General features: G+C 55.5%; 3 protein-coding genes across 3 annotated transcripts in view; 1 reads left to right on the top strand and 2 right to left on the bottom strand.

Moving 5' to 3' along the window:
- Positions 1–12,578, bottom strand: part of EPHX2 (epoxide hydrolase 2) — a 31,946-nt gene extending 19,368 nt beyond the window's left edge. The window contains exons 1-5 of the mRNA XM_056114146.1: positions 12,442–12,578; positions 4,638–4,722; positions 3,570–3,729; positions 2,511–2,701; positions 818–940 (exon numbers count right to left, since the gene is read on the bottom strand). Of these exons, the coding sequence (XP_055970121.1) occupies positions 818–940; positions 2,511–2,701; positions 3,570–3,729; positions 4,638–4,722; positions 12,442–12,542 (660 nt within the window). The 5' untranslated portion in view covers positions 12,543–12,578. The remainder of the gene's footprint in view (positions 1–817; positions 941–2,510; positions 2,702–3,569; positions 3,730–4,637; positions 4,723–12,441) is intronic.
- A 15,821-nt stretch (positions 12,579–28,399) lies between these two features.
- CHRNA2 (cholinergic receptor nicotinic alpha 2 subunit) lies at positions 28,400–35,635 on the top strand. The gene is made up of 6 exons (XM_056114147.1): positions 28,400–28,474; positions 28,962–29,113; positions 29,434–29,478; positions 29,882–29,991; positions 33,206–34,223; positions 35,497–35,635. Exons 1-6 carry the CDS (start codon positions 28,417–28,419, stop codon positions 35,620–35,622), a joined length of 1,509 nt encoding a protein of 502 aa, XP_055970122.1. The 5' UTR covers positions 28,400–28,416; the 3' UTR covers positions 35,623–35,635.
- A 1,409-nt stretch (positions 35,636–37,044) lies between these two features.
- On the bottom strand, positions 37,045–134,643 carry PTK2B (protein tyrosine kinase 2 beta). The gene is made up of 31 exons (XM_056114152.1): positions 134,534–134,643; positions 81,934–82,174; positions 65,709–65,887; positions 65,067–65,154; positions 64,698–64,777; positions 60,186–60,248; positions 59,970–60,024; positions 59,547–59,687; positions 59,068–59,142; positions 58,511–58,612; positions 57,422–57,539; positions 55,061–55,100; positions 54,729–54,775; positions 54,014–54,064; positions 53,693–53,790; positions 53,007–53,091; positions 52,797–52,897; positions 52,270–52,385; positions 49,436–49,536; positions 49,148–49,237; positions 48,377–48,581; positions 47,641–47,749; positions 46,508–46,576; positions 45,016–45,141; positions 41,420–41,566; positions 41,140–41,175; positions 40,565–40,589; positions 39,760–39,806; positions 39,224–39,361; positions 38,226–38,306; positions 37,045–37,938 (listed from the first exon to the last, which is right to left on the bottom strand). Exons 2-31 carry the CDS (start codon positions 82,135–82,137, stop codon positions 37,723–37,725), a joined length of 3,033 nt encoding a protein of 1,010 aa, XP_055970127.1. The 5' UTR covers positions 82,138–82,174; positions 134,534–134,643; the 3' UTR covers positions 37,045–37,722.
- Between the last annotated feature and the right edge of the window lie 6,328 nt (positions 134,644–140,971).

The following is a 140,971-nucleotide window of genomic DNA, read 5'->3' as shown; positions in this document are numbered from 1 at the left end:
TACTCATACCTCTGCACGGGGGTGTGTATGTGTGTGTGTGTGTGTGTGTGTGTGTGTGAACCCCTCCTTCAAAGGGCAGTCATCAAACCTTAGCAATGGTACTTCCTCACCTCCAAGATTTCCTCTAAACACAACTCCTGAGGCCAGGGCAAGTGAGAGAAAGTGTCTCCTGGGGCTCACAGGGAGAGATGTGGGCAGGAACTAGACCCCCAGACCCTGCCACCTCAGGGTAATGAGGAATATTCCAGACCCAAGGCCCCTCAGGGGATCCTCAAAGGACAGGTGTGGTTGGTCTCCCCCAGGCAGAGATGACAAAGGACAATGCTGAGCCCACAGGGAGTTCCCAGAGAGAGATGGGGGTGGCCCCAACACAGGAATGACCCCAACACGGGAGTGACCCCAACATGGGAGAGACCTCAACATGGGAGTGACCCCCAACACGGAACTGACCCCCATCATGGGAGTGACCCCAACACAGGAGTGACCCCCAACATGGAAGTGACTCTGACATGAGAGTGACCCCCAATACAGGAGTGACCCTGACATGGGAGTGACCCCCAACATAGGACTGACCCCTGACATGGGAATGACTCCGGACATGGGACTGACCTCTGGTATAGGAGTGATCCCCAATCTGTGAGAGCGACCGATCATCTATGGTCCCGAAGGTGCCAGGGATGAACTGGGGTCAGCTGTGTGCAAGGCAAGTGCCCCCCGCATGCTCCCTCTCCGCACATACTCATACCTCTGCACACGCATACTTGCCTCTCTGCACACACACGCATGCACGCACGCACACACACGTGCAGAAGGTCACCTGCAGCCCCGTGAGAGCCTCCAGCTCCTTCAGCACAGAGTCTGTGTCACGGGCGAGGATGGTGGCCATTCCCAGGTCGCGGGCCGGCTGCAGGTTGAGCTCCATATCATCCAGGAACACGACCTGAACCCAGATTGTTGGCATGTCAGCTACAGCAGGCTCATGCGGGTGTGCATTACAATGCCAGTGGTGGTAGTTTCGGGTGCTGCAATTAAGGACTATTTCTCCCCCCATGGGGCTGTCTGCTTTCATTGTTTTGGGGCCACACCTAGCGATGCACAGGGATTACTCCTGGCTCAGTGCTCAGAAATCACTCCTGCTAATGCTCGGGACCATATGGGATGCCGGGAATGAAACTGGGTGGGCTGCGTGCAAAGCAAACACCCTCCCCTCTGTGCGTCACTCTGGCCGGGGGCTGATCACGGTTAGCAATGCAGAATGAGCACGTGCAGGAAACTGCTTGAACTGCATGCCTAGAAAAGATGGGGCTTGGCCAGGTTGGTGCTGCGGAGGGGTTAGTCCTTCTCTGAGCTCAGGTGAACCCCAGTCATTGTGGAGGGGTGTTCTGGGACCCACAGGGACAGCCGGGAACAACAACCAGGACCTGTGGCTTCCAAGGACACGCCTTGACCCCTGGTGCCATCTCTCTGACCCCAAGAGGATGCTCTGGTAGTGTTAGGAGGAAGATTTATATCTTTATATGAGTTTGGAACGGATCAAATACGAACATTTTAGTGATTTCTTTTGATTTGGGCTGGAGGTGGGGTTCCCGGCCAGCAGTGGTCAGGGATCACTCCTGATGAGCATCACAGGACCTCACGTGGTGCTGGGGATGGAACCTGCGTCAGCTGCGTGTGAGGGGAGAACGCTTCCCATATGGTCTCTCTCCGGCCCCTCAGACTGACATCTGGGAAGAGCCGGAAGATTTGGGAAGAGGCTGCGAGCTCAGAGCACGTCGAAGCATCGAGATACTGACTTACTGATTTCATCGTTTGGGTTTTGGGACCACCTGCCTGGCAGTACTCAGGGCTTCCTCCTGACTCTGTGCTCAGAGCTCACACCCAGTAGGGTTTGGAGGGCCAGACGAGATGCAGGTGATGAAGCCCAGGTCGTGTGCATGCAGAGCAAATGCCTTCCCGCATGCCCTCTCTCAGCCCAGACACCGACTCCCAAGCCCACGGGGACAGCAAACTCCAGCTGAGGACCAGCACAGGACGCTGTTGGGCAGTTTTGGATTCACTCGTTTGCTTTATTGTTTTGGGGGCCACATCCTGTAGAACCCAGAGTGGATTTCTGGCTCCATGCTCACTCCTGAATCTCTCCTGGCAGTGCTGAGGGCGGGGCGGTCACAGGTGGGGTCCACCACGGAGCGGGGTCAGCTGCACACAAGGCCAGCATCTTCCCTGCTGTTCCCTCTAGCCCTGTTTGTCTCTGTCCATGACAACAGGAGCAGTTGGTCCAGCAGCGCTCAACAGACCCACTGACCAGCACGCGGCCACTGAGATGCCCACCTGTGCCGGAGCTATCCAGGGTCATGGGAGCCATCAGGTACCTGATGGGGAACTCGGTGTCTCAAGGGGGAGGGACTGCTGGGCCCGCTATTTCCGTGCACGGTCACCCCCTCCTTGGGGCTGGCCTTCAGGGGCACGGTCCCTCCTCGTTGGGGCTGGCCTTCAGGGCCCTGGTTCCCTACCTCCTTGGGGCTGGCCTTCACACGGTCCAGCAGGAGTTTGTAGATCTGCGGCTGTGGCTTGATCAAGCCCACCTGGCAGGACTCCACGAACACGTCAAAGTGAGGCCGCAGTTCACACATCAGCTGGGCCAGGCCACCCCGCTGGGGGCTGTCGTCCAGCCAGTTGTTGGTGAGGACGCCGGTGACAAAGCCTGTTGGGAAAGAGGCTGCTCGCCTTGGCCCAGCATGGGGACCTCACATCCCAGACCCCCGCATCCCACATCCCGGGGGTCATGTGAGGGAGAGAGTCAGTGTGACCCAGAGCCCCCCCTGAGTCACTCCCAGGGGCACCCTTGCCTCTTTGTTGTTTATTTTGTTTGTTTGTTTGTTTGTTTTCTTTTTGGGTCACACCCAGCGATATACAGGGGTTACTCCTGGCTCTGCACTCAGGAATTACCCCTGGAAGTGCTCAGGATACCGTATGGGATGCTGGGAATCAAACCCGGGTTGGCCACGTGTAAGGCAAATACCCTACCCGCTGTGCTATCAATCTAGCCCCTTGTTTATTTGGTGCTCCCCGAGTGATGCTCAGGGGCCAATCCTGGTTTTGTGCTCAGGGGTCACTCCGGGGCTCAGTCCCTAGCACCACACGATCCACTGCCCACCTGCAGGTGTGGCCCAGAAATATACATGGGGGAAACAAAAGAGGATTTCCAGAGGAACAACACAGGGGCTGTGTGTGCCTTCCTGGTCTCGAGTTCAAATCCCTGGAATCCCACATGTGACCAGAAGTCTTGGCAGCGCTGCTGTGACCCCTGGTGCCGCCCAGGGTGCACATTCTGGTGAGCTCCACAGTCAGAGGGGGTGTGAGCTATGTGGCAGGGAGCACCCTGACCACACTCATGGGCCTCTACTCAGAATGTCCACTTGGAGTGTTTGTCCCAGGGCGCAGCACATAGGAGGGTGAGGCTTGGTGAGCACTGTGGCCCAGAACACTGTGAACGAGACGGACCCAGGGCGTCTGACACAGCCGGGGCCCAGGGGAGCCCCCGAGGGGGACGGGCCATGCTGACCTCTTACCCTTCTTCCTGAGCGCCAGCGCAGCCTGCAGCATGCGGGGGTTGACCGTCCTCCCGGAAATGGCTTCGGCCACCACGTGGCTGACAGAGGCGTCCCCAGGGGGGCTGATGCTGGATTTCTGGTAATATTTCTGACAGGCATCCTCCAGGATGAGCACCCACTGTCAGGACAGGTACCATCTCTACTCAGGATGGGGGGTGCGAGTCTGTGGGGTCCCACACGAGGAGCCCACTGAGACAACTGTGCCAGTGTCCATGGCTGCATGGCTTGTCCAGGCCCTCCAGGCGGTGAGGGAAGACCAGAACCCCTCTCATGGGGCGAGAATCTGCCTTTCTTTTGGGGGTGGGCACAGCCCATACCTGGCTCTGCACTCAGGAATTTCTCCTGGCAGGGCTGGGGGACCCTATGGGATGCCGGGGACCAAACCCAGGTCAGCCACGTGCAATGCCAGCACCCTCCCCGATGTCCTATCATCCAGCCCATGACCGGGCTGGCTCTGAGAGGACGCAGACACACACACACTGAGGGACGCGGGGAGAAGGCAGTGCCCACACACCGGGGCCAAAGGCCTCAAGGACACCGGCACACCTCAGGCTTCCAGGGTCCAGAAGGGGTGGTGTCCAGGGTGGAAACCGCCTGTCGGGGACCTTTGCTGCTGCAGCCCCAGCAAACCGACTGCCAGTGGCCACACGGGCTGGGACAGTTACTGGAAAAGTCCCAAGTAAAGTCTGAGAGATAGCATAGTGGGGATACACTGCATGCAGAAATGGGGTACACCCAAAGTCATTCCAGCTGCCGGCTCCTGTGTGTGTGTGTGTGTGTGTGTGTGTGTGTGTGTGTGTGTGTGTGTCCTCGGGCAACAGGCACAGCCCTGCCCCTGGACACTTGCAGTGTGTGTGTGTGTGTGTGTGTGTGTGTGTTCCCTTGGGCAGTAGAAACAGCCCTTCCCCTGGACACTTGCAGTGTGTGTGTGTGTGTGTGTGTGTGTGTGTGTGTGTGTGTCCCCTCGGGCAGCAGACACAGACACTCACAGTCCATGCCAAGCGGGGGTCCTCCTTAACCCCTTACCTGGGAAAACGTGATCTCACCCCTCAGCAGGCGGGCACCGGAGCCGGAAAGGCCTCCACTCAGGAACACTTCAACCAGGAAGCCCCTGTGACACCAAGCCACTGCATCACCCAGGCTCCCCAGATGACACTGAGGCAAAGCCTGGGGGCCAGCATGAGAGTCCGGCTGGGAACTTGCCACGCAACCTCAGCCATTCCCTCTGCTCCTCGAGGGGGCCGCAGGGTGAATTCCTTACTGGGGGGCTTCCAGCTCTGATGGCAGAATCCAGCTGGACATGGGGTCCTCCCCACCCTTAGTTCACCCTCCCCCATGGACAACTTATTCATATTCTAATGGTTTGGGGCCCACACCAGGCAGTGCTCAGGGGCTACTGCACAGGGCTCTGTGCTCAGGAGAGCCCCCTGGTGGCCTCCCAGGACCCTACGTGTGGTGTCAGGGACTTGGGGATTTGAACCAGGTGCCACTTACTCCTGTACCATCTCTCCTGGCCTGGTCTGGTCTTTAATAGTTGTATAGAGTTACGACTAGAGAACATCCGTGCCCTTAAGCGTATAATCTGGTGACAAGCAGGCAGGATGAAAGTCTGGAGGGTCTTGGGACAGAGAAGCTGGGGTTCATCACTGTTTTACTGGAGCCCCAGGGGCCCATCCAGGCAATTCTTGGCCAATTGGTTTGGAAGCTCAACGCCAGGGAGTGAGGATGCCGCTCAGACACGGCCATGCTGCGGACGACCCAGGACACCCTGGTGGTGACTGGACATGGGGAGGGGCTCCAGCGCCACACCCGGGGATGCTTGGGGACCCTGGGTTCCCAGGATTGAATCCAGGTCTCTGCATTTAGGAAACTCCCAGGAGACCAGGGAACAGTGTGAGGACAAACAGCGAGAGGGAGCACTGTACATGGGCGCAGTGACAGGGCGGGTATGGGGCAAGGTACTGCAGAACAGGAGGGAGGAGGGAGAGTGGGAGCTGGGGTGGAGGAAGGAGATGCCGACTGCCATGAGACAAAGCAGGCGGCTATAGCAATGCAGGTGACCATAGACCCCGCACCAGGCTATTTCACTTGGGGTGCCCTGGGGGGGGTGCGGGTGAGGCCCCGCCCCACCCCAAGGGACCAGCCCTGGCAGCCAAAAACCTCCAGAACTCAACTGCCACCACACTCTCAGCCACTCTTCACATGCTTGGGTAGAGCACTACCCACCAGTGAAGCTATTCTGGGACCATGCAGCCACATTCGTGGCCGCAAATGCTTCAAAACACACACCCTACCCACACTGCAAGAGTACCACACCACATTTGATAGGCTTCAAGGTAGGAGGCAACCAATCTTAGAGAGAAATATACATTTTTTCACATACATATGCATATATACACACATATATATGCATATATATACATATATATATAAAGCACACAAGGCTCAATCTTTAACAACATGTTAGTGATTTCTTATAGAAGGGCTTAATGACCCCTGGGTGAAATACAACAATCTCCACACACTCCTTCCTCTAAGGATACTTTTTCGTAGCATTTTCTGCAGTTTTTCATAACAATACAAAATATATTATTTTGGTTCTGCTTTGGGGCAGGGATTTGGGTTTGGGATGGAAATATACGAAATATGGTGGTGGGGAGGCTGGAGCTATAGTACAGGGTGTAGGGAGTTTGCCTTGCATGCGGCTGACCCAGGTTCGATTCCTAGCATCCCATATGGTCCCCCGAGCACCGCCAGGAGTAATTCCTGAGTGCAAAGCCAGGAGTAACCCCTGTGCATCACCGGGTGTGACCCCCCCACACACAAAAAAAAGCAAAAAAATGTATATATATATATATATATATATATATATATATATGGTGGTGGGAAAGTGTAATGCTGGTGGGATTGGTATTTGAATATTAAATGTATGAAATATTGTGAACTGAGCGATAGCACAGCGGGTAGGGCGTTCGCCTTACAAGCGGCCAACATGGCTGACCCGAGTTCGATTCCTCCGCCCCTCTCGGAGAGCCCGGCAAGCTACCGAGAGTATTCGATATGCCAGACACAGTAACAACAAAGTCTCCAATGGAGACGTTACTGGGCCCGCTCGAGCAAATCGACGATCAACGGGAGGGCCTTTACCTTTACCTTTACCTTTACTTTATAAAATTAAAAAATTTTAAAAACAGCAATGCAGGTGACAATAATAAGCTGTTTGAGATGAGGAGAGCCTTGATGGAATTCCACCCGCCAAGGATGGGGCCAGGAAACAGCAGGTTCAGAGGCAAGCTCACTGTAAACCAGACACATAACTTTGTGCCAATCGGGAGGCATTCAGACACATTCCTACAGGGCCCTGGAGGGCAAGATCAGAGCATCAGGGATCAGAGATACACAGAAAGGACTGAGTCCTTCTGCAGGAAGCTAGGCCATCTCACAGTGTCTGAGAAGGCCAGCCCGGACGGGGTCTCCAGGAGGCATGGACATAGGTGGAAACTACGCCTGTGCATCCGTTTGCACTTCTTAGCTGTGCATTTTGGGACCATTTCTCGTTCTTCCTTTGATAATGGTCTATTTTCGCCATTTGCTTTCTCCTTGATTAGAACTCTTGATTTCTACCTTCAGGGTATTCTCATACCTGGTGGGACTTAGGGCTTACTCCTGACTCTGTGCTCAGGGATCACTCCTCGCAGTGCTCAGGGAACTATGTGTGGTGCTGGAGATAGAACCCAAGGCAGCTTCATGCAAGGCAAAATGCCCTCCCCACTCTACCATCTCTCCTATTTATTTCATTTTCATTTCATTTCATCATCCTGTTATTCGTCGATTGCCTCGAGCAGGCCCCAGTAACGTCTCTTTCATCCTAGCCCTGAGATTATATTCAAGGCTCTTTAGGAGAATGAGACCCATCATTGTTACTGGTATTTGGCATATTGGGTACGCCACGGGGAGTTTGCCAGACTCTGCCCTGTGGGCAGGCTACATTCGATACCCTGCAAGTTTCTCCTATTCATCCCCTTCTTTCTCCTTTCTTTGAGTCGATCAACATTTCTTTTTTCCTTTTCCCCTGGATGAGATGTTTTGCTTCAAGTCTTCTAGTACTCTGTTTCTAGCCACCTCCAGATTATGGGTTCACGATACATAGTATCCTGTGAACCCAGATTACTGTATAGTGCACTGCTGCTCTCTGAGAAGTGGGAAACGCTTCTTTCAGCCCCACTAGAGGGGCCTGTCCAGTCTTCTCCTGACTTCAGGTCATTCACCTTCTAGGATTTGCTGGTGCTTTCCCCAGAAAGTCCTCTCCACTCCTCTCCCTATGTCCCTGCCACACCCCATCCATCTGATTAAGTGCTCTGGAGCAGTTCATCAAAGGGCTGGTATCATGCTGGAAGGGGGAATACTGGAATGAGAGGGGTGTGGTTGTTGCCCCAAGTGTAATTGGGGGAGGGCTGTGATTCCTCTTTAAAGAAGGGAGATTGTTGGGGTCTCAGCAGCTAGCCTAAGACTTGACAAAAATCCCCTGCCCCTGGAAGCAAGAGCAGGCCCTGTTTACAAAGACCCAGGGGGTGCAACTCAGCACTCCCCACAGGCAGGCACTCTGGTTAAGAATGAGGAACATCGGGGCTATGGTGCCGCCAGCAGGTCAATCTGTACCTGTGAGGTGAGTGCATCAGCAGCCTGATGGCGCCTTCAGACTTCCAGATACCCCAAAATTGCTGCTGTGCCTTTGGCCAGACCCCAAAAACTTGGAGCAAAGTTTACCAAGAAAGTAAACAGCCAAAAGTTAGGTATGTGGGAGACACACCCACAAACCACCTCCGGCTCAGCTATATACTTGAAGGCATGGCTTCTCTGGTTCCTGATGAAACTCCTTACTGGCCATGATCCCAGAGATTCAGAAACAAATCTCAAAACCCAACGGCTTTTGGCAGAAATGCGTTCAGTCCCTGCAGTAGGATACCGGCGCTGGGCCACCCCAGGTGGGAATAGGTTTCGTGACTTGGCCTGTTCCCCCTGGCGGTCCAGTGGCCGCCATCCTCCAGAGGTCACTGAACAGTCAGGTTTGGGCCCGCAGTGACGAGACACACAGGGCCTCACGGGATGAAGGTGGAGCCAGTCCTGTCCTCCCCACCCCAACGAGATCCCAAGTCATTGCCCACGAACGGCCTCTCTGGCTCCTGATCAAGCTGCTTAATGGCCATGATCTCAGAGACTCAGAAACAAATCTTGAAACCCAGTGGCTTTTGGCAGAAATGCGTCGAATCCCACAGTAGGTTACTGTTGCCGGGCCACCCCAGAGGGGAAAGGGTGTTGTCACTCTACCTGCTCCCCCTTGGCAGCTCGGTGGCCGTCATCCTCCAGAGGCCACTGGACAGTCAGGCTTGGGCCCGCAGTGACAAAACTTGTTGGGCCTCATGGGATGGGGTGGAGCCGGTCCTGTCCTCCCCGTCCCAACGAGACCGCAAGTCATTGTCCACGAACGGCCTCTCTGGCTCCTGATCAAGCTGCCTTTAAGCCTTTAAGCCATGATCCCAGAGACTCAGAAACAATCTCAAAACCCAGCGGCTTTTGGCAGAATTGCGTCCGGACCACACAGTAGGTTACTGTCGCCGGGCCACCCCAGGAGGGAAAGGGTGCTGTCCCTCCGCCTGCTTCCCCCTGGCAGCTCGGTGGCCATTGTCCTTCAGAGGCCATTGGACAGTCAGATTTGGGCTCGCAGTGATGAGACACGCAGGGCTTCATGGGATGGGGGTGGAGCCGGTCCTGTCCTCCCCACCCCAATGAGACCCCAAGTCTTCGCTCATGAACGGCCTTTCTGGCTCCTGATCAAGCTGTTTAACGGCCATGATCCCAGAGACTCAGGAGCAAACCTTGGAACCCAGCAGGTTTTGGCAGAAATCCCTTCAGATTTAAGTGTTCAAATTTTGGAATTTCAAAATTGCACGGCCACTACTGCGGCCATGTGACATCATATGTTATTCATAACCAGCAATAGAAAACAAATTGTCTACTGTTTCCTTTTCAGCAGATCTGAGTGTTGGGGTAAAATCTCAAATAATAATTGTGGGTCTGGTGTCAAAATATTGATTGTGATCAAAGTAGAGTGAGTAATGTGGAAATCATCTGCCCCACAGGTAGGGGGAGGGTGTGGGATGGGGGTATCCTGGGGTTGTTGGGGGTGGAGAATGGGCACTGGTGAAAGTATGGGTGTTTCATTGTATTTCCGAGACTTAGACCTGAAAGCTTTGTAACTGCTCTCAGGGTGATTCAATAAATAAAAGTATAAAAAATTTAAAAAAAAGAATGAGGAACATGACTGTGCCCACCCACCCATATTGTTAACCTGGCCCTAAGAGCAGGATATGTAAATCATTAACTGACATCTGTGAGCCCTACCTGAGGAGCCTGAGAAATGTGCTATACAAGGGAACTGTGCTGAGTGTGGGATTGCCCCCCCCCCCCAGTGTACTATTAGAACCCCTGAGTAGGGGTCAATAAATGGAGAACTGCTTGACCACCAGACTTCCCCCTTCAGTGGCTTTCTTTCTCGGTGGCGGCGACACCCAGAGGCTTCTCCCCTACCCACTCCCTCTCCTATAGGGAGTAAGTCTGGCGACTGGACTGGCCAGGACCCTGCCAGGAGACTCTGACCCCGGACCAGGCTGAGTCTCATCTGGGGTAGGTACCCTGGAGGGTGAGGGAGCGTGGGGGAGTCCTGAAAACCTCCAGAATCCAATCACCCCATGCTTAAAACCCATCTCCACAGGCTTAGGACAGTCTCATCCATGAGTGAATTGGTTGAAAAATTCAGGTATGAGGGTTTTGTGACTGAAAAATTCAGGTATGAGGGTTTTGTGACTGAAAAATTCAGGTATGAGGGTTTTGTGACTGAAATCTCAGACTCTCATGGAGTTTGGAATGGGAGCCCTCCCCCTTCTCCCTGTGCTTCCGAGAGCCTGGCAGTCATACCTACGAGCTGCTTCTAGTGTCATATATGCTCATTAATGGCAATGATCTGGAGATTCACAAATAAATCTTGGAAGAGATCAACAAGCGGCAGAGATGCCTCCAGACTCCAAAATCATCATTCAGTTAAAAATTTAACTCCAGGGCCGGAGCAATAGCACAGTGGGTAGGGCATTTGCCTTGCACGCGGCCGACCCAGGTTCCATCCCTGGCATCCCACATGGTCCCCCAAGCACCACCAGGAGTAATTCCTGAGTGCAGAGCCAGGAGTGACCCCTGAGCATTGCTTGGTGTGACCCAAAAGGCAAAAAAAAAAAAAAAAAAACTTAACTCCAGCTGTATCACCCTATTTAAAATTTTAGAATTCTTGGAGCATGCAACTGCAAATCTCATACTCTACACCAGTGATGTACCAGGAGTAGCACACCACATTAGATCGGGTGTAAAATGGAAGGTCACTGACCTCAATAAAAATAAATTAGCACACAAGGCTCAACTTGTAAAAACATGTTAGTAATCTCTTACATAAGGGTTTAATGAGATATAACAGGGTGAGATATAATAATCTTCACATATTTTTTCTAAGAAAATTTTTCTTGATCATTAGCAGATTACTCATAACGAGTAATACAAAATAAATTACTTAGGCCCTGTGATTGGGGCAGGCTTGGGTAGGTGGTGGCTGGAAAATTCAAAATAATAATGGTGGAAAGGCGTAATGGTGGTGGGATTGGTGTTAGAATATTGAACGTAATGAATTATTGTGAACAACTTTATAAAAATAAAGTTAAACTTAAAAAATAAAGAAGGTAAATCCCGGGGACCAGAGCAACAGTTGAGCAAGTAGAGTGTTTGTCTTGCATGTAGGTAACCCAGAGTTGATCCTCAGCATCCTATACGGTCCTCCAAGCACTGTCGGACTAATTCCTGAGTGCAGAGACAGGAGTAAACCCTGAGCACCGACTGGTGTTGCTCAAAACAAAAACCAACCAAACAAAAAAGAGTAGATTCCTCAGGAGCACTGAGTAATTCTGTTTCTAGAAAAAGGGGGTGGCCAGCCAAATTAGTTTGGAGGACTCTGCTCTAAAATTTGAGCTCCCTCTGTTTCCGCATGCATGCACCCTAGTGTTTGTAATGCAGATGGTGTAAGAGTCTGCAAAGTCCCTTTTGTCGCCTCCCCGCCTTCCTACAAATAATTTAAAGTGATTCTTCCCTAGGTGTTGCCAGGAGATCTTTCTTTCTCTGTGAAATAAATATATGCTCCTTTCTACTGAGTGCAGGAATGAGCACTGCTTTCTAAGTAGATAATGGGGGCTGGGGAGGGAGGAAAGAAAAAAAAATCAAGCTTAATCATACCCGGGTGTTAATAATCCCAGGAATATCCTGGCGTATTTCTTCTGGACATTTCTCCACATGTGGCCTTGCTCATAGTCTCACCTCTGGCTCCCTATGCGACCCACACACCTGTCCCTCAGGCATCTCTGGCGGCTGTTGCATCCTGAACATCACGTGTCCTGGCGTTGCAGGCACACAACTTGTTCTAGATGGCACAGGACTTCTCGTCTGGATCTCAAACCGTGTTTCTTAGACCCGTTTTGTTACATTTGTTACAACTTTGTTGCGGCTGTTTCCATGCAATCGCTCTCACTTTCAGGAACAAATCTGAATACCAGACCTGGTCCTGCAAGGCGAGGGGTAACTACTTCGCTTTCCGAAAGACAAAGGACGGCCTGAGCTCCCCGGCTACTGGGTTTAACCTTTCCCCTACTGCGAGCTGAAATCGCGGCTGGAAAAGCAACTTCCCGGCGCTGCCGGCGGCCCCGGCCCTCCGCACCGCCCGCCCGCCCGCCGGCCTTACCTGGGCAGCGCCAGCGCCTCCTCGGTGCGGCTCAGGGCGCGGGCGAACGAGGGCAGCACCAGGACCCCGTCCAGGTCGAAAATGACCGCGCGCAGCGCCATGGCGGCCGCGGCTCTGGCTTCCACCGGGGCCCCAGAGCTCCGACCTGGGCAGGGCGAAAAGGCCAGGGAGTCCACGGCGCCCGGGGGCCCGCCCACTCCGGCCCCGCCCCCGACCCGGCGGACCCCGCCCCCTGCCCCGCCCCTCAAGGCCTAAACAGGCCCCGCCCAACGATGCCCCGCCCAGGTCCCGCCCTGGCCACGCCCCGTCTAGGTCCCGCCCATATGTCCCCGCCTCCTGCCTTGGCCCCGCCCAGCCCCTTCCTTATCTTCCCTCCCCCCCCACTCCTTGGCCTTGGCCCTGCCTCCGCTCTACTCCCCTCCCCCCCCCCCCCCCCCCCCCCCCCGCTGTGTCCCGCCCCTACTCTGGCCAGCAGTGTCTCCTTCCTCCTGACCCCTGTTATGGTTTGCTGGCCTTGCCAAGCAAAGGCCTGTCTGTTTCCATAGAATGATTGCACTCATTTGTGGGATATGAAAACCAGTATGTGACTGATACCCAAGAACAGCAGAAATGAGGGCCAGGGAGATGGTCCATGGTTGGAAGCTGGCCACAACTTAGGGGGAGGGCAGTTAGGATAGGGAAGGGACCAGTGTAGCCATGCTAGCTGGAAAGGATCACACTGGACATGAACTCCGAGGGAAAGGGACAAACATGATAACCTCTCAGTACCTGTATTGCAAACCATAAAGCCCAAAGGGGAGAGGGAGGGGTGGGGGAGAGAGAGAGGGAGAAGGAAGGGGAGAAAGAGAGGAGGGAGGGGAGAGAGAGGAGAAACGTATCTGCCATAGAGGCAAGTGAGGAGGGGGTGCCACGAAGGAGGGAAACTGAGGTCATTGGTGGTGGGAAATGTACTCTGTACACTGGTGAAGGAACATTGTATGATAGAATCCTGAGCATAAACAGCTTTGTATCTCACGGTGATTTAATTTAAAAAAAAAAAAAAGGACCTATTTCCATGGGGTCACATTCCATCCAGGGCTTTCCAGGGTACCTTGGCTGTCCCAGCTCCATCTCCACCCCCCAATCTCCCTGGTCCTCCCAAGAAGGGCTGATGAGCCATATTTGGCTGACCACTGAGAGCAGGTTTGCTGGACAGTCCCTGTTCTGTCATGCATAGGACAGCTGTGAGGGGACACAGGTCCTAAGCATGACCAAAGCTCTTTCTCTCCGGGTTTAGATCCTTCTCATTGCGTTTGTGTTGGCTTACACTGGCATGTTTGGTGTTCCCCTGCTCCAGACTCCTTACTCGCAGTGTTTCTGGGATGAAGCAGAATGCTTTGTGTACAGTGCTCAGCCCAGGATACTTCCATGAAGCTGGAAGACATAGGCGTGGGGTTTGTGGACCCCGCTTTGCTGCCTTCTGCTCACCATCTTGGTGTGATTGGGGGCCCTTGAGTTGGGCTTTCTGAGGGCAGTGGCCCCTGTGCCTCTGCCCGTGACTCTGTGATGTGCTTTGGCAGAGAGAGGGCCCAGGACACGACACAGAAGGCCCTTCTCCAGAATGAGGCCCCGGAGCTTTGACCCGGCCACTCCCTCCCACCCGTTAGCAGACTGTTGTGGCTGATGTCCTAGAACTCTGATCTGCCACATTCTCGCTCCGACCCATCACCAATCTGTTGTGCGAGAGAAACGAAGGTGTGGGGGATGTTTGGTCCCGGTGAATGTGACCTTGCTTTCATCTTTGTCCCACAACGTCTCCTGGGGTCATCTATGAGGAACTTTTCTTGTGGCCTAAGTCCACTCCCACAATGCCGGTGAGCAGGCAGCAAGTCAAGGGGAGGGTGGGCAAGATGGACATTCGATTTGGGGTTGTTATTTGTTTTGTTTTATTTGCTATTTGGGTCACACTGATGATCCTCAGGGCTTCCTCCTGGCTCTGCACTTAGGAATCACTCCTGGCACTGCTCGGGGGAGCCTGTGGGATGCCAGGGATCGAACCCGGGTCAGTTGTACTATCACTCCCACTCCAGTCATTTGACTTTGGGCTTGGCTGGCAGGGGAGACGGTTTCTGAGCATTTCCAGTGGGTCGGAGTGGGCAGAACTCTTGGTGTTGCCACTTCCCTTGGGCCGGACCAAATCAAGGAACTCCTGCACGGCTGCGGGGCCTTGGGCTCGCCTGGCTGAAACAGAGCCTCCTCTGTCCCTGTGTCCAGGCTTGGGCAGCCCCTGTGTGACTCAATGAGCCCCTTTTTCTCTGCGGCTCAGCCCAGTGAAACAAGAGCCGCTCTGGGGCCTGGCTCTCAGCCAAGCCTGTTTCTGGCCTGGTTCCCAGAGGCGGCCAGCTGACGGGGGCAGAGGTAATGGGCTCCTCCAGGGCACCGCCTGCTGCTCCCCCCCCCCCCCCAAGTATTTATAAAGCTCTTGTGGTCTCTAGTTTTCTGTAGAAAAGTTTTCTTTTTCTGTTTCTGGACCACAAGTCCCAGCGGTGCTCAGGGATCACTCCTAGTGGGCTCGGGGTGCTGCCAGAGACCATCAAACCCAAGTTGGCTGTGTGCAGTCAGACGCCCTTCCCACTGTGTTATCACTCCGGCCTGGAGAGTTTGATTTGGTTTTAGTTTGGGGCCACACTTGGCAGTGCTGGGCGCTCTTCTGGCTCCGTACAGCAGTGGCTAGGGGACCACGTGGTTCTGGGATAAAACCCAAATCTCTCACATGCCAAGGATGCACTTAAGCCTTTGAGCTCAGAATTGGGTTTAACAAATGCCTGTTTGGGGGTGATTCAGCAGAGGTGAGACTTCAGCACAGGGAGGTAGAACAGCTGGTTAGAGGTGGCAGGGAGTGTCTCTTGGGGCCAGATGCTGGCACATTGGCCTGGTCTGCAGGGTGGGGTCTAGGCCCCTGTGAGTTACATAACTTCAGTAATTCAGTTTGGATGAGGATGAGAGGTCTCTGCTGCCCTTCAAAAAAATTAAACACATTAAATTTTTTTGTTAGGGTTATTTGGGGGCAGGGATGCATACCTGGCTATGCTCAGGGCTTACTCTTGGCTCTGTGCTCAGGGATCACTCCTGGCAGTGCTCGGGGGACTGTGTGTGGTGTTGGGGACAGATCGGGGGTCAGCCATGTGCAAGCATGCGCGTTACTCCCGGACTGTCTGTCTTTCTAGCTGCCCCCCTGCCGCCCCCTTGCTGCCTTTGGGGGGGGGAGGGGCGGGGTTGCACATTTCCCTCATTCTTCCCCACTGCTCTCTGGATGGGAAGCCTTCTTTCAGCGGGAATATGGGAGCTGAGTAGCTTTTTGAAATGTAAATCCTAACCCTTAGGTCTGCTCATTTTAATTATTCGAAAATATGTTTTAGACGATAGCATAAAATCAGAGATGGCGGCTAATGCGGGGTGACAATTCCGAAATTAGACCTGAAGCCGCTTGCCGGATGTAAGGAGCGCACGCTGAACTGGTTAGGCTCTCCTCCCCGCTCCGGCCCTCCCGCCCACCCTCTGCCTGCTCACCTGTTCGCTGGACTGGGGCTCCCTCCTACTTAAAACTGATTAATCCTGCGAGGTCAAGGGGTGGGTGTGACCTGCCACTTCCACCGTCAAACTGGAATTAAACCCACAGTCCTCCCTAACCTTTGCTTTCTTTCATGCCGCAGACACGTTTAATTTCTTTTATTCACTCAGTACTTGCGTGGTGTGTTTAACATCTGCCAGAGCAGTTCCCTTTTGGCTGAGAAATTTTTATATGACTTCGAGTAGCTAGGTATATAAAACACATACATGAACCAAACATTGACGGGCCAGATGCCAGAGTAAATTTGTTTTAGAGAGCAAGAGATAGCACAGGAGTTAAGCCACTTGCTCTGCACGTGGCCAACTCTAGTCCTTGCATTGCATTGGTGTCCCCTGAGCAGTCCTGAGCACGGAAACAGGGTGTGCCTCAGTACTCCCTACCTCTGCAAAAAGACACCAATTTATTTAAGAATACGTTCAGGGAGGGTGGAGTGATAGCACAGTGGGTAGGGTGTTTGCCTTGCACGCAGCTGAATCCGGGTTCGATTCCCAGCATCCTATATGGTCCCCTGAGCGCCGCCTAGAGTAATTCCTGAGTGCAGAGCCAGGAGTAACCCCTGAGCATCATTGGGTGTGACCCCAAAATAGCACTGTAGCACTGTCCTCCCGTTGTTCATCAATTTGCTCTAGCGGGCCCAGTAACATTGTGAGACTTGTTACTGTGTTTGGCAAATATCAAATACGTCATGGGTAGCTTGCCAGGCTCTGTCGTGCGGGCGAGATACTCTCGGTAGCTTACCAGGCTCTCCAAGAGGGGCGGAGGAATCAAACCCGGGTCGGCCGGGTCGGCCTCATGCAAGGCAAACATCCTACCCGCTGTGCTATCGCTCCAGCCCGACCCAAAAATACAAACAAAAAATATATAATTCAGAAACTCATGATTCATACATTCAGTTACGGGGCCCGATTGGACCCACCACTTAAGCAGGAAACTGAGATCATGAGGGTGAGGCCCCTGGGGTGGGATTCACGCCCTTATGAAAAGACCAGAGGGCTGGCAGTCAGCCTTGGGAAGAGGCCACCTGGGCCCCATGGATGCTCAAGGGCTGTAGCACCACTTTGTGTGAATGACACACAGGGTGGAGCCCCTGCATCTCACAGTCCCCTGAGCTCTACTGGAGTTCTCAGGACTGCAATGTGTGCGCCCCTCCCCCCAAAGCTAAACATCATGGGAGCACACAGGGAAACTACCACTGAGAAACCATGACGGGAGATTCCAGCTGAGCCAGCATCTTCCCAGCCTCCTGGTCACTGAGAAATAAAACTTCTGTTGTTGAAGCCACCCGACCTACATTATTCTGTCACGACTGACTGGATAACCCTGGGCATTAGAGACGCACAAATACGGAGGTGGAGAGGTAGCACAGCAGGGAGGGCACTCGCCTTTTACCCAGCTCACCCAGGATCAAGCCCTAAGCCTGCCAGGAGTGATCCCTGAGCACAGAGCCAGGAGAAAGCCCCAAGCACACCTAGGAGTGGCCCCCAAACCACATCAAACGTGCGTAAATACTTAAGATCAGCTCCGGAGCCCACAGGCACAGCTTGCGTTAGCGTAGTCTGTGCTCGGGGTCCCCCAGGCCTCTGGTCCCAGGGAGCTCCCTCACACGACTCACATGATCCCTTCTGTTTCCACCCTCTTGCTGGGATCCTCCCCCCAACACTACGAAAACCCTGTACAGGGGCGGGAGCGATAGCACAGCGGGGAGGGTGTTTGCCTTGCACACGGCTAACCCGGGTTCGATTCCCAGCATCCCATACAGTCCTCTGAGAACCGCCACCAGGAGTAATTCCTGAGTGCAGAGTCAGGAGCAACCTCTGTGCATTGCCAGGTGTGACCCAAAAAGCAAATAAAGCAAAAAAAGAAAGACAAAGAAAACCCTATACATAGTTGGCTCCCACAGTGCCCCCCCTTTTTTTTTGGATGTGGAAGGGGTAGAGCTATGCCCAGCAGTGCTCGAGGCTTACTCTTGGCTCTGTGCTTAGGGTCACCCCTGGAAGTGCCAGGGATTGAATGAGGCCAGTCCCATGCAAGGCGAGTGAGCTACCCACCGTACTATCTCTCCGGCCCCCCACAGCCCACTCTGATACTTCCTTTGTGGCTGACCTTGAGCTCCAACATGGGCAGCCTTTGGTCCAGATGCCCACTCCTCTCCCTGGGCATGCCAGAACCCTCTTTCTCTGTCGGCCTCATCTCCCCTCCCCTCCTCCCCCTGCTTTCCTCTGCTGGCTCCTCCCCATGTCCCCAGGTCCCTGAGTTCGGCCTTAAAGCCAGCCCTGGATCTTCTCCTCTTTAGGCCTGAGAGTCAGGGCGCAGCAGTCTGAGTCCAACAACCCAAGGGCCTGGAGCACCTGGTGGGAGCTGAGAGAGCGGGAAGAGGAGGTCCCAGCTCGGAAAGACACAGTTCATCCCTTCATCCAGCTGCTCTCATTACCCCCTCCTGTGGGAGGCAGCCTCGGCCTTGGATAGTGTGTGTCTCACACACACAGACAACCCCACACACACCCAGAATGGGTTTTCTGACTTCTGTGCACCCTTTAGCCCAGTTCTGTTGATATAGTACAACAAGATTTGGGAGGGGGTCCAGAGAGATAGCTCAGTGGTTAGTGCACTTGCCTTCCACGTGGCCGACCTGGGTCTGATCCTCAACATTCCATATCGTCTCCCAAGCACCGCCAGGAGTAATTCATGAGCACAGAACCAGGAGTAACCCCTGAGCATTGCTAGGTGGAGCCCACAAACAAACAAAATTTTTTTGTTGTTAGATGGGACTAGAGAGATAGTACAGTGGGTAAGCGCCAAAAAAACAACAAAAATTTTTTTTGTTTTGGCTTTTTGGGTCACACCCAGCAATACACAAGGGTTTCTCCTGGCTCTGAACTCAGAAATTACTCCTGGCTGTGCTCAAGGGACCATATGGGATGCTGGGAATCAAACCCAGGTCAGCCGCGTGCAAGGCAAACGTCCTACCCACTGTAGGACTATCACTCCAGCCCCAAACAAAAATAATTTTTCACGATCATGATCACGACCACCCTGTTGTTCGTCGATTGCCTCGAGCAGGTGCCAGTAACGTCTTCTTCGTCCTAGCCCTGAGATTTTTTTTTTTAAAGTGCCATATTCAAGGCTTTTTCAGGGTTAGGAGAATGAGACCCATCATTGTTACTGGTATTTGGCATATTGGGTATACCACGGGGAGTTTGCCAGACTCTGCCGTGTGGGCAGGTTACATTTGGTAGCCTGCCAGTTTGACTGAATTAGGAATGAGATGATAAGATGTCGCGCGGCCGCGAGCTGAGTGTGATGATCTCTGGATCCTGGCCGTTGTTGGAGTTACACGGCAGTTGGTGGGTGTAACTGTCTAGTTACTGGCAGGTCCAGTCCCAAACTATGCAGGCTTGGAGATCTCAGCCCCGGGTCCCACACACCTGGGTTCCTCTGTCAGTTCTTTTATGCGTGAGGCTCATCCAAGTGTGGAGAGTGGTCCCAGCATGGCCTTGGCTGGGCCTCGGTGGTCTTCAGCTGTTGGGCCCTGGTGGAGACAGTCAGGCATAGGGTAGGAGACTCTGCCTTGTTCTCTCCCAGGAGCTGAGTGTGATGATCTCTGGATCCTGGCCGTTGTTGGAGTTACACGGCAGTTGGTGGGTGTAACTGTCTAGTTACTGGCAGGTCCAGTCCCAAACTGTACAGGCTTGGAGATCTCAGCCCCGGGTCCCACACACCTGGGTTCCTCTGTCAGTTCTTTTATGCATGAGGCTCATCCAAGTGTGTGGAGAGTGGTCCCAGCAAGGCCTTGGCTGGGCCTCGGTGGTCTTCAGCTGTTGGGCCCTGGTGGAGACAGTCAGGCATAGGGTAGGAGACTCTGTCTTGTTCTCTCCCAGGAGCTGAGTGTGATGATCTCTGGATCCTGGCCATTGTTAGTGTAGGACTATCACTCCAGCCCCAAACAAAAATAATTTTTAAATTAAATAAAGTTTTTGCTGCACCACTGTGCTCACGAACTACTCCCAGTTCAGCGCTCATGGATTGCTCTCAACAATGCTTAGGAGAAAAATCTGGGGCCAAGGAACAACCAGGTCTCCACTCATAGCTCGTGTTTCGTAGTTTGAGTTATCTGTCTGGCACCAGACACATAAAATTAATGACACCCACCCAGTCACACCCAGGAGTGAGCTTTCCAGCTTTCTCTGCACCCCTTAGCCCAGTTCATATTAATTGACATCACCGTATCACTGTATCACTGTCATCCCATTGTTTGTGGATTTACTCGAGCAGGTGCCAGTAACGTCTCTATTCGTCCCAGCCCTGAGATTCTAGCAACCTCTCCGTACTCATCTTTCCCAACGATTGGAGGCTCTTTCAGGGTCAGGGGAATGAGATCCATTATAGTTACTGGTTTTGGCATATCGAATATACCACGGGAGTTTGCCAGGCTCTGCCCGTGAGGACGGGATACTCTCGGTAGCTTGCCAGGCTCTCTGACAGGCTATATATATATATATATATATATATATATATATATTTATTGCTCGAGCGGGCCCACTATCGTCTCCATTGGAGACTTTGTTGTTACTGTGTTTGGCATATCGAATACGTCACGGGGAGCTTGCCAGGCTCTGCCGTGTGGGCGAGATACTCTCGGTAACTTGCCGGGCTCTCCAAGAGGGGTGGAGGAATCGAACTCGGGTCGGCCATGTTGGCTGCGTGCAAGGCAAATGCTATATATATATATATATATATATATATATATATATATATGATTTGTTGCCTACTGTCGAACTCCATCAAACATGGTGTGGTAATTATGGAAAATGGGTAGGAAGTGTCTTATGATGCGTCCAGAAATATGTTCACTCATATGTGAGGCTCTGCCTGAGTGTCCAGAAAGCGACCTGGAGCATGGTGGCGGTTGAGTAGTAGAGATCGGCTGCTGGGGCTAGATCCCTTAGGGCGGGGAGGGCTCTTTCCCACCCCCCTGTGGGGACCCCCGAGTGAAAACAGCCTGGCACGGAGTCAATATGAATTGACATATTAAAACAAAAATGTAAACAGCTCGTTAGTACTGAGAGTTTGATCAATGGAAATCCAAGGACAATGATGACAAGATACCAGAGATACCAATTCTGATCTAACCATCTTTTTTTGTTTGTTCTGAGGGTCACACCCGGTTATGCTCAGGGGTTCCTCCTGACTCTGCTCAGAAATTCCTCCTGGTGGTGCTTGTGGGACTGTGTGGGATGCCAGGGATCGAACCCAGGCCGGCCACATGCAAGGCAAACACCCTCCCCACTGCACTATCGCTCCTGCATCAAATCTAACCATCTTTATCAACAGTGCAGATTGTGTCTGCCTCTATTTTTAACTTTTTATTAAAACCACGGGCTAGAGCGATAGCACAGTGGGTAGGGTGTTTGCCTTTTACTCATCCAACCCAGGTTCAATTCCTCCACCCCTCTCAGAGAGCCTGGCAAGCTACCGAGAGTATCTTGCCCTCACGGCAAAGCCTTGCAAGCTATCTGTGACGTAATTCGATATGCCAAAAATAGTAACAAGTCCCACAATTTGTTGTGAGACATTACTGGTGCTTGCTCGAGCAAATTGATGAACAACGGGAGGACAGTGCTACAGTGCTATTAAAACCACACCACGAGACTTGGTATGCTGCCTCACCCCCCTCTCTCTCAAAAAAAAAAAAGAGCCAAGTCACGGATGACCATCCATTAGACCCAACTCAATTCTCTGCCCGACTCATGACTTTATATGAAGCACATACATGTTTAATTAACCGAGTGATGGACTCTGTAGGAAATGGCATTTCAACACAACACTGGCCGGAGCAGCAGGAGGGGCTGCTGCCCAGGGCCACGTTCACCTGGTTTCATTCAGACCAGTGCTCTTGCTGGCCCAGGCATGGCTGACTCGGTTCGAATCCTGTCCTCTCTCAGTCCCGTGTCGGTGTTATCCACAGGAATAGACCACAGTCCAAGTTGGCAAAGGTCCCTGTGGGATTTACCATTTGTGAATACAGAAAAATTATATTCTAGTGTTCCAGATGACCAAGATGAACCAAATCGCCCCAACCACCTCCTCTGCCCGTCTCTCACCCCCAGTGCAATTCCCCAACTCCCCTATCGTTAACCGCACCTCCGCCTGCCTCGCCTGCCTTGAGTGCCAGCAGTGACTGGCTCTCTCCTCTGCCTCCATGCTCCTGCCCTTACAGCCCTGTGTGGACACCAACAGCCTCTTTCAATGGGACTGAGACTCTCATTTTCCTCTGTGACATCATTCCCAGGTCCGCATGCCTTACCATACCCAACGAATACAAATTCTGGGTCAGCTTTTATTTTCACACTTGCTTTGTCTTAGGACAACACCCAGTGGTGCTTGGGGGCTGCTCCCCACTTGGTCGGTTCACAGGAGTTGTTCCTGGGGGTGCTCAGGTCCCTGTGGTACTGAGGGTCAAACTGAGTAGTCTGCATGTGAAGCATGCACTTGGCCCCTGGACCCGTCCCTCTGGACAATCCTGGGGAAGCTTCTGCAACAGTGAGGTGTGAGCATTTATTTGGGTGCAGTTGGGGTTCCGGTCTCACTCCATGGTAGTGAGTGAGTGACTATTGGCTCTGTTTGGGGGACTCTGAGGTGCCAGGGGGTACGGAGGCAAGAACCCTAACCCCTGTGCCACCTCTTTGACCCCAACTGGAAGAATTCTTGTTTTCACCAAAAGCTACAGAGCTGGGTGTGCGGAGCCAAAAAGTGGGATTTAGAGGGCGGTGTGTGTGTGTGTGTGTGTGTGTGTGTGTGAGAGAGAGAGAGAGAGAGAGAGAGAGAGAGAGAGAGAAAGACAGAGAAACAGAGAGACAGAGTTAGAGACAGAGAGAGACAGAGAGAGAGGGAGAGAGAGGGAGGAGGAGAGAGAGGGGGAAGAGTTGGGGGAGGGTCCCAGTATCTCAACTCTTTCAAACTCATTTGGTAATCTCCCCCTTTGAAGGTGGCAGGACGCACCCCTCAGTGGAGACGCCAGCACCCCCTTCCTCAGCTGCATCTGCGTTTGGGTCCTGGACACTTGGTTAGTGGGTTGCATCCATCCTGCCCTTTGCGAGCCGAGCTAGTGACCCAGAGCAGCAGAGACAGAGGCAATGAATTTTGGCGGCAGCAGCATCAGGCAGGCAGGGCTGGTTCCCAGAGATGAGCTTCTGTGTGGGCTCTGCAGCGGGGGAGGACGGCATGCAGGGGCCAGTGGAGACAGGCGTGACCTCAGCGGCAGCCGGGCTGAGGCTTTCTCGGGTTCGGGTTCATCTGTGTCTCAAGGGGTTCCCAAGAGGACAACTGTGGATGACCCATTGTCCTTCAGTAAGATTGTTTTCTGCTTCAGTTGCTTGCAGCCAAGATCCCTGACCAATCCTTCCTTCCTTCCTTCCTTCCTTCCTTCCTTCCTTCCTTCCTTCCTTCTTTCTCCCTTCCTTTCTTCCTTTCTCCCTTCTTCTCCTTCCTCCCTCCCTCCCTCCCACCCTCCCTCCCTCCCTCCCTTCCTCCTTCCCTCTTTTCTTCCTTCCTTTCTTCCTTTCCTTCCTTTCTGTCTCCCTTCTTCTCCTTCCTTCCTTCTTTCCTTCCTTCTTCTCCTTCCTTCCTTCCTTCCTTCCTTCCTTCCTTCCTTCTTCTCCTTCCTTCCTTCCTTCCCTTCCTTTCTGTCTCCCTTCTTCTCCTTCCTTCCTTTCTTCTTTCCCTTTCTTCCTCCCTCCCTCCTTCCCTCTCTCCCTCCCTCCTTTCTTCCCTTGCTTTCTGTCTACCTTCTCCTTCCTTTCTTTTTTCCCTCCCTTCCTTCCTTCCTTCCTTCCTTCCTTCCTTCCTTCCTGCCTGCCTTCCTTCCTTTCTTTCTTCATTTTCCATTCCTTCTCTCTGGAAAATGCATTCATTTGGTGATCATTTAATTTTAAAGAGACACTCACATACATATCCATTGATCTATGGTATATATTTGCCAGTGTGTGCATAGACCCACGTACACCAACGTGAAAGTAAATACAGTGACATTACATTATAAGCTCACAATGCAGAGTATGAGTGCTTTTATAATTTTTTGTGTCTCATATTTTAATTGTTCTTAAAATATTAGCAATCATAACCACAAGTGTAACCATAAACACGATCACAATCAATACATTTATTAAATGCGTAGCATATATCTGTGTACGTATGTGGAAGCGTGTCACCCGGTCTGCTCTTCTAACTCATTATTTATTCCAACCCATTTACTCCTGGGAGCAAGCCCGTGCAGCAGGAGTTAATACCTTCAGCTCGCTTTGAACAGCGGTGCAAGGGACGCTCGGGGGACTGGGTCCAGGCACTGGGGAGGGGCTCCAGCACACAGCCCTGAGTTCAATTCTCAGCAACACAAGTCCCCAAGGCTCTGCCAGGCATGGCTCTGGGGCTCTGAGCACTACTGGGAGTGACCTGTATAAAATGGGATGGGGAGAGAGAGAGAGAGAGAGAGAGAGAGAGAGAGAGAGAGAGAGAGAGAGAGAGAAGGAGGGGAGAGAGAGGGAGAGACAGAGAGAGGGAGAGAGGGAGAGACGGAGAAAGGGAGAGAGGGAGAGAGAGAGGGAGAGAGGAGAGAGCATGTTTGCGAAAGAGGCAGAGAACGAGAGAAAGGCAGAGAGGGAGAGAGGAAGAGAGAGGCAGAGAGAGGAGGGAGAGAGGGAGAAAGAGAGTGGGAGAGAGAGAGAAAGAGAGAGAGAGAGAGGTACAAACTCAGCAGTCTTCTCAGGACAGAGCTGGGGTCCCACCTGGCAGTCTTGTCTAGGCCCTTAGCTTTGAATAACCTCAGTGAGGATCTCTCCTTAAGCGGGGCAGCCCCAAGAGTATTCCAGATGAGGCCCCGAGGGAGGACTGCTGAGGACCAGCTCATGGAGGGGAGGGGGCACAGTCCAAGTCCAGGCTCCAGGCTGCAATGACAGTGCAGCGGGCAGGGCGCTTGCCGCTAACCTGGGTTCGATCCCTGGCACCACATGTGATCCTTAAGTGCAGAGCCAGGAGTCAGCCCTGAGCAAGGTGTGGCCTAAAAACCTAAATAAATTCAAATAAAAACAGTCCAGGACCAAGGCTCTCTAGGAGGAAGGGCAGGATCTGGTCTGACCAGGAGAGGGGCCTGTGGTCAAGAGGTGAGGACAGGAGATCAGTGGATCAGGTGGATCCCGGAGGATCCCTTGGGATAAGGCATATGCTTAGGAGGTGAGGGCTATGACCTCAGCGACCTCACTTCTCCGGGAAATGAAGCAAGGTCCCTGCTGGGGTCGGGGGGTGGGGAGGTGTCAGGCAAGTTGTCACTTAAATGAGGTACAGAACTAGACCCCTATCCCCTGCCCTGCCACTCCCAGGGTCCTGCGGAAGCTGCTGGGGAGGGAGGGGTTCCCGGGAAGCCAAGGATGGAGCAGCTGATTGATCGGGGGTCTCTGCCCTCTGCCCGTGTTGCTGACAACTGGACAGATTTGGGACTCAGGAAGCTCCTTACCTGTGCGTGGGTGAATGTGGAGGGTCCCCAAAAATCTCCCCACGGCAGAGCGGAGCATCCTAATATGTGGGGAGCAGATGGTCTGACAGAGCCCACTGGACAGAGACCGAGAAGGCACGCATGGGCTCCTCCTCCAGAGAGAGAGAGAGAGGGAAGGAGAGGGAGGGAGAGGGAGGGAGAAGGAGGGAGAGGGAGGTAGGGAGGAAGAGGAACAGAGCCCTGCACGCTGGCTGAGCCAGCACCAGAGTGCGGGTCAGTGCGGGTCCCAGGGTCCCTGGGCTGTGTGGCCTGCCCATGAATATCCTTCTGCAGAACTTCCCGGCCCCAGCTCTCCTCACCCTCCGAGCTGTCCTGCCCCAGCCGCTGTTGTGACCAGACTCCAAGCCAGGCCCTGCACCCCTGCCTCATAGGGGGGTCCTCAGCCACCTACCAGCCCTGGCTAGGCTGTCCCTCTGAAGCCTTCGCAGGAACCGTCTTTCTGTGACACCCGGTAAGGCAGCAGCCCAGGTGGTGGAGGGTGGAGGGGGCGCTGCTGGTGGGGGACCCCAGGGGATCCAGGCAAAGGGGTGGCTCAAGTCCTCAGGATGGGAGTGTCAGACCTGGAGGCTTCCAGGGAAAACGCCCCCTGGCCAGGACAGTCTGCTGCTCCTCCTTGGAGGATTCTGGTCCCCAAAGCTGGCAGCTGTCCTAATCGCGTGTTTCTCCCGTGAGGAATTTGTGTGGCGAACTCACTTTGTTCAGACCCACTTTGTTGGTGTCCAGTTGCTCGAAGAGAAGCGAGCTTCCCCTGGCAGCAGGGGCTCTGGGCTGGGTCTGCGAGAGCGTCTTTCTGCTGTGGCAAGCGCCTCGTTCTAGCATGGCAAGTGCCTCTGCCATTGATCTGTGTCCGCGGAGGAGAGAGCAAGGGAGAAACCTCTGTCCCTCCGCATCGCTAATGGAAAGATCTGAGAGGGGGAAAGAGTCTCATTTCCTCTCGTAACAGGAGATAATTCACTGGGGGGCTATTGACAGTTGCAGAAAGGCTGGGGTCCACCACACTGGCTGGGGGGATGATGCTGGGCAGCGGAGAGAGAGAAGTGGGGGGGATACGGGGGGGCATTTAAGGAGGCTGACTGTAGAAGGTGGGTCTTGCAAAAATAAAATAGGAGGTGACCTAGCGGGCGAGAAATGAGAAAAGTAGCTGCAGGAAAGAGGTGGGTCAGGAGGTGAACGCAGGTTACGTTGGTTTCAGGGGGTAGAGAGGTGGGGTGTGGGGGAGCGCCTGGAAGCTGAGCTCCCTGGTGCGTTCAATAGTGACCACACATGATGTCGCCCCGAGGACCCACACGGGCAGTGCTTATTGTGCCTCCCACTCACTCAAACCCACGGGAACATGGGGGCATCTCCTGCAGGCACCGGGCACCAGGGTCCTTCCCTTGTCAGAGCATTTTAATGAAAAGTGGAAGGTTACGCTCATTACCGTCAATGACCTGGAATGATTCATCTTTGGTTTCCAGTTACACGTGAATGAAATTATCACAGGGGGCTAATTGCAAGGAATGCCAATTTAAGGCACCCAGGGGAGCAGGGCCCTTCAGAATCGGCTGCACCTCACGGGCACGGTCAATGACGGGGTGGCAGATGTGTGTGTGGGGACATATCTCATTGCGTCCTTGCATGCCACAATTATGTAAAAATACTTGACTGGATTTCTACTTCTATCTCCCCACGTCTCACTGAAAGGCAAAACACTTCCTTTTTTTTTCAGTGTGGTGGTGGTGGTGGTGGGGGGGGCTTACACCTGGTGATGCTCAAGGGTTACTCCTGGCTCTGCACTCAGGAATTGCTCCTGGCAGTGCTCAGGGGGACCCTATGGGATGCCGGGGATCAAACCCGGGTCAGCCATGTGCAAGGCCAGTGCCCTCCCCGCTGGACTATGGCCCCAGCCCCTGGGAAATACTTCCTTTGATTTAATACAGAGGGTTGGAAAATGCCAAAGGTCTCAGCCTACCGCAGACACGACACTGGCTGGGAGGAGAAGTGAGAAGGTCTGTACACAGGAACCCAGGCCTCCTGGAACCCTGGGTCTAGGAAAGTCTGGCTTTGGGCGGGGACCCTCTCCCTCCTCTCCCTCCTCCCTTCCCCCCCAACCTAGATTGACTCTACCCACTGCACCTCCACGTCCTGCGGGGGCTCTGAACACAGACTGCCCTTGGGTGAGTCACACACACACACAAAATTTCCCTTTCCTCGGTGCCCCTGGCTCTCATGCCACCGCATCCCAGTTTGGAAGCCGAAGACCCAAGCGTGAATCCAACGCATTCCTTTTAGCTCCATGCCAAACTCTCTGAGCCTCTCTCTGAGCAGTCACCTCCCCGCCCCCTGCCCCCCTGGAGCTCCGCAGCCCCTGTAGGGGCGATGAGAAGTCCAAACGAGGTCAGCAGTGCAACGGCACCTTATAAATCTCCAACCGCACTGACACAAATGACTCTCCATGGACGGAAAGCCCCCGCGAGCAGGTCTGCTGGGTCTCAGCTCGGCTGCTGTAGTTGTTCGCGTACACACAGGAGACCATCCGCCACATCTCCTCAGCTGATTGATTCTTTGAGAACCATCGCCCAGAACCGTCAGGGTCCTCTCTCACTGCTAAGGCCCCAACCGGGATGCCCATTGGCTCCTCCTGGCCCCCAGGCCAGGCTCATTTCAGGGTGGAGAAGCTAGTGGGGTGCAGAAAGAGGAAGCCAGGGAGAACCCAGAGGACCCCTCTGGCCTGTGCCCTCCCCAGTGCAGACAGTGCCAGTGCAGACAGCTCCTCGCACAATACAGGGTGCTGAGAATTCTCTCCCGGCCTGCCCATTGGACTGGACCCCTCCTCTGAGCCATGGACCCCGGCTGCCCTGCACCCCCGTGGCTGTGGTGGCTCCTTCTGGTCCCCGTAGGTAAGTGGGTGCGGTGGAGGGAGCTCCTGTGTATGAGGGTGGGGTGTCTCTGCAAGGTGGGTGCTGATGTGGTCCCTGGGGTAGTCTCTCCAGAACCTTCTGGAAGGTTTCCCAGTCCCATTCTGCAGCGGGGAGGCTGACACTGCCCTGAGTGAGTCCACCAGACTCTCTGGAGCGCTCTGCCTTCCGCTGAGGAACCCCCAGCAGTGACCCGCAGGGACAGAGCTGCTCACTGGGGTTCCACCCATCCATCCCAGATGCTGCTCCCGTATCTCTCCCTGCAGCGCCCCCTGCCGCCTTGGCGGGCCAGGCCTCCCCTGGCCCCCAGGTCCTTGCTCACCCCCGGCTCCAAGGCAAGGCGGACTCTAGTGTCCCGTCCGTCTGTCTATCTGTCTGTCTGTTCCCGCCCCCTCCCCAGGAGGATACAGGCTCAGGGCAATTGCTGGGGGGCCCGGTGTTGGGACCCCACTCTCGCTTCTATCCACAGCGCCTGCGCAGCGGGTCCCCCTCCCTCAGGCGGAGGACCGCCTCTTTAAACACCTCTTCAGTGGCTACAACCGCTGGGCACGGCCGGTGCCCAACACCTCGGACGTGGTGATCGTGCGCTTCGGCTTGTCCATAGCCCAGCTCATTGACGTGGTGAGCCGGCCTGTCCCCACCTCGGGGTCAGCACCAGCCCCGCTCCCCCCTGCCTGATCCTCCTCCACCTCCAGGCCCTGGAGCCCTTGGCGGGTGGACTCCAATGGGCAGTGCTGAGGGTGTCCGGGTTTGGCAGTGCAGTCCTGGAGCATCTCAGCAGAGGGAGAGTGGGCTGGGCTGGGCGGCCCTAAGGAGACTCTGTGGAGCCGGGTGCGGTCAGTCTGTCCCACCCTTGGCCGCAGGGGGCGGGGCGGGGGGGGGTCTCGGGCTGGTTTCTGCTCCCTCCCTCGGGGGTCTCACGCCCTCTCCCTACCGGTCAGGATGAGAAGAACCAAATGATGACCACCAACGTCTGGCTAAAGCAGGTGAGGGCCTCCTCTTGCACCCCAGATGGGACAAGCCCCGGAGCACCCCTACCTCCTGCTGGGATCTCCTGGGTGTGCTTCTAGCAAGATCGTTGACCCCTTTTCTCTGAGTTCTAACGGGGCGGGACTCAGATTGCCTCTGTGTTAAATGGGAATGCATGTGCCCACTCAGCATCCCTGCCTCACAGAGGGTGTTGAACGCAGGATGATTCTGCGCTGGGGGTCTGGGAGGTGGTGGGAAACTTCGGGGTCCCCGTCGGGAACCTTGGGGTCCCTGGCCTCGTGGCGCTTCCTGGTGGGTGCGGCTGGAGGAGGAGCTGGGGACGGGGCTGAGTCTCTCAGCTGCTGCTGGGGTGTCCTGAGTCCTCCTCCAGACAGCCCTGTGACCGCCTCCCCTGGCCAGGAGTGGAACGACTACAAGTTGCGCTGGAACCCTGCCGACTTCGGCAACATCACCTCCCTCCGCGTCCCCTCCGACATGATCTGGATCCCGGACATCGTCCTCTACAACAAGTAGGAAGCTGGGTGGGGCTTCTGGGACCCCCACAGGGGAGGGGCGCCCCCTTCCTTCTGAGCTTCCTGCCATCCCTCTCACTCCACAGGCGAGGATTAATCCCCTAGATTCCTTCAACTGCTCTGTGCCCGGCACAGGGTCCAGGGCTGGGCGCTGTCTGGGTTTGGGGACCTGGCGCTGAGCCCTCCTGACACAGCTTTGTTACTTTATTAAGACGGAGGGCAGCGCTGGTAGTGCTTGAAGCTTACTCCTGGCTCTGTGCTCAGGGATCTTTCCTGGTGATGCTCAGGGGACCTTAAGGGATGCCGGGGATCTAGCCTGGGACAGCCCATGTCAGGCAAGCACCTTACTTGCTTATTATCTTTACGGCCCATCCTGATCATTACTGAAAGATTGTGTTTGGACCAGATTCTGAAATAGCCCAGAGTTTAGAGTTTCATGGGGCAGCAGTATTGTAGGAACTGGTGTGGGGGGAGGGGGGGGGCAGCATCCCAGCTCCCTTCTATGGGGGAAGCAAACGCACTTGAGGAGTGGGTTAGAAACTGTTCAACGCTAAGGGACACTGGTCCTTCCTTCCTTCCTTCCTTCCTCCCTCCCTCCCTCCCTTCCTCCCTTCTTCCCTTCCTTCCTTCCTTCCTCCCGTCCCCCTCCTTCCCTCCCTCCTTTCTTCCTTTCCTCCATCACATAGAAAAAAGAGAAATCTCTCATTTCACTGATGTTTGGTGTGAGGTCTTCAGAAGGCAAGAGTTTAACACCATAAGTTACCTGGCATTGCTCTGTTAGTTTTGCAGCAGAGATCCACCGAGGCTGGCATTTTCCAATTCAGTGGGCCAGATTTACAGTTATAATCTTCAATCAGTGAAAAAAAAGGGGGGGTGATGATCCGTGCCTGGCGTTCTGAAGCCTCCAGATGGGCTGGAGGGAGGATGGTTCCTTTCCACCAGCCCAGGTGGACCAACTCCAAAGCCTGCTGACCTAAGTCTCAGGTCCACTTGCATTCAGTATCCCCGAAGGTCTCACAGCCTCAGGCCTCACTGCCTCGCTGCTCAGGCCCCCAATCCTGTACACTTCCAACCTCGTACTCCAATCCTGTACCCCAACCCGGTACCACTCCCCAACCTTCTCATTTCCTCTTCCGGTGGGTGAGCAGGCAGGAGCCAGGACGCACGTCCACGCATCCTATTTGAGCTTAAGCTTCAGGGTGGCCAGCGACGCTCCAGATAGGATTCTGGATAGAACAAAATCCAAACCCAGAGAGTAAAGAAAATTAAAAAATAGATAAAAAAAAAAAAAAACCCACCCGGGTCAGTGTAAGGAAATCACCTCCACCCTGTGTGCGTGTGCCCCCATCTAGCGGTGATGGAGGGCATTGCACTTTAAATTTTAAACTTGGCCTGGACCAGCATAGACCATCTTTCAGAGTCCCTGCCTGCATCTTTGCCCTGGAATCACAGCGTAAAAAAGCCTCTTCCCCTGTGTTTTGCTTTGACGACGAACCTGGAATTGGAGGGGAGCAGGGTTCCCTAGAGACACTGCGCCACCTCTCAAGGGCTCCGGCGCCCAGGAAGTCCCGCCTGACTGGTCCCCACTGCCCCGTCCCTGTTCCTGGAGGAGCGTCGTCCCACTGCTGTCACCATCGCGAGCCCGGGCCCTCACACGGGGGTTCCACGCCCGCCCCACCCTCGACATCTGCCTCCTGAATTCCGACCTACTAGGCCGCAGGCCCATCCACACGGCCCTGCAGCCCCACCCAATCAAACCCCGCCCCCAGCCACGCCCCCACAGAGACCCACCCCTACCTCCCCACTGCATTGCAGTTTGACTTCCAGCCTACAGTGCAACTCTTCCTTCTCTTCGGCTCTGGTTTCTGGGTGAGATGCTGCCACGCTTTTCGTGTTATCTCTCTGCCATCAAAATCCATCAAAAATGGCAACTTTTTTCCCAGCCAGTGGGGAGTTTTGGGGGGGAACATTCACTTCTCAGAGTGCAGTTGCCAAATTGCCTTCGCTGCAGGGGTTGGGGCTCCCTCTGGAGACCCGTGTCCCCTCATCTCCCTCAGTTCCCCCAGGCCCGAGTGGTGAGGCTGCTTTGGAAATGCAGAGACCTGGCAGGAAACTGGAAGGTGTCTGCCTTCCCCATGTCCATGCCAGGCTTCTTGGAAACCAAGAGCTAAAGACCACAGGGGGAAAACCCAGTCCCCAGCCCCCGCCTCCCTTTCAGAATCGCGGAACTCACTGAATTCACACTCATACATAGCCTGCAGGGCTGCAGGGCCTGTTGGGAAGCTTCAGAAACGTTACCACTTGCAGTGCCTGAGAAACTCAAGACAGGTGAGCAGTGCCCGAGACACCAGGGACGCAGATGAGAGGGCTGGAGCACAAGCCTGGATCCGAACCCTGAGCGCCACTCGGTGTGGCCCAAATCCAAACCCAAACCGAGACAACAAACAAGAATACTCACCTCGGATTCACAGCGTGTTTGGTTTTGAATCAATTTTTGGCCGTGGCAAGACAGGAAGCTTTCACAGTTGCCCAATTCCTCACGATGCCTCGTTTCCGCCCCCCTCCCGCCATTTAGCTGTGACTACCTCCTTGTGGGGTCTGACGACCTACAGCTTAAGAAGCTTGACCTGAACGTTAATCATTGACAGGATTCCTGTAGCTGTGAGACCTTCCTGACTAGAGGCTATTTTAAAACACACGTGGTACCTGGGTGGGAGAGATAGTTCAGGGTTTAGGTACTTGCCTTGCTTGTGACAGGGCCAGGATTGATCCCCAGCACCCCCTAGAGTCCCCCAGCACTGCCAGGAGTGATCCTTGAGCACAGAACCAGGAGCATCCCCGAGTGTGGTCCAAAATATATATTTAAAAAATGGGTACCTGGGGCTGGAGCAATAGCACAGCGGGTAGGGCGTTTGCCTTGCACGCGGCCAACCCAGGTTCGATTCCCAGCATCCCATATGGTCCCCTGAGCACCACCAGGGGTAATTCCTGAGTGCAGAGCTAGGAGTAACCCCTGTGCATCGCCAGGTGTACCCAAAAAGCAAAAAAAAAAGGGTACCTTCCCATTTTCTTTCCCAGCCTGCCTTGGTGGTGGGAAATGTGGTATTTGAGACTCAGGCGGCTTCACACCCCTTACTGACAGCTCTGTAGAGGCAGTGGGTCACGTGGCGCCCACCCGCCACCGCCATCCCCCCATCTCTCCCCTCCCCAGTGCAGACGGGGAGTTCGCCGTGACGCACATGACCAAGGCTCACCTCTTCTCCACGGGCACCGTGCACTGGGCACCACCGGCCATCTACAAGAGCTCCTGCAGCATCGACGTCACCTTCTTCCCCTTCGACCAGCAGAACTGCAAGATGAAGTTCGGCTCGTGGACCTACGACAAGGCCAAGATCGACCTGGAGCAGATGGAGCGCACGGTGGACCTGATGGAGTACTGGGAGAGCGGCGAGTGGGCCATCGTCAACGCCACGGGCACCTACAACACCAAGAAGTACGACTGCTGTGCCGAGGTGTACCCCGACGTCACCTACTACTTCGTCATCCGCCGCCTGCCGCTCTTCTACACCATCAACCTCATCCTGCCCTGCCTGCTCATCTCCTGCCTCACCGTGCTGGTCTTCTACCTGCCGTCCGACTGCGGCGAGAAGGTCACGCTCTGCATCTCCGTGCTGCTCTCGCTCACCGTCTTCCTGCTGCTCATCACCGAGATCATCCCGTCCACGTCGCTCGTCATCCCGCTCATCGGCGAGTACCTGCTCTTCACCATGGTCTTCGTCACGCTCTCCATCGTCATCACCGTCTTCGTGCTCAACGTGCACCACCGCTCCCCAGGCACCCACCGGATGCCCCACTGGGTGCAGGGTGTCTTCCTGGGCTGGGTGCCTCGCTGGCTGCTGATGAGCCGGCCCCCTCCCCCGGGGGAGCCTGACCCTAAGCTCAGCTCCTCCTACTGCTGGCTGGAGAGCAACGTGGATGCGGAGGGTAGCGGGGAGGAGGAGGAAGAGGAAGAGGAGGAGGAGGAGGAGGAGGGCGCCGGTGGATGGGTGTGCGCCCGACCCCCATTCCCTTCCCCGGGGTTCCTCTACGGCCGTGGTGGATTGCCCCCAGTGCTCACGAGCTCTCGGGGGCAGGAGAGTGAGTCCTTGCTATCAGCCCAAGTGCAGAAGGCGCTGGAAGGTGTGCACTACATCGCGGATCACCTGCGAGCCGAGGACGCCGACTCCTCCGTGAGTCGGGGCTGGGGAGGGGTTCCTGCCCTGGGGGTCTCTTCCAGCCGGGAGGGAGACCTCTTGCCCTGGGGTGCCAGTTGGGGGAGATGGACCCAAAGGCCCCTCCTGCTCAACTGTGGCCTTGGGGAGTTGGGGTGACATTGGGAGGTGGCCCAGTACTAGTGGTGGGTGTTAACTGACACATGGATTGGTGGGGGGTGGGGGGTGAGGCAGCATCAGTGCAGGGGTAGAACAGTGTCAGAGCAGGGGTGGAACAGCATCAAAGCAGGGATGGAATAGTGTCAGGGCAGGGGTGGAACAGTGTCAGGGCAGAGATAGAATGGCATCAAAGCTGCTATCGGGCTTAGCTAGACCTCCCGTCAGAGCTGGGTGCTCCCCCAGGCTCCCTGCCCCCCACCCCTGTTTGGTGACGTGACTTGGAAGTAGGGGATGCACCTGTGGGCCCTGAGTCTAATCTGGGCCACAGACTGTCCTCCTCCTTCTCCTCCTCCTCCTCCTCTTCCTCCTCCTCCTCCTCCTCTTCTTCCTCCTCCTCCTCCTCCTCTTCCTCCTCTTCCTCCTCTTCCTCATTTCCGGGCTCTGGGATCGGGTCAGCCTCACTGTCTGCTCACAGACCCCCTTGCACCAGACCTCTCCTTGCCTGCTTCCACTCGCCCCAGTCTGCTGGTACTTATTAGGGGCCAGGGACTGCCCCACGGGAATCCTCAGGCTAGATAGAGGAGGGAAGGTGGGAGGGAAGGCAGGAGGTGATTTCTAGCCCTTCTGAGCAGATAAGGAAAGGGCAGAGGACAGCGGGTGAGGGCTTACTTTGCACATGGCTGACCCTGGTTCCACCTCTGACACTGCACAGACCAGGAGTTAGCTCTGGGCCAAGTCGGGAAAGGGGAATCACTGTCACTATTGGGAGCTGCTGGGAAAGCAGGTGTTCCCTGAGCAGTGAACCCCCTGCCTGGGGCGCCCCTTCCTCCATCTTCTGCAGGTGGGTGGGGGAGAGTGGTGGGAGGTCTGAAACGCTGGGGGGGGGGGTCCCTCCTGCATTCCTGACTTGAACCCCGAGGGATGCCTTGGCAGGCTGTGGGCTGTGGGTGGGAGGGGAGAGAGAGGACAGAAGCCCAGGGAAGGGGTAACTGGCGCCTGGGATGGTCCCATGCACCCCTGCCCTGCTCTGGCCTTAGCCGCCCAAGTCCGAGGGCCCTCCCCCAGTTCCCGTTGGCAGGCCAGAGGACTGGGCATCTCCCTGGAGCTCATCTCTGTCCCCCTCCCCACTCAGGTGAAGGAGGACTGGAAGTACGTGGCCATGGTCATCGACAGGATATTCCTGTGGCTCTTCATCATCGTCTGCTTCCTGGGCACCATCGGGCTCTTCCTCCCTCCCCTCCTGGCGGGAATGATCTGAATCCCTACCCCCACACCCCACGCTGCCCGCCTCTCCAGCAGCCTTGGGGACCACACCACCCCTCAAGGGGCCCCACTGTCCCAGGACGCCCCCAAGAGAAAGAGAAGAGAAAGGGCTCCCCATGCAGGGCTGAGATGGCAATGGAAAGGGGGCACGCTGGAGGGCTTCCCGACTGGGGTTGGGGGGTATAGGCGCTGACTGCCCCAGATCCCTGAGTGGGAAAGCAGGTTGCCTTGTGGGGGGCTACAGAAACGGGAGGGAAGGCTGGAAGATACCTAAAGTGAATGGCCAGCTGATGGGTGGGGCCTTGGGCGGAGCTTGGAAGCAGTGGGCGGGGCATAGGCGGTTAGGGAGGGGACTGGGAGCAGTGGGCGGGGCATAGACTGTGAGGGTGGAGCCACAGAGTCCGATCTTGGGGGAGAGAAGTTCATTCAGAGTTGCGGTGGAGTGACAGGCCTTTGTGAGAGGTCAGCTAGGGCCACGCCTGTAGGATGGAGGTGTAGGGTGGACTCAGGTGGGGTGCAGGGAGCTGGGGCTGCCCTAGCCACTTGGGAAACATCTGCAGACCCCCTAGGCTCCCCTCCTGGCCCCCCAGCAAAGTTCTGGGTGACAGCTGCTGGCCTCTCTGGGAACCTGTGTAAGGGGCACCTCAGTCCTCGGGACCGGCAGGCATCCGGTCACTGCTGACCACCTCCGCTGCAGTCGCTCCATCCGTGCCCTAGTACCCTGCTCTGGAGACTGGACATCAGCAAGGCCCCCATGGACTGGGCATCTGGGAGGGGCAGACCGGCTTGCTTTGTACCCTGGATCCCTGCAACTGTCCTGGGGGGGTTCCACCGCCCAGACCCCTCTCAGGAACTGCTCCTGCACCTCTGAAGGGAGCAATGCCGGAACCTCAGGGGGGGCTACACGCTGGAGACCAGCTTCTACCCCCAGCAGTTAACAGACACGCGCTTGCCACCCTGAGAGGCAGCTGAATTCCTTTTGGCCCTTGGGGCTCCTTCCTTCCAACAGCCCCCCTCACTGGCCCCTGGAACCCTAAGCCTGTTGCCTTTCTGGACCCCCACTCTGTACCTTTCTGGAGTCTGAGTTCGGCTCCTGGCCCCTCCCCCCAGCCCAGTCTGCATGCGAGTAAAGAGATGAAGTGAAGCTGCTGTCGCTCATTCAGCTGGGGGCCCCTCGGCATCACCCTAGGGTCCAGATGTCTGGGTTCCAGCTGGGAGAGTCATTGGGTGGGAGGGCACTGCCTTAGGGTCCCCCCAGAAAGATGCTTCCAATCAGGCTCTGGGCACCCCACCCCCCAACTGCCTCCTCAGGCGGCTCTGGCCCTTCACCCCCCATGACATGAGTCCAGCTGTGACCCCAGTTCACAGCCACATCACTGCCCCACCAGGAGCGGGTCAGAGAAAAGAAACCACAGAGCAAATGGTACAGTTTTAATTCATTCACAAGGCAAATAGAAAGAAGAGAAGCGTCTTCCCCACATACACAGGGAAGGAGAGGAGGAAGAGGAGGAGGAATAAGAAAAGGGAGAGAGGGAGGGCAGGATGGGGAGCACGGGGGTGAGGAGGGCACCTCCCCCCCTTCCCTCTCTTCCTCCTCCATGCTCACAGCTTCCGGAGTCCTGACTCCTGACTGCCAGTCCCTGGACAGTGGTCCGGGGTCCCCTCAGTCTGGGACACCCAGCTGCCTATCCAGGCTGAGCTAATATTAAATAACCCCAATATACACAGTATGAGAGAGCTGGCCTGCCCCTCAACTCACCAGCGCCCCCCACCTCAATACTGGCCTCTACCACCTTGGGGGTCTCTGGTGGCTGAAAGGAAAGAGAAAGAACAGCCTGGCCCCCTATCGGCAGCCATGTTTGGATGGCAGAAACCTTCGTGGCTGCTGGGGGTACCCCTAGGACCCCCCCATTAAGAGGCCAGGCAGGTATGAGGGTGCGGCCGGCGGGATCTCTGTCCTCTGGTATCTACAGCCCTGCGTCAGGGGTCAGGGTGGGGAGGGGGTCGTGCAAAGTGGCCAAGGAGGAAGGCCGTCCCCCCACTGACAAGACCCCGATTCCGGAGGGGCCGGGGCAGCGCAGGAGGGGCGGGCGGGTCACTCCGGGGGCGGCTGCGCCAGGTTGGCCAGAACCTTGGCCTGGTCCACAGCGTCCAGCAGGTTCTTGGCGTCCACAGCCAGGGTGTGGGAGGCCGTGAGCATCTGCCGCTTGCACTCTGCACTCAGGGACGTCACGGCGTTCTGCTGCGCCAGCCGCATCTTGTTGATGAGCTCAGCCAGATCCTTGTTGAGCAGCTTCTGGGTCCCCTCGATCTGTGGGCGCAGGAGGCAGGGGGAGCCTGGGGGATGGCTGGGTGCAGGGAGGGGCGGGGGGAGCCTGGGGAATGGTTGGATACAGGAGGGAGGCTGGGGGATGGCGGGGTGCAGGGGGAGGCTCGGGGATGGCTGGCTGCAGGGAGGGGCTGGGGGAGGTGGGTGCAGGGATGGGTCGGGGGGAGGTGGGTGCAGGGATGGGGCAGGGGAGAGGCTTGGGGGCGGTGGGGTGGAGTGGGGGGAGCACAGCTGCAGGAGGGGCCTGTGGTGGTGGACCCGGCACTCACCTCTGTCCGGGACGACGGGGGCAGGGCAGGCAGGAGGCTGTCCACACTGCCAATGAGCTTCCGCAGAGTCAGGCCCACGTTCTGAGGAGACAGGGGCACCCCGGAACCATTAGTTTTTCCTAAAAGCCGCGTTTCCAGGGCCGGAGTCTCTGGGGACAGGAAGGACGCCCTCGGCCCTCGCTACTCTGTGTGTGTGTGTGAGCTCAGCTCAGTATGTGTGTGTGAGTGTGTGTGCGTGTCTGTGAGTGTGTGTGAGTATGTGTGTGAGCTCTGCTCAGTATGTGTGTGTGTGTCTGTGAGTGTGTGTGAGTATGTGTGTGAGCTCAGCTCAGTATGTGTGTGTGAGTGTGTGTCTGTGTATGTGTGTGAGCTCAGCTCAGTATGTGTGTGAGTGTGTGTGTCTGTGTGTATATGTGTGTGTGAGTATGTGTGCGTGTCTGTGAGTGTGTGTGAGTATGTGTGTGAGCTCAGCTCAGTATGTGTGTGTGAGTGTGTGTCTGTGTATGTGTGTGAGCTCAGCTCAGTATGTGTGTGAGTGTGTGTCTGTGTGTATATGTGTGTGAGTGTGTGTGTGCTCAGCTCAGTATGTGTGTGTGCGTGTCTGTGAGTGTGTGTATGTGAATGTGTGTGAGTGTGTGTAAGTGAGTATGTGTGTGAACTCAGCTCAGTATGTGTGTGTGAGTGTGTGTGCGTGTCTGTCTGTGTATGTGAGTGTGTGTGAGTATGTGTGTGAGCTCAGCTCAGTATGTGTGTGAGTGTGTGTGCGTGTCTGTGAGTGTGTGTATGTGTGTGAGCTCAGCTCAGTATGTGTGTGTGTATGTCTGTGAGTGTGTGTATGTGAGTGTGTGTATGTATGTGAGTGTGTGTATGTGAGTGTGTGTATGTGAGTGTGTGAGTGTGAGTGTGTCTGTGTTTTGGGGGTGTTCCTGCTGGCCCACACCATGCTCTCCGCTTCCCATCGGGGCTGCAGGGCCTCCTGCCCCGGGGTCCCGGCCCACCTTCACCACCAGCACGTAGCTCTCGGGGGGCAGCTGCGCCAGCTCGTCCTTGAGCTCCAGCACGGCGCGCACCAGCTCCATAACGTTCATGTACACCTGGTCGTCTGTGCGGTCCAGGTTGGCCGTGGGCTGGATGCTCTGGGGGCAGGTGCAGGTGAGTCCGGGGGCTCTTCACAGCCTGGCGCAGATTCTCCTCTGCGAACTATGGCGCCCCTCTCTGGGCTCCCTCAGCCCACCTTCTGACCAGAACCCACCCCAGTCCCTTGTGCCCGCACCCACTTGGGCATGCAGAGTCCCTTGGGTGGGCCTGACATTGAGGGTCCCTCTGTTGGGGTGCGGAACCCTCCCCCCCAGTGCCCCAGCCTACTGCAAGGAAATCCCGAGACAGAAAGGGGGTCTCTGCCCTGCAGGACGGGCTGCAAGGGCGGGTGGGCACAGGAGACCAGCCCCCTTGGGCTCTCGGGAGCGGCTGGGCGGTTCAGGTCCTGTCTCCAGTGGAATAATGGAAACTCGGGAGCCTCCCAGCCAACACGTACCTGAGTGCCCAGCCGTGGTGGCTTCTGGGGGGGCCCCGTGAACTCCGCTACAAGGGAGAGACAGAGTCGGGGGGGGGGGTCTTGGCAGCTGGCCTGCCTGGCTAACCTCCCAGAAGCCCCCAGAGCAGGAAGTCAGGAAAAGTGCCACCGCTGGTCCAGCTACTCAGGGAGAAGCTTGAGGTCCTTTTTTTTTTTTGGCCCTGGGGAGCCGTGTCCACTCTGGCCTTGAGGAGCGGGAGGAGCGAGGGTGTCTATGCTGGGCACAGGAGACCCACACAATTCTCCCCTGCTCTGAGCAGCAGATGCGAGCACTTGTGGTGGCTGCCAGAAGGAGACATTTCCGGTGCCTCTCCCCTCCACTGCCAGGGAACCCACGACCATCCCTGGCCCTAAGTGTCCACCAATCAATATGGGGGCAACAGGGGGCACTGGAACCAGCTGGGATCTGAGCTGTGCTCACTGCCAGCTGTGTGGCCGTGGAGAGATCACTCCACCTTCTGGGCTTTGGGTAGGGAGAGGGGGTGCCAAGGAGTGGGGAGGTGGGTCCCTGTGTAGTCTGAGTCCAAATGGGGCCGACCTCCTGGAAGGCTCTGGGGTCCCGGGGGAGTGGGAGGGGGGACAGGTTGCAGAGGACACAGGCTCAATCCTGCAATTGCAAATGCAGAGAAAACCCAAAGGCTCCAAGCAAAGTGAACGCTTCCTCGGATCAAGGGACTCTCTGGCCTTCTACAGCAAGCCACAAGGCAGCCCCCTCATGGGCCCCGATACTCAGGGAATCCCCTCCCAGGGGGGCGCAGGCACTTACTGTAGCCAGCTTCCTTCTCCGGGGTCTGGAAGGAAGCAAAGAGAGTGGTGTGACCAAAGCAGCTCTGGGCTACTCCCATCTAAACTGGCCCCCACCCCCCAGCCGTGCATGGGAGGTCTCAGCTGACCAGGATGACCTGCCCTGGGGGGTTCTTATGAGAGACTGAAGACCTCAGGGCGGGGCAGGAAGAGGGTCGGTCATGAGTGATCAGGAAAGCACCCTTGTGGGGGGGAGAGGGAGGCGGAAGGGGAGACAAGGCCCCCCCCCCCCGCCCCCAGGGAGAGGGGCAGGGCGGGAAGGAGACATGGGAATACCTGTCTAGAGCTGGGGTCCTGCTTTTTAAATTAAAAAAGTTTTTTGTTTTGTTTTTGGGTCCCACCCAGCAGTGTTCAGGGCTCACTCCTGGCTCTGCACATGGGGTCTCTCCTGGCGGGGCTCTGGGGGACTATATAAGGGGTGCCCATGATTGAACCCAGACTGGCCAAGCATAAGTGCTCTCTGCGCCAGCTCTCCAGTCATGCCCTGCTCTCTACAAGCCTTCCCAGGCCCAGACACCGCCCCCGCAAAGGACTTACCAGTGGGGACTTATCGTTCATGTAGACCATGGGGTCCTACAGAGGAGAAAACCAAAGCCCGGAGCTTAGAGTTCTAGAATGGGTCCCCCCAGAATGCATGGAGAACGTTCGCCCGAAGCCCAGGGGGAGGGTTTGCTCAGGGCCCAACATCCCCACCCCGTGGCCCTGCCCCGTGGACAGTGGGGTCCCCCACCCCGGGTCCTGATCTGCGGACAGTAGAGTCCCCCGTCCCAGGCCAGTGTGATGGGGGTCGCCGTCCCCTGGGGCCCCGCCAGCGCACCAGGGAGCGCTCCTCCTGCCGCAGCCAGCGGTAATCCTCGGCCATCTGCTTCTGCTGTGTGTCCAGCACCTGGCGCAGCCTCAGCCTCTCAGCCTCCCACAGCTGCTGGGCCTCCTCCCTGCTGCTGGGCCGGAAGAAATCCTCCTCCTATGATCCAGGGGCACAGAGTGGGGCATGATGAGCCAGGTTCTCCAGGAGCCTGTGGGTGCCTCTCCCAGGAGCAGGGGCTGGGAATGCACTGTCGGGAGTGCGGAACCTTCCGGATGGTCCCTTGGCCCAGCATGGTCTGGGATGGGGAATGCACCACCGTGGGTGCAGGGGGGAGCTTCTGGATGGCCACTCAGCCCCAGCATGGTCTGGGCTGTATTGTGTCACTGAATCCAGGGACCTGCTTTGCTGATCCTGCTCCCCAGAGGACATGACCTCTGGCACCATTTCTTTATCCTTTCGTTTTGGGGTTGGGGGTGGGGGACCACACATGGAGATACTCAGGGCTTACTCCTGCTTCTGTGCTTGGGAATCCACCCCAGCAGTGGCCCTAGGCTGGAGGACCCTATATGTGGGGCCAGGTTGGCTGCGTGGAGGCAAAGCGCCTCCCACTGAGCCATCTCTCTGGCCCCCCCCCCAGCACTGTTTCCCACAGGAAACACAGCCAGGTCACCACAGGCAGGGGTGGGGTGGGGTGTGGTGCCCCCTGAGGTCCTTGCAGGTACTGGACACATGGACCACCACGTGAGGTAACAGCTTCATCCCCCACAATTTGAGGAAAAAAAGAACATTGTGAATGTTGGTGAGAGTGCAACAGGGCTGAGCACACACCTTGCCTTGCAAGAGGCCAGACTCTATCCCGACTCGGCCAGCACCAAGCTGCCCCTGAGCACTGAGGGGCACTGAGTGGCGACCACTTCCAGTGGCATGCAGGGACTCAGGAGCATGGGGGCCAGGCATCAGATCTGAGGTCTTACACATTTAGGGTGGATGCTCATGGCAAGCCATATCCCTGCTGCTCCCATGCAGGAATTTCCAGCTGGAATGTCCTGCTGTCTGTCCACCCGCTGACCCATTACCAGGAAACTCCTAGGTGGACAGCACAGGGCTGCGAGCTGAAGGGGCAGCTCCAGGGTAATCCTCTCCTGGATGAGGATCAGTAGTGATATGAGGGACTGGTCATTCTGTGTGTGTGTGTCCTGTCCATGCTGTGTAGCAGCACTGGGTGCCACCCCCCACAATGTCTACAGCACCGCCCCAGTTGTGACCCAGAACCTCCACACACCCCCCACATAACTTTAAAGTTGGGGCTGGAGAGATAGGGACAGCAGGCAAGGCACTCGTTGTGTTTGCAGCTGACCTGGGCACCACACAGTCTCCACTAAAGTGACCCCCGAGCACGGAGCCAGGAGTATGCCCTGAGAACCGCTGGGGGTGGCCCACCCTGCCCTCCAAACTATGAAAAAGCTATAGGATTTGAGGGATCCCAGGCAGCCACTGTCCCACCTGGATCTTGGACAAGCATCAGAGATTGGTCCTGGGGTTTCCATTTAGTAATAAAATGCAAGGGGAGAAAAATGTGATTTTTAAGAAATTGGATGATGTTAGGGCATCCTCATTGGAAACCTTACCAGACCATAGAGACATAGGTCTCCAGTTGCTCTGGACAGGAATCCGGGACCTTGTGGTGAGGGACAGTGACCCTCGGCAGCTGGGACACTTTGCAGTCTGGCCTCCCTGGCCTGCTCTTCCCGACATCCTGCTCCCTGCTGCGTGCCATCCAGATGACTCGCATCCACTCACAATCACAGCCCCTACTGCTGCCTCTGCCTGTTGGTCAGCCCTCTCCCATACTTCACTTCCTGTGCCCAAACCTTCCCCGAACTGGAATGCCCAACAGGAAAAGAAAAAAAGAATCTGGAAAGAGTCCTTGTCTCTGAGGTCCCAGCATCCTGGAAAAACTCAGGAATCTCAGGCACCCTGGCTCACAGCCCAGGTAAGGGAGGACCTGGCCTGTCCCCCGCCTCCCCTTCCCCCCAGACTGACTCCATGCGTCTTGAAGGCAGAATTGCGCACGGTTCTTTTCAGCACCCCGGACAGCTCCCCACGAGCAAGTGCGCTTGCTTGCAGAGTAAGAGTGCCCATTGGCTGCCTTTCACTCTTGGAAAGCCCAATTTGCCAGGAGGGGAGAAGGGCCCCATCCGGACTCTGGTACTGACACCCACAGATTCCCAGAGGAATCCGGCAGTGAAGTGGGCCAGCCGAGAGACGGCCTTTGAGGGGAACCATCTGTGCTTTCATGGCCTCTCCAGGGAACCCATTCTACCTTCCCCACATTCTACCTGGAGAGGCTTTCTTCCTCCGTGCTTCTGATGTGGACCAGAAGATGGAGTTGATATTTTTAACCTTTTGTGGAGGTTTATTTAAAGAAGAGCTCATTATGTTCTTCATGGCAAATGCTGCTAAACCTGACACAAAAGGTCCCTTTTCTGCTGGCACAGTCTGGCTTTGTGGCACCAAACAAGGTCCTTTTTGGAAGGAGGGCTGAGACAAAGGCAACAATGCCCTCCCCAAGGACCCATTAAAGTGAGAAGCAGCTTATTCCTAAAGGGTGCAATTTAAAGCAAAACTCATTAGAACTCAATTAATTGTGAATAAAGAGTCAGGGGCAGGCAGACAGAGGGGCCCAACAGTGCCTGAGCTGGAACGCTGGGCTCAACATGCAGTTTGATGATTGTTAAGTACATGCTAAGGCGTAAATGGGTTCAATGAATGTGAGAGAGAAACAGGAGCAAGGCCAGCAAATGTCCATTCCCTCCCACTGGGGCTCTCGCTGCCGAGAATTCCAAGAGACCCCACACATTTCAAAATCTTGCTGCATTAAGGCGGCTAGCATGGGCTGCAGCCACAAGCTCCCCTGCCTTTTCTGAATCAATGGTCCAAACACATGTGATTTTACCCCAAATGTTTTGAGTCCCATATTCTGCGCCTGAAGTCTCATGCATGCAGAGCTGAGGCAGAAGGGTTAGAATCTGTCACATGGCAAGATCCAGCTAAACGGGATCTATCCAGGATTCAACAGCAACAGAACTATTAGTGCTACAGGAGCAGACATTCAGCGATAGTCAGGCTTTGGTTACTGGCAAGCCTTGAAAGCTAGAACCGGAGGTCTTGGGGTCACTGCTGAATACCTCCAGGAAGTGACTGGGGACGGCGGCTTGGCCCCAGCCCCTACCCAGGTGGCAGCAATATTCACAAAAGCAGCCAGAGCCCTAGCAGAAAATCTATCCTTTGACAAAGGAAGATTCAGCTACCCAAGTGATGGGGGGAGGAGAAGGGGGAAGGGAGGAATGGGGGGTAGGAGCAGGCGGTGTCTTCAGACACTCAAGCTTGCCCACTCTCTGCTGGACCCCCAGGGCTCAGGAAAGGGGGAGCTTCCACTTCATTCCCCAGAGCCCTCGGGTGGAACCAGCAGCTTCAGCAGGAGTCATGAGGGGCAGCCTGGCCTGGCCCCCGCCCCGCGCCCTGATATGTTTTCCAGGGAAGGGCCCAGACACATCCCAGGCCACCTCTGTCCAGCAGGGAGCCAGCATAGAGAGCTCTCTTACCCGCATGCTGTGTCGCTTGAAGACATTGTGTCGATGGAGAGGTGGGGTGTGCAATGAGTTTACGGGAGATGGGTACTCCATGGGGCTGGTGAGCGTAGGCGAGCTGGCACACAGACCCTCGGGCACCTAAACAGTAGCCAAGAAGCACCGGACACAGAGACAAAGCAGAGAAGGGGAGTTAGCAGCCACAGACAGGAGCACAAACAAACGATACAAGAGCAGTTCGAGAGACACAGGACTCGCTCTAGGAGACAATGACAAGTGAGGCGTAGGCACGGCACAGGCCCCTCGGGAGAGAGACGCCCTGATGGAATGCCCGAAGTTCTCGCTGGAGTCAGCGCCTCGACAACCTCATCTACCCACATGATACTCTGCGTGGAAGGGAGGTGTCCATCCACATCACGGATCCCCTGGGACCACGTGTCCCCTCGGACTCTTTGAGAGAGAGAAGTATTTCATAGTCATGCTACACACATATGATGGTTCATGTTAGCTCAAGAGCACCCTATGGGCACATCTGTGCCTACGCACTTACTCATGCCAACATGTACATATAATCACGGCATAGGGACAGTGTCTCTGTATGTGACGGTCACATATTTGCACGGAGAACTGGGCTGATGCCCTTTTATAACTGTTTTAAATACTGCAAGACTATCCCTGGAGGGACAACACTTCTGCCTCTGCATCAAGACTCCCCCTGCCAAGTCCCCACCCCAAATCTTTTTTTCTCCACACTAAAAGGATTTTATCTATTGGTTTTGATACCTATTAGTTCTTACAGATAGGGGATTTATCTTCTGGTTCTAATATCTATTTAGATATTAGAGTTCTAATATCTATTCAAATATTAATGTTCTAATATCTATGTAGATATCTAAGTTATGTTGGATGGGGGATTGATCAGCTGTCCTGACACTTGATTGGTGTCTGAAGATGGGTCCCCCAATGCGCAGACATCGCTTCTAGTTTTGGAGGTGCTCCGTGGCTGGCCTACAGGCTATACGGAGAGGCTTGGATTCCCACAGCCCAGAGTCAGGAGAGGCAGTGGAGGGGGTTCTGAGGTGGGAGCCTGCAGCCTGGGCAGTTCCCAGGTTGGTGAGGGTGGAGGAGGGGGTGCCGTCCTCACCTCCCTGTCCACCAGGTTCTGGGCAGAGCCTCTGTGGGCAGCTCCAGGGATAAGACCCACTAGACCTGCACAGCCTGCTTGGACATGGCTCTGCTTGAAGCAGGGCTGCAGGGGGACCCAGCTCTGTGGACAAAGAGGGGCCCGGCTCCATGGACAGGAGGATGCAGTGCCATGGACAGTGGCCAGAGGCTGCCCTGCCTTCCTTTGCCAAACACGTTGCTTCTTTATCCCCTGTACACTCTGACTTCAGGTTCTCTTCTGAATGTCCACGAAGAGCTCCCAGAGGCATGTCCAGGGCCCGAAGGCACAGAAAGGTTCAGGTCAGGTTGGAGGGCAGGGACAAAGCCCCCGGCGCACGCGTACCTGGAACTGCAGCTTGGGGGCCAGCAGGTTGGTCTGCGTAGGAGGGGGCCTGTACTTGGGTCGGCTGGGCTGGGGAGAGAACAAAGGCGCCGGTTACCCCAATGCCCCTCTGGGCAGGAGCTCGAAGATGGCCAGGCTGGTCTGGACCCGAGGGCCAGATCACGTCTGAAAGCGCTGGATTCTGCCAATGGCCATTCAGGTCACATCAAGGCCTGGGCAGGAGCAGGGAGGGGCCTCTGTGCCCTGGGGTCATGATGATGAGAGGGGGTCCCTGTCCCCATATGCATTCTCCCTAGGGAGGGAACAGCTGTCCCTAAGTGATGCAGAGACCCTCGACATTCAGAAGGAGGTGGGGGTGGGGTGCTAAAGCCGTCCAGGGACTTCGTGCAAAAGGTGACTGTGGAGTGGGGTGGGGGGACAGGCTGGCCTGCAAGGGGCACAGAGGAGAGCTTTGTGCTGGAGGGGACAGGGCTACAATGTGTCCAGAGTCCAGCCACAGTCCACAGCTGGCAAAGGTGAAGGTAACTGGGGAGGTAATGGAGGTGAGATGAGGTGCTGAGGGTTCACCGTCCTTCCAAGATGCAGAGACACAGTCACACTCACTGTCCCCCCTCTTCCCCCTGTGACCCCAGTGGGAACTGGCCGCCTGTAAGCAGGCCCTCAACAGTCAGCAGGTTTGTTGGGCCCTAGAGTGGCCTTCCCGGCCTGCACCTGTCTGTTGGTCAAGCTGCCCCATAGTGGCACTTAGGCACGGCAGGCAGGTTGATGAATACAGGCATGGCCCTCCAGGCCCACCCAAGTAAAAGGCAGCTGGATACTGGTCCCAGTCCCAGAGATTCCCTGGAAGGGGGGATGTAAGGCTCCCCCAAGGGGCTCCAGTGGGACCAAATTCTGCCCACAAAGTGGCCAGAGCAGCAGCACTGCTGGGTGTGGCCCCCAAACAAAGAAAACAAAACAAACTTATCCCCATGGAACACTGGGAGCTCCAGTCTCTAGTCAGGGGGATGCTTTGGGGCAGAGCGCAGCTGTCCCCTGGGTCTGGGCTTTTGCCGACTCAGCCCGGCTAGCAGGACGACGCCAGGCAGAAGGGCCCAGAGCGGCGGGCTGGGAGCAGAGCGTCTGTCAGGGCTCACCTTGGGTGGGGGTTCCTGGAAGGCCGTGGGCTCCAGGATTTTGGGGGGTCTGTAGCGGGCATTCCTCTCCTGCTCCATGGCGATGTCCTTCTCCATCTGGTAGATGTCACTGCCAAGGAGTGGTCAGAAGAGGGGATGGACATGGTCACCGAGGCGCCCCACGTTCCCCTCCGTCAGCCACTGAAGCCTAGATGAAGATCCCCACCCTGGCCCCCTCTCCAGCTCCTATGCTGAGCAGGGAAAACCATCAGGGACACACAGAAGGTGGCCCCGTGCGGAGGCCAGAGCATGGCAGGAAGGAAAAATTCCAGAGTGGGCACATGGGTTGGAGGGCACGCAGCGGGCAGGGCAGGGCACTTGTCTTGCCCATCGGGGTCTATTCCCTGGGTGGCAGCACTGAGTGACCTTGGTCCCACCCTGCCCTCTGACTGTCACACCTGGGAGGACACCAGTTTCAGGGGCAATGGTGGGAGTGTGAAGGAACAGCTCCGAGGGCAGGGGGCCCCAAACCCGAGGATCAGGGCCTACCTCCTCCTGTGAGGGGACCCAAGACCCCGAAATCCTGAGGGCTGCTCCTGGTGGCCCCTGCACTGTGGGTGGGCTCTAGCTTCTGCCCTATGGGTGAGTTCTAACTGCAGGGTCCCTGCCCTGTGGGTGGGCTCTAACTCCCAGGGTCCCTGTCCTGTGGGTGGGCTCTCTGTCCCAGGGCTGTGCCCGCAGCCCCCACCCCTCTCACCTGAGGCTGCACACGAGCTCGGTGAAGCGTGGCCGCTCACTGGGGTCGTAGTCCCAGCAGCGGGTCATGAGGGTGTAGAGGATGGGTGGGCAGAGGTCAGGCTTGGGCAGCCGGTCACCCTTCTCCAGCACCCCGATCACGTCCTTGTTCTCCAGCCAGAAGAAGGGCTGCTTCCCGAAGCTCAGGATCTCCCACATACACACGGCTGCAGGCAGCAGGGGGCGCTCAATGAGCGCCCCTCCCCCCCGCCTCTTGCCCGCTCCCCCAGGGAGGAGGCCCAGACCCCACCCTGCACGTGAGAGTGACCAAAGCTACCACTCCAGGGAGCTGGAATCATAGGGGCGTGGCAGGTGGGCCATCAGAGGCTAGGATCTGGGGGTGCATCTCAGGGAGCTTCTGTCGCCCAGCTGGGGCTGAAGCTGGCATCGACCACAGTGAGCCTCAGTTTCCCCAGATGAGAAGTGAGGAGAACAGTGATGGTAGAAGAAGCCATCTACACAGTGTGAGCCGAAGGCTGCACTCAGCCTGGACCTTGTCTCATCAATCCCTGGACCTCCCTCAGAGCTCGCCTCGGAGGGTCTCTCTGGGGGTCTCTGCCTCACTGCCCAGGCACGGAGGGCAGGGCTCGCCTGCCTCAAGAGCCCCTGCAGGAAGGCTGGTCAGCACGCAGCCCCAGGAACATCTCTGGGGGCTGAGGAGAAACAGATCCCTCTCAGCCAGGTTACCTGCAGGGTCACAATTAAATTCCACCCACCCCCCCAGCCCACTCACCAAACATCCAGACGTCACTGGCTGTGGTAAAGCGGCGGAAGTTGATGGACTCGGGGGACATCCATTTGATGGGCAGACGAGTCACGGAGGCTTTATGGGGCCACAGAATTGTCAGGAGACATTTAGAGAAGAAAATTCCGCTTATTCTCCAGATCCCAGGACCTCTGTGGCCCTGATCATAGCTGGTATTTTTGGGGTGGGGGTTGGGTGGATGTTGACTTCAACATCCTCCCAGGGTCAAAGCAGAATCTAGGGAGTGCCCCCTCCCCCGTGGGGACACCCCCTCACCTTTGTAATACTCCTCATCTTCAATGTACCGGGAAAGGCCAAAGTCTCCCAGCTTCACACACTCCGGGGAGGCCACCAGGATGTTCCGGACAGCGATGTCCCTGTAGGAAGGACCAGAAGGCTTCAGAGACCTCAACGCACAGATCAAGGGACAGCGGAAGGAGGACCCCGGCCAGGGATCCGGAAGCTTCTGTTGATCAGCAAGCCTCATCCAGCACCTCTCTGCTTGGCCCCGCCCCATTCTTCTCAGCCCCGCCCACTGCCCCTGAGGGCCCTTCCCTTCCTGGGCTGACTCGGCCAGGCCCTGGGAGCATCACTCCCCATCACCACTTCAACAGTGGAGTGTCTTCAATGGAAACTGGGTTCCCGGCTCTCACTTGCCCTGTGACTTCCACACCTGCTGACGGCATCCTGGGTTTTCTGCATCCAGCCCACCTACCCCAACTCGCCCCCTCCCTCCAGCTACTGCACCGTTTGGGTTGATGAGCAACAGAGCGTCTGTATGGACCGAGAGAGGAACAGCTATGACCAGCTATGACCAGCTATGACCGAGGCATTTGCATGCTATGAGGCGCCCAGGAGAAGAGCCAGGGTGGGCCTACAGCCTATGGGAAGGCATGTATGGACCCTGCACGTCCTGTGCTGTTTTATCCAGGGAACTCCAGCACCCTCAGTGCCAGGCACCCACAGGGGTCCTGAAATCAACCCTGCGGCCCTGGTGGGATGACAACACTGGCCCTATTACTGTTGGTTCTTTGAGGAAGCTTCCTATCAGCTTTCTGGGTCCCAGTGATCTCTGCAATTCCAGGCAGTGGACGGCTCAGGTTCTTGGGCTTGCTTGGAGCTGATTGCAAGGGAGAATCAGGCACCTCAAAGATTCACCAACTCATGATTTAGATATTCTGGGGGTCCTGAGCACAGGGGAGATGCCCAGAGTGCCCAGTTCTCATGTGTCCCAGAGGGGGACCTACTGACTCAGTTTCCCTGGAATTCTGGCCTTGCCACAGATTCACTCCCTATCACTGATGTTACACACACTCTGGAGGTAGAGCTATTTTCCCTTCATCTCTGCTCCATGGCTTTTACAGCTCATGTTTACCATCTTACTAGAAGACAAGCTCCAGGAGAAAAGGGATTCCTATCATCATTAGAAGAATATTTGCTGGATGAGTGAGTAAATGAGTGAGTGAATGAGTGTGTCAGCAGGTGAGTGTGTGAATGAGCATGGGTGTGAGTGAGAGAATGAATGAATTAATGAGTAGATGAGTAGTGAATGGTGAATGAGTATGAATAGATGACTGCATGTATTGGTGTGTGAATAAGTGAATACATGAATGAACAACTGAATGAAAGAGTGTGTGAATGAGTAAATAAGTCAATGAGAGTGAATGAACAAGTAAATGAATGAGTGCGTGAATGAGTGAATGAATGAATGAGTGAATGAGTAGATAAGTGAATGAACAGATGAGTGAATGAGCGTGTACGCAGATGACTGTATGAATGAGTGCGTGAATGAGTGTACTATATGAGCGAGTGATGAATGGGTGTGTATGTGAATATGAGAATGAGTAAGTGAGTCGAGGAGTGAATGAGTAAGTGAATGAGTGAATAGTTAAGTGATGAGTGAGAGTGTGAGTGGATGGCTGTGAATGAGTGAATGAACACATGCATGAATGAGACAATAGGTGAATTAGTGAGTACATGAATGAGTGAATGAATGGGTAAATGAACATGTGACTGAGTGAATGAGTGATGGAATGAGAGATGGGATAAGTGACTGAATGAGTGATTGGGAGATGACATTAGTAAGTGAAAGATGACTGAATGAATGACTGAGTGATGAGTAACTGAATCAATGACTAACTGAATAATTGAATGACTGAGAAATGGGGAAGTGATTCAATTGAGTGATGAGGAAATGAATGAGTGGCTGAAGGACCGAATGACTGAGTAATGAGGATGTGAATGAGTGAATGACTGAGTAATGAGGAACTGAATGACTGAATGACTGATTATTTAGGAAGTGAATGAGTGAGTGAATAAATGACAGAATAATGAGTGCTGAATGAGTAATAGAAAAGTGAATGACTTAATGATGACGTAATGAAGAAGTGAATGAGAGACTGACTGAACGAGTAGTGAGAAAGTGACTGAGTGAATGACTGAATGACTGAGTGATGAGGAAGTGACCGAGTGAATGAATGAATGCCTGAGTGATGAGGAAGTGGCTGAGTGAATGACTGAATGACCGAGTGATGAGAAAGTGACTGAGTGAATGACTGAATGACTGAGTGATGAGGAAGTGACTGAGTGAATGAATGAATGCCTGAGTGACGAGGAAGTGGCTGAGTGAGTGAATGAATGCTATCTTCAGTGTGGCTTTGCATCATCTCCCCCGAGTCACGTGACTGACCAGGTATCTTGGAGTTTGGAAAGCACTAGTTCGCTGCAGTGCTCCAGAGCGCCCATCCAGTCTCTGGCTCCCTGAGAACACATCTCAGCTGTGGCAGAAACCCCTTTCCAGGGAAGGGGCACAGAGCCCAACCGTGCCTCTGTTGAACTAAACCGTCTGTGGGCGGATGACGGTCACTGAGGCCGCTCAAGGGGTGACTGGACAGTCCCAGGGTGCTGGGCTCAGCGGCTGCCCCCGCTGTTTGGGCGGGAAGGATGGGACCAAGATCTGCTCTGCAACTGCCCTTCACTTGCTTCACGTTCGCCCCATATGGTGGCCAGGACAGGGAGCACTGGGCGGCAGCAGGGATCATTTCCCGGCAGGCCCCGGGTGGCCGGCAGGGCCCCGGAGGACAGTCAGACGCTGGGGCCTGACCCCTCACCTGTGCACACAGTTGATGCTCTCCAGGTAGGCCATGGCCTTGCAGACCTGCAGCGAGTACAGGACCAGCGTGAGCACCTTCAGGGTGCTCTTGTTCCTCTCCAGGTAGTGGCCCAGCTGTGGGGAGAAGAGGAGTGAGGTCAGGTGTGGGGGTGGAAAGGGAAGTGACATGAGAGGGCCGGAAGGGGAGTGACGTCAGGCAGCTGGAAGGGGAGTGACGTCAGGGAAGGGAAGTGATATTAGAAGGCCAAAAGGCGGTGATATCAGTTCAGGAGTGGAAAGGGAAGTGATGTCAGAGGGTCAGAAGGGATGTGACGTCAGGAAAGAGGAGTGATGGCAGGGGCCAGTGATCGGGCCAGGCTGGGAGCTTGGCCTTCGGCCACTGGGCTCTTCCATGGAGGGAGGAAGGTTGGCAGAGCCTCTAATTAACATTTCCCTCTACCAGGGGCTATGGGTGGTTTCTAAGTCTAGGCAGGAGGCCAGAGCGAGGGGCCACTGCCTGCCCCTCCATGTCCAGCCAGGGCTCACCTCTCCGTGGGCGTACAGCTCCATCACGATCCAGATGGGCTCTTCCTCGATGATGCCGATGAGCTTGACGATGTGTGGGTGGTCCAGGTTTTTCATGATTACTGAAATAGGTGGCAGGGAGGGTCTCGGGCTGAGGTCCCTTGGGAACGGAGTTCTGCGGGGTGGGGTGGGGGGACACAGGCCAGGGTGCGTCCCCGCTCCGGCACCCACCTGCCTCGCTCATGAACTTCTCCTTGTTGTCCTGGGTGCAGTCCTTCTTACAGGTCTTCACGGCCACATGCACTTTCTCCCCTTTCTGCAAGGAGAGGGAGTGCAGGGCTGGGGGATGCAAGGGGGTGCAGGGAGGAGGCCCTCCCTCCCACGTCACCACTCACTTCCCACAGCCCCACTGCACAGGTGACATCAGATGCAGGTACAGGGAACCCGCAAGGACTCTGGGGCTCCGACAACTCAAGCCTCTGCCTGCCTGGATCAGGGTATAGTCACCCCCAAAGCGGGACCCAGGCGTGAGCTCGGCCAGTGCTGGGACCCTCCTCCCTGTGTTAACGGTTCTGTCCTCACTCCCAGGGGGGCTTGCACGAAGTTCAGCTCACAGAGGCAGAAGTTGCCCCCGCAACCTGACCCGGCCCCTCAGCCCTTCGTCCACTCCCTGAGCACCTATGCCCAGGACACACACACACGCCCCCTCCCCGGCCCCAACCCCCTGGCCCCGCACCTCCCAGGGGCTGCCCTCGCTCTGCTTCTCCGGGGAAATGCTCCCTGGGAATTTCATTCATGTTGTGAATGCCAAGTGTCAGGCCCTTCATGGCTCAGAACATTCCAGAAAGCCCCAGAACATTCCATATCCCAGCCCCTCTCTCATCCCCAGTGGAGAGCAGAGGATGAGCGAAACTCACGTGATTTGTGTAGACCCCCTCGTAGACCTCCCCAAAGAAGCCTTCCCCGAGAATCCGATTCAGAACGACGTCCTCTCGGGAAACACCGTACTGGTGGCCTGTGCGGGTGGAGAGAGCCGGACATACTCAGATCCGGGCACCCCATCCCCATCACAGCCCGGTCGATACCCGGGGGCTGGGCAGGAGAAGGGCTTCCTCTGCAAACCCACAAAGGGTCCCATAGCACGGACAGTGCGGGGCTGAGGGTGCCTTCACAGATCATGGCCTCAGGGGCCTGGCTGAGGGGACGGGGCCCCCCAGAGCCACAAGGTCAGGCCCTACCTCCCGACCTTCGCAGGGTCTCGTCGGGGATCTCCGCGTAGATGTCCGACTCTGCAAGGGCAGTGAGAGAGGGAGGTGGGCGGGTGGCCCCCGTGGCTCTTGGGGACCATGCAAATGGGGACATCAGGGGAAAACCCCACTGGGGGCTGAGACCCCCGGCTCTGCCCAGGCTCAGCGTGGTCGCAGTGCCTGACCCCGACTTGCACCCCTTTCTCCCATGTCTTTTCCACGAGATGCATGTCCAGGGATGCGGCCACCTTTCATGCACTCAGTTGTGCTGTGTTGTGGTCTGAGTGTTGGTGGCCCCAAATGTGGACATCCAGGTCCTGCTTCCCCCTCCCCCCCCACTGCAGTGGGGCAGTCCTGGAGGGGTAAAGCCATGGGTGAGCACTGGGTATAGATTAGGTCCTCCTGGGGTGGGAGGGTGTTATCGATGGCCTCTTAAGAGCAAGAGGTCAGAGCACTCAGCTCCCCAACATGGGCGCCTGCTGGCCAGGGACGGCCTCAGCAGGTGTGGACCCTGCCTTCACTTTGGATATCTAGCCTTGACCTTGAATGACCAGCCTCAACCTTGAACATCCAAGCTTGACCTTGACCTTGGCCAGCCTCAACCCTGGATGTTCAGCCTCAACCTTGAAGTCCAGCCTCTAGAATGTAGAGGTCGGTGCGGGTGGTGTCCTGGGCTGCATGTCCCCAGGCTGGTGGGCTGGCTCACCTATGCTGCAGCTCTCCGACAGTTGCGAGCGCCGGGCCTCCAGGTTCCTTTGGGAGAGGCACAGTGAGCCCCCGGGCACTCTCGCCCACCCTTGGCCACCCCTGGCAGCCTCCCCCCACTCCCCCCCGGAGCGTGGGCCAGGCCAGGAGTGGCTCCGTCTCCCCCACTCCTCAACTCCATGCTCCTGACGGGTGACCACAGGACTCCAGAAGCCCCTGCCACAGTTCACTGGGAATTCCCCAGGGAGAAGTGGGCCCCTGGGAAGCACCCAGAGCTCCCGGGCCATGGGAAGCAGGAAGGCGTGGGGGCGTAGAGCAGCCCCAGGTACTCACAGCATGGGGATCTGGGGCAGGCTGCTTCGCTTCTCGCCATCTGGGGAGACGGAGGAATAGGGCTGAGGCAGGGCACGGGTCCCTCAGGGGTGAACCTCCCCTTCCTTGAGCCACACTGGGGGCCCACCCACCACTGCCCCCCACAACCCCTGTAGGATTAACATTGGTTGTCCTTTCTCCCTTGCTACAGAGAGCTTAGGTTTTTTGGGTGGTGCCCATCACAGTGCTATTGAAGCGCCTCCATTCCTCTGTGTTTATTGGAATGTAGCTCTGAACATTTTTAGGATAACATTGGCATGTCCTGTTTCCCTTGCCACAAGGAACTCAGAGTTTATTACATGCTCCTGAGGCACTTCCATTCCATTGTGTTTATCTGCAAACTCTTCCCTATGCTCTCCTCTCCAACCAGTTAATCAGCTTTTTTTCCCTAATCAGACTCTGTTAACTTGTAAGGTCAGATTCCTCAGAAATCTATGATTTTATATGTATGAGTGAAATATTGTCTTTCTCTTCCCCTTCTGTCTTTTGAATAGTTTAAAGCAATGTCCTTCTTGTATAGACCCAGGAAGACAGTTGATATTATGCTTTGTAATTTGCGATTTAATTGGCTTAGAATATTATTCGCTCCTAGGCATCTGCTTTTATGACTTAAGCCTCAGTTGCCCTTAGTTCCTAGCATCCCAGAAGCAGGGTCCCAACGAGGGACTGAATGGACCCAGGGCAAGCTGTGAGCTACCCTGGCAATTGAAATGGGCCAGGCCAAAGTGCCACAATTTTTAACTATAAGTTAAGAGCTTGATCATAGACAAATGCTGTCATGATCCAAAAGTAACGATGAGACTAGGACCCTGCTAGGGTTAGGAAAGACCTGGCCTGAGCACCGTAGTCTGAGATCGAGATGAACCCAGGAAAGTAATTCTATAAGCTTAATGTATCTCTTACTGTGTCCATACAAAATGATTAACATTATGAATGCTTATATGTTTGTTGGACAAGGAGACGAGAAACACACCCATGGGATTCCACTTTTGGGTGGGCTTTCCTGCTGAGAGGATATCTGTCCTAGAAGAAGTGCCCCCTGAGGGAAAGAACTTAACCCCTATTGATTGTGACCAGATTTATGTGTAAGTCCCAACCCTTCATGCATTGGGATTTAACTAGACTGTAAGAGTGGGCTGGGGGATCCAGATTCCAGAGCCAGAAGGGGAATGAGGGGGGATTGAGAAGGAGAATAAAGTAGCATGGGGGAGGAAGAAGCAGGAGGAGAATCAGAGGAGAATGGCGATGGGAACAGAATAAACTGCAACTGACACCAACCAGCCTGGCCCTCGTTCTTTCCTTCATCTGCCCATCACCATCGAAACGGCCCGAGCTACCGAAGGCGGGTGGCAGAAGAGATAGAGTTGCTGCCCCCCTTTTTTGTGTTTACACAAACCCTGACACCCTGCCGCCCAGTGGAAGCTGCTCATTCCCCTTCAGGAATCTTCTCTGTGCAAAGAAGACAGATGCCTCCTGCCAACACTACAGACAGACAGAAAAACTGACAGACACACATAATACCATACATGCAACACACACACCAGGTACACACCATACACAACACCATACACACAACACATGGTATTCAAATACCACACACAATATACCAACAACACACACACCACATAAAACATACACAGAACACACAGTATACAAATACCACACACAATACACCAATACCACACACTACACAAAACATACACACAACACACATCGTATACAAATACCACACAAGATATACCAACACAACACTACTTAAAACATACAACACACAGTATACAAATACAACACACAATACACCACCAACACACACACCACATAGAATATACAACACACAGTATACAAATACAATACACAATACACCAACACCTCACACACCATACACACACCACATAAAACATACACATAACACACACTATATAAATACCACACACAATATACAAACACCACACACCACATACAATACATACGCAAGGCATACAACACACACCATACACACAACACACTCTATATCCAAACACCACACCCCCTCCCCCATTCCACACCCCCACACCATATACACCCCCCCTCCACACACACAAATTGTTTTGCAGCCTGGCTCTTCAGGGTCCTTGACCTGTGCCCAGAAGCCAGCCTGCTCCCTGACACTTGACCAATGGGCTCAGGAGCAGGTGGATGGGGCGGGGACCCAAGTTGAGGACCCCAAGCAGGACATTGGGGGAGCATGGGGAGCCCCTTTCCACGCTTTTGAAAGCCTCGCCTTGGTGCCTGGGTGACTTGAGCTCTGCCCACCCCCACCTTGTCCCTGAAGCCGACACACACCTTTCCGGGGCTGAACGATGAGGGGGCCCAGGTGGTCGCCCTGCAGCCGGCAGTAGCCGTCTATGAGGTCTGCCATGTTCTCGGCCTCCGCCAGGGAGGAGGTCTTGATGGACAAGGGCTGCCGAGAAGAAAACATCAAAGGTCAGAAACCCTGACCTTGGCTACAGACAGCCTCCCACACCGGGGGGGGGGGAGCAGGAGGGGCACCCAGTTTAGAGGGGACCTGGGGACCTCCTCTGCTGGGTGCACAGTTGGCGGCACCATTGCTTCCTTCACAGGGGCCCCCCTGTTGGCCCGCCCACTGATTCTTGCTCAGCGTACGGAGTCAAATAACAGCCAAATAACAGCAATGTTCGGTTTTTGTTTGCGGGGGGTGGGGGGGGGAGGGGGGGAGGATCACATCCGGCAGTGCTCAGGGGTTCCTCCTGGCTCTGTGCTCAGAGGTCACTCCTGGCGGTGCTTGGGGAACCCTATGCCGTGAGGTGCCAGGCAAGTGCCCTATCTGATATACTAGTTCTCCAGCCCTGTCTGACAGCTATTTGGATCCAGAAGAGCGAAACTTGGTGCCTATCTGGTGCCTATGAAGGGAAGGGAAACTCAGGCACAGCCAGAGATGAAAGGGGAGAGGGAGGGGAAAGGGACCTCCTGTACCCTGAGTCTGACTCTTCCCCCCACGAAGGGCTGAACTCACAGTTCTCTAGATCTGACTTGTACTTCAATTTCTGGTCACTGTTACCGGGAAAATTTGCCCTGAATACATTACCCTCATTACTCTAAAAACTCCCTTGACAGTTACTGACCTTTTTTTTCTTACACTGTGACATCTTCTTGGGGCCTTGACTAAGAACTAGGGGTCTTTAAAAAATAAGAGGGACCACCACACCCGGCATGCTGGGGAGGGCGGGTCTGAGGTCCCGGGATTGAACTCGGGACTCGCTCCTGCAGGCACGTAAGTGCTATATCCCCTGAGCTAAGTCCTGGACCAAATTACGTGTCGTGTTTTGAAAGGAGACCCTTGAGAAGGCAGGGGGCCCTGGCCAGGCTGGGGGTCCCAACCTGCATCTTGCAGCCCTTGTTTGGGGGTCTCACCTGGGGGGCCCCCTCGATGGTCAGCTGCAGTAAGGCCTGGTTGTCCTCCAGCGGCAGGGACCGAATGGACTTGATTTGCTTGAACTCGGCCAGGCAGGTGGGCTGTTGGAAGAGGGGGTGTTTCTTCCATCAGGCCAGAAGGGGGATTGCATGAAGAACAGGGTTCTCTCTCTCTCTCTCTCTCTCCCGGATACAGCAAAGAGAGTCAAAAACTATGGAGGCCCAAAAGGGTCATCCGATCTCAGGCCCTCACCAAGCAGAAGAGAAAATGAATGTGGAAGTGGGGGATGGGGCCCAAGGTCATGTGCCATATGTCCAATGGGGGATGGTCGCGGGTGAGGGCAGGGCCAGGCAGGACCCAGGGCTCCTGGCTGAGCAGATAATCTGTGGCCCCCTCACAGTGAGAGAGCAGCTCTTGTGTCTGAACCAGGAGAGCAATCACGGTGTCCTTGCTTCTGCCCACCCCCAGACGCCCACTCACCCCCTCAGGGTGACAGCTGCAGGGGAAAAGGCATTGGGGGAGGGGACAGCAACAGACTGAACACTCGGTCTCTCACCTTCGCATCCGGACTGGTCAACTGGCGGATGCCTTTGGGGCCGATGACCAGGTCCACCATAATGTTCCACCCTTGCTGGAAAAGAAGGGGAGAGGGCACTGTGGCCCCGTCTCGGTCCACCCCAAACTACACACCCACCCACATCACCCCGTGTCTCCCCTCCCCACTGGAGTCCTTTGGAATTTTATGTTGGGATTCTGGGTGAAACTTTTTGACAGCAGGATTGGAAGCCTCCGGAGGGACAGTCCACTGGACAGGATTGCAGGGCACAAGGCGAGAACTGCAGACCCTGGCCACCGGGGCGGGGCCAATGATGGGTGGGGGCTGATGAGAGGTATGGGCGTGGTGGTTCGGGTGAGGGGTGTGGCAGCTCAGATGAGGGGCGTGGTGTGGGCGTGGCTGCCTCGGTAAGGGGCGTGGTGTGGGCGTGGCTGTATCCACGAGTGGGCGGGGATGCTCCCCTGTGGGCGGGGCCTCACAATGAGCTCGCAGCGGTAGGTCTCCTGGTCTATACTGGCGAAGCCCGCCAGCGTGTTGAAGAACTTCATGACACACTCCTCCTCCCGCAGCGAGGCGTACTGCTGGAAGGTCTGCTGGATCATCTTTCGGAACTGTTTGGGCTGTGGGGACACAGGTCAGCAGGGTGCTCTGCTGTCCCCCAGGCTGCCTGCGTCCCCTCCCCAAGCCCTCCCCCACGCCCAACTTCTGCAGTCTCCTCTTTCCCAAAGCACATGCCATTAGGCGCAGGTTTCTGGATTCCTGGTCCCAGGGTGGGCCCAGGAAGTCTCAGAAGTTTCAGGAGCAGACACCCCGGCTCGCCAGGGATCTCAACTCCTGCCCATTTTAGCCTTCTGCTATCGGGGAGCCCCCTGGAGGTCCTTTGAGGCTCCTGCTTTGCTCACCTTCAAGTTCTCCTGCATCTGTTTGGGGAAAAACAGGTCGAGCCCCACTTCCTTCCTGAAAGAGGGGGAGAAAGGCAGCTTTGCACCTGATGCCCCCCAGTCAGGCTCCCCGAGCCCAGCCTGTGGGGAAAGGGTGGAAAGATGGGGGTTTGGGGTTCCCCGCTGGACTGGTATATGGGAAGGGGGCCCGTGTATAGGGGCACCCCTAGGACTTACTCCAGCAGTTCGAAGTTGGACTTTTTGTCAAGTGCGTTGTGGGGCATGTCCTTGAAGAACCGTCTGGAGAGAGAGAAAGCATGGAGGGGGAGGGGCTTCCCCCAACCCCCACACACAACCCCTGGAACCCCTTACCCTCTCCCCCATCAACTGCAGCAACCCAGGGGAGGCAGATACGAATGAGGAAAACCAAAACCACCAATATCTAGGAAGCCAAGAAGCAGACACGATGCTGGGACAGATGCAGGAGGAAGAGGGGCCTCTCTGGGGTCTCCACATTGAAGGTCTGAGTAGGCTGCCTTAGGGGTCCCTCTGAGGACCTCATCATGAAGGCTGCTCCCCATGGAGACTACTCTCTGCTCACACGTTTCTGAAATACCCAGAGTGCATGTGAGTGCGTGCATGCATTTCGAGCACGTGTGTGTGTGCATCTTTTGTGTGTGTGCATGTGTGTGCTCATTTCAGTGAGTGATCAATGTTGGTGCAGATGCCAAGTAGACAAGAAGGAACACGGAAATCAAAGTGATCCCTAATCCCATCGCTAGGGGGCAGTTAGGATTTTCTCCCTTTTTAAACACTATTCTTTAGGGCAGCATTTCTCAAAAGGGGCCCATAGGCTTCTGGGATATTCCACGGGGCCATAGCACCAGACTGGTGGGCTGACCTGTAGGGCAGGGGGGCTGCTGTGGGAAGGAACCGGGTCAGAAGGGGGCCACGGCAGGGAAAGGTTGGGGAACAGTGATTTAAGTGTTTAAACTCTCCTTCCTCTAGAGACAATGCTTTGATGAGTTTTTTTTTTTTTTTTGAGGGGGGAGGTCACACCTGGTGGTGATGCACAGGAATTACTCCTGGCTCTGCACTCAGGAGTTACTCCTGGCGGTGCTCAGGGGACCATATGGGATGCTGGGAATTGAACCCGGGTCGGCCGCATGCAAGGCAAACGCCCTACCCCGCTGTGCTATCTCTCCAGCCCATCTTTGATGAGATTTTGACGGGCTGTTTCTACAGAGCCCCGACTTTGACCCTTGGGTCCTTACCTGGGTTTGGGGGTGGGGTCCACTAATGAACTCAGAGCTCCCTTGCCCAGCTGCCTGTCTGCCCACCACGCCCGCGTTTCGTGCTCTGGGACTAGTCAGGGGGAGAGGAACAGTCAGCTGAGATCCAACCGCAATGGGCTGAGGCAGTTTTGTGTTGAGACACAAAAGGTTTCAGCCCTCTTGAATATTTTTAGAGTATTTTCTCTGGACAGGGATGCCCAGGTGGGTGAGGCCAATGCCCTGAGGGGCATTGGAACGAAGGGGAGATGACTGGTTAGTAACTTCAGGTACCACTGGGGGTGATATTTTGATTCAAGAAGGTAGATTTGTGGGGGTGCAGAGTGGTTTTATTTTTTTTCTGAAAAGAGGGTGCTAGGCCAGTAAATTGGCCTCTGCAACAGCAGGCGTAAGTAGACACTAGAAAGCCATTTCCAAGGGGACAAAGCTCAGTGGACTGGGCCTTGCTGAACTGGGCAGTGCTGGGTGGTCTCCAATAACCAGGAATTTGGGCAGAGGGGGAACAAGAGAGAAAAAGTCTTAGCGATCATTTTCTGGGTTACAACTGAGCAGAGGAGGAGCAGTGAGGGTCGGGGAGGCCGTAGGACTCGCCCTGAAAGTCGACTTCACAAAACAGGAAGGAGTTTCTAGCTGATCTCTCTCCAGGCAAGGTTCCCAAGTTTCAAACTGGATTACGGTAGTGAGCGGGCAGTTCAGTGTGGGGCCCCAAGGACATGGTGCTGTGGCGCCAAGCAGTGCCCAGGGGTCCCTAGTGCTACCCCTGTGATGCGAGGGTACTCCTGTGCTGCCAGGGAGTGAACCAGGATTGCTGCCTGCAAGACCAGCACCTTAAACCCTGCACTCTCCCTTCTGCTGTAACTGAGGCAACAAGCTATTGATAACCAGGCAACAAGCTACTGAAGAGGGAGTCCTGGCAGCCAGGGGCGGACCACGAGCACATTTTGGGGGGCCTCAGAGATAGCACAGCGGCTAAGGGACTTGGCTTGCATGGGGCAGACCGGGTTTCAATCCCCGGGAATACATAAGATCCTCTGAGCCCTACCAGGTATGGCCCCAGCCCCTGCCCCCCACAAGTCAAAAACATCCCCATACTTTCAGAATGAGAATGATGTGGTGTTGTTAGTGGTGGAGGGGGGTGGAATAGTTCACTAGGAAAGGCTGCCGGGGGAGGGTGGGGACATGGGGTCCCCCATCTCTCAGGGTCCGGCTCATGCCCTATACCCCCAGCCTCCCCCTGTGCTCAGCAGTCACCATGGCACTCAGTGCTGAGTGAGAGCCATCTGCGCCCACCATCTGCCCGCGAATCACGCGGGAAGTTCTAGAACATCACGGGGACGTCGGGGGAACCGGCCGTCCTGATCTTCTGGGCTGCGCCCCAACTGACTCAGCCACTGTCGGGGACTGGGGGCACCCCCCACACCACACACACACACACACACACACACACACACACACACACACACACACACAGCCTGCAGTGCCCGCTGTCCTAGCCCAGGCTGCAACTCTGCTTGGCCACCAGAAGGGACCACAGGGCAGGCGCAAGCCCAAGGCAGCAGGGCTGGGAGACCTCAGTGAGGACCACACGGCCAGCGCGGACCATGGGACGGGAGCGGAGCCGGCAGAGAGAGTCCTCATCTGTCTGTACTTATTACCGGTCACTGCTCAGCTCATGCCTAGTCTCACGTCCATGCGGGGCCTTTCCCGGGCTCTGCAGGGGGTGGGCAGAGGCCCTCAATGTCTCGGGGAAGGGGGTGGTACCTGGTGCCTCCAGCTGGGCAGGTGGAACCTGGATCTCACATTTTCACACATTGGGGGGATGGGGGAGGGATGTGGGGAAAGAGTCCGATTGGCTGCAGAGGGCACGTCCGATCGATCAATCAGTGGGTCACTGGTTAGGGTTGGGTCTAAAAAAGGGCAAAATTCGGAAACACAGCAAGATGGCTAGTTGCGGTGTTGTGGGAGGAAGGCCCGGCCCGGCTGGCGGGACCCAAAGGGAGGCCAGGGCAGTGAACACCCAGTGACCGTCAGGGTGAAGGCACTATTACCCAGGTGGGGGGGTGGGGACTCCGACAGTTCCCACAGAGAGGAGGGGTGACGGCAACGTGGGGACACCATGGTGTGTGCTTCCCTCTCAACTTCACTAGAGCCGGAAAGTGGTCCAGAAAGCAAAGTCCACTAATAACAAAGTCTACAAAATGTGTAGCTGCCTCTCAGCTTTGCTTTCGACCCCAAAGTGCTCTAGAAAATAAAGCCCAGGAGTAAAGAAACAGGCCAGGGAGGTGTGCGGCCCTGGGTTCGAGCAAAAACAGAGGGAAGAGCAGGAAATGCATGAGTGCAGAAGATGAGCAAGGGCCGGGCGGCGTGTTTAATCCTGCAGGGCCTGGAGCTGCACCAGTGCCGCCGTCCCTGCTGCACGGAGAAATGACTTCGGTTCGTGGACATCCCCGGATGCAAACCAGCAGCAGCGTCAAGCCCTCTGCTTCTCAGCGTTTGGCTCTGGCACATGGACGAAACCAAGTGCTCTCAGAGCAGCCGTGACCAGTGCCCACGGGTGAGTGGGTGTGATGGCAATGCACAGGCTCACATCGGCTAGTCCTGTCGCATCCCACTGCTGCTATCTTAGTTTGGATTTTAGTTTTTTAGGGTGGCACACAGTAGTGCTCTGGGCAGACTCCTGGCTCAGTACTCAGGGGTCACTCCTGGCACCTCTTGGGGGACCATCTGCGGTGCTGGGGGGGGGTTCAGACCCACAGCAGCTGTGTGCAAGCAGGTGCCTCCCTGCTGTGCCATGGGCTACGGCCACCTAGGAGCTTCTTAGACTGGGCAAATGTCCTGTGGTTGGGTTTAGAGAGAACACAGGTGCAACTGTCTCTGTTGAACTGAAGCACAAGCACACGGACAATCAGTAGCTAAGGTGACAGGGACCTTTGCCCAAGGCCTACTGGGAGCCTGAAACTCCTCCCCCCCCATACACACACACATACACACACAGACACACACAGACATATAGTTCACACACAGGCACACAGACACACAGACACAGATATACACAGACACATACATACACAGACATACACTCACACACAGACATACACAGACACACAGACATGATACACACAGACACAGATACACACAGTCACAAACAGACACATACAGACACACAGACATACACAGACATACAGACACAGATACACACAGACACACACAGGCATACAGATGCACACAGACACACACAGACACACAGACACACACAGACACAGGGACACTCAGGGATTTTCAGAACTTTTGGTCAGAAATAGGCTAATTTGACTGACAGTCACCCGTGCCAAGAGCTGGGGATATTATGGCAGGCGGACGCTTGTCTGCCCACTCAGGGGGACCCAAGAAGCTGTGTGGGGTGGGAGAGCGAGCACAGGAAGGGCCATGCCGCTCTTGTGAGCATCTCCCGGCATACCTGAGCTCCAGACAGCCAAGCTGCAGCGCCATGCCCTCGCTCACCTTGCTGGCGTAGCGCTGCATGTAGTCGTTCCGGAGCTGGGGGACAGGCCAGGGTTACAGTCACGCTCTGAGCCCGCCCGCCCGCAGGGGGCACCCCAGCTCCATCCCGCACCCCTGTCCCCACCCTGCAGAGGGACAGAGGGACAGAGCAGGGGTGGGGGTCACGCTCCAGCCTGACTGAGGAGGCTCTGGGGGACCCCACACACCCCTGCCCTGCTGCCTGCTTTTCTGAATGACTGAGCTGGGGCTGCTGGGTGGGGGCGCTGCCCAGGGCCCATGGGGAGGTGGCCAGCAGGTGCTCCCTCCCTTGGTCCCTGCCGCCCACCTGCTGGTAGAAATAGAGCAGCGTGGTCCGGTCCTCCTTCAGGCTCTCCAGGAAGTTCTCGGGCAGATAGCGGATCTGAAGGTCATACCTGGGAGAAGAAGGTGCAAGGGGGTGTGTGTGGGGGGGGTCAGCCTGCCCAGACCTGCCTCTCCCTCCCTCTGAGGACAGAGACCAGGGGCAGTGGCGGTGGGAACACGCCCCTCCACCACCCTGTCTGGTTCCTCCTAGGGACTCTGTCCCTCCTTGCCGGTTCCACCTCTCCCTCCTCCCAGCCCCATCCTCTCTCCCCCGCGCACCAAGGGCAGCCGGTCTGGGGCAACCTCCACCACCTTGCCCCAGGGGGCCAAGTCTCTGCAAATACACATGTTTGGGGGAAAAATTCAGCTCCAGGGATTCATTATGCCGCTTCCTCCTCTCCCTCCTCCCCTTCCTCCTTCTCGTCCCTGTTTTGTGGGGGTGGTGGTGCTGGGGATGGAACCCAGGTCCTCCACATGCAAGGCGAGTGCTCCACCACCGAGCCACATCCAGGGTCCAGACACACATGGGGTGCTGCGGAGCGGGGAGTCCCCGAGCCTGAGATGCCCCCTTGAGCTTTTCTGGAAGATGCTCAGGGGGCCGGAAGTGGCCAGGGCAGGGCCGTACCTCCACTCGGCTTCCACGTGCAGACACTCGTACTTGTCCTGTGCCTCGCCCACCGTCATGTACGGGTGCAGCCAGTGGATCTCGTCCGACTTCATGTGCTTGAGCCGCAGCCCGTAGCACTCGGCCAGCTGGATGTTGGGGCCGATGCGCCCGCTCAGTAGGATGGAGGCGATGACCTCCTGTGTGGGGGAGAGGAGGGAGATGGGCCAAGATGCAGGGGTGCCCGTGGAGGCTGGCGCTGTCACTGGGCAGAGCCCCTGTGCATGCCACAGGGCGGGAGGCTGGGTTTCACTCCCAGGTGTCAAGATGGGCACCTGGGACGGGGGTCACTTAGCTCACAGCAGAAAGCTGGGACGGACCCCCACCCGGGGCCAAGGGACTCGCAGGTGGGTCAGCGGTGTGTTCACAGGGGGGACGCTCCATGTGACGCCCACTTTCCCGCTCACCAGGCATTGGCCAGGAGCTGGGATGGGGTGGGTAGAGCCCCATCGGGTAGAGCCTTGCCTGTGTGCAGTCCAGAGCTCCAACCCCATCATCAACGGCTCCCAGGGGGCAGTGTTGGAGCAGCCCCCCCATGTGCGCGAGAGCCCCCACATTCCTATCTCCTCCCCCAAGGAGTGGATTCGGCAACCCCAGCGGGATGGAGGGGCGCTGTGGACACACCTGTGCATGCTATGAAGTCTGTTCCTTCATGTTTCCACCAGAAAACTCTCCTCTCATGCCTGGTTTAAAGGACCCTCAGCCCCGCTGCCCCACAGGCCCCGTCCACACTAGGTGGGGAAAATCCTTCCCATTCCGAAAAGCAAATTCCTAGTTGGGCAGTGGGCCCCTGCTCGGTGAGGGTGGGGACACTGAGGCACAGAGGGCCCCCACTACAGCTGTGACTAATCCTGGTCCATGGGAGGGAGGCTGCCCAGCAGGCCTTTCGCCCCCCTGCCCCCACCGTTGTCCACATGGCCATTCCCCAGGGTCCTCCTGTCATCCCGGAGTCTGGCTTTACCAGGAGCCTTCAGTCCCCACCAGTCAAAGTCTCCCTCTCCCAGGCCGGGACTCAGAACGATCAGAACCTTCCAGCATGGGCTGAATAAACAGATGTCAACAGTCAACAGGCAAACACTCCCATGAGGGCATGTCCACCACCCCAGTGCAGAAGTGACCCCTATTCTGCCACTTAAGCTTCAGCCGTGACCACCCGCCAACTCTTAAACTCCCACCCTGACCTTCTGAGGTGAACTACACAGTGAAATCACGCAGGGCGGCGGACGATGTGGAACCATGAGTCCCCCATGAAAACCACACGTTTCCCAGGAGACAGAAAGTCCCAGTGTGTCCACTGGAGGCCACTGCCATTGCCTGCTCCCACCCCCTCCACTTCCAGGCACCCAGATTCCCTGCCCCCCACCCAAATGATTACACTGTGTCTGTTCCAGACTGTCCTATTCAAGGAGCCACTGGGGATATACTCTGTTACGTCCAAATTTTATCATTCACTGTAGCTGGGATCCATCATGCTGTTGCACATAGAGACAAGCCTGTATCAGGAACTGATCCTTTTCATTGGTGAATAATATTCTAGACTACAAATTCACCTCAATGAGGTTCCTCCTTTCCCTGTTGTGAGATCCCCGTGCTCTCTCTTCCTGCTGGCTATTGTGAACAGACTCATCATAAATATTACCATTTAGGCCTTTTCCCGTGGTACATATATATTATTTCCCGTGGTACATATATATTATTTCCTTGGGATAAATACCCAGGAGTGAGACTATTGTCTCGAAGGGAGCTGCAGACTTAAGTATATAAGCCATTGCTCAGATGATTCCATTTCATATTTCTTCTGGGGGGCATGAGTAGCCCACCTCACCACCCTTTCTCCAACATTATGCGCTTTAAGAATTCCATTTCATCTGAGCCACGGCTGGGATGTAAATGCATCTCACTGCACCTTTAACTTCCAGCTCTGGTGACTGGTGATACTAGGACTATTTTTATCTGTTCCCTGGGTATATCCCATGCATTCTTTTCTTCCTCTGTGAAGTATCTCTAAACTCTTTAGTACATTTGTGTGTGTGTGTGTGTGTGTGTGTGTGTGTGTGTGTGTGTGTGTTAATAGGATCCACACCTGGCAGTGCTCTGAGGACTTGGTCCATTCTTCTGTGCTGACTTTGCACTATTCAGTTGTAGACGATTTTAGATAAAGGACTTTGCACATGCTTTATGACTCTTGTTTCATGGTTTGTACTATGCCCATTACTTATTTCCTTATCAGTGTTTTGGATAAAGCGACTGTATCGCCATTGGCTCTCATGACCCGTGCGCTCTGCATCTAAGAAAATCTCTGCCTGCCTCCAAGCCATGGAGCGTCTGTTCGCTTGCATCTGTTTCAAGTCATCTTTTACTTTCAGGTGATGCTGTTTGCATCATGCCAGTGTGAGGCAGGGGTCAACATCCATGCATTTGCCACGTGACGATGCTCCAGCCGGGGACTGGCCGCCTATGACGGTCCCATGGCTAGGAGAGAATTGTGGTAGGCAAAAGCTTCCAGGTCTGTGTCATGATGATGGAACCACTTGAAAATGTGCTTCCCAGAGAGTATTTTGCCATTAGGGGCCACGTAACTGTGATGACGAATAATCTGAGATCATTCCTCCCTGGTTTCTGGCTGATCCATCCCAAAGGGACTGCTTTGCTGCCTTTGTCAAAATTAGCTGGCTCATATTGGTTTAGATTTCGTTCTGAACTCTAGCTTTCGTCCTGCTGATGTCTGCTTCTGCCAGTCCCACCCTGTACCCAGCACCATTAGCTCTGGAGGAGGGCATACTCAGCCTCTAAAGCTACATATGGACTTAGAGCTCCTACAGCTCGGGACAAGATTTTCTTTTTCTTTTTGGGTCACATCCCTGGCAATGTTCAGGGATTCCTCCTGGCTCTGCACTCAGGAATTACTTCTGGCAGTGCTCAGGGGACCCCTATGGGATGCCGAGGATCGAACCTGGGTCAAATGCATGCAAGGCAAATGCCCTCCCCGCTGTCCTACGGCTCTGGCCCCTTAAGATGAGATCTCAAGTGCGGAGTATAAGCTTCTCCTGCCACCAAGATGACTGTGCTATTCTAGATCTCTGATTCTCTTATACATATTCATGTTTTAAAAATCAACTTGCCAATTTCTCTTTAAATGTCTGCTGAAAACCACAGTACCTAAAAGGAAAAAAAGAAAAAGGGGAAAGTGCCTGCCATAGAGGCAGGTTGGGGGGCAGGGGAGAAACTGGGAACATGGGTGGAGAGAAAGCTGACGCTGGGTGGAGGGATGGGTGCTCGGTTATTGCGTGCCTGAAATGCAATCAGGAAAAGCTCTATGATTCACAGTGATTCAACACATTGAAAGAAAAAAAAAAAGAAGTAAAACCACACATACACAGACACACAAAAAGGCTGTTGAGTTTTTTTCAGTTTGTTTTGGGGGCACAGCTGGCAGTGCTCAGGGGTTCCTCCTGCCTCTGCGCTCAGGAATCACTCCTGCTGGTGCTCTTCAGACCCTATGGGATGCTGGGGATAGAACCTGGGTCAGCGGCATGCAAGGCAAAGCCCTCCCCACTGTCCTTTCACTCTGGCTCCAAGTCTGCTGCATACTAACTGGGATTACACGCAGCCAGTTCTAGGGGGAGCCCAGGCATCTTCACAGTTTGGGGACCTATCCTCAAACCCACCACAGATCTCTGCTTACTCGGCGCGTCTTAAATGCCTCTGGGCAGTGTGTTCTGCAGGTATAGGGCACCAGTACCCGGGGTCTCAAATTGATTTCCCCTTAGCATCCATCTCGTTGCTTCGGGAAATTCAATTTCCTTTTAAAATTCATCAGTTGGTCGGGGGCAGGAGGCTTGCCCCTCTTTGGCTCCCGGATGCCCCTTAAGCTTTTGGGCTCTCTCAGTCCCAAGCTGATACTGTTGTGGGCGTGCAGCTTCCTGCCCTGGGAACCCACCCTGGATTGGAAATGACCCCTTAGCGGCCCCTACCCCAGCAAAAGCCACAAGTCTCACCTCCTCCCTTCCTGTACTTCAGTTCTCAAGAAGCGATTTCCCTCTAGCTTCTTTGCTTGGGTCCTTGTCCAGGGCCTTCCAGAAACCAGCCCTTGGATTCCAGCTAGATTTTATCACTGTGATCTGCAGGAAGGTGAGTTCAGCCAAGCCTTTCCACCGCTTCTAAATCTATTTCAGTGAAAGAATCAGCAAATGCAAAGAACACCAGCCGACTCGTTGCTGTGGGTTTAGAAGTGGCGGCGCTGCCAGGCGGAGTGCCAACCCTTGGGTCAGACCCCTGCGCTCCCTCCGCCTCCACTTCCTACCATGATGGCCTTGGACAAGATTTCAGCTCTCCCGATTGCATTTTCTCACCCACAGGAGAAAAACAACAGTGTCTGCTTTGGATGGCGTTGTGGGGGTTCAATTAGCAAAACCGAGGACAGAAATCTGGCACGAGGTTAAAACCCTGAAGAACGGCAGCTTCGCTGGAACACAGTCATCTCCCGTTGGTGCTGGGGTTTCCTGAACAATGCCTGGCAGCACAAAGCCAGATCCTGGCTGGACTGACAGCCCTGCCCAGCTCCTTCCCGGGAGGTAGGGGTTTGGCCGGGGGTCACAGGAGCACGGCTGAGGGCCTGGGCAGCTGCAGAGGCCTGCACTGGGCAGAGAGGGGCTGGCCGGAGGTGGAGATGACCACAGTGGGTAGGAGATTGCATGCACGGTGAGTTAAGGCAGAAACAGACTGCGGCGAAGGGGAATTAAGCGTGTTGCTGTTGTGGAAAGTACCAAAAATATGGCGTGGGGAAGGACATATTGGTGAGGGACTGGAATTGAGAGTGTTGGTATGAATTCATGACTCACTAGCAAAGCGGATGGATAGATGGAAGAGAGAAAGGACAGGGAGAGACAGACAGGAAGCTCTTTGCTGACCTAGGAAGTGGCCCAAGCTCGACAATGGTCATTGCAAGTGCTGAGTCTTCATGTCCAAATATCTTTTATATGCTCAAAAGATGAGGGCCCGCCATCACTCCTTGCAGAATGGCTGATTCCAGAGTCAGGGCAAGGAAGGTACATGATGAGCCTGGACCGACATTCTGTGCGTGGGAGAAAGGAAGTGCCGAGCGGGGGTGGGATGCACAGCGAGGAAACAGGATCCTCTGGAAGACCTGCCAGGGCCCAAATCCGGGGCAACCTGAGCTACCCAAATACGTCCAGATGGGAACAGATGACACTCCCCTGAATAAAACAGAACCGAAGCCAGATAAACAAACAGCGGTGTGTGTGGGGGGGGGGGGGGGAGTGCACCCCTATACAGCAGAGCACCAGCTGGAACAGAGAAGGAAGGATGGAAATAGAAAGCTGCCAGCGGGTGCCACACTTGGTGCCATCTATAGGTGGTAACGCTGCAGTTTGGTGCTGACTAGGGTACTGACCCAGTGTGAGTGTCTCTCCCCTGAGAGCGAATCAAAAATGAAGCATAACCCAACAGGGTTTCTGGAGAGAAACCAGGTGGACAGAATAAGCAGAGCTCCGTCCTGAACGGCCCGGACACGCCCCTGGCATCAGTGATGAACCCCAAGGTCTCCTCGAGAGGGAAAGAATAGAAGGTCGGTACCCCCTTTTCTTGAAGGACTGTGGGCCATGCCCATACTCAGGGTACTTAGTACTCCCAGCTTAGTACTCAGGAATCGCTTCTAGTGGTGCTTGGTGGGGAGAGTGGTAGGGAGGGGACACCAAAAATCAAGGGATTGAACTGGATCTCTTGTATGCAAAACGCGCATTCAGTTTTGCATACAAAACTGCAACCATCTCTCTGTAGTTGTCCTGAGCACGGAAATCTTGCATGCCAGAGGCCAGAGACAGACAAGCAGATGCAGTGACTACATCCAGGACAGGGAAGAGCAGACACTTTTGAAACCTGTTTGATGGGGCGAGGGCAGGCTCTAGGTTATGAACGGTATGGCGGCATGGCTCCTGGTTAGATGGCTGCAGTTTCATTCTCTAAGAGACTGTCCCTGTTTGTTGGGGGAAAACTAACGCTCAAGTGTTGTGGGTGATGGAGTGACACTGTGCTCACTACTGTGAAACAAGTGAGGAAAAGAATAACCATGAAGGGCGTGTGTGTGTGTGTGTGTGTGTGTGTGTATAAAGAGTAACTCCCTCAAACGGTGCCTTTGAGTGTTGGAGTGAAGAGGATAAGGCAGCTCTCTGGACTGTTCTTCAACTTTGGATTTTGCTTCTGACTGGGGACCACACCGGGCGGCTCTTAGAGGCTCACCGCTCTAGGGAACCTGTCATGGTAGGGATTAAACCCTGGACTCCAGCATGTACTCCGGCTCCTGTGAGTTGACCCGTGACCCTCTTTCAGCTTTTAAACCACCCCTGAAATAATTTCAGAGTAAAGGGACTCTGAGGGAGCACTGCAGATATGAAGAAAAGCACCAAATTGAACAGAGAGAGGAGGATCCCGCGGGGCCAGGAGCGGCCTTGCAGCTGCCCTTCCATCCTGGGCGTCTGACCTGGGTCAGCTCCCTGCTCTCTTCTTCATGGCCGTGAGACTCTCCAGGGGGTGCAGAATAAGTTTTCAGTTTTCAGGGCCAGAGAGATAGCCCAGCGGGAAGGATGTTTGCCTGACACGTGACTTTCCTGGGTTTGATCCCCGGCATCCAGTTTCCCCTGAGCACTGCCAGGAGTGATGCCTGAGTGCAGAATCAGGGAGTAACTCTGGTCACTGGAGCACTGTTGGGTGTGACCCCCAAACAAAACCCAAAGCACGTGCGTGTGCGCGTGCGCACACACACACACCACACACACACACACACACACACACACACACACACACACACACAGAGCGAAGCTGTTTGATGATTTGACTGGTTTCCATCCTAACTTCTAGGGAGGAATCTGGAAGCCAGGATTATCTTATTGTTCATGTTGGGTGCCTTAGACCATACCTGAGTGTATGCTAGTGAGATGAGTCAGTTAAGGCCTTTGCTATTTTCAGGCTGGAAAGACCACTGATGGGATTAAAAGTTTGAATCACAGAGCCACGGGCTATCAGCCTGAATTACAGAGAACTGGGGGACAACAGGGCAAAGTCACTGTCTATGGACAATAATCCAATCAACCATTCATTGATCCACCCATCCATCCACCCACTCATCCATCCTCTCATCCACCCACACATTCATCCACCCACCATCCACTATTCACACATCCATCTACCTATCCATCTCCTCACCCATCCTCTAACTCACCCATCCGCCCGTACATCCAAACACCCATCAATCTATTCATCCACCCAAACACACATCTATCCAGTTATCCATCCATCCACCAACCCACCACCTGCCATTCACTTATCCATCCACTCCTCCAGCCACTCATTATTCATCCATTCATCCACTCATCCACCCACCCACCCATCTACCCATCTATTTACCAGGCTTACCTAATAAAACCTACCCAAAATAGAAGCTCAGGTGAGCTTTCTGGTTAGTGATGCACACTGACGTGTTGTGCTGTGTGTGCGTGTGTGCATGCGCGCGCATGTGTATGTGTGTGCATGTGTGTATGTGTGTGTGTGATATCATGGGGCACTGAAACTTTGTGCTTGACACCCTCCCAGAAGTCTTCCCGCTTGTCCCTTCATTGTCTGCTTCTGATGTGCTTTCTTCGTAATAAGTTCAGTTGACAGGAGGTGCTTCTCTAAATTCGATGGGCCATTCTAGCAAAGGACAGGACCTCAGGGGGTTCCAGCAATCCTCTGTCCCTCCCCCAATTTGTTACTATTGGTAGGAAAAGTGAGTGACCTGGAACCGGGTCTGGAATGGGGTGTAGGGAGGGCTCCGTGAGGGACCACGCCTTCAACCAGGGAACTCTGTGCTGATCCCAGAACTCGGGATCCTGCATGGGCTGGTGTGCGGGTCCCTCGGGCATACTTGGGGAGACACGAGATGCAGACTGTGGGTGAGCTGCAGTGGGTGCGAACTGGGAACACACACAGGCCAGTGAGTCCAGTTCTGCAGCCACAGTCCTCTTCTTGTGGCCATAGAATGACTCCCTCGTGCCAACCACAGCACCCGTGTGACAGCTCTTCGAGCACAGGTAGGTGCTCAGGCCCCCACGCTGAGCTCTTGCGTAAGGCGTGCAGATGGAGTGGGTGGCAGGAAGTGGCTGAGACCGAAGGGGGCCCAGCGAGGTTGGAGTGATCTCACTGCGGGGGCTCAGCTACCTGCCCGCCTGCCGCGAGTAATCACGCTGCGTCTTTGCATCTCAGCCCTCAGCCCACGGCTGTCACGAGCGAGTCAATATTTCTCTCTCCATTAATAAGTTGCATTTTAGAAAACAGCAGGATAAAGATGTTTACCTCCTCACTAAATTGCAGTAAGTAACTCAGAGAAACTTGAGCCTCGGTCGGTCTACAGCTCACCCGTGGGGTGCTCTCTGACTCCGGGAAACCGGCCCATCTCTGTCTCCAGGGGGTCCCTCCAGGGGACTCAAGGGGGTCCCTCTCTCCAGGGGGTCCCTGCCCAAGGCACAGGGCTTGTGGGTCAGGAGGCTTCACTGGCTTGTTCCCAGCTCCGAGCATCTCTCTTCTTCCTGTCTTCCTGGTGAGGAGTTTGTACCCTCAGAGAGTGCTTCACCCCCCCACCCCCTCCTCTGAAAATTTTTCTCAGAGGCCAGAAGCAAAACAACATCATCATCATCATCATCAAGAGACAGCATAAGATTTTTGTACCTGTTCTGGACAAAAGGGGGCCCCAGGCAAGAAAATCCTCCATCTGTGCCCCTGCCTGGAAGGGCTACTGGTCACAGCTCCCACACAGGGCAGTGGACAATGACATGCATGTCCCTTGGACACATTTTAGAGTCCCTTAGATCACACTATATGCTTTTTTGGGGCAGGGGGGGTATAAACATTTTTTTTTTGCTTTTAGGGTCACACCCAGGGATGCTCAGGGGTTCCTCCTGGCTCTGCACTCAGGAATTACTTCAGGCGATGCTTGGGGGACCATATGGGATGCTGAGGGATTGAACTCAGGTCGGCCGCATGCAATGCCCTACCCACTGTACTATCGCTCCAGCCTGTTTTATGAACATCTTCCCTGAGTGATCGTAAACAGTGTCCTGGGTCCTCCATTAGCACAGCCTGGGCCTCCCCCAAGATCACACCCGACTTGCAGACTCTGGTCACTTCAGACGACAAATGCTCCTTTTTCACCCCAACTAGACACATCCCTGAGGGGGCCCCAGCTCCAGAGCTACCAGAGGCCGTGGACCCACTGCTCCCCTGCCCAGTGCTCCTTCCTCCCTGTGGCCGGGGCCTTTCCGGACTGGCCTCAACCACATGCCTGCAGACAGACCTCCATCCCGGGGTTGTGGCTGAGCTGCTAGACTCTGGTCTTCAAACGGTTGTAACTTACTCACCCGCCTTCACTTTTGCTCTAGACAGACAAAATGCTCCTCTTTTTAAAGAAAGCACGGTTGAAGAGTAAAATAACTTTAAGCCTTGCCTTAAAAAGGTCTTGCCTAAATTTTATTTTTTGAAGGGGCTTACTTTGAGAGTCAGGGGGACAGCTCAAAGGGCTGGAGTGTTGGCACGTGGGAGGCCCAGGCTCAAATCCCTGGCACCGCATGGTCCCCCGAGCCCCTCCGGGGGGACCCCAAACACCCAATGAGATGTTGGACAACTCTGAACAGGCAGCTTTGTGGAAACCCCTCCCTGGACCCTCCTTCTCCTCCTGCTCCATGTACTAATGCTGCAACGGTCTGCACAGATGGAGATGGTATATGCATTGACCAAGTTCCCACAGATGGAGACGTAGGGACATGGAGACAGAGGTGAGGCATCAGGAAAGTGACTAAGTGACTATCATTTGAAATGGACCGCTTGTGACTAAAGACTCGGCTGAGCAGACCTGGGAAAGGCGAGAGCAGCCAGACGGTGAGGCCCCAGCTGACCCAGAGTTCGCACCTTCGGTGATTTTATTTCTGCACTGACCAAAGGCTACATGGCAGAAGCCTCTGGCCCTACCTTCGGCAATTCACCTGAGCCCATTCCAGCTGCGGGAACCCAGCAGTGAGTAAAACAAAGCCTCCCCCAGGAACTTCCGGTCCAGCGCAGACACAGACACCAGGAGGTTGAAGCTAGAACCACGCCACTGCCTCGGTTCTATGTCTGGAAGCATATCACAGATCCGAATCTGTGTTTGGGCCTGCCCATATTTATGCTGTCATCTCGGTCCCTCTGTGAGGTGGTGAGGGCTTGAGGGTGGTGCCCTCAGCAGTGGGATTAGGGCCCTCATCTAAGACTTGAGTCAGAGGGTCTCTCTCTCTCTCTCTCTCTCTCCACCCTCTCATCCTTCTTTCTCTTCCTGTCTTCTCTCCTCTCTCCCCCTTTCTCCTTTTCTCTCTCTCCTCTCTCTCCTTCTCTCCCTCTCTCTCCCCCTCTCTCCCTTCATTCTCTCTCTCTTTCTCTTGTAGAGAATAGAGCAAAAAGATATCTATCCATCTGCAAGCTGGGAAGATGGCTCTCTCCAGACCCCAACCCTGACTCCCAGTTTCCAGCTTCCAGGACTTTGAGAAATAAATTTCTGTCATTTCAACTATCCAATCCGTGGGATTTCACTCTTTCAGCCCAAAGCACAGAGTGAGATACAAAGCAGGAAAAAAAAATCCTGCAAACAAAGATACTGTTTTTGCATCATTCAAAAACAACCTAAGTGCCCAACAATAGATGAATGACTACAGCAATTGTGGTGTATAGACACAATGGAACATTATTCAGCTAGGAGGAAAGATGAACATTTGCGGTTTGCTACAATCTGCGTGGTACAGAAAGGTGTCATGCTAAGTGAAGCAAGTCAGGAAGCAAAAAACATAATCTTGCTCAGTCACGGAGCATAAGCAAAGGAAGGGACTGTACCAGAAACAAACTCTGAAACAAGATCAATAGAATCGGGAGCTGAGGGGATGGGAGGGAGGGGGATGAAGGTGGGAGATCTTGGAACCCCGGTGGGGGGACTGCTGTTGGAGCTTTGCCACTATAAAATAAGACTTCAAGGGCTGAGAGATAGGACAGGGTTAAGGCACTCGCCTTCCAGGCACTGCATATGATTCCCTGAGCACCACCAGGAGTGATCCTGGAGCACAGAGCCAGGAGTTAGCCCTGAGTGTAGCCCACCGGGTGTAGCCCATCCATCAATACGTAAAATAAAGCAATGAACTTTAATTCTATTATAAATAATGACACCTCAGTACAAGAAGATAGAATTCCAGGGGACACCCAGTAAAATTTTTGTCTGAAAAAGATGGTAGGTCAGATAAGTTTGGGAATCTTATGTGCTGGATGTTATACACTTTGCTGGGGTGCTGGGAAACCCAGAGGACGCTCAGAAACCAGGTAATGCCAGGAACCCAGAGGATGCTGGGAACCCAGGTGATGGGGGAACCCAGGGGATGCTACTGAACTCATTCTCTGCGCTGTGGGGATGGTGACGGGGATCTAACTCAAGGCCTTGTGCGTGTGAGTTCAGCTGCCCTCACACAGTTATTCCTTGGGGCCCCCTGGGGAAAGGGCCTCTGCAGCTGTCATGAAGGCGAAGCTGAGAGAGCACTTCGTTCTGGAACATCTCGGGGACTCCCTTGAGTGTCCTTAAGTAAGGCCCGAGGAAGAGATGCACAGAGAGAAGAGATGGGGGTGTGAGGGTGGAGGCAGAGCTCGAGGGGTATAGCCGCAAGTCGCGAGTCCCCCGCACTTCGAGAGGCAGGAAAGGGCCTGCTCTAGAACCTTCCATGAGGGGGCAGCTCCACCCACTCCTTTCTTCAGGACTTCTGGCCCCTGGGCTCTGAGAGAATGTCTTTCTGTCATTTCAGGCTGTGGTGATTAGATGACGATTCCCTTGGTACCCGACCCAGCAGCAATTTCTTAGTTCTCTGTATAACTGAAGGATGATTGTGTGTTTGTTGGTTTTGAGGTCCCACCTGGTAGTGGTCAGGGTTTACTCCTGGCTCTGTGCTCAGGGGTACCTCCTGCTGGGCTCAGGGGAGACCCTCTGGGGTGTCAGGAGTTGAGCCCGGTAGGTTGTGTGCAAGGCGAACTCACTACCCACTGTGTCATTGCTCCGGCCCCATGAGGGGCAATTTTTCAAAGGTGGCTGATGAGCCAAATAATACAGCATAACTTATCGCTTTGCAAGCATTGCTCTGGGTGTGATCGAAAGCGTCTGTCTAGCAAGGACATCAGCCACACAACTGTCATATTAAAAATAGAAATGCAGGCACAGGCACGTGAGTGCGAGCAGCGAAGGAAGGACTTCACCCAAGCCGGCTGCCCCCCCACACCCCCAGTGCCTCTGAACCTCCACAGGTGGCTGTGGGAGTGGGCTGGCCTCGGGGGTGCACAGGAATTGGAGGGGTGCAGGAAGGCAGCTCCTTGCAGTCATGTGGGCGTCTCTGTGGTGCTGATCAAGAACTTCGTGGATGAGCCCTTTCCTTTCCGGTTTCCAGGAATGTGTTGGTGTGAGTGAGCATGTGCATGAATGTGCATGCATGCATATACGTGTGCTTGCATGTGTGTGCATGCATATGTGTGTGTGCATGCAGGTGTGCAGATGTGCTCATGTGCGTGCATGTGTGCATATGTGCATACAGGAGTGTGCATACAAATGTGCATATGCACTCATGTGTGCGAGTGTGTATGCATGTGTGCACACATGTGCGTGTCCATGCACACGTGTGCAAATGTGCACGTGTGTGCACATGTGTGCACGCAGGTGTGTGCTCATGTGCATGAGTGTGCATATGTGCATGTACACACATGTGCACTACATGCATGTGTGCATATGTGTGCAAGTGTGTGTGCATGTGAGGGAGTGCGTGTATGCACGTGTGTGTGCACGTGTGCAGGCGGCCTTCTTTCTCCTCTCCAAGGAAATCTTTAGCCACAATGCCGGCGCACCAGCCTCTCCTCCCTTCCTCTGCACCTCAGCCCTGAGGCTCTCAGCGAGCCTTGACCGAGGGCAGCAGGGACTGTTGGGAAGCCAAGGACGTGAGCCCTGACCTGTGGTTCTCTGATCACACGGCCAGTGTCTGAGTCAGCTCGGATGGTTTGAGCAGGAACCCGCGGCCTGGCTGAGAGAGGAGGACAAGCAACTGCTCTGGCTCTCCAGAGGACACCCGGGGGAGCCTTGTCCCCCTCCGGACTCCTCCTGGGCAGAGTGCACACAATGTTCAGTGGACACCACTCCAAGGACCTGGGGCCCATCTCGGGGCCCACCTCACAGCCCCCTCCAAGCCTCACCCCCAACCTGAGGCCTTAGACCCGCACACGACCACATGGAGGGGGGAGGGGTGAATGCTGCTAATATCTAGCTTGCCACAGGCTGTGCATGGAGAGGGGTCATTTAAACTCCAGACTCCCCGAGACAAACATCAGATGAAGACAGAGCAGGCACGAGGGGCTGAGAGACGTGGAGCAGGCCTCTCTGGGAATGTTCTGGAATGTGTTGAGGACCACTAAAGGTTCAGGGGAGTGCGGAGCTGGGGACAGGTGCAGTGGACTCTGCCTTCCTCAGGCCCGGGGCAAGAAGCACCCCCAAGGCCACCCCATGCCCAGCCGGGAGGCCAGGAGGGTTGGGAGGCCCATGGGAGTTGGGGAGAAAGAGAAGCGGGATGTGCAAGTGGATGCAGAGCGTAATGCCTCGGGACAACACAAGGACGATGCCAGACAGAGGCGGGCACGAGATGGGATGTGGGGTGTTGAGGGGCTACCACTGGTTCTCTGCCCGGGACCCCGGCAGGAGACACAGAGTCTGGTGAGAGACGGGAAGCAGAGGGACAGAGGAGACCCCAGGCGCCCCCAATCAGAGGGAGGGGAGGCGGGGAATGAGGGCCTCGGCGGAGGTGATGAGACGCCGGATTCTTGGGTCTCTGTTGTGGGAGGCGGCAGGGTGAGAGTCCAGCTATCAGGGACACATGAGGAGGAAGATGAGGACAGAGAGGGCGGGGCTGAGAGAGGAGAGAGGTCTGGGGGAGAGAAACGGAGAAAGGGGAGAAGGAGCTGCAGGAGTCGAGCCTTCTTGTGTGGGCACGGCGTGGGGTACTGACTCTACCAGTTGTTTTCCAAGTGTTATCTTAGCCCCTTTCCCAGACAAGCAAATTAGCACGTTTGAGAAAAATACCGGGCTCCCAGCTCTGCCTGCCTCCGAGACTCAGAGCTCGGAACAAACACCGTTTCCCGGGGATTGCAAACAAGAGGGAAAGGGAGAGCAAAGTGCCTGCTCCCCGCTGCGTCCTTTCTGTGGGGTCCTTGGCACCAGCTGCTGCCCATGGCTGTAGCCCCCGGGAAGCCTCGCGTGGCTCTCACACCCACACAGAAAGAAGCTGAGAGCAAAAAGAAGGAAGGGGTTGGTGAGGCTGCATGGAGTCTGGGGAAGGTGCCTCCACCTCCCTGTTCGTGGTCAGTTGGGGTGGGGAGGAGATTCCCAAAGGTTCCATTTGGTGGGATATACTCAGGAGACTCTTCCTCCTGGCCAGAGCACGTGCGTCCGTCTGCACAGGGGTATTCACCAGAGAGCCCAGGTTTGCCTCCATCTGGACTGGAAAGGCCCGAGGCAGCAGAGAGTATGTGGGTCTGCTGAGCTTGCGGGGCCAGCACCAAGCACCCAGCAAATGCTGATGGAACACATGATGCAATTCCCTCCATGGTCTCATCCACAGACCCAGGTCCTGAGGTTGCCAGACAGACCATGCTCAGAGCCGTGTGCCTGAGTCTGCTCAGCCTTGCCACGTGGAGTTGGTGATGCTTCTCTACTGGCTATCCCCCTTGCCCTTTCAGCTTCTCCTCGGGTGCTCTTCACGTCAGGGGATGGGATGCCTCGCTCCAAAACCAGGGCTGCTTTTTCTGGAGTTTCTTTTTTTTATGGGGGGGTATTGGGGCCACACTGGGGGTGCTCAGGGCTTACTCCTGGCTCTGTGCTCACAGATCACTCCTAGTGGTGCTTACAGGGGTCATATGGGGTGCTGGGGATCAAATCTAGGCCACCAGCATGCAAGGAAAATGCCCTCCCTGCTGCACTATGGCTCTGCTCCCCAAATGTCCTTCTTTTTCATGCCTGCATCTCCTGGCCTTATTTCCATCTCTGAAACTTTGAGTTTCCAACTGCCTCTCTTCATAGACCACCATGGTGGGTAAGGACATGGGCTCTGCAGTGTTTGGGTTGAGACAGAAGCTCTGTGCTTGGCCACTTAGAGCAGCAAGCATAGATCCTCTGTGCCTCATGCCTGTGTGTGTGTGTATATACATACACATATGTATATATATGAACTGGCAATTGAACAGTATGGACACTTCCTAGGGTTCTTTGGAGATGTCATTAAGGTGATACACACCATATGCTTTCCAGAGTGATGGCAATGACAGCACCTTCGTCATTAGCATCCCCATCAAGCTCACCACACCATCATCATGAACCACCATCATCACGACCATCACTAACACCACCAACATCATCACCATCATCACCATCACTAACACCACCGCCATCACCCACCATCACCATCACCATCATCACCACCACCATCAGTAACACCACCAACATCACCATCACCATCATCACAACCATCACTGACACCACCACCGCCATCACCACCATCATCACCACCACCACCTCCTCCCTCGGCACCACCATTATCTCTTTAGTGGCACTGTGAATGTCAGCCCCACCAGGATCAGAATCACCGCCCAGCCCCACCCTGTCATCCTCACTGCCATCACCATTACCACTATTGCTCTCCGCCAGTGCCACCCCGATAGATTGCACATCATCCATATGTTTAAAGTGCAGCCTATAGTGCCCCGGGGGTCCTCAGGGGATCATATGTAGTGCTAGGGACAGAATCAGGGTCGGCCATGGGAGGGCAGGGCGCTTTCTTGTATGCAGAAGACTGTGTTCAATCCCTGGCACCAACATGGCTCTCTGAGGCCCAATGATCCTGGTGCAGAGCCAGGAGTCAGCCCTGAGCACTACCAGGTGGGACCCCCAGACAAACACACACACACAAACAACGACGGCGTCCTCTCTGCTTCCCTGCATGGGTAATGCACCCACCCCAAGCCCCACGCCATGACCTGGGCTCCCGTGCGGTACAGGACCCTGTCCCGGGCACACACAGGGGCTGGCAGGCGGCGGGTGCCCCCTCACCTGGATCTGGGTGTGCACGGTGCATTTCACCAGCTTGAAGTTCTTGCCAGGGTTGAAGCTGTTGCTGTAGAAACAGACCTTGAGGATGCGAACGTCCTCCTTCTCCACGTCCACGGGCACCACCACCACGGGCTCCGGGGGGCCTTCCGGCCGGCGCAGTGTGCCCACCTTCACTCGGCTCGGGGGCTCGGACACCCCGGACATCCTCTCGGAGGGCAGCTAGGGCCAGCACATGGCAGGGCTGCGGGGACAGCAGAGGAACAGGGTGAGGTGGGGGCGCAGTGCCCGCAGGGTCCTCTTACTTCTGTCCCCAGGACCATATGGGCCACACCATCCCTCTCCCCCAAACTGCCCTGGAAGGCTGGACGTGGGTGACCAGGGAGAGGCAGGTGTCAGCATTTGGGTAATGCTGCCTGGGGCCACTGAGCTCCACTTGGCCCTTCCCCTGCAAGCCCCCTCCTGCCCACCCCGCATCACCCCCCACCCCTTCCCGCAGGCTCCAGGCAAGGGCTCCACACCCTAGATACAGCAGCCTGGCCCCGGACCCCGTGGAGCCGACAGTGGGAGACAGTGGCGAGCAGGAAGGAAGCTGGGCAGGAACAGGGTTGCAGACCAGGAGGCTCCCTCTCCCGCAGGGGGCCCGGAACGCAGAAGAACAGGAAGTGCCAAGGCTGGAGAAAGAGACTCAAGACTGGGCGCACGCAGAGCACATGGGGAGCCCTGCTCCCATCCCAGCACCACACACTGTCCCCCCCCCCCCCCATGAAGCCAGGGAGAGCACTGCCAGGTGTGACCTCTGAGCCACAAAACAAAACAGAGCAATGAGAAGCGCCCAGGAGAGGGAGCCCCTCCTCTGTCTGAGGTCCCACCACCGCACCCAGCTCCCTGGGGAAGAAGCAACAGGAATGTTCTAGGACTGCCTCCTAGCTGCCCATTTGGGGGCTATAGGGGGAGCTCCCAGGCCCCGTTCTGACCATTGGGCCAGACATGTAAGTCCTAAGAATACCAGGATTCAGCCAGCAGGGCCTGGCTTCTGGTTCTGATGTGACCGTGACCCCTGCATTTCCCATGGGCATGGGGTGGAGGGCCCGAGTCAGCCAACCATGACCCCTGGGCTGCAGTGGCCCACCCACTGGGATCGGGAAGCTTTGAGGAAGGGAAACCCTCAGTCCAGGCTCTGTGCACAGGTTGGCCCCGTTCCCACAGACGAGGAAACGTCGGCGGGGAGCTCACGGTGCCAGAGCACATGCTGTGTGTCAGGGGCGCCCCCGCCACCCCCCAGCTGCCTGGGAGGAGACCCGTGTCCCGGCACTGCGCTGGCTGGCACAGCTCAATCCAAGAAGCTGCGTGCTCAGTTACCCAACAGCCCCACACCCCGACCCTGCCCACTCACACCCACTGTGGGAAGCCTGAGAGTCAGGCCGAGCAGGGACCCCTGAAGCCACCTCCCTTCCTGCTCCTGAAAGATGGGGTGATGGTGGGGCCGGAGCGAGAGTCCAGAGGGCAGGGGGTTTGCATTGCACGCGGCTCACCCGGGTTCCATCCTCAGCACCACACAGGGTCCCCCGAGCAGCACCCAGAGTGATCCCTGAGCACAGAGCCAGGAGTAACCTTTGCACATCTCTGGTTATAACCCCCAAATCAAATCATCATCATCATCATCACTGTAGCACTGTCCTCCCACTGTTCATTGATTTGCTTGAGTGGGCCCAGTAACATCTCCATGGTGATAATTGTTACTGTGTTCGGCATATCAAATACGTCATGGGTAGCTTGCCAGACTTTGCCGAGATACTCTCGGTAGCTTGCTGGGCTCTCCAAAAAGGCGAGATACTCTTGGTAACTTGCTGGGCTCTCCAAAAAAGCGAGATACTCTCGGTAGCTTGCTGGGCTCTCCGAAAAGGGTGGAGGAATTGAACTCGGGTTGACCATGTTGGCTGCTTGCAAGGCAAACACCCTACCCACTGCGCTATCACTCCAGCCCGATAATAATAATAATAATAATAATAATAATAATAATAATAAAAAAGAGGTGGGTGGCACTGTCAGAGGGGGCCTCCTGAGCGTGCAGCTCTGCAGATTACCTGTCAGCAATGTGTAGACCCCCTCCCCCCTCCCCAAATGTCACCTGATTCACCATATATCCTAGCTTGGACCCCTCCCAGCTGCTCTCCGGAAAATCAAAGCCAATGTTCTGGCCTGCTGTGCGGGCTGACTCCGGGGGTGCACACTGCTCCACAGCCCGGGCTCAGTGACCCTGCTCCACCCAGGAGCACCCCATCCACGGAGCACTCCTGCAGATCTGAAGGCCCCCCCAGACCTGCACATGACTCTGGCTGTGGATAGCCACCTGCTCCCCTGACAGTGCTCCTGTGAGCCCCACACTCACATGCAGTGTTCGTCCTCCTCCTCATTGTGTCCCCAGAGACACTGGCCAGTCACAGCACCTGGCCCAGGGCCACCCGGGGCCCAGCACCGCCCAGCACCCAGGGCTGCCTCCTCTGTCCTAGTGGGAGAGAAACACGGCAGAGCAGGCTCAGGGGGGAGCAGGGGCATTTTACTTCTCTGTAAGTCTTATCTCTTGGGCCCCATAGTGGCCAAGGTGCTACCCAGGGCAGCTGTTCCCGCCCAGAACCTTCTAGAAGAAAATCAACAAGCCAACCTGCGGGAGAAATAAGACATTCACTTATGGTGCAGGAAGCTAAGAGAGACTCAAGTCCCTTCCGGGTCCTCCCCATGTCCCCAGCCTGGCCTCCGTCCTATCGACCCCATGAGCAGTGTCCACCTGACACCCCATGAAGGCGCCCGGACAGGGCCGGCCCTGGAGCCCCTAGAGGGAGAGGCCTTGCCCGAGGGCTGAGCGTGGGGCCGTGATGTGGAGGGAGGATGAGTCAAGGCGGCGTCAGGATGCTGAGAAGACGGCACACAGCAGACTCACCCTGGCTGGGACTTCCCGCCCTTGCCCTGGGCTGCCACACCCCAGTGACCCTGGGTACCACTCACTCCAAAGTCAGAGTCAGCACTGGGGGAGGGGCAGAGGGGACAGCGGCTCCCTCCGTGGGTGCAGTGTCCACTCTTGTGGACTCAGGTGGGCGTTCCCCACCCTGCAAGGCCCTCAGGAGATCCATTACTCTGGAGAGCCCTGTCACTTCTGGGAACCTTCATTGCTTCTGGGTACCCTCATTACTTGGGGGACCCCATCATTTCTGGGTACCCCATCACTTGTGGGGATCCCCCTTTGCCTTTGGGGACCCCCATCACTTGAGGAGATTCCATCACTTGTGGGGATCCCCATCGCTTCTGGGGACTCCCATCACTTGTGGGGACCCCTGTCACCGAGGCCACATCGGCTGCCGCAGTAGCTTGCATGCCCGCCATGGGGCCAGAGGAAGAATTGGACCCCCATTCCCTTGCAATTTCAGTACCTACTTGTGCAAACCCGGGCTGGCCTGGCACCTCCAGGGCGAGGGGCCGGCATGTCCCCTTCTGCTGCCCACCCTCCAGGTAGGGTCTGAGGTGTCCAGTCCTCCAGGGGCGGTCAGTTGGTTCCCCGCTGGTCCCCGAGAGCAGACAGTGCGCAGTGTTCTGAGCTGAGCCGCACTCCCGCTGCCTGAGTCACTTCCTCTTACATTTCCACGTCAACCAAACAGGGAACACAGCGCCCCCTCCCCCCTCCCTGCTCTGGGGCCTGCTGAGAGCTACTTAGCGCACTGGCAAGGCTTGGAGGGGGCTGGCAGCAGCCCTTTCAGCCCCCACTTCTGCCGGCCCTAGAGGAACCCCCAATCCCTCCTTCATGAATCTCTTCCCCTCTGCTGCTCAAGCCGGCCCTGCCTGGGGCTCTCCCCAGGGCGCGCTGAAGGGCACTGGAATTCAATGGAAACTGGAGAAAATGTACTGAGACTCCAGGGCACGTGGCCCTCCAGCCCCTGCCAGCCCTCTGCTGGGCTCCTTTGGGTTCACACTGCCAGCCCCCGCGTCAGCTCAGCCGGGGAGGTGTGAGAGGCATCAAGGGGCCACAGGGAGATTGACCCGTCCTGCTCCCTGCAGTGCTCAGGTTGGCCAACCTCCGGCGGCTTGCAGGGCTCCCGCCTTCCAAAGGCCGTATGTGCCCAGGGACTGGGCTGGGGGAGAACATGGCCAGCACGCAGGACGCCCTGAGTTGGCCCCCTGCCCCCCCACGGCCCACCACGCATGGCTGGATCTAAGCCTTATTCCTGCCCCCAGCCCCAAGAGCCCCCCAGCACTGCTGTGTGTGGCCCCGAGGCAATGCCAGGAGCCATCCTGAGTGCCGACACGCCCCGCATGGACTTCAGAGGGGCCTCCCTGGAGGTCAGCCACATTAACAGGCTCATTGGGACCATCGTCATCAGGGCTTTCTGCACCACCACCTGGCTGCTGTGCTCAGGGGCTGCTCCTGACTCTGTGCTCAAGGATTACTCTTGGCGGTGCTTGAGGGACCGAACATGAGTCAGCTGCCGGGCAGGCACGTCCCCTCCCTGCTGTGCTCCTTATTGGCCAACCGCACATGGCTTAGGCTGGCGCGTCCCTCCTTGCCTCCCTCCCTTCTTTTTCCCTTGCTCTTCGAGTCTCTCCTGCCTCTTGCCCACCCCCTGGGGAGTCACACCACATGCTGGAAATGTGACCCTCCACTGAAACAGGAAGTGGGGGGGTGGTCTGTCCAACAGGCTCAGTGCACAGAGAAGTGGCAAAAGATAAAAGCGAAACAGTGGCCGTGCAACCCAGGGGCCAGTAGCGGGGCCTGATGGTCTGTTTGGAGCTGGAGGATCACAAAAAGGGGTGGCAGGGGGTTGAACTGCGACCCCAAGGCAAAGGAGATCCTGAAAAATGGGGACACCTGGAACGTGGCACGGGGGTGGGGGCAGGGGGACCTGTCACCATCAGGGAAGTGGCACCCAGCAGGGCAGGAGGAGCTTTTCCACATGCAAGCGCTCTTCTGGCCGGAAGATGAGGCCAGGCGGGGGCAGGAAGTGGTAGAACTGGCCGGGACTGGGTAGACGTGGCCCCAGCTGGAGACTCTGGGGCAGGGAGCCCGTCCACAGCCGCTGCCAGTGTCCCCAGTGTAAACGCAGCCACTGCATGTCCCAGAACCCTGCTGCACCCTGAGTCCCCTGCAGGCCTGAACGGTGAGAGCGGGAGAGACGGACCACGGGGCTCAGCCTGAATGTCCCCTGACCCCTCCACTGTGCCATGCATTTTGGGGGTCACCCGACGCCCCTGCCTCCCCCTGCAACTCTCCAAGCCCCGCTCAGCCTCTTGAACACGAAGTTCAAGTCTCCCCTCCATTTCTCAGCCCCGTCCTCCTCTCCCTGCCTCTCACTCCAGCAAATCTCAGTTTTTAAAATTTATTGATTTATTTTTGCTTTTTGGGTTATACCCAGCGATGTTCAGGGGTTACTCCTGGCACATACACTCGGGAATTACTCCTGCTGGTGCTCAGGGGACCCTATGAGATGCTGAGAATCAAACCCAGGTGCAAGGCAAACACCCTCCCCACTGTGATATCACTCTCACCCCAAATCTCATTTCTTTCTCTTGGAATTTGTGTGTGTGTTGGGGGGGCGGGGCGCTGAGTTGGTGGTAGAGCAGGGGACTTGGGTGTCATGCCAGTCTTCCACGTGTCCCCAAGGGCCCAGAGGAAGGCAGCAGGCAGGTGGGTGCGGGCACAGTCCGTGAACCACCTCCCCAGGCCGCGGGCCAGCGGGAGCACCTGGAGGGTGCATGGCTGTGTTCAGCCACGCAGTTGCTGCCTTTTAACTGCACACAAAGGAGCTTGTGGTACAGGGAGCAGAGCACCAGGGAGAGCATGGAGGCCGAGGGGTGAGGCTCCAGGGGCAGCGCTGAAGGCGCCCTCACATCTGCCCAGGCAGCAGGGAACAACGTGTGGAATAGATTCATTCGTCTCACAGGGAGTCAAGAAGGTGGACAGGTGGAGCGGGGACGAGAGTGCGGCCGCATGTGGGAACGCGGGGCTGGGGGCCCGCCAGCATCCCTGGGCATCCCAGGGAATGGCCCCCAAACTAGGGGAAACAATCTTGGGGTCCAGGACCTGAGTTCAACCTGCACAGCACCAGGTCCCCCCAAGCACGTCCAATCCGGGTGGACCCCTGGTGGAACCCCGCAGAGCGCAGGCTGGCTGACCAAGTACCACTGAGAGTGGCCCCCAGGTCCCCTGAGCACTGTGTGGGACTCTTCCCCCTCCAAAAGAAAAGAAAAGAAAAGAAAAAACATCCTTTCTGGTGTGGGATGAGAAACGGGAGATTTAAGGCAACGTGGGTTAAGTCCAAGGGGCTTACTAGGAGCAAACTCGCCCACGGTCGCTGGAATGTGGCTACTTGTGAGCCCCCATGCCGGGGGGCTGCCTGCCTTGTGGGGCGAGGCTGAGACCCGGAGCCCAGTGACGCCCCCCTCCATGGCAGGTGAACCCTGTGGACGGCACTGCCCCTGTGATTCCTGATGGTGCCAGGATGCTGTCTTCTGCTAGCAGGCGTGTGACCCCAGGAAAGACGGGGACAGCAACAGAGGGAAGGGAGAAACGCGAGAGGAAAGCGATACAGCTGGGGGTGGGGGGGCAAGAAAAATCCCTCAAAAATAAGAACGGTGATTTTCCCAGGGGTCTGCACAGCTGGGCCAGCTGCCTCTGTGGCTCTGAGGTTTGGGGAGGCTGATGGGAGGGGGACATTCAGCACCCAGGGGGCGGTCACAGGGTGAAGAACCCTGGAATCAAAGGAGACAGGGTCCTTACGGGAGGCCAGTACAGTGGCTGTAGGCAGGCAGGAAGCAAAGGCTGGAATCTCAGTGGGACAGAAGCCCAGAGCTGTCTCCTGGAGCCTGTAGGCACCGCCCATCCCCCATCCCACTGACCTCACCCAGGGCAGATGCTGCTTTAAGGCCCCTTTGAGTGGTGGCTGAGGTGCCGTCAGAACGTTGGGCCACACCCAGCAGTGCTCAGGGCTTACTCCGGACTCTGCTCAGAGATGGCTCCTTGGAGGGGGTCTGGGGACCCGATGGGATGTCGGGGATGGAACCCGGGTTGACCACCTGCCAGGAAAATGTCCTTCCCGCTATCTTATCTCTCTGGCTCGAATGTCCCTTCTTAAGCCCACAAACATAGTCAACAGCCCGGGCCACTGCTCGGGCTGGGCTCTACAAGCCAGTTCTGTCAGGGCCCCAAGCTGCTGCTCTCATGTACACCGCCAGAATTCTGCCAGGGTGAGAGCTGACACGTGAGTGCCACATGGTGCCTCAGTGTCCTCACATGCCACAGAGGAGAGAAAACCAGCTTCTGGGATATCATGAGGGATGATTTTCATGGCCACGGAGAAGAGGCTCAAGCACCTGCTTTGCTCAGTGCTGCCCCCCGAGTATCACTGCCGTGGTCCTGCCATCCAGGATGGTGGGGTCTGAGACCACCACACTGCAAGGCCCAAGCACTGAGCCATCAACCCTTCACCGCTGGGGGTGTGGAAATTAAAAAAAAAAAAGTATTATTTATGTAGGGGGGTTGGAGCGCTGGTACAGTGGGTGGGGCATTTGCCTTGCATGTGGCTACCCAGGGTCACTATTGCTCTGTCTATAGGCTGGAGAGAGAGTAAAGCACTGCCAGGGGGCTTGCCTCGCACACAGTCAACCAGGTTTGATCCCCGGCATCCTATAAGGTCCCCAGAACCCACCAGGAGTGACTCCTAAGTGCAGAGCCAGGAATAACCCCTGAGCACCACTGGATGTGCCTGCTCCCACCCATATATATACATATATATATATATATATATATATATCACTTCACTTAACTTCCCATTAGTCGTCGATTTGCTCGAGCGGGCGCCAGTAACTTCTCCATTTGTCCCTGCCGCGTGCTAGTGTAGCCCAATGGCATCTGTTCACTCTGGGAACATGAAGAGCCTCAAACCGATCATTCATGATCTTGATGAAGAAGTCTGACCATCTGGTAGGTGGGCGACCACGCGGTCTTTTGACATCCCGTGGAATCCAGTCGGTAACAGCTCTAGTCCAGCGGTCGTCTTTAAATCTCATTACGTGACCATCCCATCTGCTTTTTGACACCTTGGCAAATGAGACAGCGTCCCTGATTCTTGATCGTCGACGGATGTCAGAACTCCAGATTCTTTCTCTTATTTGAGTGAAACATGATATTCCAAGCATAGCTCTTTCAATTCTTCTTTGGGAGACCTGAATAGCGTTCTCATCCTGTTTGCGTAGGGCCCAGGTCTCTGAGGCATATGTTAATGCAGGAAGAACAGTGGAATCAAAGGGATGTGCCCAGAGCCGGAGGTTCTTCGTCCTCTTAGCTATTTCTTCGACGTTCTTGAAGGCGTTCCAAGCTGCTCTCTTCCTCCTGTGCAGTTCGGGTGCCAGGTCATTTGTCATGTTGACTTCTCGACCTAGGTACACATAGCTGTTGCATTCGGAGATGGTCGTTCTGTTGAGAGCGAATGGGGCATCAGGAACAAGGCTGTTTCTCATAAACATTGTCTTCGTAAGATTCAGCTGTAGTCCTACCTTTCCACACTCACGGTCAAAGTCGGCCAGCATTTGTGCGGCTTGGCTGATGTTTGGTGTTATTAAAACAATGTCATCAGCAAAGCGGAGGTGGTGTAGTTGCCGACCATCTATCTTCACTCCCATTCCTTCCCATTCCAGTCATCACATGATGTTCTTGAGGGTGGCACTGAAGAGTTTTGGTGAAATGGTATCACCCTGCCGAACCCCTCTCTTGACATCCATGATTACTTCTTTGTAGAATGGTGAGATCCTGGTAGTGAATCTGCAATACAGCTCACGGAGGATCTTGATGTATTGGGCTTGAATGCCCTGATTGGCTAGGGCTTCAATGACCACTTCCGTCTCAACAGAATCAAAGGCCTTCTTTAAATCAATGAACGTTAAACAGAGCGGCATCTTGAACTCCCGAGAAACCTCAATGAGCTTGGTTATCGTGTGGATATGGTCAATGGTGCTGAATCCTTTGCGGAACCCGGCTTGCTCGCATGGTTGTCCTTCATCTAGTGTTCTGCCAATCCTATTCAGGATGACTCGAGTGAACAACTTGTAGATGACAGACAATAGGCAGATCGGGCGATAGTTGCCAATGTCATGGATGTCTCCCTTCTTAACAGTAGTACAGTCCTGCTGGTTTTCCACTGGGACGGAACCTTGCATTCAGACAGGTAGTGTGTAAAGAGCCGAGCCAGTGTATTGATGAGTACTGACGGCAGGTTCCTCAGGTGTTCAGGTCTGACCTTGTCTGGGCCGGGTGCTGTTCGTTTCTTTACCGACGAAATGGCATATTGGATTTTGGAAGGGAGAATTGGGAACGACATATCCATCCTGAGGAATTTGGTATGTTGGCAAGTGGACATGGCTATCGAAGAGATTTGAGTAGAAGTCATGGATAATCTCTATTGCCCTTCTGGAGGATGTGATGGATCCATCAGGACGTCGGAGGGCAGTCATCTTGATCTTGTGGTTGGCAAAGGACAGGTGGGCTTTACGAATACTTTTTCCCGGCTTCTGCCGCATCTACCAGCACTTCTGCTCTTCTCTCTTTGAGGTCTTCCTTGATCGCATCTCTGCACTGCTTTGCGAGCTCGGACGTTAGCTTGCGGCTGCCTGAGGCATGCGCCAAACCACGCTGGCGAATAAGCTCAAGAGTTTTCGAAAAGAGGTGTTTTTTTGTGGCTATCTCTCTCTTGGCGTTCCTCGCACATTTATGGAGGTGCTGAACCAGTCGATCATATTCCTCGTCAATGTTGTCAACAATGGCATCTTCCCATGTTGTTGCAACAGTGCCAAAGAGCTCCCAGTTGGTGGTCATTCTGGGAGTTCTCTTTTTAAACTTTGCAGTCCTTTCTCCCCGCTCTGTGAAGTAGAATTTTGCACGAAGGAGACGGTGGTCCAATCCCGTTCGGAATTTTGGGACAACAGCGACATCGGTCAGGCAAAACCGTCGATTGAATATGATGTGGTCTATTTCGTTGTGGAATCGTCCACCGGGAGACTCCCATGTCCAACGTTTAGATTTTGCCTTCTGTAACTGTGAGTTACCATGGATGGTCTTGGTCAACATGATGAACTCAGACAGTCTCTCACCCTGTTCATTCCATTCTAGGCCATGGGTCCTGATGTGAAGTTCTTCAGCTGATCTTCTCAGTACTATCTTGGCATTAAAATCACCCACAATGATCTTGTAGAAGGTGTGGTCTTCTTTATAGAACTTCTCCAGCTCCATGTAGAACTTCTCAATTTCTCTTTCATCATAATGAGATGTTGGTGCATAGACAATGAAGATAGAAACTGCCGGAAGTGAGCCACATCTATTCAAATGTAAACGTCCGATTCAGGTTGTTAGGCATTCGAATGAATCAATGCTCATGGCCAAGTTTGTGTTGACAAGGACACCGACGCCTCCGACACCTCTTTTATCACATGTTCTGAGGAACAATTCTTCTCCAGTGTCGAAAACGGCATGGTGAGATTCGTGCCTTCTTGTCTCAGTCAGACCAATGATGTCGTACTTGATCATTCGCGCTTGTACCATCAGGTCCTCGATGGATGCATCTGATGCTAGCGTACGTGCATTGAAAGTACAGACGATCATTTTTGTCTTCCTTCATTGTGGCAGCCTAGTTCGGCCTTGAGATTTTATTGGCCTCTCCTTTCTCATCCTTCTCAGTGCTGCCATATCGGTGAAGCCTTCAGGGTCAGATGAATGAGACCAGTTGTAGTTGCTGGTTTCGGCATATCGAATACACAACGGATAGCTTGCCAGGCTTGTCCGTGCGGGCGGAATACTCTCGGTAGCTTGCCGGTCTTTCCGAGAGGGATAGAGGCTTTTGGGGCGACCTCTAATCGCCTTTGTAGGTGTTACCATATTTGAACCCTATCAAATATGGTATGACAATTCTGGAAGATGGGTATTTAGTGTCTTATGATATGTTGCGCGGCCGATTTGAGGCCGCGCGGGTCCGGAAAGCATCCTGGAGTGTGGCGGCGGCTGGGTAGTGGAGGTAGTCCACTCTTTGGCTATATATATATATATATATATATATATATATATATATATCATATATGTATATCATATATATCTTATATATATATATATAGCCAAAGAGATAATACAAGAAGTACTTGTTTTGCAAGGGATACCACCTATGGCTCCCTGACCAAGGTTAGGGTCACTCCCAAGTACAGAGCCAGGGATAGCCATCCCCCCCCCACCACCACCCAGCATCTCTGGGATCCACCTCACACACACACACACACACACACACACACTAAAAAAAAAAAGACAACATTGCATTATATTCGAGCACTCACTTTCAGAAACAGGAAGAGCGCTGACAGGATAAAGAAACTGCAAGTATCTTTCGGGTTTCGGCTAGAAAGGACAAACCCACAGCCATGGTCCCAGGTGTCTTTCGTCCTCGGGTGCCCGGAAACACCACTGGGACGGAATTCTGAAAAAGCGCCCCCACCTGCCCACACCGCAAACCTGCTGTCATCAGCTGTCCCAAGCGCCCTGCACGGGCGGCCCCCTCTCTACACGGCAGCCTCCGTTTCTATGCAAAGCAGGTCAAACCACAAACTCAGGCCCTTCAGGCAAAGGAGATGGACGCACCTGTCTGCACAGCGACTTGAGGGTGAAGAAGATGGGGAAGTTGTTAATTTAATGTAGTCCCATTTGTTGATCTTTGCTTTAACTCACTTGGTCACTGGTGTTTCACCTTTGAAGATGCCTTTATGAGACTAATACCCAAGGACACCAGAGACAGAGCCAGGAGAGGTGGCCCACGGTTGGAAGCTACCTCAGGAGTGTGTGTGTGTGTGTGTGTGTGTGTGTGTGTGTGTGTATGTATGAGGGGTGGTGTTAGGACAGAGAAGGGACCAGTGTGACAATGATAGTTGAAAATGATCACGTTGGACAAGAACTGAGTGCTGAAAGGAGATAAAGTGACAAACATGATAACCTCTCAGTACCTGTAGTGCAAATCATAATGCCCAAAAGGAGAGCGAGAGAGAAAGAGAGAGGGGAGAGAGAGAGAGAGAGAGAGAGAGAGAGAGAGAGAAGAAAAGCATCTGCCATAGAAGCAGGTTGGGGGGGGGGTGCAGAGGGTGGTGGGAAATTACACTGGTGGAGGGATGGGAGTTGGAACATTGTATGACTGAAACCCAGTCATGAACAACTTTGTCACTGTGTATTTCAGAGTGATTCAGTGAAAAAATAAAAGAGGGGGAGGGAATCTCAGCAGTGCCAAATGCAGAGGAAAAGTTGCTCTGTGATCGTTTTTTTGAAACAGGGAAAAATTCCTCAGCAATTAGCCACAATATCTGGAGAAAAGGAAGCAAATCACATGTCTGTTTGCTTGGAAGGAAACTGGTGCACCTGTCAGATCCGAAAAGCAGGGCCCTGCCCCCCACCTCCCGGAAATGCACCTCACCTGTGTCATGGGGAAAGGGGGACTTATGAGCCCAAAGATGTTCTGGGTAGTGACATTTATAACAGTGAAACCGTGAATGTGGAACCAAAGGCTCAGAGAACCGGGCGAGTGGGAAGAATTCTAAGCAACACCAATAATGAGAAATTTCATTGTGAAAATATGGGAAGTGGTGACATCTAAAAATATTGGCGTCGAAAGACATTAAAAAGCTGGATGGGGGCTGGAGCGATAGCACAGCGGGTAGGGCATTTGCCTTGCATGCGGCCGACCCGGGTTTGATTCCCAGCATCCCAAATGGTCCTCTGAGCACCGCCAGGAGTAATTCCTGAGCGCAGAGCCAGGAGTAATCCCCATGCATGCTGGGTGTGACCCAAAAAAGCCCTCCCCTGAAACAAGTTGGGTGGGTGGTTCCCTGCAGAGTATGACACGGCACCCCTGGGACATCTGGGGTCACACACAGTTACAAGACGGTGTGTTGCTGGGCCGCAAAAATGGCCCAGGGACTAAGGTGCTTGCCTTGCGTTGGCCACCTCTGGCTCAATTCCCCAGAACCACAGAGGTTCCCGGAGAGCCTCCAGGAATCACCCCGAGAACACGGAGAAGGATGCCTGAGCACATGGGTGGTGGCCCCCAACACAATAAATATGATAAGTTTTCTCCCAAGTTGCTCCCCCCCAGAAGGGAACTGGGCCCCTGACCGTCATCTGCCCCTGGTGTCCCCTCAAATGAGGACCCCCCTCACAGAGCCTGTGCAGAGTCTCCCTACCCCAAGCAACAGCCCGAGTCCTGCTGTCTGGGCAGCACTGCGGGAAGGGCCTGCCTCTCCCAAACCCCGGAGCAAGGAAAGTTATTCTCAGAACCGAGCACCTGATGTCCTGAGATGGGGAACTTCGCAACCCTGGGCCTCAGTTCCCTCCCCGACTGTTGGTCCTCTTCTTTCCGCTGCCCCGCAAGCCCTCACTTGGGATCCATAAGGGCAACTGACCCCAAGTGCACTCAGAGGGGTTGCTTCTGCTCAGCCCGCCTGACAGAGGAGGCTGCGCAAAGTGTCCCCGGAAAAGCACCTCCAAGTGGCTTCTGGTCAAAAGATGTAAATCCCCCTCCTCCTCCCCCCCCCACAAACACACATCGCCCAGACTTGGACACTCAGGTAACGAGCTTCGGGCTCCGGATTCTATTATCTACTTATTTGGGGATTTTTTTGGCGGGGGTGGGGGCATACCCAGTAGTGTGCTCAGAAGCTACTCCTGGAGGGCTGGAGAGACACTTGCTTTGGTCCCCAGAACACTGCCAAGGGTCGTCACTCCTAAGCATAGAGCCAGGAATAATCCCTGAGCACTGCCGGAAACAGCCTAAGTCCTCTGCCCTCCTCCTCAGAAAGAACTGTTCCTGACAGTGCTGAGGATCGAACTAGGGCCGGCTGCATGCAAGATCGGCTGCATGCATGCTAGGCCCTGAGGTGTCCTTCTAGCCCTGGGTTCTAGGCACGGGTCTAGCAGAAAGTGGGATGCAGGCGGATCACACATCTCCGTGAGCACCCACCAGCTCCTACAGGCACTTCCGCCTGCAGTGGGCACATTGCAGACACCAGCATCAGGACAGATTTGGATGATGCATCTCCCCCTGGCCAAACTGAGGTCAGACTCCTTAGCACCTCTGCTCCCCTAGGCCTGACTCCCCTCCCACCTCCATCCTCAAGGGGCTGAGCATTAGTGAGAGTTTGTTCTGTGGTTTGGACACCTTCCACCTCCTATAAGTTGTGGTCTCCGAGTTCTGACCTGCTCCCTTGCCCCTCATGTTCCCGCAATGGTATCTGATCCCCCGGGTGTCTTGAGCCAGACTCTCATTAGGTCAGTTTAGGAAGGCGTCACTCCACCCTCTTAAGTCATTTTCCATTCACTGATCACCACTCTACTTCTTGGCTACAAACCCCCACTTTTCCTGGTTTGATTCCAAACGTTCTTCCCACTACCAAACCCCACTGGTTTCCTGCTATCTCGTCTGCCTTATCCCGTAGCAACCGTCTGAATGCGTTAGCAATATAAGCGCATGTGAATGTGTGTGTGTAAGTATGCGTCTCTCTCTCTCTCTCTCTCTCTCTCTCTCTCTCTCACACACACACACACACACACACACACACACAGCCTTAGTCTTTGCTCCTGGGCTGGGAGTTGGGCACCTGTGCTGTTTAATACCATCCAGGGGCTTCACGCCAAGCAGCCAGTGAGGGCGAAGAACACTGGTCTGGCCCTTGTCTCACTGAGTTGTGGACTTTTCAAGATCAAAGCCCAGCTCTGATGATTCTCAGGGTTGCTCTGCTCTGAGTGGCATTCCACAAATGCCCGAAGCAAAGGCTGATCTCAGTCATTCCTCAGTGACTCTCTTTTTCTATGTTGGGTGGCCATACCCGACAGTACTCAGGGCTGATTCATGTGCACAGGGATCACTCCTGGTGGGGATCAGGGGACCGTTATAGGGTTCCGGGCATGAACCTGGGTCAGCCATGCGCAAGGCCAGTGCCCTCCCTGCTGTCCTATCACTCCAGCCCCTCTCAGTCACCCTTCTATTTTCAGCTTTGGGGCCAGCGGTGCCCAGATGTGACTTCTGGTTCAGGGGCCACAACCAGCAGTGCTCGGGGGACCCCGTGTGGTGCTGGGATGGAACGTGGGTCTCCTGTGTGCCACACTCCCATTCAGCCCGCTGAGTTCTGTCTTCCCTGGGACCCTTCAATGCTGGCCTTTTGGGGGCCCCCTGAGTCCCTTCAGCAAAGCAGAGTTTCTGTTTCACTTCGCCCTGGTTGCCCAGGCCCTGTGCTAGGAAGTGAGCAGAAAGGAGAGTTCAGGGACGCAGGGCTCGGAGACTCGGCAGCAGGGGAGCTCAGATGCCAGCAGCCCTGCTGAGCTCCAAGGGAAACCCCTAGGCCCGTGCACATAGCCCTGGCTGGAGCTCTGCTGCAGACGCCCGTAGCGAAGCCCAGCACTGCTTGGAGGGGAGCAGGGCTCGATTCTCCCGTGCCTGTAAAAGGGTGGGGGGAAGCCCACCCCAGACTCCCTGATCCCACAAAGGTAACAATCTTTTCAAAGTGCACGGAGGGAAAATGGGCATGTGGGCCCCAAATTGACACAAAGGCTCGCCCCAGGAGGCTAGGGGAGGCAGGGGGGCTGAACAGTCAGCCCTGAGCTCTCCCTACACCCGACACTACATGCTGAGGGTGGTGAAGGGGGCTGAGTGTGCAGTCAGCTTTTCTGTCCTGGTTGGACATGGCCCATCACCTTGGGGAGGGTCAGCGTAGTGGCGAATGTTCAGCTCATCCCCAAGTGCCTTACAGAAACACCTGGAGTGTCTGTACACACATACGGACATGCCTCAGATATAATTTCACATCTCTGTGTATTTCTCATCTAACTCACTCCATCCCCTTGACGCTTGGTCAGAGGACAAGAGCACCTGGAGGTGGACCCTGATCCGTCCTTTCAGTTCCCCTGGGCTTCGGCCCGGTTTGGTGCAGGCCAGGGAGGAAGAGGGAGCCAACTTACACATCGAACTGGAAACAGAGCCGTTCTGTAGGTGGCTGTCGGTCCCCCGCTATTACGCCCGCGACTAAAGCCATCCCCAGGCCCCCAGGTCGGCTGCCACTGAGATGTATCTACCAGGTTGCACTCTCCACCTGGGCCCTATGCACCACGGTGAGCACTGAGCACTGGGTGTCTGACAAGACCCATCACCGCCCACTGGGAGGTCAGTAACAGCACTGACCACAGAGGCTCTGCGCGTGGCACTGTCCCAGGATGACCACTGAGGTTTCGGAATCAACTGGAGGGACTAACCACAGTTTCCATGACGAAAACGAGACAAAAGGCAATGAAACCCAAGGCTTAGTGACCTCCTGCCACTGGAGCTGTGGTAGCTGCTTCCAGGGGAGCCTGGATCCCCTGACTATGCCAGATCAGGGGCCCCCTGGGGAGGCCAACTCCCACCCAGGAGCAGAGGAAGGTTTAAAGGCCATGAGCACAATTTCTAGAACTTCCAACTCCTGATGTTCTGGCTTTGCAACCCCAAGTGGGTCAAACTGTGAAGCGGCTGGGCGGCAGATAAAGGGCAGGTGGTCTGGCAAGGCGGGCCCAGCTCATGAAAGGGACCTGGGCAAAGGGCTGAGTCGGGGCCCAGGGAGGGGAACACAAGGTCATGGTTGAGCTTCTGCACTTGCCCCTCCCAGACTAGACCCTGGTCAGCCTCCCCAATCAGGTAAGCCATGTCCCAGAATGCACAGGGGAGCACCACTTCCTAGAATGAACTGGGAGCACCACCTCCAGAATGTACCAGGAACACCATCTCCCAGAATACAATGGGAACACCATCTACCGGAATGTACGGGAGCACCACCTCCCAGAATACACTGGGAATACCATCTCCCAGATTACACCAGGAACACCATCTCCCAGAACGCACTGGGAACACCATCTCCCAGAACGTACAGGGAGCACTACCTCCCAGAATGCACCAGGAGCACCATCTTCCAGAATGCACCAGGAGCACCATCTCCCAGCATGCACCTGGAACACCACCTCCTGGAAGCCAGGTAAGTTCCAGAGTGCACCGTGAACACCACCTTCTGGTGCAGGTGAGTCCCAGAATGCACCAGGATACCTCCTCCTGGAAGCCAGATGAGTCCCAGAATGCACTGCCAGAAGGCAGGTCAGCCCAGGGCAGTGGGGTCACAGCACAGACCCTCCAGCTCAGGAAGTTCCAGCTCCTGTCCAAACCCAGTGAGACCCCTCAAGGCCCCTGAGTGTGAGAGGCTGGGCCAGCTCCAACCCCCTCAGGCCTAAGCCCTACACACAGGAACCTCCAGGCTACCTGGCACAGGCTGGCCGGGGCTGGGGTGGCCCCCGTCTGAGGGGGTGGGGGGGCGCTGTGACTCCTGAGGGTCTGACTGGGTGGGAAAGCCCTGAGAAGAGGGAGGCCTAAACCGAGGTGCTATTCCTGCCTCTTGTACCCCAACATCTCAGCCCTGTTTATTCTGAGCAACCACCATCTGCAGCTCCAAAATAGAAGCGCCGAGAAACGCCCCGAGTGCCAGGAGGGTTTCTGTGGGAACCGGGGCTGGAGCATAACGCTCTGCAAGGGATGGAGCGGACGGGAGCCTGGAGCGGGGACCCTCCGGGTGCTCCACACAGCCCCTGCTCCCCACCCAGGCCCGGCTGGGAGCCCGGGTGCTGAGCCGGCACAGGGGGCAGCACCCCGACAGCGTCCACTCGGACCTGCTCGGGGGCTCATGGACCAGTGTGAGGGCTGGTTACTCCCCGGCCCTGAGGATTCTTCCAGCAGCTTGTCTGAGCCAGGGCAAGCCTGTCTGAGAGCACCAGAGGGAGAGCAGCCGTGTAAGACGGCCCGGGGAGTGGCCGGACCAAATGCATTGTATTCACTGCCCGATTTTGATGGTTCTCTCTCGATAACACCCTCCCTCCCCGCCTCTCCGCCCTCTCTTCCGACCTCTCCCTCTCTCTTCCTCCTTCCTAACTCCCTCTGTCTCTCTCCCCATCTCTCCCTCTCTCTCCCTCTTTCTCCCCGCCTCAACTGTCTCCCTCGTTCCCTTTCAAGCTCTCTCCCTCTCTCTGTCCTCTCTTGCTCCCTGTCTCTTACTCTCCTCTCTCCCCCTCCTCTCTCTCCCCTCTCTCCCCCCTCCTCCCTCTCCCTCTCTCTGTCCTCTCTTCTCTCTCTCTCTCTCCATATCTCCATTTCTCTTTCACCCTTTCTCTCTCTTTCCCTCTCCTCCCCCTGCTCCTCCCTCTCCTCTCTCTTCTCTCTCCCCTGACCTCCACACCTTCTCTCATCCAAAAGAGTTCAGAGGCCCTTTCTTTAGGGGCTCCTTCTCCCGCACCCAAAAATTCAAATCCCAGGTCAGCTGGGCACACCCTTTCCGCCACCCTCCCCAGGGCTGCTCTTCACCCCCAATCCCTTTAGAACCCCCTCGACCTCCTCCCCACACACCTGCACCCTGACAATCCTGCTCGGAGTCCTGCGTGGCAGGGTCTCTCCCTGTTCTAGAACTTTCCAACAGAACTTCCTTGGGGAGACAGGGAACCAAATAGTACGGGGAGTATCCACCCATATACCCTTCACAGCTGCTCCCACAGAGAACTGCAAGGTTCTGGGGCGCCCGGTCCACTGGCAGAGGCCGAGATAGCTGGAGATAGACGAGGCTGGCATGAAGGCAGGGAGCTAGGGAGGGGCCTGGAGGAACCCCTGAGCCCTCAAGGTGGGGGCACAGGCACCCCAGGACTCCTAAGTCCCAATGACAGGCACATGTCTGAGAAGGGGCTCTAGGGTCCCCCTGGAGCTGAGGCATGCCTTCCAGGTTGCACACACTGGAGGCTGAGGCAGCCTTGGGGACCCCTTAATGAGAGCACTGATTCCTGGGCAGACACAGCTCAGTGTCAGGGGTGAGGGCCTTGGTTATGCAGGGACAAGAGTCTGATCTCTGACACGTACCCATGCCACTGCTGGCCCAGCCCCGGAGGCTCCCAGCATCAATCGGTGCTGTCTTGGAGATCTCTGAGCACTGCCATGGCAGCACTGGGGCCCTGAGCACTGGGGCCCGAACAGCACCGCAATCTTGGGCCGGAGCATTGAACCCTCCATCCCAATTGGCTGAATAATACCTGGGGTGGCCCCCAGAGCACAGCTGGGGAGGTGCCCTCGGAGAGCATAATTCTCATTCACAACAATGATGCCACACCCCAGACGCAGCCAATCCCCCGCCTCTGAAGCCCACGAGAGTCTATACCCCCAGGGCTGGGCCTCAACACCAGACAGAAAGTCCCCTTTCTTGGGGAAAGGGCACCCACGGTGGACCAGGTGGGGAGGTGGGCGGGGCCAGGTGGGGGGTACCTGGGAAGCAGAACTCAGGCCAAGTTGGGGACCGGGCGGAATCCCCTGGGATCCGCCCGGCGACCAGGGCCCCTCGGACAAGCTCTCTGGGTCCCTCATTTCCCACCCATCAGAGGAACTGGCCTGGCCCAGCTGGCAAGAAGGGAGCAGCTTCGCTGGAATGTGCAGGACAGGCCAGAGAAAGGCCGTGCGGGAATGGGACAATGCTGGGATTTGGGCCAGAGGGATCTGGTTTCAGAACGGTGCGCGTGCGGGGAAACGCAGCAGACCCAATGCTGTCTTCGCAGACTGACCTGGGGTATCATTCTTCTCTCGGGGCTCTGGAGTCTGCACCCCCGCAGGCCACCCCTCATCTCCAAGCTCCTCTGAGGACCCTGCCTTCAGGGGAAGAAAAAATTTCCAGCAATCCTCCCACCAGCCCCCATGACCAGAGACAGCGCTGGCCCCTGGGGTTTCTGTTGCTCTCCAGTGGCACGTGTCATTCTAAGAGCAACATGACAGTCACAGCCACCAACTGCCCCTGCCCTGCACCAGCATTGCCGGTGAACCCTCCAAACAGAGCTGAGAGGTTGGTGCTGTTATTCTCCTGCTGTGTTCCCCACGGGGGAAACTGAGGCATGAAGCGACCAAAGGGACTCCCTCTCTGTTGTACATTTAGAAAGGGCAGCATGGTGTCCCCATTCCTGCAGGAGCCAGGACACGGCAGCCTTTCTCGAGGTGGTGGAGATGCCCTGTGCTATGCGGGAAAGGACCAAGGCTTGGGGTGGTTCTGCTCTGGTTAGTCTGTTTAACCCACAGAAGCAAGTGTTCCACTGGGCCAGGGTCTCCCGCCCACCCTCAGCCTGCTGTGGGACCCTGAGAACCGTGATTCCAACCCACCACACACACACACACACACACACACAGTCACAAATCCACAAATGAATTCCACCAGGCAGAGGAGTGAGCGCTACAAGAGGCACAAGTGCCTCTCCGGGGCCCTCCAGGCCTGACAGGTTTGTAAACGAAGGCGCGCAGGGCCTGGCATACTTGAGCATGTGGGAGCAGGCTGGAGGGATGATACAGCTGGTAGGGCACTCCCCTTGCACGCCACCCACCCAGGTTTGATCCCAGGCACCGCATATGGTCCCCCTGAGCCCAGGAGTGATCCCTGAGTGTGGAAGCAGGAGTAAGCATGGCAACCCCTCACCCCTCACACATGCGCGCGCGCACACACACACACACACACACACACACACGAAGAATATGAGCAAGTCCTTTGTCCTGAAGGATGCTCAGGATCCGCAAAGTGCCCAGGGTCTAGCAGAGGTGATCCTTCCCCTTAACTCACAGCAACCAAGAAAGCAGATTTGCTTGGGGTAGGAGAGGGTTACAGCTTCTGATCCGGGCACCCCAGATGGTTCCCAGGGATGCCAGAAGTGACTCCTGAACACAGAGCCAGGAGTAAGCCCTGAGCACAGCTGGGTATAGTCCCCAAAATATAAACACAAACAAACAAACAAACGTCATACTTGCACAATAAGACCTTGCCAGCCATCTGGGGAGGGGTCTGGGGGGGTGGTCATGCGTTGGTTTAGGCAAGATGTGGAGTCACAGCCAGGATGGGGGCCACCACAAATAGGAGGAGGGGTAGCCCTCAGGGAGGTGCACATGTGTCCATAGGTTCTTTCCCAAGGTGGGGGAGGTGTGTGGACCTGGAACATTCTACTGAGGGATAAGGCCATTCCAAGGTGAGCAGCAAACACAGAAGGGTCCATTCTTCCGACACAACTCAAGAGTTCAGAGGTGGGCTGGATAGTACAGTGGGGAGGGCATTTGCCTTGCACGCAGCCAACCCAGGTTCAATCCTCGGCATCCCATATGGTCCCCAGAGCACCACCCAGAGTGATTCCTGAGTACAGAGTCAGGAGTAACCCCTGAGCACCACCGGGTATGACATTAGAAAAGCAAAAAAAAAAAAAAAAAGAAGAAGAAGAAGAAGAAAAAGAAAAAGATTTTAGTGGCACACTGTGCTCTGGTCCCTGCGTCCACTACCCCCCTGTGCCCCATATCCACCCAGGCCTTCTGGTGCGGAGCCCACTTCTGGCGGTCACTCTGGGTCAGAGGCGCTCCTGCACCCCACCCCGAGTCTGAACACTGAACTTGCTGGTCACTTTGGGGAAACCAACGACCTCTAGAACCCGAACTGCACCAGCAGCTGCAGTGCGCTCTGGCCTGGCCACACTCACGGGGGCCGGGGTCACTGCCGGGTTCAGGGCACAGCTGGCCTCGGCGCTTCCCCAGTCACTCCTGCTGGTGGGTGCTGCCCGAGGGCCAGCTCTGCAGAGCTCTGGTCCTGCCTCTGAAATGGGACGGGGATGCAGAACCCAGGCCCGGAGCAGGGGCTTGGAGACCTGAGCCCCCTGGTGCTCCGGGCAGGCCAGCTCTGCGCAGGCCCGGCCCGGGTGCTTGGTCTAATCTTAGCCCTGCAGCACGCCCGTGTTTCCTGCCTTCCTCCTCCGCAAGCTCCAGGGAGCGTCATCTCCAGCACAGGGCGCGGGGCGGGCGAGATGACCAGGAAGCAGTCACAGAAACGGGTAACAGAGATACGGGGCGCTGTGCCAGCAGGGCACGTGGCCGAGTCGTGGAGCGCTGCTGCACACAAGAGGCCACTTAGAGGGCCTAATCAGAGACCCCCTCTCCTCCCCCGAAGCTTAGAATGGCAAGATCCAGAATCCTTACAGGTTCAGTGACGGCGCCAGGCCTGCTCCAGGCTACCTGGGGGGAGGTGGGGGGTCCTTCAGGGCTCAGCGCTGCAGCCCACGTCTCCGCTGAGTATGAGAAAATCCGTGTATGACCCAGCCCCAAGACTGGCAGCCTCCGGGGTCTGCAGCCTGACCACCCGGGGCTTTGCTCCAATCCCATCTGTGTTCCTCACCCTCCTCTGCCTCCTCCTGCAAGTCTTCCTGTAAGCCCTTGCACACAGATTCAAAAACTGGGCCGCAAAAAGAGTTGAACTCCAGCTGCCCTAACCTGAGTCACCTCCTTCCCCTCCCTCCCCCCTCCCAGGCCCCAAGCAGGCAGCTTAGCGGGCCAGGGGAATTTCCCACGCCCTGCCTCACTGCTTACCACGCTGTCCCTTCCCAAGGAGCCCATGGGCCAGCATCAAAATCCTGAGGCTGCCCAGGCCACGTGGTCATCTTGGGCACTGGGACCCCTTCGTCCCCGAGCTGGAGGGACTTGTGCCCACACTCACCGCCCCAGTGTCCACCCGGGGCTGGGAGCTCTCACAGGAAGCTGCTGCCCGGAGGCGGGTAGATTTCACAGGTGTGGCTGCCGGCTGCCTCTCTCCTCCAGGATGTTAAGTCGCTCTCCCAGGCTCTGTGACACCCCACTGGACCTCCCTCAGTTAGGAGCAGTCTGTGGCCCAGCCGGATGGTCCCTGGGCAGCCTTAGTGAAAAGCAAGTGCGAGAGAGCTCCGTGGCAGGCCCAGGAGGAAGCAGACTGCCCTAGGTCTCACGGAGAACACGGGAGTTTCATCCTGGGGGGGGCGGGGCGGGGGGTGATTGGGGGCCCGTCAGTCAGTCCCTGCCCAGCTGCAGTCACGGGAGGGGGCGGGAGAAGATGAGGGGAGATACAGAAAGTCTGGCTGTCCCAGGTAAGGAAGTGACACATACCTGCCATGCTCAGCGTGACCTACAGGGTGAGTCATACCCAGGAAGTGGAAAGGGGAGAAGGAGGCTAACCTGGCGGGGGTGGGGCAGGGTGCCAGGCCTTCCTGGCACTGCCCCAGGCTCTCACTTTGCAGCTCCAACCTGCCCTTCCTGCCGGGTCTCCGTCTGGGTCAGTGAAAGGGTAGGCGGCTCAGGGCCAGACCTGGACCAGAACCGGCCGGCATGAATCACAACCTGTGCCCATAAAAGGAAGTTCCCAGGAGACCGGGGCTGCCCATCCCTCTCTGCCGGCCAGCAAACACCGAACACACACACACACACACACACACACACACACACACACACACACACACACAGCCGGCTCATTTAATTACTTCCCAGTGTGGTTTTCTTGGCACCAATGGGCAGTGTTGGCTGCAAAGACAGGTCTCAGAGGAATTACTGAAAGCGGGTGTTTGGGTCACCGAGGGTACTCAGAGATGGGAAGTGAGGTGTGGGGGGCAGCCAGGCCCTGTGGATTTCCCTCCCCTGTACCCCCAAGCAGAGACTGAAGCTGAGCTGGGCCACTACGGGGGAACCGGGGGTCTTAAAGGCACCTGACTCCCCAAGAGCTTGGCTAGCATGGGAGAGCCGGTGGAAGGGAGAGTGGAGATGGGAGGAGAGACATCAGTGTTCTGGAGAGATGGGGGGTGGGGAACCCCCAGCCTTCTTAGCACGACCTCCCAGTCTGAGCTGCAGTGGTCCCACCAGAAAGTTGAGAGAGAGCCAGACCAGGAGCCTCGAAGCCCAGGACTCGCTCTCCCCTCTCACAGAAAGCCCCAGAAGCAGGACAAACCCAGGATGATGTCACTTACCCGTGGTCTCTAGAAAAAACCACAGTGTCCCGGGAAGGCTGTGTTCTGAAGGGAAGTGCTTGATCACGCCTGACCCCGAGCAGAAGGAAGAGAAGACAGAAAAGAAAGAAATCGAAGGGGAAGTAAGAAGAGATAGACAGGAAGCAGCGAGGGGGGAGGGGTCAGCTCGGGTTCCCTGGTGGCGCAGGGGAGCGGCAAGCTGAGTACCCCAACCACCTAGCCAGCAGCACTGACAGCCTGAGACCCAAACTAAAAGCTGTGCCTGTGGGGGCCAGAGCCACAGCACAGCGGGGAGGGCGTTGCTTTGCACGCAGCGGCTGGCCTGGGTTTGATCCCCAACGCCCCATGTGGTCCCGTGAGTCCTCCAGGAGTGACTCATGAGCACAGAGCCAGGAGTAAGCTCCGGGCAGTGCTGCATGTAGCTCCCAAGCCCCATCCCCACACTAAAATGTGCCTTTCAAGGAGGCAGGCTCAGAGCCCGGAGCAGTGGGGAGGGATATTCATGCTGGTGGTGAATCGGATTGGTGTTAGAATACTGTGACCAAAAGCTCAACCATGAGTCACTGTGTAAATCCTGGTTCTTTAACAATTTTTTTTTAAAGCCACAGCCTTCCTTTCTTCATCTGCCCTCTGGCCGTTGGAATGAGCAAAATGTTTTGTGTAGAGAGTAGCTGAGGGGGTCTTCTTCCCGGGAGTCAAGGATAAGGAGAAGAAATCGCTCTAAACCCAGAGGGCAAGGCAAGTAAAATTCTTCACCCACTCACCCACCCCCTGCCTCCCTTCCAGTCACCACCAAAACCCAAAACAAAACGGGTCTGTACCCAGGTATTTTGGGTCTGACCCAGGTCTTTCACATCCTTTTTTTTTTCCAACACACCCAGCATATGTGGCTCGGGGGTAGATCTCAGGGCAGGGCAGGCATGTTCAGGGAGGGGGGGAGGTGGTGTTAGCCCCCCAGCCCCACCGTTTTTCTCACTCTGGGCTCCTGCTATGTGGTCTGGGAGAGAGTGAGCCAGATCTAGGTCGACTGGCTCACAGCCCGGCCCCCTAAACTGGCCGGCTGTCCCTGGGTGTTGTGACATTTTACCTTTTGTTTCAGAACCTGCAGTTGAGTCTGGCCCCGTTTGGAGCATGTCCTGTTCAGGGAAGGCGCCTTTCAAGGAGCTGCTTTGGCAGCATCACACATTTTGTTTTGTTTTGTGTCTTTGGGCCACACTTGGCAGTGCTCGGGGCTATCCCTGCAGTGTCCAGGAACCACGTGCAGCTCTGCGAATCAAATTGGGGTTGGCCAAATTCAAGGCAAGGGCCTTATGCCCTGTACTAACACCCATGCAAAGCTTCTTTCTTTGACCAGGATGGTCTTCCTGCTTGAGAACTCCCCCCCTTCCTTCACTTTGTGAATCAAATCCAAGGCCTCACGGGCACCAGGCAGGAGCACTGCTGCTGAGCTACATCCTCTGCACCCCATTTCCCTCTTTGGATGCTCAATTCTGGGCGGACTGGGCAGATGGAATCAATTTTCACAGCAATGTAGCTGAGAATCTGGTCGACGTGGTGACATCTGCTGACAAAATCAAGTGGGAACGTGAGACTGTGGCTGACAGCCCCTGGGAGATGGAGTGGCCCACCCCCATGCAAATGCGGAAAAATGTCAGGTGAACAAAACCCCTGGCATATCTTCACCAAGCCCAATCTGGAAAGCAGACATCCCCAGGTTTCGGTGATGAGGGAAGTAGACCCTCTATCCCACCCCCGAGAAGCAGGGAACGAGGCCCCTGTCCCTCTGCCTCCGCCATGGAAAGAAGACAGTGGAGAAGGAAGAGGCTAGTAGAATTAGCTGCTTCTCTGGGATCCACAGCACAGCGTGGAGATCAGCTTGGTCCCGGTGTGTCCTTGAAATGGTACTGACCCTGCTTTGCAGAGAAACACGTGGAGAAATTCCTACGCTTCTGTCCTCTCCAACAAGCTGCCTGCAAATGCCCCATCCCCATTGGATATTCTATAACACTGATCCCTGGTCTTTGTTCTGGGCCCATCCTGAAGGAGCTCAAGCCCAACTGGGTTCGCCTGGTGCAAATAAATCCTGCTTCTTAGGCTTGGTTGATTTTCCCCAATCCGATGGGGCTAAAATTCTACTACATCAGGACCAGTGCGGGCTCCCAGGTAGAGCAGTGGGTGGCTACTAAAACCGGGGGAACTCAGAGGCTGCCTAGAGGAAAGAGTGTGAGACAGACGCCCCCTTCCTCGGATGCCCCGTGCCATGCACCAGCCGTGAGGAGGCGAGCAGGGCTGCCCTGCTGGGATCATCCAAGCAATTAACCCAGAAATGGTGACAAGTGATTCATGTAGAGGGAAAAGCAGAACTCTATGGGGGGTACTTCTAACATCAGAAATTCAGGGGAGAGCCCCCTCCCACCATCCAGATACACACGTCCCTACAGACACACAATTCAAAATCGCAAACCACACAAGCAAGCAGCATCCTTGATGCAAAGTACAGATTAGAAACCAAGAGCTGGCAATGAAATCATTGAGTGCTAAAAAAAGTATCTTTGTAATATTTAAACAGAGAAAGAAAAGGTCAGACTAGAGATAACACTGGGGTGAAGGCGCTTGTCTTGCATGAGACTGGCTCTGATCAACCCCTGGCACCACACAGGTCCCCTGGGTGCTGCCAGGAGTGATCCCTGAGCACCTCTGGGTGTGATCCCCCTAAAGAGAAAGTTCAAGATATGAGAATATTTGGAATATATGACAAGTCCAAGATAATAGTCCTCATAGCAAAATTGGGGAGGGGGATATTAAAAAGTTGATGACATTTAAACACGAGTTGAAAATAGCACGGGAGATGGGAAGGGAGAGATCCCAGTGTCCTAAAAGTCTTTCCACTTTGGAAGAAGGATGATAATGACAAATGTTTGGTTTTCAGTTCAAGCATGTGTAAAAATAAGCTAGACAATTTAAATAATGAAATTGTAATATACAACTTCTCAACCAGCGATGTGAGAAAGGAGATGGCTTAATTAAAGAGGGACAATTGGGTGGGAAGAAGGCAAGGAAGGAAATAGAAAGTGACACAGTAGAATGTAAATATCTGAGAAGGCTTCACAAACAGAAAGACTTAACTAACTGTTAAAAGGCAAAGACTTTTAGGAGCAATATTTTGAAAATCAAGTTATGTGTGGCTTATAAGAAAAAATTCTAAAACATTAAGAGATGGAAGAGTTGAAATCTGGGGCCGGAGTGACAGTACAATGGGGAGGTTGTTTGCCTTGCATGTGGCTGACTTGAGTTTGATCCCTGGCATCCCATATAGCTCCTGGGCACCTCCAGGAGGAATTCCTGAGTGCAGAGCCAGGAGTAACCCCTGAGCATTTCTGGGTGTGCCCCCACAAAGGTTGAAATCAGGGGGTAGAAAAACAAATGACACCAATAAATGGAAGTCAATAGAGATACATGGAATAACAATAAGTTAGATTTGTTGGGGTGGGGGAGAGTTAAATCAATGACAAGGAACAGTAATTTTAAAAATGAGAAATTCACCAACAATAAGAAATGCTTGTATACCAAAGCACAGAAATTAAAAGAATAAGGCAAAAGTAGAAATACAAAAGAGAATGGCTCCTTCTCTCCTGTCCAATTTCATTGCACCTGAACTCTATCCTTGTATTCAATTTTGCTGAACTTATAACAGGGAGCCCAGGTAGAATTCAGACAGATATAAATGATCAGGTATCAGCAAGGAATGTAGCTCTCTTGGATGTGTGAGAGTTCTGTGTTTCACCCCAGGTAGCACAAAATAAATAGATAACTCATCACTCTAGAAGTGAAATGGAGATGACACTTAACAGAAAAAAAAATGGAGCAGGTCCTCCTTCAGCAGAGTAATCCAATATGGCTGGATCATGAACCCCAGTTGACAGAGATGTCAAGACTCAAAGATATTAATAATAAATGATCCAGGGTTGCAGAGCTGGCGAACTTGAACTCAAACCATCCCGGGGGATCCCTATGAAGCCAGGGAACTTTGTGGCCCTGTATGCCCAGCAGGTAAAGCCATGGGGAAGAATTCAGGCATTGGAGAGACATATTACTGGCTGCATCAACTCCAAATTCATAGGTGAAGATCCTGCCCCCCTAGGCAGGTGTGTTTGGAGAGGGGAACTCTGGAGGTGACTGGTGGTGCCCCGTAGTGAGACCTCGAGGCCTCCTTCAGACCTTCCACCAGTGAGGATGCAGTGGCTGGTCTCTGCCCAGGGTTCTTCCCTCTTGGTTTTCCAGTCTCCAGGCTGTGAGCTATCAATGTTTGTGCTTAAGACACACTGTAGTTCTCCCAGCAGCCCAGAGAGATCTGCCGAATATGTGCGTGAATTCATCTCTGAAAATTTTGTTTCTTCATGTTTGTTATTTGCATTCATAAATGCAACAGGTTTTTGTGTACTGACTTTTGGAGCCTGCTAATTGGTTATATCGGTTTACCATCTCTTAGAATTTGTTTTAGTGGAAGTCTTCCCACGTGTACATGTCAGATCTCTTGTGTATGTTGTCAGATCATCAGCAAAGAGTGAGGGCTTAACTTTCTCTTTTCTAATTTGGGTCCCTCTGATTTCTTTCCCTCGTCTAATTGCTAGAAAAAGTGGTGAGCACTTCTCAAACCCTACTGAACAGCAGTGGGGAGAGTGGACATTTGGCCAAGTGCCCAATCTCAGAAGGAAAGCTTTCAAATTTGGACTGTTGAGTATAAATGTGGTTTTGTAATAAATGGCCAGTTCTATCCTGAGGTGCATTCCTTCCTGCTTTTTTTCTCCAATTATGAGTGGATATTAAGTGCTGTCTAAAGCATTCTCTGCGTCAATGGATATGATACGCACTTTTTGTCTCTCCCTTTGTTGATAAGGTATAATGACAGTGACTGAGTTGCATATATCAACCCATCTCACATCCCTGGGTTTAATCCCATTTGATTGTGGCATTTGATGCTTTTGATATATCATTAGACTCAATGTCAGACTGCTGAAGTTTTGATGAGGATTGTTCGCACCAATGTTTGTCAGGGATATTGGTCTATAATTTTCCTTAGTAATATTTCTGCTTACTTTTGTCATTGGTATTAAGGTGATGTTGGCTTCAAGGGGCCATTAGGAAGTCCTGTGAATGAGTTCAGTCAGAACATCAGCTGGGCATTTTTCCTGTTAAGCCAGAGCTTCTGCTGCCCCCTTGCTCTTCATCTGAGTTGCCTCTTTCTGCCACCCAAGTGTCTCCTGACCAACAAGGGCCACTGCTCTTGCCTCTAGTCTGTTTATTGTCCACTGACCTTCCCTGACTCAAAAGTGGTGAAGAAAATAGAAAAGCAAAAACCAAAAACAGGATTTCACAAGGTGGGTCCATGGATGGTCCCCAAAGAGACAATCTCCCGATAGACGGGACTGGATAAAGATGCCCACCTCCTGCAGCTGGCGGAAGTCGGCAGAGAGAGTGACCCAATGCATCTCACAGCTGAGAGTTTTGCATCCCGTCTGCTGTCAGGGGTCATATCGACTCCCAGCGATGGCAACTCTCACAACCCTCCAGAAGTGGCGGGGGAGCCAGGAGGGTTTACCACACCAGTGGAGCCGGCCCAGGAGCAATTTCAGTGCCTGAAAAGTTTGGAGACATCAAAAGTGTCATCAGGCAGGAACTTTTGTCTGCCGCTACTTTTCAATACTTTTTATTTTGAAATAATTATAGACTCATAGGAAATTGCAAAAATAGTACAGAGAGTGCCGTTAACCCTTGGCCCCACAACTCCCAGTGGGGAAATCTTTTCTGACAATGCCAAGGCCAGATAGACGACTGTATGACTCTATGACCAACACAATCCATCTTTACCAATAGGTGTGTGTGTGTGCTCACGCGTGCATGCGTGCATGTGTGTGCATGCGTGCCTTGCAGGTCTCTGTGGTCTATGTCTGTGAAGTTCTATGTAATCTTATCCTATGGTTGCATAGCTTCCTCCACAATCAAGAAGTACCTTTGGAATACACTGCTCCCTCGTATCTCCTCATTTCTGTCTACACCTCTAGGTCCAGCTCTGTGCTTTAGTCTTTGTAAGACTGTTTCATGGGGCCGGAGAGATAGGCTAGTGGGTAGGGTACCGGCCTTGCATGTGACTGACCCAGCTTCGATTCCCAGCACATAGGGTCCCCTGGGCACCGCCAGGCCCCGAACACAGAGCCAGGAGTAAGCCACGAGCACAGCCAAGTCAGACCCCCAAAACCAACAATAAAAGAATTTTGTCTCGATGTGTCACACCGGAAATGCATTGATGAGACAAGGTTGGTTTGTTGCGCTGGGGACCCAATGGAGAGCCAGTGCCCTTCTTCTCAGCCATTTACCCAGCACCAGGAGAAGGCTTTAGGGAAGAAGCTTCTCTTTGCCTCTGCAAATGCCCGTGAGTCTGACCACACAGTATGGACCAGCACTGCTCAGAAAATGCTCTGGGCTCAGACCCAGAGGCACCCACGTGGGCTGGGTTGGCGTTTTGCTGTGGACTGTGGGCAAGACCTGCTCCCAGGGGTGGGGCTGTCAACTCTCTGCTCTGCCTGGCCTGACCATGGGGAGGGGAGGGTTCGCAGCCGCTCCTGCTGCAGGTCTCTGAGCTGGAAGGGGAACCTGACCACTTGTGACATGTATGGGTGTGATAATGGGCTTCCTGACAGATGGCTGTGGTCCCCGCCACCTTTGTCAGCGCCCTGGGCCTTTGTGCCCCGAGCGCAGGTCTGGGTGAGCTCACTGAGCAGTGGACCTCCGCAGATGGTCAGTCGTGCTATCATCACAGCCACTGTTGCACAAAGGCCTTCTCCACCTGTCCTTGCAACATGTTCTAGAAAGTACCAGCACGTGAGAAGAGCCACCAGCCATGGAGATGCGTTCCCCCACCCATCAGAGCAAGCACGGAGATTAGATTCCTGGGGCTACGCTGTGACTTGGAAGGCAGAGCCTGTGGCTGGCATCGGGACGCCCTGGATTCCATGCCCAGCACTGCAAGCCCCTCTCCCCTGGCAGCATCACCAGGGGTGGAAACTATTTTTTAAAAAAATGGACAGGGGGCCAGAGTGATAGTACTTGCCTTGCATGCAACCAACCCGGGTTTAATCTCCGGCATCCCATAGGGTCCCCCAAGCACCAAGAGGAGTAATTCCTGAGTGCAAAGCCAGGATGAACCCTGAGCATCAAGGGTGTGGTTCCCCCCACTCCCAAATAAAATTAAAAGAGGGGTGGAGGATTTGCCCTCTAGTAGAGTCTTCAACTGGTTTCCAACTTGCAATTATAGCTACTCCTGTAGTGAACATCTTAATGTGGGAGCACTTCCTGGCTACAGGATGTTTCCTTGGAGAGAAATGCAGACATCCTGGGATACTGATGGGTTTCTGGGACTCCTGTGCTCCCGGCCAGCTCGCTTTCCAGACACAGCACAGTACCGCTGCCTGCCGCTGCCGTCACAAAGGACCATGTTGACGGTTTGTTGTTTAGACAGTGCCAGAGATGGAACACGGGGCCAGCACGGGACAGGTGCTATAAAGGACCCTTCCTGCCTAACAAATGACCACAAACATGATGTCTTCAAATGGTACTCAGGAGTCTGAGAGTTCGGAGATGAAAAGTCCCCAAATCCATGTGCTCTTCCTGGAAACACTAAAGGGGAAAAAAACATTTTCCTGGGGCCAGAGAGATTGTACAGTAGGTAAGGCTCTTGCCCTGCATGCGGCCAAGCCGTCTTGATCCCCAGCACCCAGAGGGTCCCCTAAACCTATCTCAAGTGATCCCTGGACAGAGGCAGGATCTGAGCACTCCCAGATGTGGGCCCCCAAAAAATAAAATCCAAACAAGCAAAAAATCATTTTCCTTCTCGTTTTCAGCTTCCAGCAGGGAATCTTTTCCCTGCTGAGAGTCATCTGGATATTGATAACATCATTCATAGGCCTTAACTGCAGACAGGCAGGATGCGGGAAGCCGATGTGAAGCATCCGTGTCTGCTCGTCAAACAGTCCTCAGTCCCATGGGCCTGCCCGCCAAGGCCCCACAGCGTTCTGGGGGAGGGGGGGTCACTGTTAGGCACCCACCGGCCAGTACTGAAGCAGTGAGTCCTTAGCAAAAGGGTGGCTTGTCTGCAGGGCTAAAGGGCACACCGGGAACCAGCTCTTTCCTCTGAGCTCCAAACAGAAGGGCGAGTGGGATTCCAACAGCAAGTTGAAGCCCCCCAATAAAACACAATCCTTCAAAGGCAGAAAGGAGTGGATACAAGCCCCTCTTGCAGTCTCTGTCTCTGAGTTCAGGCCCAGCAAAAGACCGACTCAGAGCCCAGCCCGAAGGACCAGGAAGTCGCAAAGAAAACCTGTTTCCCACAGCCTAGCAGCGCACGGCCGGACTTCACCGCCAACCAAAACCTGCTAACAGACAGCACGGCAGCGCACGGCAGCGCACGGCGGCTGGCTGACCCCGGATCTCTGGCCTGCACCCCCGTCTCTCGAAAAGCTGTGCTAACTTTGTAACCACGGCATGAAGATGGGGTCCCAACCCCGCAGCACTTCCAAGGCCAACATTTCCCCTCCATACCAGGTTCAACGATCCTGCCAACGCACATTTGCACCCGCGGGCCACAGAGCTCTTGCTGCTTCACATCAGAGCCGGTGCCAGCAGGAACTGAGATGCTTTATCTACGGCGACGTCCCCAACTCCCAGACTCTCGTCACTGTGTTGTACCTCCCTCCCCCAGAACAACCAGGAAGGAGGCTCTCCCTGCCCTCAGGTCACCTCACAACGTGCCCCCTGGGAAGAACATGGGCAGTGACCTCTCCTCAAGCAGGGGCACGCCGTCCCCCGTCCCCTGGCCCTGCAGATGAGCCCCAGGAACACACGAACCAGTCAGGGCTCATTCGTGGGTTTTGGGCAGCAAATAAAACAACAGAGGCGGGAGAGAAAGTTTCCTCCTGCCGGTGAGTCTGTGGGTGCCGGCTGGGCTCAGCCAGCTGTCGTGTTCTCCATCTTTCTTTTCTGTTTGGGGATGGTGCTCAGGGGCTACTCCCAGCTCAGTACCCTGGAGTTGTTCTTGGCAGTCCTTGGGGGGTTGTGCGGAGCAGGGGACAGAACCCCCCGGCTCAGTGTGCACTCAGCCCGCTGGGCTGTCAGCCCCTTTTCACCAGCCCCAAGAGGCTCTCGGCTGCCTGAATCAGCTGCCTCAGACCAGGCCCTCTGTGGGTGACATGAGCTCTGAGTCCCCTCCCTGGGGCCCCCTCTCTGGTCACCCGGCAGCAGCACAGGCGTGGGTGACAGTAGGTGTGAGGCGCTGGTGTTTCCTGCCTCCCCTCGGCCCATAAGCCCAGTTCCTGGCCACTGCCTGCAGAGCTGCCTGGCCAGCACATAGTGACCGCCCTGGAGGAAGGCATGGCTGCTCCTGGGAGACCATGGGTAGCGCACGCACTTGCTCTGATCTGGCCCGGCAGGGAAGGCTTGAGGATGGAGTGGGCGACAAGGTGGGGAGGGACAGACAGAGAGGCAGAGACAGAGAGACAGAGATAGAGACAGACAGAGACAGAGATAGAGACAGAGAGAGACAGAGAGAGACAGAGTGAGACAGAGAGAGACAGAGACAGAGAGAGACAGAGACAGAGAGACAGAGTGAGACAGAGAGTGAGACAGAGATAGAGACAGAGAGACAGAGTGAGACAGAGACAGAGACAAAGACAGAGTGAGACAGAGACACAGTGAGATAGAGACAGAGAGCCACAGAGACACAGAGATGGAAAGACACAGAGACAGAGACAGAGTGAGACAGAGACAGAATGAGACAGAGACAGAAACAGAGACAGACAGAGACAGAGACAGACAGAGACACAGAGTCAGACAGACAGAGAGAGGATCAGGGAGACAGCTCAGTAGTCAGGACCTCACAGGTGCTGGCAACCAAGTTTGAAGCCCGGTTCCATGTGACCCCCCACCCCATGCACCATCAGGTGTGATGCCGATGGCCCCCAGCTCCTCAGACACCTTGTGGCATTGTATCCTTGGCTCTCCACACTGGCCCATCCACCCAGGTTACCAGAGCATCACCGTGAGGAGCTTTATTTATTTTTTTTTAATTCATTTTGTTCTGTTTGTGATGGGGTGGCACACCCAGTGGTACTCAGGGCTTCCTTCTGACTCTGCACTCAGGGGACGCTCCCCCCCTGCACCTGGAGACACTCAGAAAACCATTGGGGTGCCGGGGATGGAACCCAGGTGTGCCCAGGTTGGCCACGTGCTAGGCAAGAACCCTACCCGCTGTCCTATCACTCCGGTCCATCAGTGCTTTCTTCTTATTCCTGCTCTAGAAAATGCTGTGAGCGTTTCTCCTCCCCTGGGGTCCAACAGACTGAACCTCCAGAGAAATGCAAGCTCCGCTCTTGGCTGACTCTTCCCAGCCACACGTTGCTCACAAGTGCGGGCTGGCCCAGAGCACCCGTCCCTGGACGCATGAAGCATGAACCGTTCTTGCTGGAACAGTGCTGGGGAGAGGCAAGAGGGTGGCCTCCACCTGCCCGGCTGTTGCTGGCCCAGGACCCGCTGTCCTCCGCCCTCCTGAGTCCCGTGCCTGTTCTGCAGAGGCTGCAGGGCTGGGGAAGAAGCTGTTTGTCAAGATCACGGCGCATCTTATAGAGTAGGGTAGTGGGCACGTAGGGAGGGGTGGGAAGGGAGGGAACCTTCGGCCTCAGAAATGCTGTGGGGCCTGGGTTTGATGAGTGAGTAGACAAGGGGTACCCGTGAGCGTGCCCCCCTGGTATCGTGGGTGATGGACACGAGGGGACATGGAGTTTGAATAGCAGATCTTGTCATATTTACAGAGGCAACATGGGGGACAGAAGCTGTGGGCGCAGCTGTGCAGGCGGCCAGTGGCGACTCTGCTCATCACTGCTCTAGTAGTGAGGGACTCTGTGGGCTGTGTCACCGAGAGACGCTGGACCCAATAAAGGACCAGCCTCAGGTACTCGTTTTCACTCTGGAGAATTGGCTCTGTCTGTGCATTGGGCGCCTGGCGAAGGTTCTCCCCCCCACTCCCCCTCATTCCTTCTCTCCTTCCAAGGAACGTTTGCGAAATTTGCCTGGACACTGTCCAGCACTGATAACTCCAAGTCAGGTTCGAAACTGCCAAGATGGATGGGCAGCACGGTCCCATTCTGACGGGAAGAGGCCTTTCTGGAAAGCCAGTGTCTGGCTCTGATGGAAACCTCGTTCCCTGGGGATGAGTGGAGGTGTAAAGGGGCTTTGAGGATCTGGAAAGTTTCCTTTTGACCTCGCTCCAGGCCACCTTTCTGTTTGGTTGTGTGTCTTTTTATCTGAAAAGTTAAAACCCAAAAGCGGCAGAGAAAAAAGGGCTGGCATCCACATGGCCACAATCCCGAATTAACCACTGCTCATTAGCGTGTGGGAGATGCTTGTTTGTTAATAAAAGGGTTTGGACCCAGTGACTGCCTGCCATGGGCCCTTCCAGCCTAACCTCGAAGCAGTGACTCACTCTCCCAGCTTAAATCTGTTTTTCCGCTGCTCCCCCACTTTATAGCTACATTTTAATTTATTAATTTTTGGAGGGCTTTAGGGACCATGCCTGGTGATGCGCGGGGCCTACTCCTAGTTCTGAGCTCAGGGATCGCTCTTGGCAAAGCTCGGGGGACCTCTGGGGTGTCAAGGTCAGAAGCTGGGTCAGTGGTCTTCCCAGCTATACTATGGCTCTAACTCTCTCTCCAACATTTCTTTTTAAAGCTTGGCAAGCTACCCATGATGCATTCTATATGCCAAACACAGTAACAAGTGTCGCAATGAAGACGCTACTGGGCCTGCTTGAGCAAATCAATGAACAACGGGAAAACAGTGACAGTGACAGTTTTAAGTAAGTTAGGATACCCTGGATTGCTTCTGTTTCTCAAATCTTCAGCCTGATGCAGGAGGAATTGTTGGTTTTTCAACACACATCCTGTTTCCCTGTTGCCCAACATCACGAGACTTGGGAGTGGCAGGGGGCTGGGGGTTCAGCAGCTGTGAGACTCCCCTTGAAACTACTCCCCTCTCCCCAGAGCTGGAGGGTGCTGGGGTGTCCTTCCCACTGGATATTCCTTGGGCGCAAGCTCTTCCCTACCAGGGTCTGTGGCAAGAAACTTTGCAAAGGGCGATGCAGGCGTCTCTCGAGGCAGGCTGGCACTCCTTGGTCACACTCCCAGTCTTCAGGATTTCAACACCCTTCAGATTCCCTCCTTGCTGGCCACGCTGTCACTGGCTACACACTGTAGGTGTCACATGCTCCACCACCTCCAGCTCTGGGGAATGTCTGCAGAGTCAGCACTTCTCTGAGACTCACTAAAGCTGCCAGCGCCTGGCAGAAGCAGCAGCCGGACCCCAGGGCACGCTCCTTCGGGACCTCTGCCCCCACCCCAGGCATGTTCTGACTCATGTGTTTTTCTCAAGAAAAGGTTAGAGCCGTATCCTTTCCTAAGCCAGAACTGGAAGAAGCCTCTAGAACATTCCTGGGCTGAGGTTTGGATGAGGTGAGCTCAGTCACGGAGCCTCGGAGATTAGGGAGTGGAAGAAGACTTGGGCACCGAGAGTTTCTGGCTGCCCGCCCAGCTGGGTGTCTAGAAGGGTCTGGCTCTGCCCGCCAGTGCGGGGGTCGTCACTGTGGGAGCTGTAAACACCATGGGATCCAACCTGTCAGCTTCACAGGGGCACCTGGCGCCAGCTGCAAGGCTATTCCTCACCTCGGACATTTGCAAAACACTTTGGAAAGTGCCCAGGTGATGAGCAAGGAGCTTCTTGCAGCTCTGGGCTGGAGGTGCTCATGTTCTCAGCTCAGAAGTAGCCCTGGGCAGAGGGATTGGAGGCCCCAGGAGGCCTGGAGGCGGCGCTGGAGCAGACCCTCCTTCCCAGCCCGCACCATCGGTACTGCTTGGCCCTTGCCTCGAGAATGCAGCTGGGAAATGGGGCAGCACTGGACGGAGAACGGTTTCCAATGCCCCCGTGCTACCTGAGCTCAGGAGCCAGGAGTAGCCCCTGAGCATCCCTGGGTGAGGCTCCTGAAAACCAACAAACAAAACTTTAAAAAGAAGAAAGGGGAGGAAGACTTCTGGGCTGAGCCCCCTGGACGCTGTATCTTTGGCCAGCGTCCTTCTGGGTTCCTTCCTAGCATTGTCACGCTAACCTGTGGGGCAAATATTCCAACCCCTCTGGGAGACAAAGGTTCGGAGAAGCAAAGAACTTGCCGGCAATCACGAAAACAAGCTGGGAAGGGAAAGGAAGCCAGTCTGGGGCTGGAACATTTGCCTGGTTCTCTCTGTCCCTGCTCAGGGAGGCCCTGTTCAGCCCAGCATAAGGGCAGGAGCTGGACCTCGAGTCCCTGGTACTGCAGGTGGCCCCTCAGACGTAGCATGTTGGCAACAGAGACTGGCAAAGGGGACGAAGGAGAGCTGACGGCAGAGGGAGCAGGGCCTGCCAGGAGGAGGAGGCTGCGGGGAGCAGAGGGGGGGAGGAGGCAGGGGAGTGGCAGAACATTGCAGAACAATCTCCAAATGGAAGAGCCCGCAGGGGCGGGGGGTGGCGCCTGGTGGGGGGCTGCGGGCTGGGTGCAGGGCAGGGCTGCGTGGGAGCCGAGAGCCTTCTGCAGCCCCCCTGTCTGCATCGCTTTCGTCCCGGAGAACAAGTGCAAGCAGAGAGATCCGGCCCTTCGAGAACCGCCTACACACACGCCCCCACGGAGGCAAAGCCCGGCAGCAAGCAATTTGGGCCCCCGGGGGCTGTGCCGTCTCTCTGGAGCATGGTGCTGCAGGGGACCCCTGACAGCCCGCTACCTTCCAGCTGCAGAGACCAGCCGGGGAACTGTCGCTGGCGGGCAGAGCATCACCGCAGCGGCAGGGAGGAGGTGTGAGCGCGTGCGCCCTCGCCGGTTGCCAGGCAACAAGGGAGCCAGGACCAAGCCGGCTTCTTGGAGGCGCTTGTGCGGGAATCTGCGCACCCACCGCTTCGCGGGTCCTCGGGGTGGAGAAAAACGGAGGCTGCTGTGCAGACTGTGTGTGTGTGTGTGTGTGTGTGTGTGTGTGTGTGTGTGTGTGTGTTAGGAAGTTAGGGAGAGCCCCGTCTGGCAGAGAAAACAGGGAAGTGGATGGAATCCTCTTGAATTTGGGGACGCCAACGAAGGAAACATGGACAAAGACAAACGCACTGGTCTCCCGACTCCGTGGAATCCAAACAAACCAATAAACACAGCAAATGGAAAACTGAATAAACTCTCAAAACAAACAGCACCCAGCAAAGACACGGAGACCAAATTTGGAGGCGGGGTGGGGTGGGGGACTGGAGGGAAGGAGGGTGTAACCAGGGAACTGAGTAAAGGAAGGGGTGGGAACACAGAAGAAAATGATCCCAGCTATGAGTAAATAACAAGGGATAAGGGATCAGTGTGGGGACCTTTGACAAATTCCCAAAATGGCTAAGAACGGCCGGGCATGGGCTTGCTTTACACTGTAAACTAATGCCAAAGAAGCGTGTCCCGGAAATACACCTGAACTGTCCCACTGAGTCAACTTTACTTTAAACAAAGATAGGAACATTTTGACTTGGACCAAGTTGAGTTTAAAACTGCCCCCCACCACACATACACACCACAGTGAAAAACCCCACCTCTCCCAGAAAGATATTGCAAGACAGATGTGTCAGGCCTTGAACCTCCCTAGTCTCCGACTTCTGGGATAATTTCTGTTCCCCCCATCTCTTAGATAAAGAGATAACTGTATTTATGGGGTGTTCCTGTCACCTGAGTCGGAAGGTAACGCCCCTGTGATCGGGGGCTCGAGGCCCTTCTCAGCCCTACAGCCCCGGCACAGGGCAGTGGGAGCCAACACCCTGGGCTGCCCTGGGAGAAAGGGGTGTCAGCTTCTGCAGGGGTCCCCAGGAACCGAACAGCCATCCCCATGAGAGGCTCTTGGAGAAGTCGGGCTGCAAGGCAGGAGGCAACAGGAATGGAATCAGGAGATGAAGACCAAGATTGTGTTCTGGGGGGCCAGATCAGGCCAGTTCTGGGGGCTGGCATGGTACAATGTCACAGCTGGGACTGCCCTCTCCCCCCGTCCCCCAAACTTCCACGCTGATGTCTTCACCGATTCAGAAGGTGAAGCCGAGCAGGTGACCCTGTGCAGTAAATCTGCATCCTGGTGAGACCCAGAGGCTGGGAGCCATCAGAAGGACAGCCAGATGGACACAGGGAGAAGACCCTGGCCCCAGCCCAGAGATCAGCCTGCCTTTGATCTTCACCTTCAGCCCTCAGAGTGTCTGGTGCATGAGTCACTTGGCCCAGTGGTGCTTGTGGCCAGCCACGCTGACTGGTATGAGGACGGTGAGAGACAACGGGGGCTGGGTGAGGAACAAGCTTCAGGGAGCCTTGATGCACAAGTGTCCGATGGAGGAGTTCAAAGGGCCACGTGACAGACAGATGGGTCTCCCCAAGGATGTTTAACATGCCCAACATTTGGGATCAGTAGGCCTCCATGGACAAGCTTGGGTGACTGTGTGACAGGCAAACACCATTCCTCTGTGCTAGCTCTTGGGGGTCCCCAAAACAGTCTGTCTTTGGGCAAAAGCAACTTCCCTCCACAGTGGGTTCAGGTTTGAGAGAACTGAACTCTGTTGTAAAGAAGAAGCTTCCAGCCATCAGAATCTCTCCAGAGAGTGGGAGATTGGGAGCGCTGGATGAAGCATTGCCTATGAGACTCGAGGGAACTCAGACCGCTTGTCCACAAGGTACGGACGGATGCTCCCAGCGGGGACCCGCTCCTTTCCCCAGTTACCCTTGGTTCTGTGCGGGAGCGTCTGGCCCACAGGAGCATCCCACTTCCGTAGGAGGGGGTGGGGTGCTGGAGACCATCTCCCAGCAGAAGTCAGGCTCTCCCTCTGGTTTTTGGTGTGGGGGGTTCCCTTGGCTGTGCTCGGAGCTTACTCCTGGCTCTGGGCCCAGCGATCACTCTGAGTCATTTTCAGGGGACCCAGTCTGACTTGGAATAGAAGTGGGATCAGTTGTGGGCAAGGAAAGCGCCTTAAACCCTGAGCTGTCTCTCGAGACTGCGTGAGAAGAGAGGAGGGAAGTGCTCCATGGAAAATGCACGCGGGGAGACAAATGCCCTCTGGGAAGCGCTCTGCTCGTGAGGGAACAGGTGGACCCGAGTCTTCTCTGCTTCGGAAAGTCTTGAGGCGACTTCTAGCCCCCACCCCCACCCCAGGGCAAGAGGTCTGGTGCAGCGGGGACAGTGCTGACATGGCACACAGGCCAACCTCAGTTCGATCCCAGCACCAGTGACCCAGAGCACAAAGCCAGGAGTCCACCCTGAGCACCACTGAGTGGGGCCCCAAGCCCCAGTGAATCAATCAGACAGAGAGTCTCTCGCTAGGTGTCTCCGCGCAGCTTTGGAGAGGGTAAAGGCAGCTGAGAGCAGAGATGGCTACTCAGGGTGACTGGGCTCCTGGGGGGAGAGAGTATGTGTATGCACTTGTGCGTGTATTGTGTGTGCATGTGTGTGCATGTCTGTGTGCATATGTGTGTTCATGTGTATCTGCATTGTGCATGTGTGTTGTGTGTGTTCATGTGCATGTGTGCACGTATGTGTGTACATGTGTGTATGTGCATATGTGTGCATGTGCATGCATGTTTCTACATGTGTGCATTCATGCATGTGTGTGCATGTGTGTATGTGCACGTCATGTGTGCAGGTGTGTACATGTGTGCATATATATGCATGTGTGTATGTATATGTGCATGCGTGTGTGTGCGTGCATGTGTGTGCGTGCATGTGTGTGTGTGTGTGTGTGGTTTTTCCCCAACACAAGCAAGGACAGAGCATGGTGTACAGTACTCAGCACCACCAGCTGAGTTTCTGACCCCGAGCACCAGATCCCACCAGATCCCACGAGAACGGGTCCCCTCGGACCCCCTTCCACCTACTTCATCTACCACCTCCTCAGGCCTGAGGGGTTTCCAGCTGGGCCCCAGGATGCAGAGACGCTCTTTGCTCATAGGGTCAGTGGTTCATTGTGAAGATTACAACCCACAAGCCGCCGATGGAAGAGAGACAGGGCTGGTGCCCCACCCTTCCCGCCAACACTGGTCTGCAGGGCCCCACCAGCGTCACATTCTTGGGTCCTGCACGCTGAACCCAATCCCGAGTGTGTGGGGACAGTGCCCTGATGGAAGGAGAGTCTAGGGTGGGGCGCGGTGGTGCAGGTGAGTCTACCTGAGAGAGAGACGGACGCCAGTGGCCCATGGTGGCCCTGCCTGCCCCCTGAGCCCAACGAGTGTCCACCTGTAGCCCCAGCAATGGGGGGGACGCACTTATCTCTGCTCATCTCCAGAACCACCTTCAAACCAGCCTCTTCCTCACAACTCCAGCTGCAGCCGACGCCTCCCCAGCCCCCGCCTGGCTGGGAGACTCAGGAGCACCGGCAAGGGCTTGTGCTTATGAAAAAATAGTCTTAACGTTTGGGGAGCATGTGACAGCAGAGAGGGGACAAGGTCCAGGGTGGGGGGTGGGGGTGGAGCTGGGCACTGGGGCCCATCCCACCTTCCGGCAGGAATATCGCACATGCTTCCCGAATTCCAATGAAAGCTGCCAGCAAGCAGGTTGGGGAGCAAACACAGGCGGGCTGTGGGCAAGAACGCCGGGGGTCCGACCGTGGCCCTGTGGGCAGTTCCGGCTATGTTGATTCACGTTTCTCCCAGCCAAAGCCGATTCTGCGCTTGGTACCACACTGGCCTGACCAGCGGCCACAGCCCTCTTCTCTAAACACCTCCCCCCCCCCGACCTGCTTCAGAGCTGCTCTGGAAGGATGTCACACACACACACACACACACACACACACACACACACACACACACACACACACACACCTCGGTGCCCTCGAACTTCCTGTGGCCAGAAAATGACGTGCGATGCCAAGACCCTGCGCACCAGCGGTCACCACCACCATCCTATCGGGCACTGAGTGGCCACAGCTTCTGAGAAAGACACCTTTTCTCTGAAAAGGCTGTGCCTAAGAGCGCCTCTCTTGACAATACTCCTCTTCATCCTTTAACACCCTTCCCAGCATGACCCTCGTTTGTGAAACATTTTCTCCATTCTGGAAGAAACATTTTCTACCCCCCTGATCTCATCGGCACGCTCCTATTCACCTTTTAACACCCTTTTCCAGCATGCCCCTCATTTGTAAAACATTTTTCTCCACGTTGGATTAAAGTTGACAGCTCTGGTCTCAGGCCTCTGAGGCAAGGACACAGCTGGCTTTTGGGGGTGGGGCATGCTCACCCACCCTGCTCCCTGCTCCTGAGTTTGTCCCTGGAGTGTCCCCGGGGCCAGAGCAGGACTTCAGATAAGCCGCACCAAGGCCACTAACCCCTGGGTGGTTAAGCGACTCACCGATGCCAGGCCCATTCCTGACACAGCTTAGTTCTTTGGCTCCTTCCTGCCAAGGAACCAGAACTCAACTCAAGCCTTGGCTTCTAGGACCTTCTTCCCCTGTCTACACCCGCCCCGCCCCCACCCCTGCACAACATTAAAAAAAAATAGGAGAGGCCCAGGAGGTAACCCCAGGAGGTCAGGTGCTGGCTTGGCACACGGCCAATCTCAGTTCCATCTCCAGCACCATCTGGGGTTTCCCAAGCGCCACCAGGAGTGACCCCTGGGCAGGACTCAGCCCTGAGCACCGCTGGCCTGGGCGTGTCCTCTCCCCCTACCAGAGTCACATAAATAAGGAAACTGGACAACGGGAAGTGAACCGCAGACGCTCTTTCCTGCAGACGTTTAAACCAGGGAGGCGGTCACGTGGGGGGTGGGGTGGGGGGTGCTGGACTCAGTCTCAAGGCGCAGAAGGGACGGCCAAGGGGGCCAGCAGAACGCAGAGACCCTGGCGCAGGATGGGATGAAACGCCACGGAGGGGACCTGGATGACCCCCGCCCCCCCCCCTCCGCCACGGCCCCGCCCCTCTCCAGCTCCGCCCCCTCAACCCTGCACCCACCCTTGGACACTTATCACAAGGGCCCTGGACACGTCCCTGGTCAGGCCTGCCCCTGCCCCAGTTCCCTCCCAGGTACTGCTCCGCTAAGAGCCTGTACTTACTTTGTCACTTTCTGCTTGCTCCGCAGGGTCGAACTTTGGAAACCCCCGGGGGCCCCTGGGAAGGGCAGTGGCTCCCGCTCTGCCCTCTCTCTGCTCTTCTTCCTCTTTCCTCCGTCAGAGCCCCAGCGTCACAGTGCTGCCACCAGGAGTCCAAGGGGACCCTGGTGCGGGACAGGCTCTGTCTGCGGAAGGGGCTGCTGGACACCCCGAGGGGATGGATCCCTCTGCCCGGGGTCCCCCGTGAGCCCACAGTCCTCGGGGAGCCCCTGGAGCACCCTTGCTTTCATCCCAGCCCTGAAATGGATCCCAGGCTTCTGCCAACCTGATCCTGCAGTGTGGGGATGAGCCCTGGCAGGGGTGTTCCCAGCCACTGCCAGGAGCCAACGCTCTCAGCCTTGTTTTCAACTTATGACTACAATCTACTCACAGAACACACACCAAAAAAAAAAAAACTTCATTTGAAAAAGATATTTGCACACCTATTGTTCACTGCAGGACTCGGCACAACAACCAGAATATAGATGCAGCTGAAAAGCCCCGGTGACAGATGGTGGTCTGTAGGCACAGTGGAATACTATACAGCTGTCAAAATGATGTGATCACATAGTTCATGAGAATGTACATGGAGCTGCAGGTGCTTGTGTTCATTGAAACTACTCAGAGGGAGAAGGGCAGCTACTGGATGATCTCACTCATCTATGCACAACAGAGAGACAGAACAAGGGAAGAGACAGGACAGACCAATGGTGACCCCTTGACCTTCCATTACAAAACTTATAGACAGACATTTGGGAGAAGGGAGGGAGGGAAGAAAATCACACCCAGGTGACAGAGGGACACTGGAGGAGGGTCATGGGGAGGGGTGCAGTGATGTTGTACGTCAATCCCACGAACAGTAACACCCTGGCAGTATTTCCTAAAATATTAGAAAACAACTAACACAAAACTGGTTTTCCACGACCTCGAGGCCAGAGCTGTGCGCTCAGGGACCAGGGATGCTCTTCTTGGTGGGAAGAGGGCAGAGAGGCTTGGCGACTTGGCTCATTCTTGCTCATTCATGCATTCATTCACTCATCCCTAAAATCATTGGTACTCCCACCTATCCCATCCTCCCACCCATCCACTCATCCATCCACCAACTTAATTTTTTAATTTAGTTTTAATTTATTTGAAATGTTTTGGGGTGGGTGCGTGGGCACAGTCCCCATACACTCGGAGATGACTCCTGGCTCTGCACTTGGGAATCACTCCTTGGTGGTGCTCCTGGGGGACCAAGTGGGTTGCCCGGGATGGAATCTGACAAAAGAGACGAGGCAGACACAATCCCCACTGTGCTCTCCCTCCTTCCCTCTCTCATCCGCTTGAAAATGTGCGCACTTGACCGTGAGGTGACGCTCCCTCCTCCTCCTCCTCCTCCTCCTCCTCCTCCTCCTCCTCCTCCTTATCTGCCAGAGAAAGGAACTGTGTACTGCAGCCCTTTCAGATCCTCTCACACTGTGTGTTGTTCTCGCAATAACAATGGGGATGACACTGGCCTGGCACCACGGCTGCCATGGCATTGGCCTGGCGCTGCGGCTGTCCTGTCATTCCGGGAGCTTACAAACATCTGGGCTGGAGTGATAGCACAGCAGGTACGGCATTTGCCTTGCATGCAGCTGACTTGGGTTCGATTCCTCCATCTCTCTCTTAGAGAGCCCCGCCAGCTACCGAGAGTATCCTGCCCGCACGGCAGAGCCTGGCAATCTCCCCGTGACATATTCAATATGCCAAACACAGTAACAAGTGTCACAATGGAGACGTTACTGGGCCCACTCGAGCAAATCAATGAACAACGGGAGGACAGTGCTACAGTGCTACAAACATCTGGGCCGGGGGGACGGAGTATAGGAGTAAGGTGCTTGCTGTACGTGTAGCTGACCCCGGTCCCCAAGCAATGCATATGGTCCCCTGGGCACTGCCAAATGCCCCCTCCACCCCTACCCGCCCTGGGTTTCCTGTTGGACGTTAAAGAAACCGCATCAGTTTCTTTATCTTGAGAGAAGCACAGCTCGGGGCGCTCAAGACGCAGACAGTCTGAGAAGAGAGCAGCAGCACCCCCATCCACCCCGCTGCCCCCGGGACAAGGGCCCGGTGCCTCATGCCCAGGGTAACCCAGCTGTCCCCACCCCAGCGCGTCTGACCCGGAAGGGGCCGACTCTGGGTTCTGGGTTCTCAGGGTTGTTTGGTTTGGTTGGTTTGGTCTTTGTTTTGGGGGTGGAGGGGTTGGACCACACCTGGCTCTGTGCTCACACCTGGCAGGCCTTAAGGGACCATATGGGGCGCCAAGGATCAAACCCAGCTGGTCTGGTGCCAAGGCAAGCGGCGCCCTAGGACCAGTCTCAACCCGCGACAAGGACCCCCTCTGCGTCCCCTCTCTCTCCGGCTTCCCCTCAGCAGCGCCATTCACCCCAAGCTCCTGGGCTAGGTCTCTCAGGCCTCCCCTGGAGTCGGGTACGACCTGCCTTCCTTGCCGCCCCGGTCAGCCATGCTGGACAAAGTCCAGCCTTATCTCAGACTTTCTGCCCTGATCTTCCCCTGCTCTCCTCCTCCACCCAGGATGAGTCATCCGAGCCGAGTTCCCACCTCTCTGCCTGGATTTACACTCCCTGGCCATGGTGGTCATCCCACGTGACCATGGATACTCCTCCCAACACCTCAGAGACCTTCCAAATGCACCTTCCTCCAGGATGCGTCCCAGGATTGCCCAACAGCAGGGACTGGTCTTGGCTTGTTAGCAGCCAGCCCCTCACTGGCGCTGTGTGACCCGTGAACCTCCCCCTTCAGACCTGCCGCTGGAATCCTGCCTCTCCCGGGCTGCAAGTGTGGAGGGAGGGGAAATGGAGGCAGTATGTTGGAGCTCTGTGGAGTGCATTACTGACCACTAATAACTGCTACTGAGAAACAGAGTCTCGGGAAGTCCCCAGCTGGCCATGTCCATGGGAGGCCACTGACAGAGCCAGGATTCCAACCCAGGCCCAGAGCAGGGCGCTTACCTTGCCTATGACTGACCCATTCGATCCCTTAAGGTCTCTTAGCCCCACAAGAGTGAGCCCTGAGCACAGAGCCAGGAGTGAGCCCCGAGCACAGAGCCCAAAGTCAGCTCTGAGCACAGAGCCAGGAGTGAGCCCTGAGCACAGAACCTGAACTCAACCCTGAGCACAGAACCTGGAGTCAGTCCTGAGCACAGAGCCAGGAGTCAGTCCTGAGCACAGAGCCAGGAGTGATTCCTGCGCACGACCAGGAATGATTCCTGAGTGCAGAGCCAGGAGTCAGCCCTGAGCACAGAGCTAGGAGTCATCCCCGAGCACAGAGCCAGGAGTCAGCCCTGAGCACCGCTGAGTGTGGTCCCCAAATAAAAACAAAACAAAAAAGATTCAAATTCACTTTCCTGACCCCAAACATGTCCCTTTGCAGGGACAGTGCCCAGTGGGGCCCTGTGAGGACACATATGCCAAACGTCTCTCCTGGAGACCCTGCTTCTCCTGGGACCCTAATTCTTCACCTGCAGTTCATAAATGGAAGGAGAGAGACGGGGCCGCTGCCCCTTGGTCCTGAGGCCAGGGTGGGAAATGGGGCATGAGTAAGTTCATTCATGGAGAACCCTGAGAAAGCTGGGCGCTCCCCAGGGAGAAAGAAGGGTGCTCCCTAGGGAGAAAGATAGGTGCCCCACAGGGAGAAAGCTGGGTGCTCCCCAGGAAGAAAGATGAGTGCTCCCCAGGGAGAGCTGGGGTGCTCCCCAGGGAGAGAGCTGGGTGCTCGCTGGGGGCCAGGCAGGAAGTAGGACTGCTACTGCTCCCTCCCAGCTCATAATTCCCAGCAGGCCACTGGGCACAGAGCCCCAGGGAACCCCCAAGACCCCCCACCCATGCACTCGGGGGCTCTGGCCAGGGTGATGCGGATTCCTGGCCTACTGGGCAGGAGGGCCTGAGAGATCCGCTCCAGAGCCCAGGCCAGGCTCCTCCAGCCCTCTCTGATCACACTGACCAGCCGTTTGATTAGAGTGGAGGACCAGGGCACCCCCAAACCATTGTCCCGCCCAACCTGCCTGGACACAGATTTCCTGAGTCAGTCCGAGTCTCAGCAAACAGCCTGGAGCGTGAGGCCCCCCCTGCAGCCCCCGTTCCCCACATCAGCTGTCACCCCGAGTGACCATTACACCTTGAGGAACAGCAGACACTTCCAGGGCAGCCCGCAGATCCCCACCCCCACCCCCATGACCACAAGCTCTGTGCCATGCACCAGGCACCCTGGAAGTGACACCCCCTCCCTTTCCTCCTGCGTCAGCTCTGGGGCCTGGTGGCCAGCAGGCCTCCTGGCTGACCGATCAGTGGGCACGGCCTAGCTGCTGATTGGGCGGGGAATGGGGAGAAGCAGACAGGGGCGCAGCCCAAAGCGAGTTCGGGAGACCCAGGGACCTCGGACTCAGGGCAACAAGGAGAGGCTGGGCCCCTGCTTTGAGAGCCATCAGGAGCATGTGAGCATGGCTGGCCGGCCCTCTGTAGACCTGCTCACGGTCAGAAGGCCCGGTCAGAGCACGCCAACAGCGAAGAAGTCAAAGATATTGCCAGTCTCCTAAGGCAGCAGCATTGCGACATGTGGGAAATCGCACAGACACACCCAGATACTCAGCTCTTCTGCCCAGTGGCCAAGAACCCTGAACACGCACGGCAGGGGTCTCCCTGAGACCTCCCTGCTGGAGCATGGCTAGTCCCTCAGTGTGTCTCCGCCCCATGGGCATCTCAGGCCATCCTCAGATGGGGCAGCCGGGAGACCAGCTGGCTGATGGGCGTGAGGCTGGATTGGGCTGGGGCGCGGAGCACTGGGTCCCTTCCTGGAGAGGAGGGTGGGGTAACCCTCCACAGAAGCGTTGCCCCCAGCAGAATGCTGCATCTCTGGATGGCTGTGAGCACCCCCCAGACCTCCCTGAAGAGGACTGAGCACCACAGGGGGATGCGAGTGACAGGTGTCCTTTCCTGAAGGGCTTAGCACGACCCTGATCGAACACTGACCACCAGGGAACTGGATGAGCTCCCCAGGGCGTGACTGGCACCCTGGCGATCCCCTGTGCCGGTCCCTTTCTCTCTCTCTCTCTCTCTCTCTCTCTCTCTCTCTCTCTCTCTCTCTCTCTGTCTGTCTCTGTCTGTCTCTGTCTCAGACTCTCTTTAATGCTGCTGGAAAGGGCTGGAGACAGCTGGGCTGAGCAGGAGACTGAGCTCCCAGCTGTGGGCAAGCGAAAGGGACCGTTTTAAACCCATCGGTTCCCCGCTCGCTAGGTGCTTTCTGCTCCCCCGGCCCCGACCCAGAATTCACTCCCTCCAGCCCTTCTCCGGGTTTCCCAGAAAGGCTCCCCTCCAGCCCTCTAGCAGACACCCTCTCTCTTCACTCACCCCCAGTCCTATTTTCTCAACGACTGATCTGGACAGGAATAACCAGGCGGGGGGTATGACCTCAGCTACGGAGTGGACGTCTTGCTCGGACACGGCTCTGGCTGACTCGTGGCACCAAGCGGCCCCTCCACTTTCCAGAAGTGCCAGGAGTGGCCCCTCCATCACGGTTTGAAAAAATCCGGGAAAGGTGACGGCTAAGTTTTAAGGGGTGTTTGTCCATAGCTTGGTGGCCGGTTCTCTCTGGAGGCATCCCACTTCCCTCCAGCCACCCTTGATCCCCTGCTCCCGCCGTCCCCCCCTCAAGCCCGCAGAAGGGGAGCTGGTGCGCCTTCCTGGACGCAGCCCACCGAGAAGGAAACAGCAAAGAGAAACATCTCCCAGATTCTCTCTCTGCTCCGAGCCCCCCTCCCGCCCCCACCGATGGCGCATCAATAACTCTAAATGAGAATGGCTGAGCCCCGCGCCGTCTGTGGAAGCTATTTGGGGCTCCCCCCGCCCCACGGAAGGTGTTAAAAACAATATCTACCACTTCTTCATTAGCGAGAACCGGGCGATTTACATACATTATCACCCGTCTCCCCGCAACTCGGTAAGGAGCATTCTTCTTGGCCTCTTTTCGGAAAAGAGATTTTGGGGCTCCCAGGAGCTCTATGGGGTGACTTGCATGCTCGGGGTTCACTGGTCCAGGACTCCGAGCCCCGCTCCTGGGGGGCACGCACGGTTTGGCAGCGGTGTAAACCAATAATAGGCAAAGCGGAAACATGCTGCTTTGTGGCCGGGGAAGATGCTGTGGGCTGCGACCCCCGGTCTTGGGGACGGCTCATGTGGGCTATTGAGGGGGCAATGAGGCAAGCCTGGGGGGTCCAGCTGCCCACATCTCCACCACACAGGCAGCTTTCTGGGACCCCGACCCTGTCTGCGCCCCTTGCTGAAGCCACACATGGGAGTTTGCCCCGAAACTGTCATCAGCACGGAAGCCGGGCTCTGTCCTGTGCCACAGACGCCCGCTGAGACCGGCTAGAATCCTGGGGCCGGGCGCCTCGCATCTCCCTGGGGGGAATCTGGCACCCCAGCCTGGAAGGGCGGCGTGCTAGAAAGTCTCCTGCCTGGCTCTGGGTCCCACGTGTGGCTCTGAGGAGTTGCCATGGCAGCCTGCACAGGCCTTCTGGAACCTTCTACCTGCCTCCCTGCTCAGCCTCACCCCTGCACTCTGGTACTCAGAGTACAGAGAGCTTCATCGAGTGATGTTGAGTTTCCTGCACGTGTCCTTCTGCCCCTGGCCCCCAGGTCTGGCACTTCTGCCCACCCCCCCACTCCTCAGCCCAACCATTCTTATATACCCTCGGGTTGCAACTTAGAGCCACTTCTTCCAGGAAGCTTTCCTGAATAACTATGTCTACCTGCAGCCCACTAGCACCGACCTCAGCAGGAACAAGTCACATCACTGCTGTCCCACATGGTCAGCACCCAGCCTGAGTCTTGGGTGAAAAGTGAGGGGGTGCTACGGAAGGAAAGAAGGAAGGAAGGAAGGAAGGAAGGAAGGAAGGAAGGAAGGAGAGAAAGAAGGAAAGAAGGAAGAAAGAAGGAAGGAAGGAGAGAAGGAAGGAAGGAAGGAAGGAAGGAAGGAAGGAAGGAAGGAAGGAGAAAAAGAAGAAGGAAAGAAGGAAGAAGAAAGGAAGGAAGGAGAGAAAGAAGGAAGGAAGGGAAAGAAGGAAGGAAGGAAGGAAAGAAAGAAAGAAAGAAAGAAAGAAAGAAGGAGAGAAAGAAGGAAAGAAGGAAGAAAGAAGGAAGGAAGGAGAGAAGGAAGGAAGGAAGGAAGGAAGGAAGGAAGGAAGGAGAAAAAGAAGAAGGAAAGAAGGAAGGAAGAAGAAAGGAAGGAAGGAGAGAAAGAAGGAAGGAAGGGAAAGAAGGAAGGAAGGAAGGAAGGAAAGAAAGAAAGAAAGAAGGAGAGAAAGAAGGAAAGAAGGAAGAAAGAAGGAAGGAAGGAGAGAAGGAAGGAAGGAAGGAAGGAAGGAAGGAGAAAAAGAAGAAGGAAAGAAGGAAGGAAGAAGAAAGGAAGGAAGGAGAGAAAGAAGGAAGGAAGGGAAAGAAGGAAGGAAGGAAGGAAAGAAAGAAAGAAAGAAAGAAAGAAAGAAAGAAAGAAGGAAGGAGAGAAAGAAGGAAGGAAGGAAGGAGAGAAAGAAGGAAAGAAGGAAGAAAGAAGGAAGGAAGGAGAGAAGAATGGAAGGAAGGAAGGAGAAAAAGAAGAAGGAAAGAAGGAAGGAAGAAGAAAGGAAGGAAGGAGAGAAAGAAGGAAGGAAGGAAAGAAAGAAAGAAAGAAAGAAAGAAGGAAGGAAGGAGAGAAAGAAGGAAAGAAGGAAGAAAGAAGGAAGGAAGGAAGGAGAGAAGGACGGAAGGAAGGAAGGAAGGAAGGAAGGAGAAAAAGAAGAAGGAAAGGAAGGAAGAAGAAAGGAAGGAAGGAGAGAAAGAAGGAAGGAAGGGAAAGAAGGAAGGAAGGAAGGAAGGAAGGAGAGAAAGAAGGAAGGAAGGAGAGAAAGAAGGAAAGAAGGAAGAAGGAAGGAGAGAAGGAAGGAAGGAAGGAGAGAAGGAAGGAGAGAAGGAAGGGAGGGAGGGAGGAAGGGAGGGAGGGAGGAAGACAGCCCAAGGGAGCTGTCCATTCTGGCCAGAGCCTGTCAGCCCTGGGTCCCATCTCTCCTGCCACCTCTCCTCCGGGCTCTGTGCCCCTACGCCCACGCTGGGAGAGCACAGGGCAGAGCCGGGGTGCAGCCTGGGGCGGGGAGACCAGGGCTCCGCACCCCTGCATCACAGCAAGACCTGCAGCTGCCATCAGCTGTGTCTGTCCCCCGCATTGGGGAACCCCCGACGGGGGTCTCCTCATCCAAGCCGGGCCCCCACAAGCGCACAGGAGACCCTGGACTGCCCACGTGGAGTGGGGGCGGCAGTGTCAGATGGCAGAGGCTAGGGCGGGGGCGGGCTCAGAACATCGCCCAGGCGTTCCCTGAGCGCCCACAGGTGCCCACGCACAGCCTGACAGCCGGAGTTAACCCTGCAGTGGCCATGCTGCAGCCCCAGGTGGGCTCCCCCACCGCACACGTGCACGCACAACACACAACCAGGACTCATACACACACTCCAGTACTCACACACGGCCCCGTACTCACACATACACACACGCTCAGTATCACACACAGCCCTGTGCACACACACTCCAGAACTCACACACAGCCCCGTACACACACACTCCAGTATCTCACACAGCCCTGTACACACACACACACACACACTCACTCCAGCACTCACACACAGCTCCGCACACACACATACACACACACACTCTAGCACTCATACACAGCTTCGTACACACACACACTCTAGCACTCACATACAGCTGCGTACACACACATACACTCCAGTACTCACACACGGCCCCATACACACACACATACTCCAGTACTCACACATAGCCCTGTACACACATACACACACACACACACTCCAGTACTCTTAGCCCGTGTATACACACGTACACTCCTGGACAAACACACCCTAGGGCTCACAAACATACTCCAGGGCTCACACACAGTTCAGTACACACAACACACATACAAATACAACTAGGACTCATACATAGATGCCAGGACTCACATACTAGTATTCACAATGCAGTACGTATACACACAGCAGAACTCAGACCTCAGTACTCACACACAGCCCAGCAAACACACACACACACACACACACACACACACACAGGGACTCACACGCGCTCACACGCACACAGACCCTGGAATTCACACACATGCGCGCTCACACACACAGACACACACACATACATACGTGCGTGCACACACATGGACACTCACACACGCACTCTCCAGCCTTATACCCAACCCTGCACCCTGGCACTCCCTAGCACGTTGTCAACACTCACAGCCACAGCACACCGGCTGCACACACACCCAAACAACTCTCACACTCACACCGGCCGGGGGGCCCGCCGGGCGCAGAGTGACTGGGGCCCGGCCCTGCGCTGCCCTTTCCGGCCCGCGGCCCGCAGCCCCCATCCCCGGAGGCCGGAGCCTGGAGGGTCTCCGCGTGACCGTCCCGTCGGCGCTCAACGCGGGGTCCCCCCGCTGCCCACCTGTGCACCTCCAGCTTCGGGCGGCGCCGGGACTCACGGGGCAGCGCCGCGGCTCTTCGGAGCTGGACGGGCCGGTGCGCAGGACCGATGGACCGACCGGAGCGCAGGACGCACGGCCGGACGGGCAGGTGAGCGCGGCTGCGGACAGACGGGCCGGAGCGCAGGACGGACGGACGGACGGACGGAGGGAGCGCAGGACGGACGGACTGGCCCGAGCGCAGGACGGACGCCGCACGGGCAGGGGCGCGCGGTGGGCGCACGGGACGTTCGGGTCGGTGCGCGCGCGGCAGGTGGACCCCGCGGGGTGCGCGCTGGCAGGTCCGAACGCCCTGCTTCGCCTCCCCCTGCGCCCGCTAACCACACCCCTGCGTTCCCCTCCCGCTCCCCTAACGGCTGGGGAGTGTCGTCTGGGCGGCGCCGCCCGCTCGTACCATAAAGTCTGAAATAGACCCGCGGCCACTTCCCCGCAGCCCGCAGACCCTGGCAGGGGCGACCCGGTGCGGACCCCTCAACGCCTCAGCTCCCGCCAGCCCCCCCCCCCCGCCCCCATCTCCAAGGGTCTGTCCCAGACCCTCCCCCAAGGCGCCCTCGCCCCCTGCGGAGAATGAATTGGGGGGTGGGGGAGAGGGGGCTGGGACAGGACGGGCCCCCAGGGTCCGGCGCGAGGCGGGGGTGCCCGGGTGATGCAAGGCGCGCCCCATCCCTAGAGAGATTCCAGGCTTCCTCCTGCGTCCCAGAAAGTGGAAAGTGCTCAGGGCACTTAAAATCAGTTCCCAAAACTGCCGTCCACTCACGGGGGGTGAGGGTTTAGGGGCATTCCTTCAAGTTCCTCTCCAGAGACCCCGCCCCACACTTCATTCTGCCCGGAAGAAGGGCCTGGTGTTTCTCCAGAAGATGTGCAGTTACTTGTGCAGTGCGCATGGCTCTGGGGGCTGGGAACTGAACCCAGAGCTCCCAAGGGCGAAGGATGGGCTGCAAGGTCCCTGTCCCTGGCCATACCTTAGTTTTTCAGAAGCAGTTGGGGGGGGGGGGGCAGAGCCAGCCTGGAGGGGCACTTGCCTTGCACCCCAGGTTGACACTGATTGTACCTGACTGGCATTCAGGTAACTGCATTTTAATCTTTGATTCTGGCTTTGTGTTCAGGAATTCCTCCTGGCAGTGCTCAGAGAGCACTCCTGACTCTGCACTCAGGAATCATGCCTGGTGGTTCTCAGTAGGGACTCCTGGCTCTGTGCTCATGGCTCACTCTTGACCGTGCTCAGAGCTGACTCCTGGTTCTGTGCTCAGGGCTCACTACTGGTGGTCCTCAGGGCTGACTCCTGGCTCTGTGCTCAGGGCTGACTCTTGGCTCTGCACTCAGGAATCATTCCTGGTCGTGTGCAGAGATCACTCCTGGCTCTGCGTTCAGGGATCACTCATGGCAGTGCACAGGGCTGACTCCTGGCACGTCTCAGGGATGCCTCCTGGCAGTGCTCAGTAATCTCTCTGGCTCTCTCTTCGCTCAGGAATTTGAGCTCAGGAATTCCTGATGGTGCTCAGGAAATTACTCCTGGTGGGGTTTGGGGAGCCCTATGGGGCACCAGGGATGGAACCACGGTCGGCCGCATGCAAGGCAAGCGCCCTACCCACTGCACTATCCGTCCAGCCATCCCCTCTGTGTGTTCAGAGATGAGGACGGTGAAAGCCAGGGGCTAAACTGGGAGCCGGTTGTGTGGACGCGTTGGTTGAAGGAAGGCATTGCGTACACTGCTCCCTTGTGGTCATACCTGGTACTGCACTCTCTTCGGACCCAGATACAGGGGGGACATCGGTTTCCCAACCTTGAGAGGTTGTTGAACCTTTGGGCGATTTGTTTTGAGACTGTTTAGAGTCGTAGAAGTGCAGGTTTGGTTGTTGAAAGAGACTCTGAAGAGTTCTCTGGCAGGAGATGGCGCGCGGGAGGCGGGGATGAGACTTCCGTTGTAGGAGCTGGGTTGCCCAGGGTCATTGATACCAGCCTCCCCCACACTCCTTCCCTGTCTTGTTGTTACTGTGATGAATGCACCCCCCAACCCGCGCACTCTTGGCTGCAGTGCACCGACGTTCTGCAGTCCCAACTGGCAGTGTCCCCTGAAGTCACAGTTGGCATATGGGGCAGTGCCAGGGATCAAACTTGAGTTCTCGTGCCTGTAAGGCAGATTCTCAGGCCCCTAGTTACCTGATTTTTATCTTACCTTATTTTGTTTGTTTGGGGGCCACTCCAGGTGGTGCTCAGGGCTGACTCCTGCTCTGTGCTCAGGATCCCTTCTGGCTGTGCTGAGGGCTGACTCCTGGCAGTGCTCAGGGCTGACTCCTGGCAGTGCTCAGGGCTGACTCCTGGCAGTGCCCAGGAACCATACAGAGTCCCGGGGATTGAACCAGGGTCGCTGCATGCAGGGCAGTACCTGAACCCTGTGCTTTGTCTCGGCCCTTCCCCAGACCATGTCATCTCATGCCTCCTTGCGGGGTGCCCATGGGGGTCAGCAACAGTACCCCAGTACCGTGTACTGGGAGGCATTTTTCCCCTCCATCAACCCTTGGCCCGGGACCCCCTTCTGGGCACCTTGTCCACCTGCTGCTTCCTCTTCTGAGTTACTGTGCCTCCGGCCTGCAGGATCTTCCAGCCCCCACCCCTACCCTGTCCTAGAGGGTTTGGGGAGACACTCAGAGTGGTCTCAGCTAGCGGCAGACTAGAGGGCTGGAGCCACCGGGCAGCAGGGGAGGGTGCCTGGGTGGACGCGGGGGGCTGGGACAGTCAGTGGGGAGGCAAATGTGGACAGGGTGGGTGCTGCTGAGACCCTTGGAAGTGACACCTCTACCCACCCTTGAGAAGGGCATCAAGGGCTGGGGTGCAGGGGCTGAGGGTGTGGGGTTGTCGTTTGTCAGAGATAAGGTCGGTGGGGCAGGCGTCAGGGGAGAGATCGGTCAGCAGGAAGTGACTTCAACCAGGGAACAGCCTTGTCTCTGCCTCCCATCTGCCCACAGGGCACACAGCTCAGGTAGCAATCCCGTGTGGGCTGGGGGCAGTGTTATTTGGTTTGGGGGCCACATCCAGTGCTGCTCAAGGCTAACTCCTGGCTCTGAGCTCGGGGAATCTCTCCTGGGGGTGCTCAGGGATCCATGTAGGGGTGCCAGGAATCAAACCAGCATCAGCTGTGTGCAGGGCAAATGCCCAACCCGCTGTACAGCCCCTGAGGGAGGCATTTAGAACCCAGGCGTGGAGTTGTGGGGAATAGCAGGGAGAGGGTTGAGAGTTGGCTAGTGGTGAACTGACTTGTCTGTGCCCTGGGTGTATTCCGTTATCGAGATAGTCTACACGTACCTGCACATAGATATTACACACCTATCTGTTCCATTATACTACTTCCAGACACAATGTCGTATTATAGATATTATGGTCACGCAAAGAGATATTCTGTAGTCGCCTGTCATATGGACATTTATGACCCGGACAGTCTGTGACACAGATTTGACGTATCTATCCGTCATATATCTGCTCCAGATACCTAGTTCATGGCTACTACCTGTATCTGGTATATGGGTATTACATTTATCTGCTAGGCTTATATCTGTGACATAGATCCTGTAGAAATAGCTACCAGAGAGATATTATGTGGTCATTTTCTCCATAGATATGCCTAAGTATGTCACAGATCTCCACAGGAAGTGGTTCTGTCAATATGCGTGTCTTCCTGTTCTATATATTACAGGCACCTGTGACAGCAAGCTCATGGATATCCGTTCCACAGCTCGTGTACAGCTGCTGTACGTGGATACAGACATACCTGTTACACAGAGACGGGTCTCTGTTATGTAGTTAGTATGCACATTCTGCTTATACATACTCAAGAAGCATCTGTTCTGTCCTGATGTGGTTCTCACCCACGGGTCCACACTGCCTCCTGGAACCATGTTCAAAAACAGTGTTGGAGAACATGCCTTGGCGTGGAGAAACGGACCCACCAAGGACGGTGTGAGGTGACAAGATGCAGAGACCAAGGTGACGCAGCTGTGTCTGCTCACACCTACCCTGTGCCCAGGGGGAGCCATGAGCCCTGAGGCATTGGTCTCTAGCCTCTCAATCTCCTGCTCACCTGTCAGAGTCTCCCTGACGGCCGTCCTCATGCCAGCCTGCAGGTCAGTCCTGAAGCATTGGGGTGACCCATGAACCATCCTGGATTTGGGGGGCCCGTGTGGTTCTCAGCAACCGGGTTCTCTGCTCCCAGCCCACACTGTGCTGGAAGCTTCTCCAGGAAGTGGAAGCCAGCTGGGGCGGATCCGCTGTTAGCCAGAAGAACCCGTAGGTAAGAAATAAACAAAATGTCTGGCACAAGCAAGAGACCGCCCAATGCGAGCATCTGGGGCACTTCACACCCCCACGAGCTCGCCAGCACCCGAGGGCACCCCTCTATTACCCAGCGTGGCACAGCAATTATTTTCTATTTCGGTAAATCAGGGGGGAAAAAGTGCAAGTTCCGTTCTGCAACCTACTGGCTTGAGGCAAAGAAAGCTACCCTGCGTCTCTCAAAAAGACTAGTCAACTGGGGAACATAAAGTAACAAAATAGGAGACTAACACCCAAAAGTAGCCGAGATAAGTACCAGGAGGTTTACTCCATGGCTTGGAGGCCAGCCGCACACTCTAGGGGGAAAGGAAGCTCAGATAGAGAAGGGAGCACCAAATAAAGGGTTTTGGGAGGATCCTCCCAGGATGGGAGAAGCATGCTGAAAGTAGACTATAGACCAAACATGATTGTCACCCAATGCCTCTTTTGCAAACCACAGCACCCAAAAGGAGAGAGAGAACAAAAGGGAATGCCCTGCCACAGAGGCAGGGTGGGATGGGGGGATGGGGGTGGGAGGGATACTGGGAGCACTGGAGGTGGAGAATGGGCACTGGTGGAGGGATGGGTACTTCATCATTGTATAACTGAAACCCAAGCACAAAAATTTGCAAGTCTACAACTGTACCTCATGGTGTTTCACTAATAAAAATTTTTAAAAAAAGACTAGTCAAGAACGCTGGGGAGGAAGGAACTTGGTGGTCAGCCTGGTGGTCAGCTACAGGAAGGGGGGAAGTCGGACCAGGTTTTACTTCTCCGGGTCTCAGAGTGGCCTGGGTGTACCTTGGCAATGGACAGCAGCGTGGCCTCAGCGGGGACGGCGGAAGTCCAGATGCCACAGGACAGGTGGCTGACGCAGAGACGAATGGAATAGAATAAAAGAACCACTAACCAGCGCTTGTGCATATGGTCACACGATTTCCAAACAGGCTGCCAAGACCACTCTGCGGAACAAGAAGAATCTTTCTCCTGAGAGGGGCTGGGAAATCTGGACCTTCACAGGCAGAGGAGGTAGCAGCAACTGCCCCCCACCCCCTCCCTGCTCAGGCCGCCTGTGGAGGGCTTCAAAGACTGTCCTGGTGGTCCTCAGGGCCACCATGATCCCACCCTGCCGGGCTCGGCCAGGATAAAACTCAGCCCCTCTGCCCACAAGGCGCGTGCTGTGGCCATCTCCCTGGCTCTCCCAAACACGACCTCTGGGAAATAGTTGTCGTTCCTTACAGATGGTGGCAGGGTTTGGAGATGGAGCAGGGCGAGGCCAGGGGGCCTGGGTGCGAGCTGAGCGAAACAGAAGTGGCTGCCAAGGGGCTTTTCTGGGAGGGGGCTTTGGGCCTCAGCTGACAGAGTTCAAGGGCTCTTCCTGTCTGTGCACGGGAGCAACTGCCAGCATCACTCAGGGCACCATCTGCAGAGCCAGGAATCGAACTGAGGTTGGCGGCAAGTGGGTGGATGCCTGAACCCTCTGCTACTGCTCAGGCCTATAGATCTTGGCCGTGGGGCTGGTCACAGCCAGGATCCAAACTTCAGGGCTGTCCCTTTAGAAATGCTTCCTACTGAGCAGAGTCAGAAAGCAGACACCGGTTCTAAGGCTGCTGGGGCTTAGTGCCTGTCTCTAGCGACATTGTACATGGAGGGAGGGAGGGAGAGAGAGAGAGAGAGAGAGAGAGAGAGAGAGAGAGAGAGAGAGAGAGAGAGAGAGAGAGAGAGAGAGAGAGAGAGGAGAAGAGGAGAGGAGAAGAGGAGAGAAAGAGAATGAGAGAAAGAGAAAGAGAGAGAGAGGTGAGAGAGAGGGATGGAGGGACGAAGGATAACACTCTGGTAAGAACTTGGAACACCCGGGTCATTTTTTTCCCCTTCATGCTCCAGGAAAAGGCATCAAGTGAGAGAAATATTATGTCCCAGTCCTACCCCTCTGGTTGGTTAGTGGAGCTTGGATTAGAAACCAAATCCTTTCTAGAGTTCCGGGGAGATGGGAGAACCTTACTGGTTTAATGTGAATCTTGATATCCTACAGAAAAAAATCAGAAAGAAAAGAAAAGAAAAGAAAAGAAAAAAGGAAAAGATAGCATCTCTACATT

This window comes from Sorex fumeus, unplaced genomic scaffold (assembly GCF_029834395.1).
Source record: "Sorex fumeus unplaced genomic scaffold, SorFum_2.1 ptg000024l, whole genome shotgun sequence".
NCBI lineage: Eukaryota > Metazoa > Chordata > Mammalia > Eulipotyphla > Soricidae > Sorex > Sorex fumeus.
This window is presented reverse-complemented; position numbering and strand designations above follow the sequence as displayed.

Coding starts and splice junctions, on each gene's coding strand:
- CHRNA2 (XM_056114147.1), top strand. CDS start 28,417: ATGGACCCCGGCTGCCCTGCACCCCCGTGGCTGTGGTGGCTCCTTCTG. Junction 28,475..28,961: donor GCTCCTTCTGGTCCCCGTAG/GTAAGTGGGTGC, acceptor TTCTATCCACAG/CGCCTGCGCAGCGGGTCCCC. Junction 29,992..33,205: donor GACATCGTCCTCTACAACAA/GTAGGAAGCTGG, acceptor TCCCCTCCCCAG/TGCAGACGGGGAGTTCGCCG.
- PTK2B (XM_056114152.1), bottom strand. CDS start 82,137: ATGTCCGGGGTGTCCGAGCCCCCGAGCCGAGTGAAGGTGGGCACACTG. Junction 41,567..45,015: donor TCAAGCGACACAGCATGCGG/GTAAGAGAGCTC, acceptor CCTGGATCATAG/GAGGAGGATTTCTTCCGGCC. Junction 39,807..40,564: donor GGAGAAGGAAGCTGGCTACA/GTAAGTGCCTGC, acceptor TCTCCCTTGTAG/CGGAGTTCACGGGGCCCCCC.